At 42.4% G+C, this 144,179-nt stretch overlaps 7 protein-coding genes across 18 annotated transcripts in view; 3 read left to right on the top strand and 4 right to left on the bottom strand.

Moving 5' to 3' along the window:
- Window positions 1-1,910, top strand: part of LOC106581766 (homeobox protein Dlx2a) — a 2,070-nt gene extending 160 nt beyond the window's left edge. Inside the window, exons 1-3 of the mRNA XM_014164049.3 lie at window positions 1-329; window positions 438-622; window positions 839-1,910. The exon at window positions 1-329 is cut by the window's left edge and continues 160 nt beyond it. Of these exons, the coding sequence (XP_014019524.1) occupies window positions 11-329; window positions 438-622; window positions 839-1,165 (831 nt within the window). The 5' untranslated portion in view covers window positions 1-10 and the 3' untranslated portion in view covers window positions 1,166-1,910. The remainder of the gene's footprint in view (window positions 330-437; window positions 623-838) is intronic.
- A 5,153-nt stretch (window positions 1,911-7,063) lies between these two features.
- LOC106581767 (homeobox protein Dlx1a) lies at window positions 7,064-10,471 on the bottom strand. Its single transcript, XM_014164051.3, has 3 exons — window positions 9,710-10,471; window positions 9,228-9,427; window positions 7,064-8,660 (listed from the first exon to the last, which is right to left on the bottom strand). Exons 1-3 carry the CDS (start codon window positions 10,020-10,022, stop codon window positions 8,406-8,408), a joined length of 768 nt encoding a protein of 255 aa, XP_014019526.1. The 5' UTR covers window positions 10,023-10,471; the 3' UTR covers window positions 7,064-8,405.
- A 33,624-nt stretch (window positions 10,472-44,095) lies between these two features.
- LOC106581768 (histone acetyltransferase type B catalytic subunit) lies at window positions 44,096-68,591 on the bottom strand. Of its 9 annotated transcripts, none has more exons than XM_082967010.1 (11): window positions 68,484-68,590; window positions 58,110-58,181; window positions 57,832-57,907; window positions 56,661-56,781; window positions 52,908-53,087; window positions 52,614-52,735; window positions 51,940-52,195; window positions 49,415-49,593; window positions 48,240-48,391; window positions 47,761-47,877; window positions 44,096-44,641 (listed from the first exon to the last, which is right to left on the bottom strand). In XM_082967010.1, the coding sequence occupies exons 5-11, from the start codon at window positions 53,081-53,083 to the stop codon at window positions 44,474-44,476; spliced, it is 1,170 nt and encodes a 389-aa protein (XP_082823136.1). In that variant the 5' UTR covers window positions 53,084-53,087; window positions 56,661-56,781; window positions 57,832-57,907; window positions 58,110-58,181; window positions 68,484-68,590; the 3' UTR covers window positions 44,096-44,473. The 9 variants fall into 9 exon arrangements, with proteins under 9 accessions (XP_082823136.1, XP_082823131.1, XP_014019529.2 ...); XM_082967005.1 differs by having other exon boundaries at window positions 51,940-52,044; window positions 68,484-68,589; XM_014164054.3 differs by having other exon boundaries at window positions 49,415-49,521; window positions 51,940-52,044; window positions 68,484-68,589.
- Window positions 68,592-70,712: 2,121 nt separating this feature from the next.
- LOC106581769 (electrogenic aspartate/glutamate antiporter SLC25A12, mitochondrial) lies at window positions 70,713-90,103 on the top strand. Its single transcript, XM_014164055.3, has 18 exons — window positions 70,713-70,865; window positions 71,417-71,470; window positions 74,032-74,174; window positions 76,804-76,919; window positions 77,622-77,761; window positions 79,289-79,435; window positions 79,538-79,676; window positions 80,355-80,448; window positions 81,002-81,086; window positions 82,289-82,373; window positions 83,455-83,613; window positions 84,468-84,520; window positions 84,738-84,818; window positions 87,330-87,470; window positions 88,534-88,672; window positions 88,960-89,118; window positions 89,255-89,345; window positions 89,451-90,103. The coding sequence occupies exons 1-18, from the start codon at window positions 70,854-70,856 to the stop codon at window positions 89,662-89,664; spliced, it is 2,052 nt and encodes a 683-aa protein (XP_014019530.1). The 5' UTR covers window positions 70,713-70,853; the 3' UTR covers window positions 89,665-90,103.
- On the bottom strand, window positions 90,045-117,503 carry dc1i2 (Cytoplasmic dynein 1 intermediate chain 2). Of its 4 annotated transcripts, none has more exons than XM_014163953.3 (17): window positions 117,407-117,503; window positions 115,645-115,762; window positions 114,813-114,927; window positions 113,855-113,945; window positions 112,680-112,739; window positions 112,212-112,327; window positions 101,896-101,997; window positions 101,484-101,646; window positions 101,249-101,348; window positions 100,012-100,137; window positions 97,611-97,757; window positions 97,318-97,431; window positions 96,927-97,060; window positions 95,587-95,731; window positions 91,950-92,090; window positions 91,607-91,732; window positions 90,373-91,069 (listed from the first exon to the last, which is right to left on the bottom strand). In XM_014163953.3, exons 2-17 carry the CDS (start codon window positions 115,750-115,752, stop codon window positions 90,956-90,958), a joined length of 1,902 nt encoding a protein of 633 aa, XP_014019428.3. In that variant the 5' UTR covers window positions 115,753-115,762; window positions 117,407-117,503; the 3' UTR covers window positions 90,373-90,955. The 4 variants fall into 4 exon arrangements, with proteins under 4 accessions (NP_001135229.1, XP_014019428.3, XP_014019429.3 ...); XM_014163954.3 differs by having other exon boundaries at window positions 117,375-117,491; XM_014163955.3 differs by lacking the exon at window positions 117,407-117,503 and adding an exon at window positions 117,072-117,318.
- A 3,755-nt stretch (window positions 117,504-121,258) lies between these two features.
- On the bottom strand, window positions 121,259-124,938 carry LOC106581770 (plasma membrane ascorbate-dependent reductase CYBRD1). Its single transcript, XM_014164056.3, has 4 exons — window positions 124,700-124,938; window positions 123,724-123,932; window positions 123,311-123,465; window positions 121,259-123,200 (listed from the first exon to the last, which is right to left on the bottom strand). Exons 1-4 carry the CDS (start codon window positions 124,890-124,892, stop codon window positions 122,927-122,929), a joined length of 831 nt encoding a protein of 276 aa, XP_014019531.1. The 5' UTR covers window positions 124,893-124,938; the 3' UTR covers window positions 121,259-122,926.
- A 16,803-nt stretch (window positions 124,939-141,741) lies between these two features.
- mettl8 (methyltransferase 8, methylcytidine) overlaps window positions 141,742-144,179 on the top strand; it is a 16,745-nt gene continuing 14,307 nt past the window's right edge. Inside the window, 1 exon segment of the mRNA NM_001140324.1 lies at window positions 141,742-141,762. The gene's annotated coding sequence lies outside the window, so the exon portion shown is untranslated.

Genomic DNA, 144,179 nt, shown 5'->3' with positions numbered 1-144,179 from the left:
TGCCGATAAAATGACTGGAGTTTTTGACAGTCTAAATACAGATATGCATTCGAACCAGATTACCTCGAACAGTTACCACAGCTTGCACAAATCGCAGGAATCCCCAACTCTACCAGTATCGACGGCGACGGACAGCAGCTTTTACAATAGCCAACAGCCTGGACTCTGCGCAGGGTCTCCATATGGCCAACTCGGGACTTACCAGTACCACAGCAGTGGTATGAGCAGCGTTCAATACAATAACAAATCATACGATCTTGGTTTCAACTCCTCTTATGGCACCTACGGCTCCTATGGTTCGAGTTCTTCACCGACTCCAACGGATGCAGGTAAATAAAATCGCAATGTTTTCCTATTCGTATTCTATTACATGTCAATTCTACTAAGATCAAAAATGGTATGCATTTTTAATAATTGTTCTTACATGTATTTCTCAGAAAAAGAAGAAAGTGAACCTGAAATCCGAATGGTTAACGGAAAACCAAAGAAGGTCAGAAAACCTCGAACTATTTATTCAAGCTTCCAACTGGCCGCTCTTCAACGGAGATTCCAAAAGACACAGTACTTGGCTTTACCGGAGAGAGCCGAGCTGGCAGCCTCAATGGGCCTTACACAAACCCAGGTTAGTGCAACTCTGCAATGCATCCAGTTTCTGTCAAATCCCCCATCAATCTGTGAATATTATGGCTAGCTACTTATTTTATATGAGCATGACATTTTACTTTGGACTGCTATTTATATTTATCCAGCATTTGTTGTGTATAGTTTGGCTCTGGTTAGGATACGTTTTGAAATAAGCTTTAGGTTTTAGAACAATAGTAACATAGTTCCTTTTCAGGTGAAAATTTGGTTCCAGAACCGTCGCTCCAAGTTCAAGAAGTTGTGGAAAAGTGGAGAAATCCCCCCTGAGCAACATGTGGCCTCCATCGAGTCTCCCCAGTGTAACTCTCCACCCGCCAATGCCTGGGACTTTCCACAAAATCAGATAATGAACAATGTAAACTCCAGTTTACCTCAGAGCAGCAGCCCTCCAAATACGACTGCGCCTTCTTTCTTGGCAAACTATTCTTGGTACTCATCAACGAACTCTGCAACACATCTTCAGTCTGTCCCGCGTGTCCCGAACCACCACAACTCCGTCTTGAGCGCTGGGACAATATTTTAATACAATTGACTCTTACTCGGAGAATACTGGTGAAACAACATTTAAAAAAAAAAGTTCATGATACATTGCGAGTGATACATGATACATACAGACCTCACAAAGCGAACTTTACGCGCAACGTTGGCCAACTTCATGTATAAGTGCCAGGGTAATTCAGAAGGTCATCGTCCTCACACCGGCAAATGGCAGACTACAGATTTGTACAGTTATTTTTGTATTTATTTATTTAGTTTATTTTAATGGATACAATGTATGAACCACTAATATCCAGAGGAATCACAGAGTAAGTTGCTTTCTTTTAGCGCGGGCGTTACTTTTGCATCAGTGCAAGTAAAAAGTTGATTGCAGGATGTAAACAACTGTCACATCTAGCACAATTTGCAACTGTATCGTGCCTATTGAAAATGACCTCAGTTTTGTTGTATGATGAGATCAATGTTTTACATGCACCCAGATTTCTATAGGGCCTATTCTTTACTCTTGATTTATTTTGTAAGGTGTCAGAATTCGTCTTTGAGCATATTTCATAACATTCTTTTCATATTAAGTCCTGTCATTTTTTTTCTTGTTGATATTAGGGCCAAATACCTTCTAATCCTTCGTAAGCTACTGATTGTCCCATATTCTAATGAACTTGTATAACCTTTTGATGGTATATTGTCTTTAATTTATTTTTATGGTTAGCAGTGTTTCTTTTATAATGATATGATGAGACGTTATTTAAATAAAATATGTTTTCTGTGTACATGGTGTTTTTCTCAATTTGAAGAACTTTAAGAAATGTGTATACTAAGTGAGAAGTGGATTTATTTTTGCATTGAAGCTTAGCCCGGTTCTTTACGTGTTTACAGCCTATCAATACGCATACTTCAATGGAGCTTTCTTATTTAGCCTAGTGAGAGAAGAAACCTACTCCACCTCCATTTAATACCACGGCGCCAGAAGAGTTCTCCATCCGTCAAAGACATGTTCGTGACACTTGTAAATCTTTCAACGTAGCTCACAAAATGTGATGAACGTCGCAGGTATGGGCTCGACAAGCTTTTTGAAAGACGAAGCTTAAGTCATAACCATATTAAAATACCACCATTTGGTTATGCATTTGTATTCTTTATTAGCTGCAAATTGTTTCGTCTTCTTAACTCATGTTTTATAGACGCGTTAAATCTAGCTGGGTATGGTTCTGGGAACCTGATAGAGACAGGATGATTAACAGAGCCGAGACACAGTGCCGGGGGCGCAGAGAGCGCTGGAGTATTCAAAGGCACGCAACACGCCGTGGCATGCAAAAGCGAAGATGAGGGCGTATGACTGAGCTCAACCCCTCAGACTCTCTGGAGTCAGCGCTGCTCTCCAGACGTTTTATGAACTCAGTCCAATCAAAAAACTAGACCCAAGACCGCCTGAAGCTAAACAACATGGAAACATTTCTCACATCTTGTTCACTCACACAACACAAGGCCCTTCTCATGTGCGGCTCGACCTAGATTTTCCCATCGTAGACTAGGCTGGTAAACACATTTTTATTTATTTATAAGATCGTATTCTTAGCTAAATATTATCTACTTTATCTCAGCCAAGTTTTCAAATGCATTCCAGATAGTAGGCCTTTCATTTAACTAGGCAAGTCAGTTAAGAACAAATTATTTTTTACAATGACAGCCTACCGGGGAACAGTTGGTTAACTGCCTTGTTCAGGGCAGTTACCTTGTCAGCTCGGAGATTCGATCCAGCAACCTTTTGGTTACTGGCCCAACGCTAGGCTACCTGCCGCTCCTATCCTGTGTTTTGTAGGCCTATCCTCTGTTTTGAAATGTAAGGATAAAATCTGTATTTTCTTAGACGCAAAAGAAACATTTTATTACGTTTATTTATATTTTATTCACTCTGTTCTCTAAAGGGATGTAAAATACATAGCTTTGAAGGCCTATCTATCCCAATGGACGAGCGTTTGCTAGGTTTGATCATCACGTCGCCCCGTTGCTTTTTATGGTTGAGTGATCATAAGCCACATAACGTGGAATCGTTTTGCATAAGGATGTACCTTGTCAGTGATTGCCACATTACAAGATGGAACATTCTCCCTGGGGCTGTCGTTGCTTTATCTTGATATGAGGCGTCCCTCGGGATAGCAGGCCTACCACACGTTGAGTGGGCCTGTGCAACAAGAAACAAGATAATACACATTTGATTGAAGACTGCGGTGAATATATATATATATATACATATATATTGGATAAATACATGCTTAAATATGCGGTACTTTACATTTAGTAAGATTTACTCATTTCGCATGTGATGAGCTAGTGCGTGCGTAATGTGCGTGCTCATACTCGCGTTGGCTTTGACGGTCTCCCTTTATAGACGTTTGGATGGAACAATAATCTCCATAAAAGACTTGCACTAATTCACCTGCTTCAGAAAGGTCCTCAGAACACATGCCCTTAGCTGACATTGCAGCATTTTCTAGTCTTTGTCTACAGACGAATAATAATGTTCACTGATGGAAGCATATGTAGCCATTACGCACGGGATCAATTAAAGAAAATCTGACAGATTAAACCACATTTTTCTCTGTCTATTTGGTGCTTGAAGTGCATATATGTCAAATAAAAATAAGTCTCGAGCGAACAATGGTTAATGACAATCACAATGATATGTATTTTTCTTATTGCGCCCTGCATCCATGTCTCATCCTCACCGATTAGAAATGATGTGGCTTTATACTTCCGTTATCCTGTAGGCAACTTGAAAATGCCATACCCCCATCCTAATTTATACCCTGATCTGTAATCACATCCACATTTGCTCTAGTTTGAGCATTCTGGCGCTTCCCGATCTGAAAGCCTGCAATTACTATATAATTCTTCGCAATTTTAGATGTCCTAATATGGGCTGTAATTTTTTTGCACAAAACAATTTCAGGCTATTTCAAGCATCAACATTGTCAAAGTTGTATGTACATAATAAATTGGAATATCAATGCATAGGTTTTAGCATACCATCTTGACTCGGCGATAATTATATCTGTGTGGAGCCTACGCAGAATTAGCCTGAATTGCATGGTAACTGCTGCTTTACATTTTTAAAAATTACTCATAATTTTCCCAAAGATTACCAAGATCTCGAGTGCACAATGTCATCAGCGTAATGAGGAGTAAACATTTATGCTAATAATCTACAATTTTTTTCCATCAGCTATAAAAAGGGGAAATAAAGCCGAAATGTTCAGTCATATTCCGAGCTGTGCTGTTATAGCACTTAACACTTCATGGGCAACAGTTTATGGGATTCAAGCGCTCAACATCTGCCCATGCAGCAAGATGCTACTCTCATTTATCTGCCTTTATCGAAATCAGGTAATCTTTGAATCCTGTCAAAAAGAGACTCTGCGAGCTTCCTTCTTAGAGATTAAGGTAAGTATATAGCCTATGGAGCGTTATTTTACATATTTTAAAATTTTATGTTACAATTTATTTATTATAATTTTTTTTGGAGGGGGGGGGGGGGGAGATAGCCTATTTAGTATTCACCAAGATTCCATTAGGCATAATTGATTGTTTAATACAGACATCACGATTAGGCTATAACAATCAAACGGATATATAGTTAGTAATTAATTGTAGGCCTATTCATTGAAATATTACAAATCTCTTTTCAATTTCAATTTAATATATTTAATTTCTGGAAATGCCCAAATTATGCACGCATGTCAAATTGTAATGTGTTACAAGTAGCCTATTCTAGACAACTTGAAAACATAGAAATTACACAAATGTCAAACAAGGTCATTATTTTGTCCACAATATACTATCTGTAACGAGTTATTTTATTGTCATATGCGTCTGTATACAATACTAATATAATATATGCCATTTAGCAGACGCGTTTATCCAAAGCGACTTACAGAATTGCGTGCATACATTTTACGTTTGGGTTGTCCCGGGAATCGAACCCACTGTTTTTTTTTATTATTATTAAAAACGTGTACAAAAATGTGAGAAAAAAAACAACGATTCTCAATTAATCTTCCGGAGACAATACTCACCATGCTATGACTGATTCTATATTTACATCAGGAAATGGGTACTGTAGCCTATGGATTTGGAAGGGACCTGGCATAGAAAAAGCCTCCACTCTTTCTGTAATTTAGCCACTGCCTTCATTACTCTTACATTGTGCTTTGCTAATTTTGAACCCTCTTCGCATAGACAATCCCGTGCTATACACCTGCAAGCAATTTGCCAGCCTTACATGTAAGGGAACAGCGGAGAGACAGCATCTCACCTATTTCACGTTTTTCATTGCGCAGCAAATTTCTTTTAGTGTCTCTTTTGTTAACGCTGAAATATTCCCCGTGCGAAAAAATTGCTCATAATTACCCCAGAGATGGGAAAGTGCATTAGAATAAATAAGGGCAAATTACTGTAATTATGTTGGGTTTGATGGGCTCGGCTCGTAATCAAGGGGAGAATACAGTGAAATAGCACTGAACCTCTTGGACGTGCAGCTGCGCCTTTCGGAGGAAGAGCGAGAGTATATTTATGTTGCAGACGCCTCATTCTAACACTTTCACGTTGATTATTTCCAGGCTATACTCCTCATAAAAAAAAGTTGCCTATATAGGACTACTAATACCAAGTGAATGGGAAAAACATAAATATTCATTTTTACATAGAGAAAATAGTTAAAGGCACATATAGGCTAGCCAATAATATCATTGATCATTGAAATGAAAATGATTTGCTATGCATAATAGGCCCAATTAGTTGATTTAACGATAACCTGGTGACAAAATAAAACCAAGACTAACACTTATTTTTCCTCCTTTCCCTGAATAATAATAATAACAACAATAATAGCATACATGCCAAAGTTATAAAAACATGAATGTGATCAGGTTATCTTGCTCATTGTATTGAACATAAATCAAACAATTAAGTGAAGGCATGCATATGGATGATCTGTCTACGCGTGAACTTTAAGGGCACTTTGTGGCCATGAGTTAGCCACGTTATTGCTGTGGTTTTCTCAAGGGATGGTGCCCTTTCTGCTCTGGCCAAGCCGGCTAACATTAGAACGTCTCTGCGGGTCACACAAATGGTGTCACATTTGTCCTCTTAATTACTAAACACTCACATTTTAATATTCATGGGGGAATGCTCTATACACGCACTTATGGAAAATCTTTTGTTTTGTCATTAACAACTTGAAGAACATAACACTCCGTTTTTTCTGAAGTATATATTTTATTTTGTATATTTGAAATATAGGATATATAGGCCTTGAATTTATGAAATAGACAACTGGGATGAGTGTATATCCGCATGGTGCGTGCACGGGATGATATTGGCAGTCTATTGTCTCCGGTAGGCCTGTAGTGTTTTCACTCAATTGGTCCTTTCCTCGGCTCATCGGGTGCTTCAGAATTTTCTGTAAAAGCGCAGTTAAACCATCAAACCCCAAACAAGAGCCCCTTTGAACTTTTCACTTTTACTTCTCTACATTTAAACCCCACCCCCCACCTCCTCTACCAACCAGTCTTTTTGCAGCACCTGCCTCTCGCCCAATTATTCACTTAACACACCCCATTGCTCTCTCCTCTATTCATCGATGAAACGGGGTTTGTTGGAACCACAGAAGACTTAAAAGGAGCTTATAGCGGCTAAATTAAACTGAAAAGAAACAAGCACTATATTGTTGAAGGAATTACAATGTGATAGAAACTGACATCATTAATCAGGTCAGGTCGGAACGTCTTCAGCATGGCTATATCCAGCACTCACAGTAAGAGATGATGATAAACTGATAGTCCTAGGGACTAAAACGTAGAAACGCTGAACGCCTGTGCGTAATCACATGTAGGCTATACGGCCAATGCTGCACATTGTAGACTAATGAAAAGGAATAATCATATAGGCTTTATTTGATCACACTGTATGTTACCTCTGTATTAGTTTTAAATATAAGTCCTGAAGAGATAGCTGCATGTCATATCCCAGGGTTACATGGACTTGCATGGAAATGTGAAAGTTGTGGCCTACAACACATGGCCGGTAAGGACTCTGACACGTTATACTGGCCTTTTAAATCATAGCTTTACTGTTTTCAACATTGTGTACATAACTTCCATAAAACAAAGCAATAAATTAAAGTGATCAATACAAAACTAAATATTTCTAGATTGCTAAACACATTCATCTTAATGAACACATGTAAAAAAAAAAAAAAAAAAATCCTATTTCACAACATATCGATTACAGCACAAACCAAAGCTGAAAAATGCCTATTATATTGTCCTTATGTACATCCAACCGCTCAACACATAACAAACAATGACAAACCATATCTTTATCATCGGAATCACCTTAATGCTCTTCTCAAGCAGCAAATCATCATTTAAACTTTTTATTAACAACACGTTGTTGTCGTTTCATAAGTCAAACACACTGCATATTAAATAAAGACACAGACATGGAAAAAAAAACGAAATAATTTAACTTAAATTAACATACATAGACAGCATGGAAGCATGCGCAAGGGCGCGTGCAACTCGGGCTGTGAAAACTAAGGAACGGACTGGAGATTCGATTCCATGCCCATAAAAATGATGAGACTATTTTTGAAATGATTCATTGGATTGGCCTACATTCGTTGGTCAAAGTTACATTATAGACCAATGGGGGTTTTGTCTGTTTAAAGGCTAGGTTTTAAGGTCATGGTCAAATCACCATGTTGACCTTCGTTGGAGAGCCTAAATCTGATAGGCCTTGGTAACACGCGGCTTCATAGGCCTATGTTTTATCATCATTAGGATAAGAAATGTAGCCAATCTTCAAATCAAACACAGTATACATAAATATACTCTCACTGACTTGTTACAGCAAAATATATTTCGTTTAACACATAGCCTATTAAAATGTCACAAAAGATAATAACAGCAGCTTGAAGACCCATTTGTCAAAACAATTTCCGGCATCTGTCGTGGACATGACAGGACTTCTTGCCCTTGGGGCAGTGCCTTTTCAGTCTCTCGGTTCCCAGGCTATTCTCTGTGCCGTCGTTCGGTATGAAGAGGCCAATATGTCATCTGGCAACTTTGAGAGCGAACTCCGGATTACATCTGTGCATGGCTACAGCGGGCCAGTGCAAGGCCACGCTGGGTGGTTGACCCAACATCTCCTGATATGGGCCATGGCAGTATAGAGGGCGGGACAGGTCTATCAGCTCACAGTTATGTTCACATGAGTTGCGGTTGCTGCATAGACTCTTGGTGTGCAGTTGGATACCATGAGGTATAACTTGGAATGTAAGACCCTGGTGCACCCACGGATGTTTTCACGGTGGTCGGTGAGCTCCAAACCGGTGCTACCGGAGATCCAGTCGTAGGTCCGTGACCATTAAACTGGGCTAAAGCGTTCGTGTCTATCGTGCCACCACCTTGCTTCATCAGTTTCTTGAACTTCGATCGCTTATTTTGAAACCAAATCTTTACCTGAAAACAGAGAGACAACCAATGTGATTCAGATTGGCTAGTTGGGCCATTTCAATGAAGTCTAGACCAGGCGACAGTGACGCAGCATTTGGACTTGGAATGTAAAAGCCTATATTTTTTTCCCACAAAGTCAAGGGCAAATTGGACAATCTTCATCTACATTTTTTTCGTTTTATTTAAAATGAATAAATAATTGAATGCAAGAGGAAATGCTTGCTAAACATGGTTTTGCCATTATGGGCCAAATTGAAAAGCTATGAAGAATAAAATAAGTATAATAAATAGCTAGCCAGAATTATGTGGAGCCGATTTAAAGGCCCATCCTCGAAATATTAGTAAGCTTTTTTATAGAACATCTGCATGATGATAATCAATCCGAAACATTCGATAAAAAAAACATTTTTTTTTGGTAAAACATGAGGACAACAGTTGTCTATAACCCAAACAAACAGAGAATACATAGCCAATGTAGCCACTTGGTGGCCTATTGTTTAACGTGGTCAAAAGTACATTAAACTGCAAGCATTAGGCCTAAGGAAATACAAGTAAAAGCAAACGTTGACTTGCCTGTGTTTGCGTGAGTCCCATCGAAGCTGCGAGCTCGGCTCTCTCTGGCAGTGCCAAATATTGAGTTTGTTGAAATCGTCTGTTTAGAGTCTGTAGCTGCAAACTGGAATAGATAGTCCTTGGTTTGCGAATCTTTTTCCCTTTCCCATTGAACCGCACCTCTCCTCCTTCTACAACTGTGTTCTTCTCTGTCTCTTGTGCTGAGAAGGGGAGACAATAGCAAAATTACTCAGGAGACAGCTCGCCAACGTCGCTGCACAGCAATGAGCATCACAGTGCAAGTTTTACAGGCTGTAGTTTAGGTATAATTACCCGTAATTGCATACATTGTTTATAGCATTACGCAATAAATAATTACCGAGCCTAATACCCCGACATCTGGGTTGCTTTTCCAATCCAAAGCGTGTTTGCGGACCGAAAAACACAAACCAAAAGATTCCAAGAACATTTTAGAGCCAAAAGGGATGAAGTATAAATCTTACCTGTATCTTCTAACCGTGTCTGTGTTAGTGCCGAGTTGTTTTGGTACGACTGCACTGTACTGAGATATGGACTTGAGGAATGGCTGCCGACGGAGTTAACGTATGGATAACCTAAAGATCTAGGAAATGACGAGGCTGGACTGTACGAGCTCTCGTGTTGCGTATGACCCGCAGAATGTAAACAGTGCATGGAATAGTGTCCGTGAGACATTGAGGAAGGCGACATTTGTTGACTCGGTGGCCCAAATTCCATGAAAACGGTTTTTCCTGAGACAGGGCTATTAAGACTTTCTGGTATTGTAGTCATTGTCATTTCTTCTGGCGGATCTCTCCTCTTCCTTTTTTGTTTTCTTCTATGATCTCAGTGAAGGATGGATCCCAATTTAAGCTGTACTGATTTTTTCTCTTTCCATTCATAAGAAAATGTAGTTTGTCTCTGTGAAAAGTCTAGGCATGATGCAGTGGTCTAGACAAACTCGCTCAAAGGTTTGAATCAGGGATTCATGAATATTCATCAAAGGCGGTCGCTGATTGGTCCATTCTATCCAAGAATGATGCCTATTGGCGATCCTGGGGTTGTGTCCGAAGGACCTGATAAACTCAAGAAGAACAACAAGACCTGCATATTCAGGTCTGAGATGTATTTTTTTTTTTAAAGTGCTTAGGTAGCAGGGAAAGGTATAAGCAAAATCAACCCTGACAGCCAAAATGTCTGCTTTTAAAGAAACAACACACAATTAAATCTAGCCTATCTGATTATCATAATAATAACACAACAATTGTAAAGAAATAGCCTATTCTGTTATCAATCACAAATAGGCTACGGATAGATCATGTTATGTTGATCGGCCTGCTGTTAATTTCAACATTAAGAAACAGTCTGCATAGTGTAATTATCTAAGAACTGTTTCATCCAAATCAATCACTCTACAACAACAAAGATTCATGTTCAGAAATTGCAGTATGAATCCATTTAAGTGTAGCTTTGAGGCGTACTATTTAACAGAAAAACGACGTTTTATTTCGCATTAGATATTATTTCGATATCTCATAACAAATTGTTATAGATTGGCTCATTATTACCTGCGTCTTTTGGTGTTCACGTGCACAGATGTATTACTTACAGGTCCATTTGATTACATGCCAGTCTCAAGTGCTCTGAGCCACAGCTGAAGCGAGCTGAATTAGCATGACACTGATGTTTCATTTTCATACGCATAATTAGCCATTTATTTAACACTTGCAATATCTCGCGGTCTGAATTATCCGAGCAAAGAAGTCCTGGTTGAATTGATGCATTTAAAGCAATGACTAGTCTAGCCTATGTTACATGCGTAAATATATTGTTGTGAAAATCAACACCTTCTTAAACTTAATATTTGTAAAACCAGATTCCTATTTGGGCTGTCTATGCAACATCTCTCCGTATAGCATTTTATTGCGCAATCATTTCATGACCAAAAACAAAATGCCTCCAAGAAGCCTATAACATGACAAACCGTTCTGTGGACCCTGAGTCAACCATTAAGCGTTGAACGGTTTTGATGCGGGCTACATCATGATGACCATGAACGTGTGTTATCAACCTACAAAGATGTATCTAATCAGCTAGATTGTCAACCGATGTAAAACACGACACCCTTTAGCAAATCCCCAAATGATTCATGTGGGGGTTATCAAACGAATGAAACATAATGTGGCATTCATTTGAGGCTGATGTGGCAGCAGTGTTAAGAAATGAGTTATAACTGTCATATTTGAACAGGTTGTCTTTTGACAATGGTGGGATTATATTGAATTTATTGCTAACTTATTTTCAAATTAAAGTCACCCTTTTCCCAATTCTTGTCCAGTACATTTTCAGTAGGGATAGGCCTACATTATGCAGTAGCTTTGCTAGAACACGGATTGGGTGACCTATGGCTGACCAATTTATTGCCCAGCTCTCACAATATAATAAATAAAGTATTCACTCTCATTTGCCATGAATGGGAATTATATAGTTGATATAATACCTTATTAATATGGAGTCATGCAGCCCTATATGTCATCTCCTCTATACAGTATTTTGCCCAACAGCCAACAGACGCCATTTACCGCAGCAGTTGGCCTCATGTTTTGTCGTGAAATTCAAACACATCATGTTCAATTAAACATTTTGATTTACTCCGAAACATAATAATGTAGGCTAGTTTCATCGTAAATAAACCTAACATTTAACATAGCCTCCTTCAGCTAATTTAATCCCCAGCGAGATTGATGGGGGGTGCGGACAGTTTTCCATTAAGACCATAGACGTTGAACAATGATTTTCCCGACCACGTTTGATTTAACTGAACTGACGACTGACTAAAGAGTAGGCTGTTTCCCTTTGTTATTGGCTCAGTTTCCGGAGGGAAAAAAACCCGTCATAAACCACGCTGATCCATATAACAGGGCATGTATGAACGTTGATCAGTTGAGTTAACAGTAGCTATACAGTAAGAATAAACGGGCTCCACATTCCAATCAGCACTGAGATTAAGTTAACAGCGATTAGGCATTATTTGCACTTACTTAATCGATAATCATGTGATGAAAAAGAAGAACGTACATCCCCAATATCCATTGCGTACTACTCATTGAGGGTGACGGAGAAGCAGCAAGTATCCACATCTTCATTTTATTTGACAATGTACGTTATAGAGTCCGTCTGGTGTAGACGTTCTGATACCAAAAACACCACTAGCCGGTTCCCCGGCAGCTCAACATCTCCACCTGAATAACAAATTAAAGGCAGTTAAATTCCGTCACTGTGATTATCAACCTAATTGCATAATTGAACTCGACGCAGAACGAGCAACTTAAAAATGTGTTTTGAAAATGCATGCGCTGACATCATGGTGAGCAATATCTAGTCTGCGATGTGCGTCTGACAGCGGTTCTCTGGATTTGAAGAATTCTATAACATATTAAAGCTTATAAGGAAAACTGCACTTCTCTCCTATAAAATTGCCCAATTTCAAGTAATCTATATCTGGAATTACATTCGAAAAATACTTAAAGGTATCCTCTATCTACAGCAAAAAAAATGATAATACTACAACCAATAATTATCATCTTCCAGAACAGAGGACAGATTTTTATGGGCACTTGGTGGGTGCGACTGATAACTGTCATTATTTTCCCCCCGATTATAGTATCCGCAAACTGGAATTCTAAAGATGAACATGCGTGTTCTGAGCAATGGGCCTACATTTCAGGCCATTAACAGATTTAAAATGTATTTAATTCCAAGGAAAAGCACGACGAAGAGAAATAATCACATGAATACAGTTTCACTGAAGAAAATGTGAAGTAACCCAATCTAAAACATAAGCCTACCGATATTTAAATATAACAACATGCATATCAAGTCGTTACCATTATCTATATAGCCTTTCTCAAATGGCACTGTAATTCACTTTGTTTACAATTAATGATTGTTTTGACAAAATCCCCAATACTCAAACAGGGCAAATATTAATTTGGATTTCATGTAACGGATTGAATTAATTATTTTCAACCTATATTTTCATTAAGAATAATAAAGAACAATAGAATACCAATTTGTGTCCCATGCTATTATTACAATCAGACTAAATGCAACTCCAAATTGAAAATCACAGCTTTTAAGAACACTGCTGACTTGGAGAAGCGTTAGTCATAGACGAGACATTACATGGTAAACATTAAATCCGGGACAATCAGATTAGTATGATACGTTATGTTTGGTATGGTTACATCAGACAGAAGGCTACTTTATATGACAAAAACGAAAGTTGGTCAGGTGGATGGGTGGCACTAACCTCTAGCAACTCGAAGGATGTGTGATCGAATCTCATCACGGACTACTTTAGCTAATTGGCAACATTGCAACTACTTAGCATGTTAGCTTCCCCTTCCCCTAATCTTAATAACCCTTTAACACAACCCTAACCTTAACCTTGACCCCCAGCCTAGCTAACTTTAACCATCAAGCTAATGTTAGCGTTAGCCACCTAGTCGCCTAGCTGAAGTTAGGTGACTAGGAATTCATATATCATACGTTTAGCAAATTCGTAACATATTGTACAAATTGAAATTCGTTGCAGCATGACATGCCTCTCAGCCTGTACATTCGTAGCTCCTCCAGATGGAGGTACCTTGTAATGGTCAGTCTCACACGATTTTTTAATCTTCGGATGTAATCATGGCATTGCTCTAACCGGCCTATACTAAAAATAAACCCTGTGTGCATGGAAGCATCAGTGGACCAGAGAGTTTAAGGAGACAGGACTCATTATCAGTGAGTAGCTCTGTGGCAGAGTGTGTTTTAACACCTGCTGCACTTCACACGAGGGTTAGCAGCCAGTGCTAAGGGTGGAGGGTGGAGGCGACAGGGCCTGAAGTGTCACAGGCCTCATTTCAGCCCCCCCCCCCCCCGATGGAAAACCCTCACTAACTGTCCCTTCCAAACGACATTTTAACAGTCGCCAAATATTAATGCTGTGGCTCTGGAAAAATCATGTTTCTCAAATGAATATTCTCAGCACCTACGAGCTTGCCAGACTAATTCTGTTCTTCTGTTGCGTCAGACTGTAAGGTCCAGGGTAAATGTGAGTATATGTCAATGATTAATTACTGTTGTTGATGGCACAGGATTCTCCGTTTTATTTCATTTCCTCTATGTTGAAGGGAGGGACACACGCTATCCATGGCAAGACATAGCCATAGAGTTGTACAGCCATATTCTATGAATCACATTACTCTCGAAGATGGCCATCCATTGCAGATGTAAATGTTGTTTTCATGAGGTGACAGTTTATTATGAAGAATATCTGAGGTATGTTGTAAAATGCTCTATGAAATCGGACTATATAACGCCCAAGTTCATTTTGAACAGATCATTTAAAGCGACAACATTGCCACGATAATATGCCGGACAGAGGATATCTGCAGAATATTCACGTTAAAGGAAGAGGTGAGAAACATATCCTGTTTCAAAACCTTCTCATTTTGGTTCTATGTTATCGCAAAGATTGATTGTTGTTCCAATGCATAAGTCTTTCGGTGTGCAGTACACCGCGCTCTGTGTTCTGTGCATCATCTTTCTGTTTACACGAGGAGGTAGTACCTGCAAACATATCCACACCGATTTCTAACAGGCTAGGAATATCAGAGACTGCTCTGAAAAAAACAGTTTTGTTAAATCTAACTCAAAATGGAAAATGTCTCCATTTGTTATGCATTTATTACTTTGTCGCCAATTAATATTGTATTCATTAAGCGTGCAACATTTTATAAAGACAAACTCAACAGTATCATCTACATTACATGAACTTGATCTATTTGCCAATAATAGCAAGACAAAATGACTATATTTCTCTTAAATCTGCATTAATGAATTAATGCGTCTTTATCAGAGTCCCACATACTTTTAACATGTGATTGATATCTGTCTGATGTCTAAAACAAGCTGTTGATAAACAAATATATATCTAACAGTATGATCAATCCATCCAAGCATATCCTCTGGATGGCATTTCCCTCAGTTTCTCCTCTGCCCTTGGAGGTCTTTACCTTGTAATTTGCTGCTTCGCTGGGCACCAACTAGACGAATTAAGTCAACCTTAAGAGGTCCATTTTCCTGTTCAATGTAGCATCAAACACTTAATTGATTTGGATTTACTCAATGCTACTCTGTAAATAGATACTGCATTAGGTTATAAATGAAATTCAAATGCAATACAATTGAACAATTGCTTGACTATTATGTTGAGAAGTCACGATGTCTTTATAAAAAATGCAAAAATGTTATGAAATTATACCATTTCTGAGTTTGAAGTATTCTTATAATAAATGGAACAATGTTCTAGCTATCGATTGTCCTTTATTTCAGTTACTTCAGACAGAAGGCCTGATACATTATTTACAGCTTCTCAAATGTCAAACTGTATAAGTGAGTGTATCAAAATATGACAATATGTGGAAAGAGTAAGGATTCAGTGAAGTGTACCTTCACTCATCAGAACTGTCAGGGAGTCACTGTGAACAACAGAGCACATGCAGAAATTCTTGTTTAATTCCATTATCATTACCATTAACAATCAATTATAGGTTTGTATTCAGTCCAAGGGGTTTATGAAACTAGGAATACGAATGATATTTACACAATATTATGCATGTTTCATTTATTTATCTTGTAAACTCAAACTTCTATTCTTTGATGTTTGTTGACTGAGCTGGGTGAGTTGTTTCCTGTTTTGAGCCAGTGCTCTAGAGGGACAGCAAGCCAAGCTGGACTTGTTGCTTCTGGGTGAATCAAAACCCAGTAATCACCACTGTGGACTGGGTCAGTCTGAGTTTCTTCTCGTACATCACACGTCTGTCTGAGACACTTCCTGATGTCGAGTTAGATAAACTCCAATCAAGAATAAAATAACACCAAACAAGCACTGCACGGCCCTTAAAATCACAAAGTGGTAACACTGTCTCTATAAATATGTATTTGAAATAGTCAGGGTCTCAACTGCTCAACTGTCGTTCTGTTTTTTGTTGTTATTTTTGAGAAAATGACACACGAAATAACATGTCAAAGGTTAAATAAATATGCAGGTTGTTCATTCAGGTTTTAGAGGATGTGATTTTAAACTATCCCAAGCGTATAATGTTACTTTTAGACAATATTTTCATTGTTATTTTCTTACATGGCTGAGTATTTGCCAGCCTTGTCTGGTGGAATTTTAGCAGAGTAACCACATCAGTCTTGGAAGATCAGCCAGAGATAATTGTCTCCAGACACTGCAAGTAACAGACACCTGCACACTGAGAAATACTACGTTGACTGACTTCCCATATTCCGTCTTTTTCAAGAGGTTTTCTAAGAAGGTTCATATAGGCACCATATTGGCTCATACAGGCACCATATTGGCGTTGTTCAAAGGCCTATTCCGCACTTAGTGATTGGACATATTATGTTGGAACAAAATAAGTTAAATGAACACATCTAGCTACATACTTTCTTAAAACATTATGATATTCTCTGACATTAAAAAAATGATATATTGGAGGTCCAAATCAATCCAAGAATTGGCCATAAAGAGAGCCATTGGGAGTGAAATGTGATTAACGGTGGGGTTTTCATGATCTTAATTAACTGAATCAAAGTGAAAGCTCTTTCCTTTTAGGAGAGGGGCAAATCATACACAGGATAATGTGACGGGGTCAACTATTTGTTGAATTTTCTGTGACCCATGTTAAAACAATGCTTAATTAAATGTGTGCAAATGTATGTCTCATTGAATTAATGTCCTCACAAATGGGAAACATGCAAATTTCCCAATTAAGTCATTTTCCGTGGAGGACTCGGCTGCTGCCTGAAGTTCAGCTGCCTCTGTGCTTTCGTCTGGCTCCTCTTTCTAGTTTTTGTAAAGATTGAAGTCGCTAAAAAAGACAGGAAGGAGGTCAGCACTCACCCAACACCTGAATGCGCTCCTTTTTTTGTGTTCCCCTTGATCCCCACAGTCCGTGCCTGTCATTAGTCTTAATGATGGAAAATTGTCATGTTGATACAAGTCTCTTACTCTCCCCCTCTCTTCTTTGTATAAGTAGTAGGTGGAAGCTCCATTTGTTACAAAGTTCTTTGTGACTAAAAGCAGTGGACGGTGCATTTGTGCTGGGGAAGAGAAAAGGCTCTAGATGCTCTTTCCATAGCTGGGATAATTATTCCTACTGTGACCTTAATGGTTCACAGTGTTTCCCCTGCATCTCATCCACGTGCCAGGCCCTCAGTGAAGCCCCATGTCAGGGAATATGAAAAACACATATAATGAAACCATTTTGGCTGATGGAAAAAGGCTACTGAAGCTTCACTTGCTACAAAGACGGCTCAATTATATGAGTAATTGTGATAATTTTCCTTCCATTCAGAGCTCTTTCTGAAAGGTAAAAAAGCAGAGATGCTGAAAGGGAAATTACTTGGACAATATAGAGTGTGAAATGGCGACAACAAAAAAAGGTGACTGTAAGAAAGTATAGGACTATAAATAAATAGGTTAATGTAGGGTCACATAAATACACCCCTCAAAAGCTAGCAAACAAAGACACATATAAACACACAAACTCTCTCCCTCACACACACGGACGTACACAAAAACATATGTAGACAAATGACCATTGAGAATAACTACATTAAAAAAAGTAGATATGCAGCTGCCTGAAAATTAAACCTCTTTCTCCTTCCTATTGACGAAATTTCAGCTCCTGAAAATGCACCCCAGTAGTTGGCTATCATTTGTTGTTCTGTGAGAGGAAAAGGATAATTACATCTCTGAGAGGCAGGGCGACTGACATTCCCTTTAGACCGCCATGAATGCAGGAGGCTTGATCGAAAAAGCCGGAGGAATCATTTTTTGCTTTTCCTTTTCTTTATTTAGCAGAACATGTTTTGTTCAATGGAACACAGGAATGGCAGTGTTGTAGAGTGCATTAAACCGCGGGTGTTCATAAATATGATGTTCCCTTGCCTATAAACTCTCCCTTTTCAGGAAACTCTTTCATCACGCCAGCAGACAGGAGAGACAGTGAGGTGTGCATTACTTCTTGTTTCTCAGTGGGGGTCGGATTAAACATTTCCTCCCCACAGCAGAGATAGAAAAGATTCTTGACAAGCAGGAGCCAGCCTATAATTTCAATCTCTGTGCTACAGTGAATGGCCAACATACATCTTGACAACGGTATACCTTCTGGATTTAAGAAATCATCATTTCATACAGTCTACCTTTATTCTTTGGGAAAATGCTTGAGAAGAAATGCATGATCCACAAATCGAAATTGAAACAATTTAGAGAAAATGGAAGCCCTCAAAATAGGAATTGGAATAAGTAAATGCGTGCCCTGTCCAGACTGAACAACTGATCTATGAATACAATGTTTGGAGCATGTATTGCCCGCGTACCCTACTAACCTATTCTGCAAATGTTATAAAACTGTTAAAACCAACTGTTATATCACATTGTGTGATTGAGCAATTAACTATCCCACAGCTATCAATGGTAGATTAGTCTCTCATTCTTTTTGCTGACTAGCTGACACCTGGAGGTTGTCCATTTTGGGATGTTGGTATACCCCCACAAAACTGCAATTTATTCAGACAAAGCTTAAACTGTTCCCACATGTATAGCTGCTGACCCCTTAGGCCCTGCAATCTGGGATAAATCTTTCCAGGCAAGGCGAGCAACATTACAGCCTGGCAGCTCAAATGCTTGTATCGCACTCATATGATGAGTCTCCTGTCACCAGCCATGTCATCAGCTTCATCCCAACCCCCCAATAACTTCTGGCCCATTGAGCAGCCTGTGTGCTACATGGCCAGCCAGTCAGGGACCCCCTGGTCCCACCTGATTGTGCCTCCGATGACATGCAGAGGGGTGTCAAGCTCACAGGCGCCAATAGCCGCGTCCCGCCACCAACGCTCAGCTCCCAGCATACCCAAGCATCTCCATGCAGCCCCCCAGCAGCGCTTCTCCTGGCAGCCACCAGAAATGTCTACAACTTGTGAAGTTGCCATGGTAATAGGCCAGAAACAGAGAATAGCACGAAAGCATATTCGAGCAGCGATACGGAAATACAAAGCCTATGAAAAACACTGACGTTCACAATGTTTACAATTTAAAGAAATAGAGAGCCTTGAAGCCGTTCAGTATTTCCTCTTACGGGCTGCGGAAACGTTGTATAATGGTTTCTTTTGCCATTGATGACTTCTATGTTTAAACTGAAAGCACATATCATTCATATAGCTACTATATGAGGCAAATGGGGGGTAAATCAAAAGACAATTATATTTCTTCCAGGCCACTGCTGACTTGTAACACTACCTGCTACCACTAGCAGGGTTAATTTGTCTGACACACGAACAAACACGAACACCTCAAGGGGTTGGTAACACTCTGCTTGCCTGACATTATTTGACGATTGAGATAAATGGTTGACTCACAGTGAAGGAAACAAAGGAACTGTCCCTGTATGATAAAATCATCAGTTGTCATTTTGTGGACAGATTCTCATACATCAAAAAATGACTTTACACACAAATTCATGCACACGTGTAATTCCTCGACGGGTGTAATCATCAAGACCAACTAAACACCACTGCAGTATCAGTAACCCTTCTGGATGACTCCCGACAGACTCCAGACCTTACCAGACAGGTGGTTCTGACTTTGAACTACGATGATTAGTCATCTTATCCCATCACGCAATGGAAACCACACCATCTATACCTTAGCGCTGTCACAAGGACAGGTACCCTATTATTGAATCCATTCCTGAGGTTAGCGTGTTTCCAAATCATTCCACAGTTTCCGTCAAGCTTGGGCATCTATCCAGAGAAAGCTCGCCAGCAGCAAGGGTTAAGGTGTCCCTAATGCACTCGGAGGACAGCTAGCCTGTCAGGGATTTTAATAAACGTAAGAGCACTGTGAGGGAAAAGTGTTGCTGTCTCAATAGAGTGACACAGACAGGCCAAGGCTGTCAATGGAGCGCCTAATGACAGAGGAAGATAATGACGGACCCCAGTCAGAATCAGCAGGAAGAGGAAGATCAATCTGCAGTGAAGGAGGGAGGGATGGAAGGGGGGAAACGGTAGGCTCTTTCTTTTCTATTTTCTCCGTTCTAGCTCATCTCATACATATCTATCTGCTGCAGCTGGCCCATAGAGTGGCGAGGGAGCTCTGCATTAAGCGCACAGCGGATCAATAACCATTATGACTCCTCCACAGCCTGACACATAGCAGGGACGCGTTTGACATTTCACTCAGGACTGCATTGATCCCAGCACACAGTATTTCAGCCCCCAGTTTGTGCCTGAGCCTGGGGTCTGGCTGGAATTGAAAAGCGGGGGGGGGGGGGGGGGGGGGGAGTAGCAGAGGGAGTAGCTAACCAGCTGCCGGCGTACAAGTAAACAGCACACCCCTCTGTGCATTCCTCGTTTTCAATTTACTGTTTTTCCTGCCGCTACTGGCAATTCAAGAACTGGATCAAAGTGGATCAAAGCTTGACCTATGTAGGCTATGTTATATATAGCCAGGGTCTGAGTTTTTAGTGAGGTCTGGTCCAATACATGTTTAGAAAGTTGAAGCTATATATATATTTTTAAGCTATATCTCTCTCTCTATATATATATATATATATATATATATATAGAGAGAGAGATATATATATATTCATTTCTATATAATATAAATACTCTAAAAGGCTATTTGGAGAACATGACATTGGTTTCTGTAGCTTCATTCCCCTCAGTCGATCTACAAAAGCATAGCCTGTTAGCTATACTATTAGCCACTACACATTAACTCAGCACCGGGATTAAAAACGATAATTGAATACGTACAGAGGGATCTGTTAGCAGAATAAGTATTTTATGAACAAAAGGTAAACAAATGTTTGCTTTACAGAACTTCTTTTTCTGTTGCAGTTTTACTGCACATTTCCTGAAATTCTACATATTTTGCCATGCGGTGGGGAGGAATTTTGCCGTTTTAAAGCTAATTTCCTGCTATTCTACACATTTTGACACCACTTATGCTAGGTGAAAATGATATCTGAGTGAGAGTGACTAGCAAAATCAATGGGGGCCTTCTGGTGGTCAGCCATGATTAGCCTACTGCAAGTTTAGATAGCTGTTTATACTAACTAGACTCATTTACCAATCTAAAATGTTTTAACTGACATGGGCTAATTGAGTGATTGTCAGTGAGTGACATATAACAAGATGAAAACTGCCGCATCCAAGTTTAGACAATTCACCTTGTGTATTCTTCTATTCTAACTCTCAACAGTAAATTGAGACCCTGACTGAGTTCAATTCTTTTTCTTGAAAGAATTACTGCCCTGACTGTATGTGTATGAATGTGTATGAGAGAGAGAAATAGTCACACTGACATCATTCTTGATAACATCTCAAGCCTGAAGTGGCGGTCTGGAAATCCAGAGGCATAAAAAACAAAAACATTTGGAGCAATTCAGAAAGTGGGCGTTTCTGAGAAACCTTGAACAAGATAAACATACAAAAAAAGTAGACGACATAAAATGAGAAACAATTTAGTCCAATTTCTTTTTAATCGTCCTTTGAGACCCAAGATGGTATCTCCTAGGAGAGTCTGCTCTTTTAGTGTTATCATGTAAAACAGAGGTGGCAGTGATGCAAAAAGACCTTCATCCAAGGAAAGGAAATGGTTTGAACTTGAGGTCTACCAAAATAAAATAAAAGATTTTTATTTTTAAATGACTGATACAATCTGAACCATTTCAAGTTTTTATTTCAGGAACTTGAAATGTTAAATAGGAGTCTGAGATATGATATTTTTTCTAGTCCGTCATTGTTCTAGGTCTATGTCTTCCATACATACTCATGCATATTTTCACCATTAAAATGTGCTATATTCATATGCCATACAAATCATTACATTAACCTGCATGTAATTTGTTTCTGTTTCATTGGAAGGATAGGACATCAATGAGCTTTTTCATAGCAAAAGACAAGCCTATCAATGACGAACAGGGATCCTTTCCAAGACCTATCTGCAACACAATGGGCTGTGTGTTCCCTGTTTCTATACTCACGTCGCTTTATTTAAACGAAAAACATCTTCTCATAACTCCACTGCCAGCCATCACTGTTCCTGGGGTTGATTCCTAAATTGCGCTGGTATAATGGAGAGGGGGTTTCCCAGCTGGAGCCGGAGCCAGGGCCAGACCGTACAGCTAAAAGGAGGTGAATACCTGTCAGGTATACCGTGACATACCACATTGTTCACGGGGGTAAAGATTGATTTGGGGAAGCTTCTGTGGAGCAAAGAGGAGGAGACTGATGGCTTTTTGTGCTGAACAATTTATGTCTGTTTCTTCAGTTGTCATGCCAACCTGAAGATTAAACAACTGAGTGCAGCTCAACTCCAATCATGAGTAATGAGCAATTAGTTGCCCATGCACATGTTGAGACTCTAGTAAAGTAGGCCCAATAGGTTTTCAGAACTCGTTTGGGTGAATGTATGTGGTCTATGCATGCTGAACGCACTTTTGGCATTGAGATGCTAATGGTAGCATGGATAATAACAGTGGCAAGAAAAAGTATGTGAACCCTTTGGAATTACCTGGATTTCTGCATAAATTGGTCATCAAATTTGATCTGATCTTCATCTAAGTCACAACAATAGACAAACACAATGTGCTTAAATTAATAACACACAAATTATTATATTTTTCTTGTCTGTATGACTTCTCCAAAAGCTAATTGGAGTCAGGAGTCAGCTAACCTGGAGTCCAATCAATGACACGAGATTGGAGATGTTGGTTCGAGCTGCCTTGCCCTATAAAAAAAGTCCACAAATTTGAGTTTGCTATTCACAAGAAGCATTGTCTGATGTGAACCATGCCTCGAATGAAAGAGATCTCAGAAGACCTAAGATTAAGAATTGTTGACTTGCATAAAGCTGGAAACGGTTACAAAAGTATCTCTAAAAGCCTTTATAGTCATCAGTCCATAGTAAGACAAATTGTCCATAAATTGAGAAAGTTCAGCACTGTTGCTACTCTCCCTAGGAGTGGCCGTCCTGCAAAGATGACTGCAAGAGCACAGTGCAGAATGCTCAGTGAGGTTAAGAAGAATCCTAGAGTGTCAGCTAAAGACTTAAAGAAATCTCTGGAACATGCTAACATCTCTGTTGACGAGTCTACGATACATAAAACACTAAACAAGTATGGTGTTCATGGGAGGACACCACGGAAGAAGCCACTGCTGTCCAAAAAAAACATTGCTGAACGTCTGAAGTTTGCAAAAGTGCACCTGGATGTTCTACCGCGCTTCTGGCAAAAATATTCTGTGGACAGATGAAACTACATTTAAGTTGTTTGGAAGGAACACACAACACTATGTGTGGAGAAAAAAAGGCACAGCACACCAACATCAACCTCATTCCAACTGTAAAGTATGGTGGAGGGAGAATCATGTTTTGTGGCTGGTTTGCTGCCTCAGGGCCTGGACAGCTTGCTATCATCGACGGAAAAATTAAAATGAAAAATTCCCAAGTTTATCAAGACATTTTGCAGGTGAATGTTAGGTTTATCTGTTCGCCAATTGAAGCTCAACAGAAGTTGGCTGATTCAACATTACAACGACCCAAAACACAGAAGTAAATCAACAACAGAATGGCTTCACCGGAAGAAAATACGCCTTCTGGAGTGGCCCAGTCAGAGTCCTGACCTCAACCCGATTGAGATGCTGTGGCATGACCTCAAGAGTGCAGTTCACACCAGACATCCCAAGAATATTGCTTAACTGAAACAGTTTGGTAAAGAGGAATGGTCCAAAATTCCTCCTGACCGTTGTGCAGGTCTGATCCGCAACTACAGAAAACGTTTGGTTGAGTTTATTGCTGCCAAAGGAGGGTCAGCCAGTTATTAAATCCAAGGGTTCACATACTTTTCCCACCCTGCACTGTGAATGTTTACACAGTGTATTCAATAAAGACATGAAAACATCTAATTGTTGGTGTGTTATTAGTTTAAGCAGACTGTGTTTGTCTATTGTTGTGACCTAGATGAAGATCAGATCAAATTTGATGACAAATTTATGCAGAAATCCAGGTATTTCCAAAGGGTTCACACACTTTTTCTTGCCACTGAATCTGTCATTTTGCAGAGAGGAGTTGCATGTAGGATCTCTGCTCTCTTTCCTTACAAGTCTTTGATGTTAACAAGGTACTCTCTGAGCTAATATGAATAAATAACGGAAATTACAGGGATTGTCATTATTGTGAATCATTATATAACATTTTATATCACAATAGGACTTGTATGCCAAGCCTGCCTGTTAACCAAGATATGCATCAAATTACAGGGCTAAACCTAATATTGATTTCTTGCTCTGGGCAGCTGATCTAATGTTAACTACTACTTGTGTAGGAAACCACAAACACACACAAACAAACACACACACACACACACACACACACACACACACACACACACACACACACACACACCTTACATTCATTTGAACCAGCGGCAGGATATGGCACGCCAACTAAAGGAGCTGCAGCAGCCCCTGAATCCGATCTTCATCTTTAATTTCTCTGTGGTCGCCCCAGTTGGATACAATGCCTGTCGTCACATAGTCTGGGGTCATTATGTGCTGGGAGCAGGGGAAAAAGAGATTGTACGATGAAGATGAGAGCAGGTCTACAGTCACAATGCAGCCATTTAGCATGGTGGGGGTGTGGGGACCAGAAGCAGCCTGCCCTCCATGTCCCAGGCCAACCCAGGGCAGCTCCAGCAGAAAGACTCCAGAGCCCTGGGGACTGACAGGGGACTCAATTCCCCTCAACACTCCCAGACCATCATATAATGTTTGTCTGGCACACAATAACAAGTGATACTGGGCTTAACTCTGGAACTTGTTGGCAATCATCCATCTAGCTACTAGTGGTATGGATACCAATCAGTGGAGAGTTGATGTGGATGGACTTGATGTTTATTATCTGCAACCAGATGTACACCACCAGTCAAGAGTTTGGACACACCTACTCATTCAAGGGTTTTTCTTTATTTTTACTATTTTCTACATTGTAGAATAATAGTGAAGACATCAACACTACGAAATAACACATATGGAATCGTGTAGTAACCAAATAAGTGTTAAATAAATCAAAATAACACCCTTTGCCTTGATGACAGCCTTGCACACTCTCAGTATTCTCTCAACCAGCATCATGAGGGAATCACTTGGTATGCATTTCAATTAATGCCTTGTTAAAAGATCATTTGTGGAATTTCTTTCCTTCTTAACGCGTTTGAGCCAATCAGTTGTCTTGTGACAAGGTAGAGTTGGTATACAGAATATCGTCATATTTTGTAAAAGACAAAGTCCATATTATGGCAAGAACAGCTCAAATAATCAAAGTGAAACAACACTCCATCATTACTTTAAGACATGTAAGTCAATGCGGAAAATTTCAAGAACTTTGAAAGTTTCTCCACATGCAGTCGCAAAACCAACAAGCGCTATGATTAAACTGGCTCTCATGAGGACCGCCACAGGAAAGAAAGAAATTTGTTTATTAGCGTTAACTGCAGCTAAGATTGCAGCCCAAATAAATGCTTCACAGAGTTCAAATAACAGACACATCTAACATCAACTGTTCAGTGGAGACTGCGTGAATTAGGCCATGGTCGAATTGCTGCAAAGAAACCACTACCTAAGGACAGCAATAAGAAGAAGAGACTTGCTTGGGCCAAGAAACACGAGCAATGGACATTAAACAGTGGAAATCTGTCCTTTGGTCAGATGAGTCCAAATGTAAGATTTTTTTATTCCAATCGCCGTGTCTTTGTGAGATGCAGAGTAGGTGAACGGATGATTTGTTTTTCAACAGGACTGTGTAAGGGCTATTTGACCAAGAAGGAGTGATGGAGTGGTGCATCAGATGACCTGGCCTCCACAATCACCCGCAGAGTAAAGGAAAAGCAGCCAATACGTGCTCAGCATATGTGGGAACTCCTTTAAGACTGTTGGAAAAGCATTCCTCACGAAGCTGGTTGAAACGATGCCAAGTGTGTGCAAATCTGTCAACAAGGCAAAGGGTGGCTACTTTGAAGAATATAAAATATATTTGGATTTGTTTAACACTTTTTTGTTTACTACATGATTCTGTGTGTTATTTCATAGTTTTGATGTCAAGAAAAACCCTTGAATGAGTAGGTGTGTCCAAACTTTTGACTGGTACTGTACACAAAAATATAAACGCAACATGTACTGTCCCATGTTTCATGAGATGAAATAAAAGATTTGTTTACATCCCTATTAGTTAGCATTTTATCTTTTGCACAGATAATCCATCCACCAGACAGGTGTGGCATATCAAGAAGCTGATTAAACAACATGATAATTACACAGGTGCACCTTGTGCTGGGGACAATAAAAGGCCACTCTAAAATGTGCAGTTTTGTCACGCAACACAATGCCACAGATGTCTCAAGTTTTGAGGGAGCGTGCAATTGGCACGCTGACTGCAGGAATGTCCACCAGAGCTTTTTCCAGGTAATTGAATGTTAATTTCTCTACCATAAGCCATCTCCAACGTCGTTTTGGAGAATTTTGCAGTACGTCCAACCTGCCTCACCACCACAGACCACATGTAACGATGCCAGCCCAGAACCTCCACATCCGGCTTCTTCACCTGCGTGATTGTCAGAGGGGGAAGGGCAGGGTGCTGAGGAGTATATATCTGTAATGAAGCCCTTTTGTGGGGAAAAACTCATTCTGATTGGCTGGGCCTGGTTCCCCAGGCCCACCCATGGCTGTGCCTCTACTCAGTCATGTGAAATCCATAGATTAGGGTCTAATGAATTTATTTCAATTGACTGATTTGCTTATATGAACTGTAACTCAGCCAAATCTATGACATTGTTGCATTTATATATTTGTTCAGTATTGATACACATTTATTTCATGCACCTTTTCCAGAACTGATTTGCTACAAATAATGTATGTAGGAAAGAAAAATGATTCATTTCGATCCACATTTAGACACTTAACATAATTTGTCAAGTTCCCACACGGCAATTACTCGGATGCTTCCATCCCTCACAGTGTAAAATATATATTTTCACCTTACCAACTTATGACATTGTACTTTGAATATTGTACTGCATACACCAAATTGTTTCGCTTGATATGGTTGACAATGTGTAGATGGGGGAGTAACCATTACGCTTGTTGATTAAGTTGGCCTTTGAAGACACTGTTGATATCCATTCACCTTTGAGAGTGGGTGAGTACACCACCACTGCCCTAACAACGCTCTAACAACGCTGGAGGAACGGAGCCCCAGACCCTCTGGAGGAAACACCTGCACAGACCACATGTTGAAGACGTTCTTCTAGGTCTGCATTTCCCTAGCAGTGAAATGACGACAACCTTGTTCTACGACAGCTCGGGACATTGTCTGAATGGACCTCGGGAGACTCTACCAGGGAAAGTAGCACCGTGACCTGTTAATTATATCAATTACAAAACAACCCATTTATGTGAACCAGCTCTGTAGTGAACAGCAGCAGGAAGGGCAGTGGTGTTAGAGAGGCCAGACGGCCACAGCCTGAGAGGAGCAGTGTAGCGTAGTGTGTAATGCTCTTTGGGCCGTGTGAGAAAGTGCTCTCCCTCCATGCGGCTTGTTTAAATTAGCCCGAGCACCAGAGGCAGTTGGAACAGCAGCTGGAGAACGAGAGGCAGTGCTGGCAGTGGTGATAATCAGCAGGGAGGATGTGGGGCGAGAAGCCCTGAGGGAGGGCAGAGAGGGGGCCTGTGATCTTACAAGCCCAATCAGGGCCCGAGTGGAGCCCGCCGAGGCCTCATACGGCTTAACAGCACACCAGCGCACCACTCAACATCCTGAACACAGAGCAGATCTCCTCCCTGACCGGCAGCTTAACCTTTTCAGAGTGTGGGGGGAGCTCCCCTGGCCAGGGCTCACGCCGCTCCTTCGCTCATCACCACACCAATCAGCCTCAGAGGGAGCAGCGACGGGGAGCTCCATTCTCAGCCTGGGCTGGAGAGGCTTTTATCCTCCACCAAGAGGAGTGCAAATACGGAGCTTAGTGTTCTCAGCAGGGACAGCATGAGGATCCGCATTCAACCACATCCAGTTGGCTCTTTTGTCGTCTTCTGTCAACAGCGGGTTTATTCACCAAGTATGTCTACGAATAGGAACACAGAGAAGGGAATATGGGGATATTGTGAACATTTCCATGACAAATACAGAATATCCATTTTTATATTTAATATGCAAGCGCTAGAATTTGCGTCCCTGGAATTGTGAATTACAGTCACTATACTGTAATACCGTATACCAATGATTACACTGTACGTCAACGATTGAAGAAAATAACAAGAGCAGGCTAGTTGCCGGGGCGTTTCTAGACCCTCTGATTTCAGGCCCACTGGCACCTGTAGCCTCAGTAAATCAAGCACCAGAACAAAGCTCATCAGAGGTTCAACGCGACCAGTCCATCAGGGGCCCGCTCTCCTCGCGGTGTGTGACAGGAGGACATGACGGAGGGCGGAGAAGCCCTTCCGCTCAGGTAGGGTCAGCGTCAGGCACTGATTACACAGCTGCTGATCCTCCCCGGCACAGAGCCCCGAGACAAACGGGGCGGATGGATCCTATGTCCCCAATCCATCCCCAGCCCTGGCCACGCTGCTGTTGAGAGGACAAGGACCACAGACACACACGGCCTTCTCCTCACCAACACAACAGAGGTAGAGGAGGAGGAGAGATCCAGGGGTAGATGTCCCCGTGTGTTCCAAAGGCTAACACCACAGACATGAACGCCCAAGCCACTGTTATTCCAGTCCTCAGGCCCAGCTTGACACAATAGTCAGTAACGATTATATTCTGTCAATCAAAGCGGAGGAAAATCTACACCACTTGGCAGCATTACATAAAGGGCTATTCTCACAAGAAATAGTCAGAGTGCCTATTCTTTTTTTTCCCCCCTCGGTGTACTTTTGTCTGGGGTTTTCGAAAATTCTGTGGCCTGTGGGAGGGGAGCCTTGGAGCACAATGTGGGAAGCCAGAGAAGAAACCGCACATGTTCCCTTTTTACAGTCTCTGCTGTGACTCCAAAAAGAGGCTGCATCTTCACAGGCCATTTCATACGGCTACATCATCAATCACGTCAGACAGGCCAGACTGCACCTTCTACCCTTCACGTTACTTACGTGACCCCACATTCTTCTCAGATGAAGACGGACAAAATCCAACGCGTTCTTACACAATACGAACCTAAAGAAAATGCATTTTGGCCGTTGTGTGACAGGGTAACAAAATGGTGTAATTATTGGATGTATAAATACACTGTACTATTTGGATGTGTATGCATTGAGAAGGCTCATTTCAATTGAAAACATGCTCTATTATTTTCAGCTCAGTAATGTACACAAGCTCATTTAAATACGTCGTTATGTAACCTCATCAGATGGTAATGATTAAAATCATGAGCTGATGTTTATAACACCTCAGAATAGCGAGCCCAGAATGGGAACATAAAACACCCATAAACGATTACAGTAGTCCACCTGTACATTATCACCAACCACACATGCGATGGATACAGTCTGATTATGGCGCAGATAAGAAGGTGAGAGCTTGCCCTATTATAGGCTGAGTGGTGGTACGGAACACTCTCATGGAGACGATAATGGGACAAGCACTGTTGACCCTTGTAGCAATGCAATGGGCTCCCAGGGACCCAGGCACGGTGTCTGTCTGTGGGCCTGTAATGCTGCGGCCCTCGCCCAGCCAGCGGAGCCTCTGCTGTGGCTGGATGTGACAGCCTTCTCCACCCCACCACCCTTCCCCAGGGTCCAGCCACCAGAGGATCAACCGTGCTTAGAGCTGCCCAGGCAGCCCGACTAGCAGGGGAACAAGCCGCGCTTTGAGGAAACCACTGCCAGTCAGACAGGGAGCCCCAGGTCTCCAGCCCTCAGGGGTTAACCTCTCAGGCTGCCAAGCAAAATACTGCAAGAGGCTCATAATTACACACACAGTCAAAGGGCATGTGTAATTTCCAGAGCTATTTACACAGTTGAGAAGGCCCCCTCGAGATCTGCCAGGAATAGAACGAATCAAGATAGTAAGGTGGTCTCCATTGAATATGCCCACTGTAATTTAAGAAGGACATTGACTGTTCTCGGATTAGAAGTCATTTGTGATCGTATGACCTGCGTACTGTCTGTTTCAAAAACCAGTGGCTTTAATGCGAACGAAAAAGTCTGAGGGCCATGATAGTCTCAGCCTGAATAATGTGTCAATTTTCAGGACTATAAAATAATGAATCAAGTTCATCCCTAATTACATGATGTCAAGAGCAGTTGTCATGTGTGCAAATGAGTCATTCATATATCCTCCTAAAACAGAAAAGTGAATACTCATAATTCAACTACCCAACAGAGTGGGCTGGGCCGTGAGGTGTTGCTGTTAAGCTGGCGTTGGCCCAGCCTCTGGCCCTGGCCTGCTTTAGTGTGAGGATGAGTATGTGCAGTGGGACTGAGAGTGTATAAATAGCAGTGCAGAGCTGTACCTCCTACCTGTTCCGTGCAGAGGCCCCAGGGGAGCCAGGAGTGCTCGGGGCCCCTGCAGCCTCTAACCCGCACAGCTGTTCCCCAGGTCCAGAGTCTCTCCAGAGCCCACCGTTTCCCCCTGCAATGGGGACCGCCAGCCGGGGGGCATGGAGTACTAATAATAACAACATCCAACATGCAGAGCCCAGGTCAGGCACTCCATGACCCTCCCCATCACAGTGCTGGAAACTGGACAGGAGCCAGGCAACAGCCCCATGCTGCAGCCCAGGAGAACCAGGCAGGGAGGGGGAGGAAGGGGGTCTGTGGGTGGCTACAGCTCAGAGGTCTCCTTTCACTTCCTGCTCTATATACTGTTTCCTTACAACAGGGCTCCAGGTCAATTCACAGACTTCTAGGAGAATCTAAATATTTGTTTGTATTGATTGTTTAGGAAAATGTCATTCCAGTTGACATGGCCACTAATCTTCATGGTAAAACGACTTGGACATGGTGAACACCTGCAGATGAGGTAAGAAAAATACGATTTCGCACCGGAGAGATGGAGGCCGGGTAGGACAAGTTCATCTCCGCTGTGGACTAAATGGCCGTTTGCTTCTCCTCCACACTATGTGCTGCTGTATTTGTGGCACACACAAAGGCACAGCAGTGAGGCAGGCGGAAACCGCTGCCTCTGTGGCTCTTAAAAAAGCCAATGGATCCTTAATTACAGTCCTCGTCTACAGAGTCTGGCTGCACCTTTCAGCGGGAGGCATCCTGTAGAAAGGATACCACTAATGCCTCCAACTGAGCCTCCTGCCAGAACTGGTCTCCACATTCTGGAGCTCTGGGCCCACCAGGATACAGACCCAGCCCACTCACACACACACAAAGAGCAAGTGGATGAGCTGCTACTGCAACAGTAACTGAAATCCTACATGGTAGGCGGCTCGAACGGCTCCAAATACAGAGCTCAAAGTATTAAAGGGGAGCCAGCTAAAGTGTAGGAGGATGGTATGGCCATTCGCATGTCTATGAACAATGAAATGACACATTCCTTCTCTAGAATAACACTTCTGGTTTACAAAGCCAATAATAAAGCAGTGTTTGTTATGTTCAAGTGTTCGGAGTCCAAACACTGACGTTTCACTCGAGGCAGGTCTGATATGGTTTCTCACACACGCAAGAGGGAATACTTGGCCCTAATTAGAACAGAGCATCTGGCAAATGTCAGCGTCTTCTCGCGGCATAGGCAACATTCCTATTTACTTACTAAGCTGGGGTTCAGCTCGAAAATTCACTGGGAGCTTCAGAACGTTTCAGACAGGGAGTGTTCCTACTTCGATCTTATTGTGAGTGGCATACAGAATGGAACGGCATCTCATCTTACTTTGCCCTGGTTTTATTAACAGGGATTTAGATATTTTTACTGGTGAGTTGGAACTACCCTTACAGAAAAAAAACATGAATTTCACGTGAACATGTGATTTTATGTGAAGTTTAATGTGATAACCTGCGATAACATGAAGCTTCATGTAATAACACGAAACTACACGTGACAGCACTTGTAGAAACATGATCTCATGTGAAATAAATGTGACAACATGGGGATGCAACATTTTAACATGTGATACCATGAAACATGAAAACCCCATGTATCAAATGTAATTGAGAATATTTTACTTTAAAAGGCATAACTGACGTTAATTCAATGTAAACAGTGATGGTCCCCTGCAGGTTGTGTCTAGTTCCCGGATGTTCAAGGAACGTCCCCAAGAACGTTTTTAGGACATTCTTAGAATGTTGTGTCACGGTCCCCTGGAGGTTTTTGTTTAGTTGCGGTGAAAATACAATAAATCTACAACAAGTTACTGTATTTTAACAGCTCAATTAAAGGTGATAATGTTAAAGAACAGTATACTGTTGTATGCTGATTACTTGTGAGTCAACCTTCCTGCTGCGCCATCAGGTTTGTGGGCATAATGGAGATTTGACTGGTACTGTATGTATAGCCAAAGTTTGGACACACCTACTCATTCAAGGGGTTTTCTTTATTTTTACATTGTAGAATAATAATGAAGACATCAAAACTACAAAATAACACATATAGAATCATGTAGTAACCAAAAAAAGTGTTAAATAAATCAAAATATGTTATATTTCAGATTCTTCAAAGTAGCCACCCTTTGCCTTGACACCCTTGCACTCTCGGGATTCTCTCAACCAGCATCATGAGGGAATCACCTGGAATGCATTTCAATTAACATAATTTCCCTGTTAAAAGTTAATTTGTGGAATTTCTTTCCTTCTTAATGCATTTGAGCCAATCAGTTGTCTTGTGACAAGGTAGGGGTGGTATACAGAATATCACCCTATTTAGTAAAAGACCAAGTCCATATTATGGCAAGAACAGGTCAAATAAACAAAGTGAAACAACAGTCCATCATTACTTTAAGACATGAAGGTCAGTCAATGCGGAACATTTCAAGAACTTTGAAAGTTTCTTCAAGTGCAGTCGCAAAAACCATCAAGCGCTATGATGAAACTGGCTCTCATGAGGATAAATTCACTAGTGTTAACCTCACCTCAGATTGCAGCCAAAATAAATCCTTCACGGATTTCAAGTAACAGACACATCTCAACATAAACTGTTCAGAGATTGTGTGAAACAGGCCTTCATGATTGAATTGCTGCAAAGAAACCAGGAAGAATAAGTGACTTGCTTGGGCCAAGAAACACGAGCACTGGACATTAGACTGGTGGAAAACTGTCCTTTGGTCTGAGGAGTCCAAATTTTTGGTTCCAACCGCCGTGTCTTTATGAGAAGTAGCGTAGGTGAACGGATGATCTCTGCATGTGTGGTTCTCACCGTGAAGCATAGAGGAGGAGGTGTGATGGTGCTTTGCTGGTGACACTGTGTGATTTATTTAGAATTCAAGGCACACTTAACCAGTATGGCTACCACAGCATTCTGCAGCGATACGCCATCCCATCTGGCATTCACTTGGGACTATCATTTGTGTTTCAACAGGACAATGACCCAAATAACACCTCCAGGCTGTGTAAGGGCTATTTGACCAAGGAGAGTGATGGAGTGCTGCATCAGATGACCTGGCCTCTACAATCACCCGACCTCAACCCAATTGAGATGGTTTGGGATGAGTTGTACTGCAGGGTGAAAAAAAGCAGCCAACAAGTGTTCAGCATATGAGGGAACTCCTTCAAGACTGTTGGAAAAGCATTCCTCATGAAGCTGTTTGAGAGAATGCCAAGAGTGTGCAAAGCTGTCATCAAGGCAAAGGGTGGCTACTTTAAAGAATATAAAATATATTTAGATTTGTTTAACACTTTTTTGGTTACTACATGATTCCATATATGTTATTTCATAGTTTTGATGTCTTCACTATTATTCTACAATGTAGAAAATAGTAAAAATAAAGAAAAACCCTTGAATTTTTTATTTATTTATTTTATTTCACCTTTATTTAACCAGGTAGGCAAGTTCTCATTTCACATGTGAAAATGTGTTTTTGGAACACTTCACGTGTGTCATTTCACGTGAAATTATGTAAAAACGTGCATTTAGTACACATCTTGACATTTCACATGTTTTTGGAACACATCACATTACATTGCTTTACACGTTGTCACGTTAACTTCACGTGAAATTCATGTGGTTTTTCCATAAGGGTGAGGACCATGTTAGGATTTTTGTAAGACGTTTTCAAGACATTTGTTTTACCAGTCGCCAGGACATCATGTGATGGTCCCAAACCATTAAAAGTAATGGCATGAGGGTTTTAAAGTAAGTTTTACGCTGTTCAGATGAAAGATGACCACACCTGGGATTTGAACTCTCAACCTCTGGATCTGAGGTTCGCTGATCGATCTGCTGCACCACAATGTCTAACATTCCCCTACACATCCCTTACCTATAATACATCTCTGCATTTAGCAAGAGTGCCATCTGCACTTCCATTTTAGTAATCAGTTAATCGGACTATTCTCTCATCATTGATTTAATTTACTTATTTCAGCAATTTGAGGATCTTCTGTATAGTTGTCTTCTGCCCCTGAGCAAGGCATTTAACCCACTGTTCCCTGGGCGCCAAGACGTGGATGTCGATTAAGGCAGACCCCGGCACCTCTCTGATTCAGAGGGGTTGTGTTAAATGTGAAAGACACATTTCAGTTGAATACATTCAGTTGGACAACTGACTAGGTATCCTTTTTCCCTTTAATGTTGGTGGGGCATTTTATTCTGTTTAAATGTTACTCCCGAATCACAATGATAAATATGCTTTTGAGTGTATTTTTTAACAAAGTTGAGATTTACTCTTAAGTCCAAAGTGTAGGAGAAGCAAGAGAGAGAGAGATAGAGAGAGATTCATTTATTGCCACCGGGGCCCACCGGTTACACCGCTAAACTGCTTGCTGACTGTACACTGTACTGCATGATTGTAGCAGGTTTACTAACGCGTTAGTTCTAGTAGCTATGTTGAGTATGACGTTAGCTAATATGGTGACAACGATGTAGGCTGTTTGTAGCAGTTATGATATGAAGGTTTGGCTTGGTAAGGTCTTTTCACCTGGTAACAGACAGCTGATGTGTTGTGAACTGAAGTCCACAAGTGAAGGTAAAAGACGAGGAGTAGAGCACGTAGATGCGAGACAGAATTCTACAATGAGCAAAAGGAGCATGCTATTTGTGTGGCTGTTATGAAAGTGAACTGTGTGAGTGAGATCAGGAGTGTATTCATTCAGCTGATTCTGTTGAAAAACATCTAAGCCCTGTCTAAGCCAGGAGAGGGAATTGTTTTAGAATCTTAAGACCCCTTTAAGTAGCAAAACATTTGATGAACATTTTGATTTCACCTTACTGCTATTAGCCCATATATACACATTCAATAACATATTACTACATGGAACAGATTGTCCTCCCCTAAAAAATGTAAAGGAAGTTTGTTCTGAAGTCTCTGTCCTATAAGAAAGATCTATATAGGAGGATGTTAGGGATATATATATATAGGAGGATGTTAGGGATATATATACATATATATTTATTTATTTTTTATTAATTTTTTTACACGTATTTACCCCTTATTTCTGGTACTAAACAGTCTCCATACTTCCATTCATTTTTTCAACTGGGGACCTTCAGACGAGTCTTGTGAGGCCTGACGTGTGTTTGTGAGAGTCTCACCTTTCCATAGAGGGGTCATGTTAGTGTGTAGCCCAAACTGCTCGGACTCCACAGACAGACGTTGGCAGATCAGCTGTATCGACTGTAGACGAGTCCCAAGACGCTTGTTGGGGTCGTAGGGCAAAACAGAGAACACCATCGTGTTCGTGAGAGTCTCGACCGTTCGGACACTCCAGACAATTTTGTGAGAAGACCGACTTCCGGGATGCCTCATGGTCTGACAAACATCGCTCTAGCACCTTTCACCGCAGATGCGGAAGCGCAACATAGACGGATGCGGTGGATTGAGACACATCCAATGCAACAAAAAAAAAACAGATACAGTATCTCTAGCTTAACCTGACAGATTTTGATGGGGATTTTTAAAATTATGCTAATTAAATTTCCGCGGGGGCACAGACATCACCCTTAGGGGGTTGAACGGAACCAAAACGGGGATAAACATACCTGAATTTGTCCAATAGAAACTCTCGTTTGCAACTGTTGGACTAATGATTACACCCTAGATCAGCTAGATGCAGGCAAGAGTGTGCAAGGCGGTATGGAATGTGTCACTGTCTGTCACCTTGATTACTCAAAATGTTCTCTTGACCTGTGCACCCACGTTATAAACTTTCATTCATAGGCTAGGTTGTAGCAACTTCATGACGGGTATAGGGGAAATGTATCATGTAGTAGCCTAAACCCATCGCTGTTACATTGAGCTCTGTAAATGGAATATGAATGCCAGTCATCTAATATGCTGTAGTAGAAATAAAGGCCATGATCATTTTTGAAAAAAAGAAATATCCTCCCTATTCTTAAACAGCACCGACTGCCACTGCTTCATAGGCACCTTCCTAACACAAACTTCACACTGTGTTGTTCCAAAGATAAACATGGAAAAGAGTATGTCCACATAGTGACACTTCCCTGCAGCCAAACCCAATATCTTATTTGCATCTTGTGGTTCAAGCCGGTGGTCCAAACTGAGCACATCAGTACATGAGGAAAAACAGCAATTGAACTCTGCAAACAGTCTGCCCTCTATAGCCTGTTGTGTTGCCTATGACCTGGGTATTTACATATCCACCTTAATAGAGAGTGCACTTGTACTTAACAATCTGTCCCCTGAGATAGGTCTCGCCTGCTATTAAGAAAGTTATTTGTATTGCACCACAGTGTTCAATTAGTTGTCAGTGTTTATGATCTTTCTTTATATTTGGCACTCCAAAAACATTTTACTGTGTCTCACATAATAAACATTTTATAATTAGGTTATGCCTCCACGGAACAGTCTCTGACCTTTATATGGGAAACTTCTGTAAATGTTTGTTATCAATTAGTAATGAAGATGCATGACAACAGTCTTTACCATAAACATCCACCAGGTTGATTTTATGCCAGCCTCCATTAAAAAACGCACATAAAAAGGGGGAAATAAGACAGGAGTTGGGGGGAGGTTCCCTGTCCTGCGGAGCGACTTCTGTAGAACACAGAATAGACCTGATACCATCGCAATGTGACTCCTCCTAGCCCCCCCCCCCCCCCCCCCCCCATCATAACTCCAGATAGTGCTGCAGCAATTACAGCCTAATGGGACAGTTTTAATTAGAAAACTACATTGAGCAAGTATTTGCTTCTCCTCCACAACACGGCTCATTTAAGAGATTAATGCTCAGGCCCTGGATGGCTGTACAGTTAAGGAAGCCATTCCTCCACAGATCCAAACACAATTCCTAATATTTCAAGGCCACTTCCTGGCTGATTTTATCATGCCACACATGGCAACATGTACACCCCCCCCCATCCCATCCAGTAAATGAAAGCCAAATGTCACCACTCCGGCTCAAATCATTAATGACCACACACATGTTCAGTCTAATAGCATCTGATTGTTTACATTGTTTCAAGTCAATTTAAAAAGTGGAACATTAAACAAGAGGAAAAAGCAACAAGAAAATAGATAATAAATGAGCCCATCGGACGATGAGGAAACAACCCAATTCAAGCCGTGCTGCCAGGTCAGGAAAATGTGGTCTTTGGAGTTTGAAACTGGATCTTTATCGAGCTGTGATACAGGGAAGGCTTGTTCAGATTTTCAGCGCTACCAACATACATCACTTGTGACAAAAAAATAAGTTCTGCACTGGAACTGTTCAATCACTGTCAATCAGAACTAAATCCAATGCACACCACTGATTTCCTGTATGGTCGTTCAAATATTATTCCAGTTTAACAATACAATTCTGCTTTTCAATGGGGGTTTTTCTCTTCATATTCTAAATCCCTCAGTATGGACGCTTCCAATGAAGTCTTGGCAGTTCAATCACAATAACATATTCAATGCAGATGTAATCACAAAATGATGGAATTATGAACACGTTTCCAATATTTTCCAAACGGATCCTGACGGTATGGATAGCAATCCATCAGCCTTCGCAGATGTATTTTTCAAATATTCAGTTATTGAACTTGTGTCGGCCACCCGTTTTTGTCATTCGATACCAATCAAATAACTTTATTTATGACTTTGTATTCCTGCTGACACAAGCTACATGTAATTTACTGAAATAAAGACAATGTGCCTGAACCATCTTTGCATGTTTATGGATAATGTGAAGCAAGCCACAATCACAGTGGTTTCCAGAGACTTCTACTGTGATCAACACCACCACTTTCATCACATCCATTACTTGAGCAAATGACCATATCAGGAGCATGATCTCAACCAGTCGAAGACCTGCAGTCATGCTTTTTCTGGCACACAATTAAAAGATGTTGTCAAACCTTGCTTCTTTTACAGTGTTTTGGTTCTGCTTGTCAGCGCAACAAACATTATCTTAAAGAGGCCTCATTTAGCAGAGAAAGCAACTGACTAGGTTCAATGATGGCGACGGGGGCCCGGGGTATATGGGTAACCGAGGAGCACGTGGGTAACCGAGCACAATAGGACTGGAACACGATAAGGAGGACAAGGGAGGGAGGAGGGGGGAACCAACATGCCTCCCTTTCACTCTCCTGGGAATCCAGAGGCTAAGACGTGGCTTAGACATCGGGGTTCCTCAACACAGGTATCATGTTCCTCAGGTCCTTCAGTACAGCTGGGAGGGGTCCAAAACTCCCTGTCTGTCTCAGTGGAGGGATAGGGAGGCGCCATCAGGTAAATGTAGCAGACAACCTGCATGCCAACAGGTGAAACCAGAGACTTAAAGTCTAGCTTTATACTGTCCACTAGTCATCAATAATAAGACCCATTTCTGGCCCATGCACACACCAATCAGCCTTTGTTAACACAACAGAAATGATAAGCACGTATTTAATTGAAAACCTCCATAGAAAATGCATACACTATATACATATACAGTGCATTCAGATCCCTTGACTTTTTCCACATTTTGTTACGTTACAGCCTTACTCTAAAATGTATTAAATCGTTTTTTCCCCCTCACCAATCTACACACAATACCCCACAACACAAAGCGAAGAGGTTTAGAATTTTTTTTAGAACAGGTTGAGAGTTTTTTTTTTTTTTTTTACACACACACACATATACATACATATATTATACATACATATATTATATATATATATATATATATATATATACACATAGATATATATACACATACATACATATACATACATACATACATACATACACACACACATACATATATATACACACACACACATACATATATATACACACACACACACATATATATACACACACACACACATACACATACACACACATACATATATATATATACACACATATACATATATATATATATATATATATATAAAAATTAAATACCTTATTTACATAAGTATTCAGACCATTTGCTATGAGACTCGAAATTGAGATCAGGTGCATCCTGTTTCCATTGATAATTATTTAGCTGTTTCAACAACTTGGAGTCCACCTGTGGTAAATTTAATTGATTGGACATGTAAAAGCACACACCTGTCTATACAAGGTCCCACATTTGACAGTGCATGTCAGAAAAAACCAAGCCATGAGGTTGAAGGAATTGTCCGTAGAGCTCCGAAACAGGATTGTGTCGAGATGCAGATCTGGAGAAGGGTACCAAAACATTTCTGCAGCATTGAAGGTCCCCATGAACATAACGGCCTCCATCATTCTTAAATGGAAGAAGTTTGAAACCACCAAGATTCTTTCTAGAGCTGGCCACCCGGCCAAACTGAGCAATCGGGGGAGAAGGGCCTTGGTCAGGTAGATGACCATGAACCCGATGGTCACTGACAGAGCTCCAGAGTTCCTCTGTGGAGATGGGAGAAGCTTCCAGAAGGACAACCATCTCTCCAGTACTCCACTAATCAGGTCTTTATGGTAGTGGCCAGACGGAAGCCACTCCTCAGTAAAAAGCACAACAGCCCGCTTGGAGTTTGCCAAAAGGCACCTAAAGGACTCAGACCGTGAGAAACAAGATTCTCTGGATTGAGGGAAAGATGAACGGAGCAAAGTACAGACATATCCTTGATGAAAACCTGCTCCAGAGCACTCAGGCCCTCAGACTGGGGTGAAGGTTCACCTTCCAACAGGACAACGACCCGAAGCACACAGCCAAGTCAACGAGACCTGTCGTCAAACCTAGTTTAAGTTTACCTAGCATATGTGGGAAATCCTTCAAGACTGTTGGAAAAGCGTTCCTCATGAAGCTGGTTGAGAGAATGCCAAGTGCAAGGCTGTCATCAAGGCAAAGAGTGGCTACTTTGAAGAAACTCAAATATAAAATATATTTTGATTTCTTGGTTATTACATGATTCCATGTGTGTTATATTAGCTTATGCCTTCACTATTATTCTACAACGTAGAAAATAGTAAAAATAAAGAAAAACCCTGGAATGAGTAGGTGTCCAAACATTTGACTGGTATATACAGTTGAAGTCGGAAGTTTACATACACTTAGGTTGGAGTCATTAAAACAATTTTTTCAACCACTCCACAGATTTCTTGTTAACAAACTATAGTTTTGGCAAGTCTGTTAGGACATCTACTCTGTGCATGACACAAGTCATTTTCCCAACAATTATTGTTCAGATTATTTCACTTATAATTCACTGTATCATAATTCCAGTGGGTCAGAAGTTTACATAAAATAAACTGACTGTGCCTTTAAACAGCTTGGAAAATTCCAGAAAATGATGTATAGAAGCTAAGAATATTAGCTTCTGATAGGCTAATTGACATCATTTGAGTCAATTGGAGGTGTACCTGTGGATGTATTTCAAGGCCTACCTTCAAACTCAGTGCCTCTGCTTGACATCATGGGAAAATCAAAAGAAATCAGAAAATAAATTGTAGACCTTCACAAGTCTGGTTCATCCTTGGGAGCAATTTCCAAACGCCTGAAGGTACCACGTTCATCTGTACAAACAATAGTACACAAGTATAAACACCATGTGACCACGCAGCCGTCATACCGCTCAGGAAGGAGACGCGTTCTGTCTCCTAGAGATGAACCTACTTTGGTGCGAAAAGTGCAAATCAATCCCAGAACAACAGCAAAGGACCTTGTGAAGATGCTGGAGGAAACAGGTACAAAAGTATCTATATCCAGAGTAAAACGAGTCCTATATCGACATAACCTGAAAGGTTGCTCAGCAAGGAAGAAGTCACTGCTCCAAAAACCGCCATAAAAAAGCCAGACTACGGTTTGCAACTGCACATGGGGACAAAGATAATACTTTTTGGAGAAATGTCCTCTGGTCTAATGAAACAAAAATAGAACTGTTTGGCCATAATGACCATCGTTATGTTTGGAGGAAAAAGGGGGAGGCTTGCAAGCCGAAGAACACCATCCCAACCGTGAAGCACGGGGGTGGCAGCATCATGTTGTGGGGGTGCTTTGCTGCAGGAGGGACTGGTGCACTTCACAAAATAGATGGCATCATGAAGAGGAAAATTACGTGGATATATTGAAGCAACATCTCAAGACATCAGTCAGGAAGTTAAATCTTGGTCGCAAATGGGTCTTCCAAATGGACAATGACCTCAAGCATATTTCCAAAGTGGTGGCAAAATGGCATAAGGACAACAAAGTCAAGTTATTGGAGTGGCCATCACAAAGCCCTGACCTCAATCCCATAGAAAATGTGTGAGCAGAACTGAAAAGCGTGTGTGAGCAAGGAGGCCTACAAACCTGACTCAGTTACACCAGCTCTGTCAGGACGAATGGGCCAAAATTCACCCAACTTATTGTGGGAAGCTTGTAGAAGGCTACCTGAAACGTTTGACCCAAGTTAAACAATTTAAAGGCAATGCTACCAAATACTAATTGAGTTTATGTAAACTTCTGACCCACTGGGAATGTGATGAAAGAAATAAAAGCTGATATAAGTCCTTCTCTCTTCTCTCTACTATTCTGACATTTCACATTCTTAAAATAAAGTGGTGATCCTAACCGACCTAAGACAGGGAATTTTTACTAGGATTAAATGTCAAGAATTGTGAAAAACTGAGTTTAAATGTATTTGGCTAAGGTGTATGTAAACTTCCGACTTCAACTGTGTGTGAGTGAGATATATATATATATAAATAAAATAACCTAAGATGGGCCCGTCACCGGGAGAACCTGGTATGTCCCCTTAATATTTCAATTAATTGCACCGGAATGGTTGATTGACTGCAGAAGGAGAATAACATGCGATAGAGATGTCCAATAACATTAGAGAAGTCTGGATGTGTCTTTTGCTAAACATGGTTATCACAACAACCCCAATAGGTCCATTTTAACACAGTGCATGGGACAAGATCTGATTCCTAAACTGTATGCAATACAATAGACCCTGGTCAGAATATAGCTCCACCTCATCTCTCGTCGACCCCACCCGAATACAGAAACATGCTTCCTGTTCAACAGAAAAATTCTGATTGGTCATCTCTTTTCAAGAGTGTAAATGTGGTTAGCGGTTTTGAGAGACATGAGTGCACTAAAGCAACACTTGTCATTGTAATATGTTATCAAGCAAGCCTTTAGAAATATCTTCGTATGCTCCCTGCTGGCTAGATGTCAACAGCCTTGCATCAATCTGAGCCACATTCACTCCTAAACTCCCCAGCACTATAACCTACTACAGGCAGGTTCACTGGGGGACTGAGGGTCTGGGCTCCCCTGATTTGCATGGCAGAGTTCTAGGGAAGTAATTGGGCTTCTGTAAACATCACTGTGTGGTCTGGTCTGGAGGGAGGCATGGGGTCCCAGTCCCACAGCATAACCCCCCCCTCACTCACTCTGACAACATTACAGAAGGCCTGTAAAACTGTCCAACAGCATGGCGACAAGTCCCAACACGAAGTCAAAACTCAAGATGCCAGCAACCACTATTCCCCAATAAAATGAAGCCAATCTCTCAGCCGTCTGTTCGTCTTCTACCGTAGCTAAATATTCACATCATTAAAGAAAAATACATGGGCTGGTCTCCGACAGTGAAACGACACTCCTGGTGGCCACGCGTGGATTGAATCAATCCAAATCCGAGCTGGTCAAGCATTCAGAGATTTTACTTGTTACAACTGAAGTGGAGGGGGGGAATGAATTAATCTGGAAACCTTGATTTAGCAACAATGTGCAAAAGTATCCAGAGATGGCTATTCATCACAAGTGGGCAATGCCGTGGCAAAGAGGTTTTAAATTGAAAACCATAACGCTCATTAGCTCAACACTCAGCCTAAAGGGCAATCAGAAGTTGCATTAGCCACAAGAGGGTGCCTGAACAAAATTATATCTGTAAATTGATTAGACGAAATAGAGTAACTGATATTGTATAAATGCATATTCAGCCCAGTTGAACTCCACACTGTGCTTAAAAGTACAATTGATCTGGTAAATCAGGATGCAGTTAACAGTAGGAATACATGAAGTTTAATACGGTAGTTAACCAAAACACTGAGGAAATAATAATTGTACCAATAACAGTACAATAGTAGCTACCGGTACAATAATCATCACAGTGCAATAATTATTGCACATAATACACATTGTCCCAATAACAGTAGAACATGTGAATCTGAAATGACATTTCAGAACAGCATCAATAAATAGGTCAACCCAATTGATCAATGTACAAAAAAAACATGTCATTTATTTCAGTATGAAGTGCTTAAAAACCAACATGTCTTCAGGAAAACGCTAGACAGATATTTGAGGGGGAAAAAAAAGAATCACTATCTCTGTTATTCTCTATATCAAAAGGAGGCATGTTCTGCACAGCCAGACCGTACGGATGGTGTTCCTATCACCTGTGAATGATTACCAATCACTAAATCTCACACGGCGTGATTACACACACGGGACACAGTGGGCCTTCCCCAGGCAGCCAGCCAGCTGCACAGCGCTGCTCAACCTCTACTGTATATCTAGGACCATCAGTGGGAAGAGGAGAAGGGAGATGGGGCCAGGGTGGGGTAAGCAGGGCCGACATTCGGCCCCCTGGATCAGGCCTGCGCTAGCCTCTCAATGACTCTCCTGTACTCGGCCAGCACCTCCTGGTAGCTCTTCTCCAGCTCCTCCTGCTGCAGCGCCGTGTCCATCTGACTGATGTGGGATGCCAGCTCCTCTGGCCGCAGACACTTCATCATCTTGGTCAGCTCCCGCTGGTTCTTCTAAGCACGCAATAAACACACACACTGGTTAATGCACTGCGTTTGTCTAAAATCCCTTGGCTTGTTTCCCCAAAAAACGTTGCATTATTAGCTTGTGTTAGCCATGTTTTGTTTTTTTGTTGAAGCAAAACAAAAATGCTGTATGGTATTTTGTAAACGCGATTGTTAAGTTTCGATTGCAATTAGCAGCAGGGAATCTTACATAACGCACATTCAACTGAGAAGAGCAAGTTAATATTGTTCCTCCTCTAGGTCCTTATATTGCAGACCTGACTGCATCTCATTAGTGTCTTAAAACCAAATAGTCAGAGGGGAAGCAAAGGATTCTGTAATTGAGTCTGCAGGAGTGCTGAAAGCTTCTGGACATGAACCAAGAGTCATGTGTTTTGGGGCCAGTGCAAAAAAGTTCCCACTCTCTTGAGAATCAGGGGGAAGAGAAGTTGAGCAGAGACGTGAAATTCTCCACGCATTCACAGAGAGGAGGACTCCGCTGAGCTAACTACAAACCAAACCTCCCCAAAATCAAAACAGCCTGCTGCATCTGGCCGCCAGATCTCTCCTCCACTCCACAGCCCGTCTCCCAAGGAATTCCTACTTCCTTTTTCACCACACACTTTTTTTCCCTCCGCAGATATTGGCCTTTTTCAAGACATGTGGTTACACTGCTGACAGCAATCCTCTAATGCAGAGATCATGAATGAGTATACTTTTCTTTTCTCCCTTTATGAACATGTACGCACTCACTACTGTAAGTCGCTCTGGATAAGAGCGTCTGCTAAATGACTAAAATGTAAAATCATCAACTAGACTCAGCAGCGGGCAGTCTTTCTTGAGCGGACGGTCGGGGAGCCTGAACATAATTACAAATCATTTGTAGACTGCAAATTGACCTCAAGAAGCCCAGACAGACATAAGTCACTTTACCCCTACCTACATGTACATATTACCTCAACTGCTCACATTTGCATATGATTACGCGTCTCTCTATTAGGCATGGGAATAGTCGGGAACAGATTTCAAAAATTAAAATTACTTGGAGCTGATTTACAGGCTGACATTTTTTATTATATTTATTCATCTTTTTACTGTATTTTATGTCCAATGCTGATTTTTTAAAAATAAATAAAAAGACCCGCGGGGAGGGGGACAAATTCGGCACGCGGGCCACCAGTTGAAGAACCCTGCTGTAACGGCTGATATGCTGGGTTTCAATGCGACACTCAAATCACATGTCACGGAACATACATATGTAAATCAATGTTATCCTGTAAATACAAAATTAGTAACAGTTTGTCTAATCAAATTTCAAAAAGCACAGTAAGAGTGCTAATATGAAACTTCTACTATTTGGCAAGCAGATTCTTTAACTGCTTGAATGTGTGGTGTTAGCAACCTACTTCCACCTAAATCACTCCTCCCTCCTAATGACATGCAAATCCTGCATAATGACACTGCTCTGAATAGAACTGAATCCTGGGGTAACACTACAGTGGAGGCCTGCCGTGCTCCATTGTATCTCCAATAATAAGCCTTTGGTACCCCAGACATTTTCCTGCAACTGGGGAATAATCGTTCTCCTGATTCTAGAAAAGTAATGCAACATAAGTTACAAGACGCAACAAGAAGTAGCTCGAAGCAGATAAAGTGTGTGTCACATTCTTGGCCATTTCTGAAACCATGCTAATGCATTGTGGGTAGTCATAAGTCGTCTAACACTAAATATTTTGGAAAAGCGTGGTATAATCAGTTAATGGGTGGATTCTACGCCAGAGGAAAATATTTTTGGTATCTCAGATTGTTCTGGCAAATTCTCACATAGAAACTTCATTGGGAGGAAGGATGTTTGAAATGCTTTTTACATTTGTATCAAACCATTTCTTTGAAAATCATGATGAAAGTGGCCATTTTAGGCCCTTTTTAGACCTATACATGCCTCCTGTAAGACCCTATGAACCATACCTTATACAGACACCATCTTGGTTTCATTATACTCCTTATAGTGTGTTCCAACTTACGGAGCATGTCTAGATTCTTATAAACAAATGTTCACATTCATTTATTAAACATTAAATTTGCATAACAACCCTTTTAGATTTTGTTAATTCTTAAGACTTTGTTTGGAACAATATACAAGTACATCAAATTTACAGAGTGGGCTTTGCTAATTATGAAGTTATGATACATTTTGAGCACCACCAACACAGTGAATGGGAAAATGGATTCAAAAGGGAACTCCCTGTGCTGATGATTTGCAATCCTAAAGTAGGGCTGTGATTGGTTAATGACCTACAACAGGGGTATTCAACTCTTACCGTATGACGTCCAGAGCCTGCTGGTTTTCTGTTCTACCTGATAATTAAAATTGCACACACCTGGTTCACCCAGGTTTAAAGCAGTCCCTAATTAGAGGGGAATAATGAAAATAAATGCAGAACTGGCTTCGAGCTCCAGAGTTGAGTTTGAACGACCTATGTAATTTTCTATGTATAAATGGGTCATATCATTAAAAGTAACAGAGAGCCACTCTGGACATGTGATGCGTTTCAAGAGTATATTGTTACAAACAATATGCCTAAAAAAATAAGACAAATCAAAAAAAGGATAGTTTTGAGATATTCATATTTATGTTGGATAAATATGTCTTTCAGAATCTAAACATACCCCATATGTTAGAACACACTATAAGGAGTATAATGAAACCAAGATGGTGTCTGCATCATGTACGGATCATAGGGTCTTACAGGAGGCATGTACAGGTCTAAAAAGGGCCTAAAATGGCCACTTTTATTATAATTTGTGATACAAACGTAAAAAGCATTTCAAACAGCCTTCCTCCCAATGAAGTTCCTATGTGAGAATTGCCAGAACAATCTGATACCAAAAATATTGGACTCGCCCTATTATCAAATTAAATCAACTCTGAATTGATCCCAGGTTATATAGTGCAACTAACAGCCAATCACCACTAATGAAGTCCATAGGGAAACACATAGACATTAAACAGTAGACACAATCTGCTAATTCCATTTGACTAGAAACTAAAGCGCAAGGCGGACACTGCAAAAGGATGGAGGAATGCATTTCACTGGAGAAGCTACGGTCCTTTCTTTTAAACATACCTTGGTCGGGGCAAATAGCCTCTTTTTGACTTCCAGACGGTAATCTCTTGCTTTCGTCTCAACGCTCATGTCCGTCACCCTCAGTCGGAGGATTTCATACACTCGTCTCGCGTGTTTCTGTAGGGGCAAAGACAGGACAGAGCCATTAGAGCCTTTAAGAACCCGTACAGTCTGTCTCCACAATCATCTAGAAAAGACAGACGATTTCTTTGCTTGGTTCGAGCTATTCAGAACCTTCTTGTACAACGCTGAGGTGCCTGAAGCTTCATGAAAGAGCCATGGCAAAGTGAGAAACAACCATTTGGCAAAAATGAAAACATGACGCAGAATAAGTGCAGTAAGATAAGTCAGTGCCCACCAATTTAAATAAAATGGTACATGTTCCCTCTAGGACTGGAGAGCCTTGGGTTAATGAGTGAGAAATGTACAGTAATCAAATGTATCCTCCTCTGGCCTCTATGGTTCAAGCTGAGGTTGACCTTGTTTATCTTTAACTTCTCCCTGGCCTCTGTGGCCATGTCATCACTGAAGCTCAGAGGAAGCTTGTCTGTGGAGAATGACGGCAGTGTTTGGCAGAGCTTGACCAGAACGTAGTCTCGCAGCTTCACGTAGTTCTCCGAGGGGTCTTCAGCTGAAAATAACAGAAAACAATAATTAGACACGAGCTTGAAATTCCATTTAAAAATAAATACATGACATATAATTACATGAAATGTTAGGTATACACAATTTATATTTGATCAAACTGTTCACATCAACCACCCCAAGACACCAGAGGCTACAGTTTTCAATACAGGTTTATATTCAAATCCCACTGATTCCTGAAACAGTCAAATAATTACACCATTGTCAGAGTTTAATTGTGGCTGCATGTGTCAAGCGCAGTTCTGCGAAAGTGGCTTGCATTGACATTTTACCCAGCTCCCACTGCGGTTTTGAAAGAAATTCAGTACAGAGCAACATGGAGAGGACTTAAAGCCACCTGGAATAAAAAAGACCCATAGCCCGCAGTAGCTGGCCTACCTGGTTAAATAAAGGTGAAATAAATCAAAGAAAAATGATTCAAAGATCAGATTCAAAGTAGTGCAAAATAGACAAGAAAATAGGGGTGCTCCTCTGGACAGGAGAGTGGATGCTTCTTTGTTATTTTTTAAAACGAGCTGTCAGCTAAATCTGGTGCAATGCATCACTTCTCATCTCTGAGACTTATGTTTTGTTGTACATTGTCCCTGGCAAATAAACAAAAATTCAAAATAAATTCACTTCATTTTCCTACGCAAATCAATTATTTGGGTGTAACGGCTTTGCATTTAACCATGTAAATACATGTAATAGTATATGAAACTAGCAGTTACAGCCTCCTCCCCAAACTGAAACATCAATTTTGTGTTACTTACATTAACACACACAGTCTTGTACAGCTAACCTTGTGGGGACACACAATTCAGTCCCATTCAAAATCCTATTTTCCCTAACCCCTAACCCTAAAATCTAACCTTAACCCTAGCTCCTAACCTTAAAACTAACCCTAACACTAATTCTAACCGTAACCCTAAACCCCCAAAAAATAGCATTTGACCTCAAATTTTTGTACCTTTACTATTCTCGTGGAGACTTCTGGTCCCCACAAGTATAGTTAAACACGTCCACACACCTGTAATGTCCTGTACTTTAGGCAGATTGCAGTAGAACCTGTGTACTGCCTCCAGCAGCTGAGCTCCATGACCCTCTCCTTGGAACGGCGGCAGGATCAGCATTTGGCTGTTCAGAAGGACACCAGGCCAACATGCACAAAGACATGAAAGAACAGCCTTGCTGACCTCTCCGCCAGACCTACCAAACCCCTCGTCATTCACAGAAAAAAAAGGCCACCTTGTATATGACTGATCAGATCTTGATGTTAAGATAATTATCTGAGGAAGATAGAAAAAGCTGACTTTTGTAATTTGTGCTAGCATGGAGTAATGTACAGGGCCTTCAGACTTTTCCCACATTTTGTTGTGTTATAGCCGGAATTTAAAATGGATTAAAATGTAGATTTCTTTTGTCACTGGCCTACACACAATACCCCTTAATGTCAAAGTGGAATTGTTTTTTCCCCCAAAATTAACTAAAAATGAAAAACTGAAATTATTTGAGTCAATTATTCAACTCATTTGTTGGCATTTGTGGCTGTTTTGCGTATTGTCTCTACCTTCTTGCCCTTAGTGCTCTTGTCTGTGGCAAATAATGCTTGTACCATTTTGTGCTGCTACCATGTTGTGTTGCCATCATGCTGTGTTGTCATGTGTTGCTGCCTTGCTATGCTGTTGTCTTAGGTCTCTCTTTATGTAGTGTTGTCTCGCTTGTCGTGATGTGTGTTTTGTCCTATATTTTTATTTATTTTATTTTTTAATCCCAGCCCCCGTCCCTGCAGGAGGCCTTTGGCCTTTTGGTAGACCATCATTGTAAATAAGAATTTGTTTTTCACTGACTTGCCTAAGTTAAATAAAAAGGTTAAATAAATATAAATACAATTGTTATGGCAAGCCTAAATAAGTTCTGGAGTAAACATGTGCTTAAGAAGTCACATAGTAAGTTGCATGGACTCACTCTGCGTGCAATAGTGTTTAACCTGATTTTTGAATGACTACTTCATCTCTGTACATACAATTATCTGTAAGGTCGAGCAGTGAAATTCAAACAGATTCAACCACAAAAACCAGGGAGGTTTTCCAATGCCTTGCAAACAAAGGCTCTTATTCGTAGATGGGTAAAAATAGAAAAGCAGACATTGAATAACCCTTTTAGCATGGTGAAGTTATTACCCATTTGGATGGTGCATCGATAGTCCCAGTCACTACAAAGCACAGGCGACCTTCCTAACTCAGTTGCCGGAGAGGAAGGAAACAGCTCAGGGATTTCACCATGAGGCCAATGGTGACTTTAAAACATTTACAGAGTTTAATTGCGGTGATAGGAAACAACTGAGGATGGATCAACAACATTGTAGTTACTCCACAATACTAACCTAACTGACAGATTGAAAAGAAGGAAGCCTGTACAGAATAAAACATATTCCAAAACATGTATCCTGTTTGCAATAAGGCACTAAAGTAATACTGCAAAGAATGTGGCAAAGCAATTCACTTTTTGTCCTGAATACAAAGTGTTATGTTCAGGGCAAATCCAATACAACACATTACTGAGTACAACACATTTTCAAGCATAGTGGTGGCTGCATCATGTTATGGGTATGCTTGTAATTGTTAACGACTGGAGAGTTTTTCAGGATCAAAAAGGAACAGAACGCAGCTATGCACAGGCAAAATCCTAGAGGAAAACCTGCTTCAGTCTGCTTTCCACCAGACACTGGGAAATTAATTCACCTTTCAGCAAAACAATAACCTAAAACACAAGGCCAAATCTACACTGGAGTTGCTTACAAAGAAGACAGTGAATGTTCTGGAGTGGCCGAGTCACAGTTTTGACTTAAATCTAATTGAAAATCTATGGCGAGACCTGTAAATGGTTGTCTAGCAATGATCAACAAGCAATTTGACAGAGCTTGAGGAATTTTGTAAAGAATAAAATGGGCAAGTGTTGCACAATCCAGCTGTGGAAAGCTCTTAGAGACTTACCCAGAAAGACTCAAAGCTGTAATCGCTGCCAAAGGTGCTACAAAGTATTGACTCAGGGGTGTGAATAATTATGTAAATGAGATATTTCTGTATTTCATTTTCAATAAATTTGCTACAATTTCTAAAAACATGCTTTCACTGTCATTATGGGGTATTGTGTGTACATGGGTGAGAAAATAAATCCATTGAATCCATTCTGAATTCAGGCTGTAACGCAAACTGTGGAATAAGTCAAGGGGTATGAATACTTTCTAAAGGCACTGTACTAATGAATTGAAATTGAGGGAGCCCTTTTCACTTGATTATAAGAAACGTAACAAATTGTTATGTCATGTCCATCAATACATCAAACAAAATGCTTATTTACAGGCAAAGCTTTTTGTTGTTGTTGAAGATACTGATCATTTTGGCTCCCATATGAGTCAGAGCGGGGTTGGATGGTTGGATACATAAGCCAGTAATTTGAGATTTTTGTGAGACTAGGGAGAGAGAAATATATAATTTTCCTCTCCTTTTTTGTACAAAAGAAAAGGAAGGCACGTGCTCCCCTAGTAATTACCTTACACGTGGTCGGGTTTTGTCTGGATACACATAGTAATTATAAACTGTCATGTAGCCAACAGTTGCGAAGAGAGTCTCCCCATCGTTATTGTACTTCTCAAATCTGCAGATAAAACACAAAAGGCAAGCAGGACAATTACAGGCACACTCCCAGGCCGCGTCCATTTTCCCCTCTCCAATTCTCTGGGATGCTTTTTCCAGTGTCAGCATGCTGGAGCAGCCAGGCCCGTCCCGATCCGTACACCTGCTACAACCTGAATACATTAAGCACTTAATTGGAGGACTGCAACTTAGAAGAGGAGAAGAGGGGTAGAGGGGGGGGAATCGGGGTCCTCCACATCACTTCAGTCCATTTACCCATTGTCACTATAAATAGGTGCCAGGATAAAGAAAACACTGGCAGAGGCTCTTTTTACTGTTTGAGATGTCATTCAGTGTTTCAAAAGACAACCGTGTTCAATTCAGCTCTTGCCCTGAAAAAAATGAATGAAAAGGGTTTTCAACACAAAAGGTGCCTCTTGCCAGATCAACAATTCTCCAATAACCAGGGAAAATATAATCAAACTGGCCTGGTAATTGGTCGCGAGCGCCTCAAAGGAGCCCGTTGTTTCTGAATGAGTCAACGAACGGGTTCGGGGGAGAGTGACGTTGGTTAAGGAGGGCACCACTCACACGAGAAAGAAGTCCCAACGATCGTCGTCAACGTCGATGAAGCTGGCCGTCTCAACGAACCACATGAGGAAGGTCTGCAGGCGCTCATGGTAGTCTCGGAATCCCGGGCAGAACACGTCCACCTAGAGAACACAGCAGGTCTGAGGACAGTCTAAGTCATGATAAATAAGCAGAGCACCCTCCCTTATACTGAAATAATCGGTAAGTCATACAGGTGACATGGAAAGCACCTGTTATCGGTATATAATTACATAAAGTACTGTATATTGTAGGACCAAGGACTAGAATGTGAACCTTGTGAATCTGGTAGGTGAAGTCTTCTCCCGCCTCCACATTGTGAACGTTGTATGTGTGAAGCAGGGTGCCGAAGGGTTTGAAGTTGGCCTCTTTCTCCAACAATGAGATGAAGTCGTCCGTGTTGCAGCTGAACCCAGCAGGAATGATCTCCCGGATCTTCCCTTCAACATCATCAGGCTGCAGGGAGGAAAGAACAGGGTTTACTAGAACATGACACAAAGCGACAGCATCTTGTATAAGGGAAAGTAGCCTTGTATTTATATTCTTTCTCTGTTCAAAAAATTAGCCGATTGGCCGATTAGCCAGATAAGTATTTGCTAGGACGAAAACGGCAATCTTATAACTTTTAAAGTCAATAAGGCATTTGAAATAAACGGATTTCTTCAAAATGTAGAACGCGTTTGTTCTTTGATATAGTTGGATCAATATAGATTAAACATGTCCCAAGGTCTTTATTACAGAAACACCTAACAGAGCCTTCCTAGTTTTATGGACTAACTGCTGAAATGGAATAAAATCAGGAAATCGGTGGACATTATTTATTTATTTTCCGCTGCCATGTCTAATCACAGTTCCTACTGTTCGGTCATTAGGCTATGCTTCAGCCCTGATTGACAGAGAACACGAGGAATTAAAGTGGAAGAATACATATTTTTGTGCCACAAAAAGGAGAACCATTAGGCAATTAAGACAGTCAGCAGAGCAGACGCCCGCCCCCCCCTTTCCCAACCCCTTGGTGAAAGAGCACTTCATTGAATACATTTACTACTTACGTTAAACCATGAATATTTGATGAAGCCCCCACAATAACGTATTTCTGCATTTCACTGGGCAATAAAATGTAATGAATTGATCTCAACTTAACAAACCTCGGGCATCCATAATAGAGGCCTCTCGTCTAATCCTGGCGAGCGCAACTCAATCAAATGAAAGAGCCTGGCAGACAAAGGCCCCCCCTCCCCCTGGACTTTTTACTCACTAGAATGTGTGGTTGGTTCAGCTGTGATGTTTGCATTGTATCCATTTCCACAAGGATTGACATGAGAACACTTTGTATTAACTTGCTAAGCAGCCCTTTCACACCATTTACATGCACGATGAGCATTAGTTCTATACCGAGACCCTTTCTGCTCGCCATAGAAAAACTGGGAAATGAAGAAGGCCTGAACAAAATGCACTACAAAAGGCTAATACAACACACTGCTAATTCCTCTCCTTTCAGACATCAGCTAATATCCAACTGGAAGTAATGCACCTGCAGCTGAATGCCACTTCACCATTGCAATTGTTCAACTGCATTTCTGAGGAATAAGGATCAGAAATAAAAAGGCCATGGGCAAACAAGTCATATTGTCCGAGGCACTCTCCTATATACTAGACACTAAATTGCACAATCCTGAATAAAAGAGGCCATAGTTCGGTATAGATGACGTAACAATGCGTCTTTAGAAACGCTTTGTTCCACCCGAATGCCTTTTATCTTCGGGATATAATTGATCATGTGTACATATCTTATTTAGGAGTGGTGAAAACGGTTTGAAGGTAAAAAGAACACTAAATCAGATCACGTTGTCCTTCACAATTCATGGATTTTGCGACTTCACATTACCTATAGAGCAAATCCATTCAATTAGATCTCTCTCAGGACCCAGAGAGGCACTAACTAGGCCTATTTAGTAGGGCCGGGACGACAACAGGATCACAAATATTTGTTCCATGGCAAAAATGAAACTCTTTGGGCCTTTAAAAACCTTCTGTATGTAACATATTGTGTGATACAGCTTGGAAAATAAATACATGTGACTGGATGACGACATAATAACGGTTTATTTCCAACATTTTCCTAAAGAAGTTAAATCTGCTTCGCGTTTCTTTTGTGTTTTGTTTCCTTGACGTGATACTAACGAGTACCGCGATAGGGTTATCGTCCCGGCCCTACCATTTAACCCAACTGTGCCATTTTGCTAAACGTCCAACTTCAATTGAACTTTAAATTTGATCACTATCTGCTTAAAATCTCTTATTGGATTTCTTTGTCATACAAAAACATATCTCCATTGACAATGATTTTGGCGGACTTAAAACGGAAGCTACATATCGCAATAACAATCCAAACATTTGTATATTAACACCTTTACATTTTAGAATCGAGGCTCATATTTGATTTACACAATACAGATGCACGTTTCAGATTTTCACTAGTGGATGCTCAGTATGAAACAATGACCGGAACAAAAACGATGTCCGACTGTGTGGAGTCCATCATTACAGCGTTTGGCTGGTTTAGGGTAAAGGTGATCTCTGACAAGTCTTCCATTAGGGTAGTAGCAGCTGCATGCTGAACTCTGTCCCACAGCTCCCCTCCTCTCCCTCACCAGCTGCACTACACCCAGCCACAGTGAGCACGCACTCACAGACAAACACTCTTCAGATAGAGCCTGAACTCTGCTGCTGCTCCCTAACTCTCGCACCAGCTGCACTAAACCCTTAACGAGGTGGACACTCGTGGGTCAACTTTGGCCTGGCCGTCATCCTCACTGGAAATTCTTCAGCTTTACATCCGAGTATTGCTTAGTATTGGGAACAGAATAGGCAGTTTGGGAAATGTTTAACTAAGAAAACAACGGAAAAATGAATCAAAACAAATGATTTCACTGATGACTGCTCTGTGTCTATAAAAACTATTGGATTGTCCTGCTGCTATTTGTTCATGTATAACGTTACTACGGTCTATGCACTCAATTAGACAATTGCTTCTCATTGCGACGTACTTTTAGTGAATCAACAAGAAAGCTTTCAGGTAACACTTGACATTCAGTCTATCCTACTACACCTGGAGATGTAGAAATGCTGTAACTATATTCTGGTAATAAGTTAACATTTTCTTCTTAATATTGTGTAATAATAAAAAAACATTCAACTCCATACAATAACAATTACAATGTAACAAAGTGTTAATGCAATGGAGCAATTACAGCTATACTATGCGTAAAGCAAGTGAAGTGTTACTGGCCATTACTTTACTTGGATTTCTTTCAATTGAAAGCACTATACAGATTAGCTACTGACCCGGAAAACTTGGTCAGAGGTTCAGAACTGTAATTTGGGTTCGTTCTGGGGACCAAGTCCTTCAGTGATACATCTCCCTCCTGACAAAACACACTTATGGGAAACATACCACAGCAGGACATATTCTACTTCCTGCAGACTATCACAGAGCCACTCAAATCAATGGATGAGCCAAGACCACCCGATCCAACTCTGATCCTTCCCTTTAGAGAGGGAGGGATAGGATTAGTGCACCAATGGCCCATGGGGCCTATGATAGACTGGGATTAGTCTGACAAAATATGAGATCTCTTACATATCTGCTGCATAATACCACCACTCAGAGGGAGGTTCTGGCTCACTCCAGAAGGCCCACAGAAACATGCACAAAGCAGCCCACAGAAAAGGCTCCCGAAACAGCTCACCTCGAGCTAAAGCAGGCTGGGAAACTGGACAAGTTCCAGAAGAGAAGCTATAAGGGTACCGAGGGTGGTTTTTCACTTGACTGGGGAAAAACTACGCTTTCGCGAAGACCCAGAGTTTTCCCTGGTGAGGTCACGTGGTTGAGAAACCCTCACGACATAAAGATTTGGGGCCCATCTCTGAATGGAATATAGTTTGACAGGACATCTCTTTTTTTTAGGTCCGTGTTACTGTGCTCGGCTAAAGTGATAAAAAGGCATTTCAAATCAACTTATTTACCTCCACGCAGTCAAAGTTTTCCGTGAATCTGGCTGAATATTTAACTTTGAAGAGGGTGATCAGGTTCCCAGCACTGTAGTACAGTTGAATCTGAAGGCCTTTGTATCCAAAAGCCACCTCACTGAGGAGGAAATAAATCAATCAAAAACAAAAGTGGAAAAATAGCTAGTGAGCGCCAAAAATACAGGGACGCTGACATTTGTTGGCTCTGTACTCCAGCACTTTGGATTTGAAACGATCCAATGACGACGAGGTTAAAGTGCAGACTATCAGTTTTAATTTGAGGGTATTTTCATCCATATCGAGTGAACCGTTTCATACCCCTCCAAGACATGCTAACCTCTCACCCGTTACAGTGACATTTATGCCCGTGTAACTTTCTCACTCATCATTATACATGATTCATGATTCATTGAGGATTATCCATAATCATGGTAGCATCATCCACATTGTTTAGAAACATATTCTATTCCTATTTACAAAAGAAAAGTGATTCCATTTTGGGAACATAATAAATCTGAAACCACCAAAACAAACTGAAAATGCATCCAACAAGTTTATAGAGTCACAAGCTCGATGTAGTCATTGCGTGCTATGAATATGGGACCAAATACTACACTTTTGACTACTTTAATAGACATAAGTGAATTTGTCCCAATAGTTTTGGTCCCGTAAAATGGGGGGACTATGTACAGAAAGTGCTGTAATTTCTAAACGGTTCACTCGATATGGATGAAAATACCCTGAAATTAAAGCTGACAGTCTGACTACGAGGTTAAAGTGTATCATTGTAAAAAATTGTATCGTTTCCAAAAATGTGTCACTGTCCCAATAGTTTTGGAGCTCACTGCAGATGAGTTAGCATTCACATAATTCAGTTCTCAACAGTTCACCGTCGTGCAACCAGCACACAGATTTAGGCCGCTTTCCAGAGTTTTGACGTTGCTGACGCCTGACAGATCTTACAACGCCTGGATAGGTATTTTAAGTATCAGCTAACCATATAATTGTACGTTATAGCTATTTGTCAGTCGATGACACAGTCAATGAGGTGGCACGCAACCATTGGTTGTTGCGTCGCCTCGGCTGTGGAACGCGGCCGTAGAGTTCACATGGAGTTGCTGTAATGAGTTGCACAGATCTTACTGGCTGAATTAGGTTTGATACTCACTCATCACCATAAAGCTGGTGGCTGTACTCTGGATGGAATGTCATGCTGTCATCATTCACCTCCTCTGCGAAACGGACTGAGAGAAATAGTTGTATTGAATTATTTCGGTAAGAGGGTGTGGTCAATACTCAGTCAACATATCAAATATTGCACTATGTATATGAAACACTCAAAGCACCATTTACCAAACAACAAATGCAGTGCAAGTAGCTTCCGTCTCCACATCCTAAAACAAAGAGAGTTTACACACAAAGCTAAATAAGACGCATGAGACAAACCTAGTTTTAAACAGATTGCTTCGTTGGTGTCACACTTATATTCTGCCAACTTCTTCTCCATTTCGTTCATCCCTGTGGAGCAAAACAAACAGCATTTCTGGCTTAATTGTTTGTTTATTTATTTGGATCCCCGTTAGCTTTTGCAGAAGCAGCCTCTGCTCTTCCTGGGGTCCACAAAAAAACACGACAAGTAACAAAAACACTGATACACTAGGAAAAGTCACATTCAAAATACAACGATATAGAAACAACGCAACAACAACAAAAATTGGACAAACAAAAACATACAAAAAAAAAAAGTTAAAATGTGTCGGTGTGCCCCCCTCACAGTACACATCATTCCATGAGTTGTTTTAAAGGTCATTTTCCTGTTAACTTGAGTAATGGGAGATGGATGGAGTTCCATGCGATCATGGCTCTGTATTAAACTGTGAATTCCTTTTGGACTTAGGGACTTTGAAGGGTCCCTTGGTGGCATGTCTTGCGGGGTATGTATGGGTGTCTGAAGAGACCCCTGGTGGCATGTCTTGTGGGGTATGTATGGGTGTCTAAACTGAATGCTATGTAATTTTGCAGACAATCTGGAATATTTCTCATAAAAACTAGAAGAGAAGCAGTTAAAAATCTCTCAACAACCCTCAACCAGGAAAGACTGGCAAGCATGTTGATGTTAGTTCTGTATGTGCAGTGAAGGGCAATGTTTGCTTCTCTGTTTGGAGCCAGCTGCAGCTTTGCTAGGTCTTTCTTTGCTGCACTTGACCATATTACCGGACAGTAATCAAGATGGGACAAGACCAGAGCCTGAACATCTAGTAGTTGATTGTGTCAAAAACGCAGAACATCATTTTATAACAGACATACCCCTCCCATCTTACCAAAAACTCTGTCAAAATGACTTGACCGTGATAATTCATCATCCAATGGTATACCTAGGAGTTAAGCTTCCTCAACTTGTTCAATGGTCACACCCTTTATGTACAACTCCAGTTGAGGTTTAGGTGTTAGAGAATATTTTGAACCAAATACAATGCTTTTAGTTTAAGATGTATTTAAGACCAGTTTATTATTAATCACCCATTCTGATACAGACTAACTCCTTATTTAGAATTTCAGTGAGCTCACTGGCTTTGGGTGCTGACATGTAGAGTGTGGAATCAAAATAAAATGTTACATGCGCCGAACACAACTGGTGCAGACTTTACCGTGAAATGCTGGCTTACGACCCCTTCCCAATGATGCTAAATAAAATAGTAACACAAGAGGGATAAAATACACAAGAATGTTGCTGTATACCAGTACCAGATCAATGTGCAGAGGTACCAGGACATGAGGTAGATATGTACATGAAGGCAGGGTAAAGTGACTAGGCATCCGGATAGATAATAATACGAGTAAAATAAATAACAGTAGCAGCAGCAAATGTGTAAGAGTTTGTGTGTGTGAGTGCGTATGTATGTGTTTGTGTTGTCGGTATGCGTGTGTATTGTATGTGAATACGTGTGGGTTTTGTGAGTGTATATATATATAGTCTAGTGAGTGTATATGTGGTCTAGTGGGTGTATATGTGGTCTAGTGGGTGTATATGTGGTCTAGTGGGTAGTGGGTGTATATGTGGTCTAGTGGGTGTATATGTGGTCTAGTGGGTGTATATGTGGTCTAGTGGGTGTATATGTGGTCTAGTGGGTGTATATGTGGTCTAGTGAGTGTGCGTAGGGTCAGTGCAACATAAGAGTCAGTGCAGATAGTTTGGGGACCATAAATTAAATAAATATATTTCACCCCTTTTTCATGATATCAAATTGGTAGTGAGTCTTGGCCCATCGCTGCAACTCCCGTACGGACTCGGGAGAGGCGAAGGTCGAGAGCCATGCATCCTCCGAAACACGACCCTGCCAAGCCGCACTGCTCGCTTAACCCGGAAGCTAGCCGTACCAATGTGTCGGAGGAAACACCGTACAGCTGGCCGTACAGCTTCTTTCTCCTATAGTCCACGATAACCTCCTTGGTCTTGAGGTTGTTGTCCTGGCACCACACTGCAGTCTCTGTCCTCCCTGTAGACAGACTCATCACCGTTGGTGATCAGGCCTACCACCGTCGCATCGTCAGCAAACATGATGATGGTTTTGGAGTTGTGCGTGGCCACGCAGTGGTGGGTGAACAGGAAGTAAAGGAGGGGATTAAGAACACACCCCTGAGGGTCCCTCGTGTTGAGGGTCAGTGTGGCGGAGGTGATGTTGCCTACCCTCACTACCCTGGGGCAAGTCCGTCAGGAAGGCTAGGATCCAGTTTCAGAGGGAGGGGTTCAGTCCTAGGGTCCCTAGCTTGGAGGGGACTATGGTGTTGAATGCTGAGCTGTAATCTATGAACAGCATTCTGACATTGTTATTTCCCTCTTGTCCAGGTGGGAGAAGGCGGTGTGAAGTGCAATTGAGATTGGATCATCTGTGGATCTGTTGGGGCGGTATGCGAATTGGAGTGGGTCTGGGATGATGGTGTTGATGTGTGTCATGACCAGCCTTTCAAAGCACTTCATAATTACAGATGTGAGTGCTACAGGGCGATAGTAATTTAGACAGGTTACCTTGTTGCTCTTGGGAACAGGGACAAGTAAAGATTTAAAATGTCTGTCAAGACACTTGCCAGCCGGTCTGCACATGCTTTGAGAACATGTCCTGGTATTCCGTCTGGCCCGGCAGCCTTGTGATTGTTAACCTGTTTAAACGTTTAGCTCAAAATCTGCCATGGAGAGCGAGATCATTCACATACATAGTCGTTCTAGCTTCGTTTAAGACCATTGGCAAATAATTTATAAAAATAGAGAAGACTAACAGCCCAAGGCAACTGCCCTGAGGGACACCGCACTGTACATCTGATATTCAAGAAGCTTCCATTGAAGAACACTCTCTGGGTTCTATTGGATAAATAGATCTCCAACCATGGGATGGCAAGTTTTTTCAATAACAATTTATGATCAATAAGATCAAAGGCTCCAACTATGATCTTATTATCCATTTCTTTTAAGCAATCATTTTTCATTGGCGTCAGTGCAGTACAAGTTGAGTGCCCTTCTCTATACGCATGTTGAAAGTCAGTAGTTAACTTGTTCTCTGAAAAATAGCATTGTATTTGGTCAAACACAATCCTCACCATTAGTTTACTAAGAACAAGCAGCAAACAGATTGGGCGGATGTTAGAGCCAGCAAAGGGTGCTTTACTATTTTTAGGTAGTGGAATTACTTTAGCTTCCTTCCACGCACACACTCCTTTAAAGTTTGGTTAAAAATATAGCAAATAGGAGCGGCATTACAGTCTGCAACCATTCTCAATAGTTCATCAAGGTTGTCTATACCTGGTTGCTTATCATTATTGATGGATAACAATCGTTTTTCTACCTCTCCCATACTAACTTGACTAAATTCACAAAAGCAATCATTTTCTTTCATTATGAGATCCTTTATTAAAAAATATGATGGTTCAGTTTTTCCACTTCACTAGTGAAATAGTCATTGAAATGATTTTCAATAACTAAAGGTTTTATTATAAATGGTACTCCAAAGTATTTATCTTTGTTTGGTAATATATTTTATTCTTATTTTTGTTAAGTTTAGTCACAACATTTCTCAATTTAGAGTATGCCAGCTAATCAGCCAACTTTTGCATAATTTCTTTCTTTGAACCATACAAGTCATCATCAATCATGGGGTACATTGTCAACAGTTGGCATAACATTTTTTACAAATACTTCCAGTGCTGCATCTGAATTCACTTCCTCATACACATCAGACCAACATACATTTTCAACAAAATAATCAATAAAACATTTTTGTATGACCTCTTATGAATAACTTTAGGCACAACCTTTGGAACTTACGCTTTCCTTGTTACTGCCACAATGTTATGGTCACTACAGCCAATGGAAAATGGTATTGCTTTGGAGCAAGCTTTGCAGTATTAGTGAAGATATGATCAATACAAGTAGATACAACAGAACCAACACTATTGGTATGCACTCTAGTTGGCTGAGTGATAACCTGGATCATATTACAGGCATTAGTCAGTTAGAATGGAGAGCTAATTGCTAACTAGTCAATGTTCAGGTCACCCAGAAAACAGACCTCTAAACAAAATAAATCAATATATGTGCGTGTGATGTTGTGCTGAAGCTACTGACCCTGAGGCATGGCTATCTTATTCCTCACAAGGCATTTAGGAGGGAGGGTGGACAATGAGCCTGTCGTAGTGGATGTAAGCAATGCTCCCATGCTCTCTGGCAGTTTTCATAGCTGGGATAAGTTCTTTCCGCCTCTGGCCGACAGCTTCGGAGAAGTCCTCGTTGAGGAAGATGTTGGTTCCTCTCAAGTTCTTGGCTCTCTCCAGAACAGCCATCCTGTCCTTAAACCTCTGGAACTTGACCAGGAACTGTCACCTAGGCTGGTTACATGTTTTCCAAACCTGTGGGCACGCTCCATCTCAATCTTCCATCTGCAGCTTTTCAGTAGAGCTGTCCCCAACTAAAACAAATCTTGGTCGATAGAGAGTTGTCTTTTCTTTCGACCAATCGATTGGTCGAAATGTTAAAACTTGTATTTTTCCATATATAGTGTTTCTATATATGGAAAAATTCAAGTTGTGTTTTAATAAAATCAACTATATGTACTGAGCTTGTCTGATGCTTTAAGCGCGCCGTTTGATTAAATTATGAAGACATACTAATGACTCAAGAGGGAGCAGGAGATCAAGATATCCTAACCAGAGAAACTTTATATTTTTTATAAATAAATAAAAAGTTTCTCATGCTAGCAAACTTGCAGCATTGTATGAAATATTCTGGGGCCTCAGAGTTTCCCACGCCGGTGAGCTCGGGACAGACAGATGTAGGCTATTTGTGCAAGGGATAAGAAGTAATTAGGTATTTTATTTTATTTTCACTACATCAGAGCATTACAATTTCTCCCTTTCATGCTGAGTGGTTATCAAAAGGGAGAGGGCAGAAAATATTTTTCAAATACGTCAAGGAGCTATTGTAACTCTCTATGGACTCAAAAACAGACTTTGTTTACTTGCTGTTTGAGGCGAAAACAAATTACCTTGAGAAGCGGCAAAACCGTAACCAAACAAACATTGTAGATCAGAAATTAGGGGAATTAACGGTTAATGTAGGCTACTACTGGTGGTATATGTAATGGGGAATTGATAGACGATAACAATCAAAGGGCAAACAATTCACACGAAGTTATGAAACACTGAATGCACATGACATGGCGGGAGAGAGCGCATTCTGGAGAGAGACGTGCCTTGTACATTTTACACACACTCCCCTTCTTGGACCGTGGCACCCTCAATAGATTAGTCCACTGAACAGTGGTGTAAAGTAGGGATGCACGATATATCGGTGAACATTTCGGAATCGGACGATATTAGCTAAAAATGCCAACATCGGTATCGGCCCAATGTCTAGTTTAACGCCGATGTGAAAAACCGATGTCAAAGCTGACGTGCATACCTATATAAACAAAGGTACATGACGTAATGACGGCACGTAAAACTTTGCGCTACACGCGCATCACAACATTCCTAACCTAGCCCACAATGTCTGCTGTGTGGATTGAGCAGTCAACAAGTCGAGCAGTCATTTGAAAGAGTAAGAACATTTCAGCGAGTCGACTCAAAGGCAAAATCCATTAAAACGTCAAGATAATGGAATTCATTGCCCTTGACAATCAACCGTTCTGTCGTGGGTGACGTTGGCTTTCGCGACTGTTCGAGCACAGGTATACACTAACGTTAACAAGTGCCCTATTGTTCAGATGTTGCCCTACCGGAGTTACACAGTAATAGCGTCACTGCTATTAGCTTCATGACATACTACGGAACGCCGTTTGGGTTTTTGCATGTCAAAAAAGATACACCTCAAATAACACTATTCTACAATAACACTATTTGACGCGTTAAATAAGCTTTTAATTTGACACCTCAAATAACACAGTTCTATTATAGAATGTTGCGTGTTCTGAATTTGCACGTGCAAGCCATGCACCACTACTACGATCAGTAGCACTCAAAGCTGTACAAAAATAGTCTGTAAACAAGCAAACACCAGCCACGAACAATGTGTTTACAATACCGCGTTGGCAATAAAGCATTATTTGTTCGACCGCAACTTCTGGGGTAGCTAGCTAGCTTAAGCTTGGTACCTAAATAGCACCAATACAACCTGCCTGAAAACAATGACCAGTAGAAACTGCAGTCATTTTCACTATTCTTAGCAATGATTTAGGAATCCTTGTAAGTATTAGCTAGGTAGACACTTGTTGTTCGCCTATTGAAATTGAACTTCAGTTCATGAAAATAAATAGATAGCCAGCTACTTAACCCTGTTGCCCAAAGCTAACGTTATAAGCAGCCTGCTGGCCTCATCTGGCTAGTGAGGCTCGACGTGACCGGGTTATGTGTTGTGAAGCTAGCCACAATAAGGATTAGGCACAATAGTGGAATTTGCAGTTTGCCTTCAAAATAAAAGTACCTCTTGAAAGTGATGCAGAAGGTTACAATTACATTTACATTTTAGTCATTTAGCAGACGCTCTTATCCAGAGCGACTTACAGTAGTGAATGCATACATTTCATACATTTTTTTCTCCGTACTGGTCCCCCGTGGGAATCGAACCCACAACCTTGGCTTTGCAAACACCATGCTCTACCAACTGAGCCACACGGGACCTATTGGTGGAATCATGCCATATTTAGACTAGATAATGTCAAACAAGGTTGGAATGTGAAGCAATGAAATGGGGTATCAGTCTGCTCGGTGACACCCACAGAACACAACTGTGAATAGTTTACGCAAATATTAGCGTTGTAGCTCTTATCACGGGACTGTGACTGTGTGAAATCACCTACCCAGTCAGCCTATTGTGTGTATTGACATTCATATTGCACTGCACAGCTTTACCTAAGGATTGGGGATCAATGAAATGGGGTAGCAGTCTACTCAATACATTTTTTCCCAACGTCCTCCTCAGAGTTATCAGACTCCAAAACATCCACACAGTATTATTGTTTTTCCTCGGGAAAAAGGTGTTCAGTACATAGGTTGACAATAAATGTGGCTCAATTCACAGTAGTTTCAGAGTCCTGCAATAAGAGCTACAATACTAATGTTTCTCTGGGTGTCACTGAGTAGACTGATACCCCATGTCAATGATCCACAATCCATAGGTAAGGCTGTACAGTGAAATAAGTATGCCCCCAAAACAATTCTCAAGTATAACACATCCAGTGTGATTTCAACAGATTGTCAAATTAACAAATGACTGTCTTTTGTTGATTTTATATAACATTCCAACATTGTTTAGCATGCTCTATTCAATTATACTATTTGTATTCCTTTGCATCACTGTCAATGACATACTTTTATTTTGAAGGCTAACCGCAAAGTCCACCATTGTGGCTAATCCTTATTGTGGCTAGCTTCACACAGATGGGTCCGACCACTATTAATCAAATAAGAACTGACTTATATTTTTGGGTTATTTTAGATGATGACACCTAGCTATATGGTTAGCTAACTAACTATAGCTACTGAAACAGATTGTCATTTTGCTATGTTTTTGGGGAAGAACATTGTTTGCATCCATGAGCTAGCTAGCTTTTTTTTATGACCAGCAATGTAGATGCGCGAGACAATTTCACCAGCATCATAGCATACGTATCGATGAATCATTGTGACATATGAAATACGAGTGAGTGTAATCAATGTGTAATAACTACGTAAACATTTTATGAACGTGTTCAATTATGTGACACGCAGTCATATTCAGGTCTTGACTGGTCAACAAGCTTATTTGACACGTCAAACAGTGTTATTTGACGTGCATCTTTTTTGACATGCAAACGCCGTTCCTTAGAAGTCCTGCTTGAGAATGACACAGCACAGCAAGTGAAAGAAATAGGTTTTGATTATGTATTACTGGTATAGGGGACATACGTAAATGCCAACAAAATAGCTTTTTGGTCAGTGTGGTGTGTGTGTAACCTTTATTTAACTAGGCAAGTCAGTTAAGAACAAATTCTTATTTACAATGATGGCCTACCCTGGCCAAACTCGGACGGTGCTTGGCCAATTGTGCGCCGCCCTATGGGACTCCCAATCACAGCTGGATTCGAACCAGGGACTGTAGTGACACCTCTTGCACTAAGACGCAGTGCCTTAGACCGCTGCGTCCGTGTGTGTGTTTTAACTATTTAACTGTACCAGAATCATTAAAAAATAATTGGATATCGGTATCGGCCAAAAATGTCAAATCAGTGCATCACTAGTGTAAAGTACTTAAGTAAAAATATTTTTAAGTACTACTTAAGTAATTTTTTTGTGTATCTGTACTTTACAACTTATATATATTTTTTACAACTTTTACTCCACTACATTCCTAAAGAAAAGAATGTACTTTTAAGCCATACATTTTCCCTGACACTCAAAAGTACTCGTTATATTTTGAGTGCTTAGCAGGACAGGAAAATTGTCCATTTAACGCACTTAAAGAGAACATCCTTGATCATCCCTACTGCCTCTGATCTGGCGGAGTGTAAATTATGTCTGGCCTCCCGAGTGGCGCAGTGGTCCAAGGCACTACATCGCAGTTACTAAATGTGCCACTAGAGATCCTGGTTCGAATCCAGGCTCTGTCGCAGGCGGCTGCGACCGGGAGACTCATGGGGTGGTGCACAATTGGCCCGGCATCGCCTGGGTTAGGGGAGGGTTTGGCCGGCAGGGATGTCTTTGTCCCATCGCGCTCTAGCGACTCCTGTTGCGAGCCGGGGTGCATGCACGCTGACACAGTCGCCATGTGCACGGTGTTTCCTCCGGGTTAAGTAGGCATTGTGTCAAGAAGCAGTGCGGCTTGGTTGGGTCGTGTTTCAGAGGACACATTGCTCTTGACCTTCGCCTCTCCTGAGTCCATACGGGAGTTGCAGCGATGTAACTACCAATTGGATACCAAAAAATTGGGGAGAAGGGGATAAGTAAAACATTTTATTAAAAAAAATACTACAAAAATAATTATGTCTGGAGTATTCCCCGGGCTAGCTATAAAAAAAAAAATTGTGCCATCTGGTTTGCTTAATATAAGGAATTTGAAATGATTTATAGTTTTACTTCTGATAGTTAAGTATATTTTAACAATTACATTTACTTTTGATACTTAAGTAAAACCAAATACTTTTAAACTTTTACTCAATTAGTATTTTACTGGGTGACCCACTTTTACTTGAGTCAGTCATTTTCTATTACTCAAGTATGTCAATTGGGTCATTTTTCCACTAATGCCACTGAGACAGGTGTGTATCAGACAGGTGTCTTGTGTGCCACACATTTTTTAAATCCAGTGGCATTAGTGGAAAAAGTTTGTCACCAACACACTGTTTGTTGGTCACAAATCTGTGACCAACAGCCTATCAACCAAACAATGACTAAGTGGGTTCAGACCTACTTTTCAGTGATCATTTTTATTACTTTCTCCTCAGACTGGGCCAAGATCTAATGTGAAGATTATGGTATGCCATCCACAACGTTGTTATTCCTCCGGGATTGTCCCTTTAGATAATCTGTTACCCCGGTTATTGTTAATAATGATTCACAGAAAGTGCTGGTGTCATCTCGAGAGGATTTACAGTTTGTCGTCATCTTGCTGCAAGTTTCTTTCAGGACATCTGGAGAACTGCAAACTGTTCTTAAGGTCCTGGGCCCGGTTGCATAAAATATGACCCCCTTATTTTCCCCCCCTTAGTTTCCTTACCTTTAAGTAAGTTTCACAAAACATTTTACGGCACATTTTTTGGGTGAAGTCAGCTATATTGTGGTATGGTTACTTTCCTTCGCCAACCACCAGAACGATGCACAACCAATACTCTGTCTCCCGATGTGTCTCAAAGCTAGTGGTCGCCTCGTCTTCCATAAACAACTCCTGTAACATGGAGATATGGCCTGTGTCGGAACACGAACCTTAATACTACCTACCGCAAGCGATGCGTGTTAACTTTCAGATCGAGCGTCGGGCTTTTAAAAAAAAAAAGTAAAGAAGATACTATCGTCAATAGGCGCTAAAGCGGTTGGTGTCTATAAATGGGGTAGCTTGTCCCTAGCCACAACATCATCACTGACTCCTGATAACGTTAGCAAGCTAGCTAGGGCTAACACAGTTTGCTAGCTAGTGTGCTAGCAAGCTTGATGACAGGTCGATTGCCTGTGACAGCAACATACATACATCGTCCTGGAACACTCAAATAGGTGAGCACATCTATCATAGGAATTGCAATACAAACCATAATACGGGTTTTGTGCACTTAAATATTATATATATATTCATGTGTTACTTACCCGCCATTTCTGTACACTGCTGCATCTCTGTTGTTGTCAAAGGCCCGCGGAAAATACGCACCGAAGACTTCCTGTTTGTCCACGTGTTTCCGCCGCATCTGATGTATGCGGAAGAAATCCATAACTTTTCTCATCGCTCGCTCTCCATCGATTTGTTTTGTCACCCTTCCAGTGTGTGCTACAGTTTAACCACGAACTATTGCGCATCACCAATCGATGGAAGAAAAAATATTCTTCTCCGCGCAAGTGTATCTCGTTATTTTTATACTGATGAGATGATTTGGTGCTGTGTCTGTGCTGATGTTTTATTCTGTTATATTCTGAAATGTATTCTTATTTTTTATTTTCTGACATAGGCTACTGGAAGCCTAAAAATGTGAATCCTTTGAAAATATAAACACGAGATTTTTTCCCACAATTTAACACTAACTATTGTTATGTATTTGATTTCCACACAACCAACCTCATCACACACACTCAAAGTTTAAATAAGATGAAACGTTCCTCGTGAGTTTTTCTTCCTATAGTGCTACCATAAAGAGAAAAAAAACACAAGGTTACTGTCCAAAAATGATATAGTTTAACTAAGCACTCTGTTGTAGTAAACAAAATGTACCCTTTAATTGTCCCATTATGACAGTCCACGCTACCGCTGACTTAAATGAAGAATTTGAACCTTGAAAATTGTCTTTCAAAAAGTGGATTACAGTACAGTGATAGCTCAATAAAATAAATGGTCTCTCTGGGGGAGAGTGCAATGGCTGAACATTGAACTGTGGTAATGCTGTGCTATCATCCTTGGCATGGCAATTCTGTCCTCCAGAAGTACCAATGACTGACCCACACAGTCATGTTTAAGCCACTATTATTTTACCCCTACCTACTACTCTGACAGCACTAGATTATAACCCTTTCCTGCATAGGCTACAACGCCTTTTACTCTCTTGCTATATGCTATGGTATGACAGTATGGAGGCAATACATGCAGCTTGATCTCTAACCTTTATGAAATATTTCTGTTGAAAGCAGAATTGTCTTTTCTAAACTTCTGTCAAGAATGTGTACTTAAGGTCCTGGGCCCGGTTGTATAAAATATTACCCCCTTATTTTTCCCCTTAGTTTCCTTACCTTTAAGTAAGTTTCACAAAACATTTTACGGCACATTTTTTTGGTGAAGCCAGCTATATTGTGGTATGGTTACTTTCCTTCGCCAACCACCAGATGCACAACCAATACTCTGGCTCCCAAAGCTAGAGGTCGCCTCGTCTTCCATAAACAACTCCTGTAACATGGAGATATGGCCTGTGTCGGAACACGAACCTTAATACTACCGCAAGCGATGCGTGTTAACTTTCAGATCGAGCGTCGGGCTCTTAAAAAAAGCAGTTGGTGTCTATAAATGGGGTAGCTTGTCCCTAGCCACAACATCATCACTGACTCCTGATAACGTTAGCAAGCTAGCTAGGGCTAACACAGTTTGCTAGCTAGTGTGCTAGCAAGCTTGATGACAGCTCGATTGCCTGTGCAATTGCAATTGTCTTTTCTAAACTTCTGTCAAGAATGTGTGCAATATGTTTGCGTCTGTTTATGTATTTTATTGCCATTTGTGGTTTGACTGTGTTCCTCTTTTAACCTTCATACATTTTGTATCATTGTGGTAGCCTAACGTTATTATACAAAGGTTCTGCACAAAGCAGATAATGAAGTATATTCTTATGCAATATAAAAAAAACTAGTGTTTGGTTTTATGAGAAAGAAAAGAATGAAACCAAAGAGAAAACAAGCCAGACAATTTCAATTTGATTTATTCATGACATTTCAGATTCCAAGTGCACAAATTCCTTCATTTAAAAAAAATGTATCCCCTTAGTCCGTGAATACTGGATGGACATGAATAGTAATGCAACATTTGACCTTCAGTGCACCTCACTCGAGCTCACATTTCATTAAGATTATGAAAAATGTATAATCATTTTGGACAGCATAATTTGTAAATAGTTTTTTTTACACAGGAGTCGCTTTACAACTGCACAGCTAGCATAGCTTAGTCCTCTGATGATTTGTTTTAGTTGAGCATGCATGCTATAAAATATCTGCAGGTACATATAGACCACACAGCAGTGCATCATGTCCTTATATGAGCCATGTGGGCAGGAATCGTGCCAGACTCCGCTGACAGCTGGCAACACTCCCATTGCACTGTATCTCGTCAACAGGCAAACCACGACGCTACAAGTACCGGGCTACAGTATTGCCTTAAAATACATTGTCATTGAGGTCTTCCTCAATATTGTCATGCTGTCATGTCCCAATCATCGGCTACAGTAGCCAAGCGCCTGCACTGCTAGTCAACGTGACGTCACACTCAGCATGGCGGTCAAGGTGACTCCGTCAATATTTCCTATCAGAAATGAATATTACCTGTATTTAAACTGTTTATTTCTATTCGATATGGACGCTAGCTTACCGATGCGGACGCATATATTATTGCTTTTTTTTTAAAGGAACAGAATGGTCATCTTTCAGCATGTTTTTGTGGGCACGTCGGCCTTGGAGAGAGAATTGAGTAATGTTTACCTTGTTACAGTGTATTTTGTATTGATCTAATGGAAGTTATTCCGCTACTTTTATTGTATAGCACGTTTATTGTGGTGAAGGTCGAGTAGGCGGTTCAGTAATTATATTGGCAAAGGCGACTATGTTGCTGGTGGCAGGGCTGATATTCAAATGTTGACTACGAGTCCTGTAGCCTAATACTGCTTTTTCAAACATCGAAACTTCAAAGACAAGCAACCGATTGCGGTCTCCGCAGTAATTCTTTTATTCTATTGTAGCCTATGCAGTGTCGTTGTGTCCTATGGAATTCTCATACTGTCATTGTATTACCACATTCATCAAGGTTTGGATTTGATGACTCCAATTGTATGTTGTAGGTGGAAACAACCGCAAGAGGCGATTCCAATGAACTGAGGACTATATTTCTGAAGGTAAGACTGTAATTCAGAGGACCAAATATTTTTATGGCACTTAAATAGTCATTATTTATATTCTTGGATTCTTTAACTGCAGCCGTTCTTGGATGAATTAAAATAGCATGTGTCTTTTAATTTATTGTTTTTAATAATATAAGGTTATAACCTTGATTGTATGGCAAAGCTAGAGTATGGAAAAGCTACAGTTGAAAAAAGTTTAACATTATATTATTGCCAGGAGACCATCATTTAACTTTCTCTCTCTATCTCTCTCTCTCTCACACACACACACACACACACACACACACACACACACACACACACAGAGAGAGAGAGAGATACACTGAGTGTGCTGCCTTTACTGTTCAATACTACAAGGAAAGGTCACACAAATACTTGGACTAATTCTGGATCCCCTTCACCAAGGAATTTCTCCTTGCCTAACTTCTTTTAGGGTGTGACATATGCTTAGATCTTCAGATGTCTGGAACACTAGTGGTTAGGTGGGGGGGGGGGGGGGGGGCAGTGCCCCTGTGACAACAATTTTGGATCCCCTTGTGGCTCTCCCTAAATGTGGAGTATGAAATAATTTTTACATAACACATTTTTGCTATCGTTCTTTTTTTACATCCGTTATTAGACAGTGGCAACGCGGAACATGGTCTTTTGCCTGCTAATGCCTGCAATGCAGTGAAGAAAACGATATGACAACAATAACATCTAATGTAACTGGCCCCTCTAACAGTACAACTGGCCCCAGCTTGGGCCCCCCCAGTTGAAATGGTCTAGAACCGCCACTGGTCTGGAAGATTCAAACATGCGTTCTTGTGCTTTACAAAGCCACACGGAGTAACAAGCAGAAGGCTGTTAGGCCATTGTTTGGAGGGTAAACATGCTTCTTGCAACAGAAGGCACCAGAGGGGGGACTCCTTATTTGCCCTAGTACTATTTTAGGACCTCCTTCTTTCTTCATACAACACTGCACTGATTCATTCTGAAAGCACCCCAATTAATATTAGGCATAGCTGTTTTAATATGCACCTGTAATTAATATTAGGCATAGCTGTTTTAATATGCACCTGTAATTAATATTAGGCATAGCTGTTTTAATACGCACCTATAGTTAGTAATAAACATATCACAGTGAAATAGCTAGTTAATTAATGGATGAAAGGGGGCCATTTTGTCCAACCTGCCTAATCTGATCAAGAGGCTTACTGTGAAGGTAAATTGATAGCAAATTATGTAGTGAATAAATGGGTTAATAAATTGGTTGGAATTAATACTTTCACTTAAAACATTAACTCAAGAGTGTGCAGTGAGATGAGGTCTCATGCATTCCTCGTAAAGGTCGCTTTCTCTCTCCTTTACTTTCTCTCTCACTCTTTCTTCCTTTCTTTTTCACTCTCTCGCCCTCTTTCACTACCCCTCTCTCTTTCTCTCTCTCTCTTTGAATAGCTCTCTCTCTCTCTCTCTCTCTCTCTCTCTCTCTCTCTCTCTCTCTCTCTCTCTCTCCCTGTGCTTGGCTGTATACCCAGAGCCTGGCCTTTATGCTGCCAGTTCATGCAGTGCTTGTGTTTCCTGAGCTATCTCTGTTCCAGCTTGTAACCCAAACCTGACTCTAAAACTGACCTTTCATTTTTTAAAGCCTAGACTAGAGGTCAGTTTTAGCACCACCAGTGCATGGGGCGCATGTTCTGCAGCAGCAGCAGCATAGCAGAAACAAAATAAGTGCTGTTGCTTTTTTCTTTCTAAGCAGTGTGCATGCATTCATTGCACATTATGTGTCAAGTTATACATGGATTTGATTATCACTGTCTGTGTCTTAATTTAGAAAACTATTTTTCAGATGACTTGGCAGTCCCTTGCAATGCCACAGCTGAAGCCCTAATGTCACATATCATTATACGCTGCGCCAGTACTTATCTATTACATTGTACTTACAACATCCCATATTGTGTATGAAATATAGTATACTGCATTGCACTTATCTCCATTCATGATTCTGACACTTAACATGATAGTGGTTTGTGAAGCTTTGTTGCCTTGATGACTTGATACGCTACATCTTGTTGAAATGTTCATGTCATTGTGGGTAAAAAAAGAAATACAAAATAAAACGATTTCTATCTATGAAGGTAATAATACAGCTTGATACTTTGTTGAAGTGTTTTGAAAGCAAGTGGCTGAAGTTCTCTATCTGTTTATTCACTGAACAACTCAAATACATTACTGGAACACAATGAATTGCAAGAACTAGATTGTTTTGAACTATGGTCTTTTTGCCTAGCATTGATGGAATGTCTAGAAGCACATAATATGAATCAAAGTATAACCATGGAGACAAAATCAAGATAGAAACACAGACACACTGCATCGGGTTGTCTGAACAAATCCTTATTGTCAGAAGTGAAGTTACTGTAAGTGTTGTCGGATACAGTAGGTGTTGATGGAACAGTGATACAACACAAAAAGAAAGTGACTCCAGGCATGGAGTTTTGTAAGAGTATGAATTTTATATAGATTTTCTGAGTATTTACATTTTACACTCATCTGGGTCTTTTGTCTCCCTTCAGCATGCCAGTGTGGTTGAGGACGGGGAGCATTACATGTCCCCCAGGGACTTTGTGCAGAACTTCCTGGGTCTGCACAACCAGCCCGACCACAACCGCAAGACTGTGCAGCTGATCGCTGGAGTAGCCGACACCAGCAAGGATGGGTAAGTCGACTTCTACTACGTCTGAGGTAGATCATTTGAGACATTAGTGACCCTGATATAGAATGGGTTAACAAGAGTTTCTACAAGACATCATACAGAGGAAATGGAATTCAGACTAACACAAGCATTTTGATGACAGTTTCACTATCTACAAGAATCCAGTGTAACCCTGCGATTCACACTGTGGTTCAAAATGTTACATGTACAGATATATGATCTTAATTTGATCACCCTGTTGCAGGAGAACTTTCCTGCAATTCAGGAAATGTAAAACTTGTAGTGTATTTGAGGTTTAAAAAGCCTTTTGAAGTTAATAACTTCCACTTTGAAATTTCAGACCTGATTTTCCCTTGTGAAAAATGTATCAACCCCTACAAAAATGTCCATTAATTATAATCCACTAGAGATGAAACGCTATGAAAATGTCATATCACAATTATAGTGACCAAATGATCACGGTTATCAGTATTATTGTTGTTAAAATGTGCTGGAAATGTTCAAAAAGTACTGATACACACACTGAAATCATTTCACCAAGTTTTATATTGAAAACCAACAAACAGCAAATAAAATTGGCAGCACTATGCACTTTTTATGTGCATAAACATTCAAATAATAACATTAACATTAAAGATGGCACCATGTGGCCATGGGAGGTAAAGGTTTCCCTAGTGCAGGTTTTAATGAACACAACCTTGAGTAAGCTAATCAAATAAACAAACAACAAATAACATTAGCAGCACTCACGTTGTAGTGAGGCACTGCAACCTTCATCAGCCTCAGAAAGACAGGCCTCTCAACAATTTGAAATGGCATCATGTCCTTTGCAATGTAATATGAAAGGGCGGCAGTGAGGTCTTGAACATTTGTTGATGTGGGTGCATAAGCAGCCTGCCTTTTAAATACTTGCTCGAGTGTCTGTGTCACAACTGTAGATGAGGAGGGACCAGTAGCATCACTGGGTTTGCCTGCTGCACGCCCACTCTGTAAACAAGAGAATAGAAAATGTATTATTATCATCATTGGTGTTGTAACATTATAATTATTATTATTATTATTCACTTACACACACACACACACACACACACACACACACACACACACACACACACACACACACACACACACACACACACACACACACACACACACACACACACACACACACACACACACACACACACTTGAGTATATGCAATGACCCCATGCACAATTGACATAAAAACAAATGAGTCTTAAGAAGACAGTGATAGTAATTGCAGTGAGCGCAACAATTGACATAAATACAGGAGTCTTGTGTAGGAGTCTATAGTGTTTCTCCTGTTGGAACACTTTTACAACCAAGTCGACGACTGCTGGATTTTAAATGATCAAAATATGTTGGTTGGGTGACTAAACTACATTACGTGTTATCGTGTGCAATGGGCGAATAGAGTCTGCAGACACACGACCCATACAGCAGCAGTGTAGTGTTTTTACAAGAGTAGGTAACACTGAAAGCTTCAGTTTACATTATTGACAAGCTATTAGCAAGTTACACAGACAAACCATGACATTTTCCCCCATTCTGAAGTCCCCACATCATGCATTGAGCTAAAAGTTAACTTAGCTTGCATTCGCTATAAAGTAGTGGGTGGTGGTCACGAAGATGACTCAAGAGATTTGAAGTGTTGCCCCCTTTCGCAGCAATTTATTTTTGCATGTTCTGCAGACAGGGTGACCATCTTCGATTAAGTTTCCCTCAGCACTCTTGTAAAACCCAAAATACGACCACACTTCAGATTTGGTCCTCTTGGAAGGCTGAAAAATCTCCCGAGCGCTGTCACTGCCTTCCGCCATGTTTTCACACAAAACAAAACCCACGTTGCATGCTGCGCCTGCGTCAGACTGTTGCTAACTTTGGTTGATGCTGGACAGTATTTACCGTGAGCTTTTCAAACCCGTGGTAATCAAACACGGTTTTAATGATCATTAAAATTTGAAACGGTAATACTAATCGTCGGGAATTTTACCATGGTTTGTCGTGAAACCGGTGACCGTTTCATCCCTATAATCCACATAATAATTCACATTTCCTGTTGCTGCAGGATTATCCTGCTGTAGCGAACTGGCTCAAATTATGATCCTACATCTGTATTGGCATACACAAGGCTTGGTAAAGAGAAATCAGTCACAAGGAGAAAATGGTTAATGATTCATCACAAGGTTGTTCACATTGCCTGAATACCCATATGTATCAGTTGTTTAGCACCCATGTTTGTTTTATTGAATATCCACCTGATAAGATAAGCAGACATATTATTTGCATAATGCCAAAGACTGGAGATAGCATCTCATTTAAATACCACTAAACAGCAAGTTCCTATCTACACCATAGACTGTAGAGCATATAATAAACATGGGTAAAATAAATTGTTATACGGCACTTGAACTTTTCTTGAAAAGAAAATGCTCCACAATCTAAAAGTGGTTGTTTTATCGACTGTTACTTTTGCTCTCTTGCATGCAAATGACACAGGTAGGCTACAGTTATTTGTGTGCTCAAATGAAGGGTTCCTGATGTACCTTTGGATTTGCAGAGAAATGACATTTTTTTTCAGATAGGACTCTTTCTTTCTTGTCCAAACAGACTGATCTCTTTCCAGGAGTTTCTGGCCTTTGAATCGGTTCTGTGTGTCCCGGATGCCCTTTTCATAGTGGCCTTTCAGTTGTTTGACAAGACTGGCACAGGGGACATCTCGTTTGGTATGTACACGGGGATGTCCAGTGACCTGGTGTGTGGGGATGTCCGTCCTGTTGCATCCCAGTCCTGTCTGTTTCATGTCATAGCTAATGGGCACACTTTCCCATTGTGCAAGACCCATTTCTATGCAAGTAGTGGATGATATGAGAGTCATATATCTCATGTATAACTAAGGACCTTGTGCAAAAAAGTTGCTGGAAAAGTTGCTTCAGTGTATAAAATAAATCTAGGTCTCTCATGTGTGCTTAGTGTGTATTCAGTTCGTGCGCTAGTGTGTCTCCCTATACTGGGCTTCTGGAGACTGCAGCTTCTATTCTAGAGGTGTCTTCTAAAAGAAGAATAGTGTCAGCTACGAGCGAGCTGTGGGTAATACCACCTCATAATAACTCATATTTTACAGGGGGAGAAATCAATCCAGCGTGTCACGAAAACAGGGACAAAAGATTGGTTACAATGCTCATTGTGCAGCACGGGCCCCCATGAAGGCGATAGAAAATGAAGGCAGTGCTCAGACACAGTGTCCTAGATGTGCTTAGAACTCACACAACATGAAGGCGATGGGATTGTCAGCAAGGCCATATTCCCCCCTCTGTGCATATCGATTGGATTTGTAGGTTCCCAGAAATGAGATGAGGACATAACACTATGTTTTTTTGTTTTTCTTTCAATCTCTTGATGTCACTCATCAATCTTTCATTTGGCAGCCAATGTGCGGGACATCTTCAGCCAGACCACAGTGCACCACCACATCCCCTTCAACTGGGACTGTGAGTTCATCAGGCTCCACTTTGGCAGTGACAGAAAGAAGAACCTCAGCTATCTGGAGTTCACCCAGTTTCTGCAGGTACAGTAAAGGCATGGACATTACTAGCCACCTTAGGAACACTACAAATACATGTTTGTTTTTTAATAACTTACATGTTGGAGGCAATTCTTCTAATCACGGTTTAGGTAGAAATGCGCCGATTATAATAGCATAATAAACACACCATTATGTAACGTATTGAAGTTGTAATAAGTATAAGTAATCCCCAAAACAGGGTGGGGTATGTATGTGAGTATTATATGAGCCATAAACCAGTAGTATGGCTGTGGACGTAGCTGGTTTGGAGGGAAGGGGTTTGTGGGCTCAGATGAAGCTGGGTGGTCTGGGAGTTGGAATGACTTGGCTGTGGTTCCACTACTCTACTGTGTGTAAAGCCTCATAGCAGTTTGCGGTGGATCATGGTTGACTGAGGGTTCCCACCAATGCCTCAAGGACTCTTGTTTGGGACCCTTTTCCTTCGAACCAACATTTGGTTTAGCTGTTATTTCGCTGCTAATGTTTTGCAACGTTGTTTCCAGCTTACACATTCTTGAATGTGATTCAGCTCAATCTAACGTAGTCATAAACAAAACAACATTTTTCAAACAGAATATGTCCTGCCACCTCGTGGAGGATACATTGTTCCAGTCTAACTGCAATAAAAAAAAGTAACTGTATACAAGGAAATAAACGGTGGCTGTAATGTGGGTCTTATGTGCTACAGTATCCATCTGTAGTGCAGCGTCTTAGTACTGTACAGATGTAGGATCTTAATTTGATCACTCTTTTGTTGGTGAGAATTTTCCGGCACAGCAGGAAATGCAAATCTGAAGTATATTTGAGGTTTAAAAAGGCTTTCTAAAGTTTGTAATTTCCACTTTAAAGTGTCAGACTTGATTTGCCCAAACAAAAAGTGTATCAGCCCCTACAACATGTCAATTTATTATAATCCACATAATTCATATTTCCTTTTGCTGCAGGACTATTTTCCTGCTATAGCAAACTGGTTTGAATTAAGATCCTACATCTGTACCTGCATTTAGTTATCAAAGTAATCCCCAACTCTTACAAGATATGGAGTAAAAGTGTATAGTATAGAAAGAAAGTTAGCATGATGCACTGTATTCTGTTATGGCACAATGAGTTATGTATATAGATGAGAGGTATCCGCTGCTAGTATGTGATCAGCTTTGACAGCAGAGCTGACCCTGGGGCAGTGCCCCCCCTGCTTCCCCTCTGATTGCATGGCTGTCCTATTGAATCATCCCCGTGCTCCTCCTGACACACCTGCCTGCTCTCCTGCACAGGCCTGGGATCAGACTTCGGGGGGGACATGGTTTTTATTAGACTCCTGAGAGACGACGATGATTACAAGAGCCAGGGTCTAACACTGTCACATCTAATGCTTCCACATGCTCCAAAACAGCGTCCGACATCATCCAACATAATGTCGTGTTTTTTTTCTCCAATGTTCCATTTCATCCCAGGTAATCTGATGCGTCTATGTCACAGGAGCCTGCTCTTTGGATATTTTGTTCAAACATACACCCTTTCCTCTCATTGTAGGAGCTGCAGTTGGAGCATGCCCGCCAGGCCTTCGCCCAGAAGGATAAGAGCAAGAGCGGTACCATCTCTGCCATGGACTTCAGCGACATCATGGCCACCATCCGCCACCACATGCTCACCCCGTTTGTGGAGGAGAACCTGGTCTCGGTGAGTTAGAGACCGCTATGGTCTCCCAGTTTCAATGTGAGATGATTGTATGGGCACAGCATGCATGAGGAGACCTCACGGTGTCTGGTCCTCTCACCATAGGCGGCTGGAGGCAGCACTTCCCACATGGTGAGCTTCTCCTACTTCAATGCCTTCAACGCCCTCCTTAACAACATGGAGCTGATCCGCAAGATCTACAGCACACTAGCTGGCACATACAAGGATACCCTCGTCACCAAAGGTACACACGCAGGATCTACATTTGAGCAAGTTTGCTACGGCAGGAAATAATCCTGCAGCAGCAGGAAATGCGAATAATTGTGTGGATTGTAATTCATGGACATTTTTTGTAGGGCTTGGTAAATTGAAAGAAAAATCAGTCTTACATTTGTAAGTGGAAATGTCAAACTTCAGAAGCCTTTTTTAAACCTCAAAAACACTACAAGTTAAGTGTCCTGCTTTGCAGGAAGTTTCCCCTGCAACAGGTTACAGATCCTATGTGTGTAGCCTACTCCTGCTCATGCCTAATTTGAGGAAATGTGATTTCTGACATGAACTGAGGCTGTGCAGTAACATCATGGGTGTTTCACCTCTCTTAACAGAATGGTGTCAGGAAACACAAGATAATTTTTCCTTTAGCTCTAAGTAAATAAGGTAAATGAACAATGTCATTTGATGTTTTATTAGTTTAGTCTGTTCCCTTAGATGTGTGGTATTGATAGTTGACCTATTCTGAAAGTGATAGTTATCCATGTTATATTTTCCCTTTCACCTTTGTCGTGTCCTGCTGATGTGGTTGGATACCCTTGCAGCAGGTCTACCCAATCACTGTATCTCTACATCCCTAGTCTTAACAAGTGACCCCTTGCCTGGTTTTTCTTACATAACCTGCCTTCCTCTGCTCCGTATTGTTCCACAGAAGAGTTTGTTAGTGCTGCCAACAAGTTTGGTCAGATCAATCCGATGGAGATTGACATCCTGTACCAGCTCTCTGGCCTCCACGCTCATTCTGGGTAAGGTTCAAACTCTCTCCAGGCTCAGTGACACATCACTGCTGCTTTGTACTTTTTACTCACACGCATACAACATGGCCTTTTTTCCAAATATTGAATTACTGTCCTCCACATGAATTCAATGTATTTAACACATTTATTTTTAAATAGCTTTTTCTGATGAATCTGTGAATGGAAAAAAAACAAAAAAGTTCCATCTATATTTATTGGATGTAAATGTGTAAGTTATTGCCAATTCAGTTTAACAACTGTGGCTCCACTAGTTGATTTACAAGAGAAACGTAAGCATGGATACAGACTTTACGATGCGTTGGGCCAGTGGGGAATATCTGTGAATCGCTGGCATTAAGACAGCTTTATTTACTGCTTAAGTTGTGGGCATATATCCAGCTTTGTTTGTCTGTTGTGTATACAAACGCATATTAAAGCTGCAATAACCTCGAGTTACAAGGCCGTAAAACGTCTGTGGAAAATCTTGCATCACCTCCGCGTGAGGGACGCTGTGTTTGGTTTTCCTGGCGTAACGCTGCGATTCTCCCCTGCTGCTCTGAAGAAAGCTCAACTTGGCGGACATCGAGAGGATAGCACCGTTGGAGGAGGGCGCGCTCCCATACCACCTGGCTGAGATCCAAAGACAGGTACCCTGCCTGAATGACTGTCCACACGGAGCTTACTTGCTTCCTTTTATCTACTGCATACCTTCTTCTCCCACTTCTCATTAGAGAGCAACGAACGGGACTGTTTGATGATGGAATTAGCAGAGTGCTGATGTTTTCTCTTTCTTTGTGAATGTGCATTACGGACACCTAGGATAAAAGCCCCCCCCCCCCAAATTATAGGTACAAAAGAGGAATGGATTGTTGCAATGTTCCCTTTTTCTAAAAGCCTGTCCCATTTTATTCATATACATCAGACGCTATCACATATCTGGGAAGCTTTTATCAGGATGGCTTTTCAGGGGTCTGCTGGTGTATGAAGCCTCTGGCTAAGTCTGTTAAGAGTAGGAGGCTAGGAGCACAGGGAGAGTGCTGGAGAGATGTGGCTCCTGGAGGTGGAAGTAGTTCCTATCTTTCCGGACGACACAGTTCTGTAAATCAGACTGTGGTCAGGCCTTGGTCCACTCACGCTCCGGGACTTCTGCTCAGAGGTCTGGAATGTGGTTTTGGGGGGGGGGGGGGGGGGAGGAAAGACAAGAACATGTTGGTGTTCTCAGGTCTGGCCCTTTGTGGAAGTAGGGTTATTGCTTAAACCCTTTGATCAAGGCCTCGATCTCATTAGCATGCTGCCTTCAGTGAAAGCAGCTGGGGTGGATGGATGGTCCTGGTCTGGGAGATGTTGCTCACTGCCCCAAGGAGACACTCCAACTGTTACTTAGACGGTGTAAAAATGAATGTAGATACTTATCTTTACACGGGAAGGGCTTGTGGGATTCATCTGTTACACGGCACCACAGAGAAAATAAAGGGGCTCCACTTTCAACGTCAAGAACAAAACCAGAGATCAGGCAGATAACGCAAAATCATGCTTAGTTGAAAACTATTCAACTAAGCATGAAGCCTCCAACCTCTCACTAGCTTCACCGTAATCAATGGATAGTTCTGGAGAGTTCTCCTACACAGCCATGTACTGTATCCGTAGCCAGAGTGTCTATGTAGTGACATACAATACTGGCTTATGAATAAGACTTATACAACGACGAGATGTCTACATTCCATAGCTTCCCTCCTCTGTTGAGTGGTCCATAACATTTTGCTTTCCACAATGTATCTGGTTCACTACAGTTTAATAGAAGTCGATTCATTCCTGGTGTTCTGATCCCCCGTCTTTTCTCCCTCCACAGCAAGCTCACGGGGATCCACATCGGTCTGTCTTGCTCCAGGCTGCAGAGTCTGCTTACAGGTTCGGTCTGGGCGCACTCGCTGGAGGTGAGTGACATGTCTGCGGAAGAGCCCCCGGCCCACTGAGGGGTAACCCAAGCCGGTCAGGCTGGCGCACTGAGTCCCTGGGGCCGGGTCAGCCCATTGTGCTGCAGGGAGAGGTGCTCTGATCTGAGGCTCCCGCATTGTGCTGCTGTGCCACTGGTGGCTCCAGGCTGTCTTTGGAGCCGGAGCTTTGGAATGACACAAATCTTCCGGAACCACTCTGGAATCTCCGTCTAATTACACTGGGAGGAACTGATACAAGGAACCTCTGACATGACAGCCATTGAGATAGGCACAGAGGCACAGACACAGAGAGAGAGAGAGACAGAGAGAGACAGAGAGACAGAGACAGAGAGAGAGAGACAGAGAGAGACAGAGAGAGAGAGAGAGAGAGAGACAGAGAGACAGAGACAGAGAGAGACAGAGAGAGAGAGAGAGAGTGTGTGTGTGCAACCAACATGCAACTTCCTAAGACCCTATGTCTGTGTGGGCTGTGGGTCTTTGAAGGTGATCAGCTCTGAATGATCAATGGACAGTTGAGGGAAAACGGTGCATCTCCATGGCGATGATGAGACCTTTCTCAACCTCTCCTGCTGACGAAGGGTGTCAGCTCTCTGCATGCTTGAGAGCCAGAGTCATTACGAGGCCTTTGATGTCAGAGACAAGACATGACAAGCCGCTTTGGCTAAGAGCTGCATTTAGGGCAACCTGCTGCATGGCTTCCTCCTCAGACAGTAGACACAATCTACACAACGGCTCTCCCACAGACTCCATAGTCAATACTCTGTCTGGGCCTAATGACTGTTTTTCTTGTTTATATGCCCACAGCAAAACAATAAAACACCAATCTTTAGCTATACTATACTAACCAATCTTTAGTACCTAAAAACTGTCTGCTAAATAGTTAAAAGAATGATGGAGATATTTACTGTGAATATATGAACATCATAGAACATTATCACCAAGAAGAGTATGTCAATGGTGTGAATACAGTATGTCGATGGTGTGAATACAGTATGTCGATAGTGTGAATACAGTATGTCGATGGTGTGAATACAGTATGTCGATGGTGTGTGATTTTCAGCCACGGGTGCGACGGCTGTGTACCCCATTGACCTGGTCAAGACCCGTATGCAGAACCAGCGCTCCACCAGCTCCTTCGTAGGAGAGCTCATGTACAAGAACAGCTTCGACTGTGCCAAGAAGGTGCTCCGATATGAGGGATTCTTTGGATTCTACAGAGGTATAAACTGAAGCCTGGTGAATGTGTTTCTATGATGTAATTCTAGATATGGTCATCGGGTCCTCCAAAACACGTTATGTTATTCTGCCAGTATCATCATCCGCGTGGTTTGCATAACAGCAGAAACATTTGCCTTCATGTTCTAAATTCACCAATTCCAAAGAGGGCCACATTGTCATTACCTAGCTAGCTGAAAACTTCCCAGAGGAAAAACGCTAACAGAATTCATGTAGTACTGTCAGATCCATGTTTTCCAGTGTAGTGATAACGGTGCTGAAGGCTTGTGAAATGGAACACTCCCACTGTGAGAGGGCTCTCAGACGAAGGAAGTCAAGACTGCCATCTACTGCTGCCTCCGCCACTGCAGCTCTTTGTTCGTCCTCTCTGCTCTGTCCTCCTTCCTCCCTCTTTATCTTTCCACACTGATGAGAGGGGGATTGACCGAGAGACAGACACGCTTGACGGTTTTCTGGCTGCATACCATGAGCAGTCACTCACTCGCTCCCTTCAGAAGTTTTTATCTGACTCACTGAAGGACGGACGGTGAAACAGTACGGTGGTTATCAAGCGCTATAGCACTGCCCCACCCCCCAGGGCCACACAGCTCTCTCTGTTCCACACCACACTGGGATCAGGCCACAACAATGCTGATCCCATTCAACTGCCAGTGTCATATTTGAGCTTTTTGTGCTTCAGATGTATCAGCCGTACCTGTAAATATTGATTGTTTATTTTACCCGGACAAGAGCCATGCTGATGTCATTGTAGGGACTGTCAATGGAATTATTCATTTCCAGTCAGTGTCTTCCTCTGCCAGGTAATCTAAATGGTCTCCATGAACACTGTTTTTGCAGGTCTCGTACCACAGCTTATCGGTGTTGCCCCGGAGAAAGCGATCAAACTCACGGCAAGTCATTACGATCATTTCCCTTAGAGTGCCTTCACTTTCATTGCACAGTGAAAGGAAACGTTGCATGTCAAACATGAATACCATCGCACAGAAAATACAATACGTCTTCCAAAATCCAAGAGGTGACCAGATGCACTCATTGTCATTCTCCTCGGAGTATTTCATTCTTCGTAAGTGTGCATTGCGCTGGTCTGATTCTCTTCTCGTCTTACAGATGAATGACTTTGTAAGAGACAAATTCACCACAGAGGATAACACCATTCCCCTGTTTGCAGAAGTCCTGGCTGGTGCAACTGTAAGTATTGGCGCGAGGATGTCTTCTTATAGACAGTCTGTCCATACAGCGTGAGGGCTGAAAATACTCTCGTGCTTCATGCAAAGCCTTGGCAGCTGCTTCATTGACTCGCATAAATCTAATTGACCTTGATGTGGGGTAAGTGGAACAAGATTTTGGTTGAAACTAAAACATTCTGTAAGATGTTGTCTTTCAGTTTTATGAACATTTGCATCTCATGGGTGTACATTTTTGAATTCCAGACATTGAGCCAAGAACGGGGGAAATTGTTGTGGTTTTCAAACTCCCTTCAACTTTAAGGTTTAGCTTAATTCTTTCTGACTGATCTGAAACTACAATTATAAGCTTTTCCTTTTCAATTATGGATATTGAGTTATTGTATATACATGTAATCTCTAATTCAAGCTTCCCACCAGTGTATTGACATCCTAAATAAGTAAGGGGGGGGGGGGGCTGAATAGAAAGGTGCTCTTGGTCTCTGAACCCTATAATTGGGCACAATTTGAGAAATGATGCCTGTGAATGGACTATTTTTACCTCAGCGTGCTAATTAGGCACACTAACGTTTGGTGAGTGCATTGGTTAAAAAAGCGCGCAATTCCCTCGGACTACCTCTCTGCTGAATGAGTCCAAGTGAAACGAAGCAGACAGGGCGGGGAGGAGAGCCTGCAGGTTGCCTACGGAGGGCAGGGTCTGTGGGGTTATGACCCCTGTCAGCCTGTAATTGGAGGAAGAAGGGCTGGAGGGCCATGGGATGGAGCGGGCTCTACCTCACTGTGATTGAGTTTGACAGGACTGCACATACCTGAGGCCTGATCTGCCATGGGCCCACAGGTCCATACACCATACAAGTACAACAACTAGCATAGCATGCACCCTATAGCTTTTTTTGTTATAGGACTCCACCCTGCAATATTATCTTCCCTAATGTATTATATAAGCATTGATATTCATGTTTGTGAGATTTTCCCCATAGTATTCATTTCTTCATCTGATGAACATGGTCTTTAGGTAAAGTGGTTTCACGTTGTAGAGCTGGGGTCTTCAACCTTTTCTTGCCCAGGGACCCCCACCATTACCAAACCAAAAAAGTAATCACATATCTTGTCTTATCATTAGGTGAGTGATATTGGCAAGGAGAAGAATCAACATTTTAAAATGAATAGATTTGGTAGACAGTTTCATTATTTTGACCTCCCCACATTATAATTGGAAGAGGAAGTGTAAACTCTAACATACTAGTTAGAAAGGTAACTCCAAATACATTTTTGGTAAAAGAGCATCTGTTTAGCTGGTTAGCCATGTGTTGGCAAAAAATGAATGGCCAAGTCAAGAAAGCTTATCGGTAGCCAGCAGCACTTGCCACACTAGTAGCCTATTTGGGAGTGCTTTTTCAAAACCAATGTCAAATACTCCAGTGAGTGTAATTTGCTCAATATTAGGAGTTGAGAAATAAAGTTGGTCTTCATTACAAAGAAGATCCTGCATTCTCCTCTTTTTTACTGTAGGCGTGTAAAAAGAAAACAAATATATTCTGTTGTTGCTAGCGATATTCATAAAAACATTCACAGACCCCCTGCAGTACTTAGGGGTCCCCGGACCCCTGGTTGAATAACACTGTTGTAAAGGGGTAAATGTTCTGCTAGTTTGTTGAGATGGCTGACTGAAATGTGTAGAATATAAGGGAGATAGCGACAGAGGGATGAATGCATAAATCTTCAGAGTAGCGGATAATCCCCTTCCACTTTGAAAATGACTAAACGTGCCCGAGCTTTTTTTAGGACAGCGCTCGGATGTTTACAGATAGGAGCCCTGCCCTCTGTGTCACCAGGCTTCCAGGGGCCTGATTAGATTTGGAGAGGGTGATAAATGTGCCTGAGTCAGAGGGGCTGTGCCCTGGGGCGTCCCTGTCTTGGCCCTGAGCAGAGCAGGGTGAGTCAGCGCTCTCCCCTGGGAGTGGGGTGAATTGGGGAAGTGTGCGGGGCGAGGCCCTCCACAGGAGGTGCCTGGGGGAGAGGGAAGGGGCAGAGGTCAGGGCCTTCCAGCCTTGAGCCAGGCTTCTCCTCACACCACGCCTGTCTTTCCCTTACCCCACTGTTTCCTCCCTCAATGCCTGCTTGTTTCTTCTGCTCCCATCAAGGCCACTTTCTGACAGCGCGACATTGGCTTTAGAAAAGAGTGTCTTTTGTGTTTAAGTTTACAAAGCTAATTTGAAAATGCTTATTGGGGTGAAATACTAAGGCACCATAACTCATTATCATCCTCACGGTGGGCTGATCCCTTAATCATAGGACACAAGTAAAAAATAAATAAAGGATTAAATTACTATAAGTGAGTACTTTCATTTGACAATTTAAGTTTAGCATTGTAAATCTAGACTTATTTGTGAGACGGAAAGGGAGTAAGATGGAAATAGTGTATTCAAGTGGTTCGACGGATAACATTGCTGTTACTGGTTCTCTGTGACATGTACTGTTGCTTCTCACCCTTAACCTGGGTTGTGTCCTGCAGGCCGGAGGCTCCCAGGTGATCTTCACCAACCCTCTGGAGATAGTGAAGATCCGTCTCCAGGTGGCCGGAGAGATCACCACGTCCCGCAGGGTCGGTGCCCTGACCGTGGTCCGGGACCTGGGCCTCTTTGGCCTTTACAAGGTGGGTAAACACCTCTAGATCGCAGCACCACTCACACATCACCTCTTAAAACCGCTGTTATAGCCTAACTCAACCATGATGTCACCCCAAAGGGCAGCTTATGCTGCTGGGATGTTGAACAATACAAACTGTATGACTGTGTAACAATGCCGATATTACATATTACACAAGTTATATGACAGTTCTGGTGAGCAGGCACAGTATGCAGTAGGATGACGAGCTAGATTCCCTACTGACTATTACAATCATATTATGTCTTTCCAAAACAGTGTTTAATAAACAGAGACCACGGCTGCCAACAACCAACAGAAAATTAGGGGGGATTATGCTTTGCCACTGTTCCTTTCCAAGTTCTTGTGGGTTTACTTACATCTCGAGTAATGTGTTCATGGTCCATACTTTAATGAGAAGCAGACAATATGGAGCTTGTTAAGAGAGACTGACTTCCTCCCTGTGGATGGGCCCAGTAGACCACAGGTCCATGTTAATGCCGTCTCAGTGTGCGTCTGAGAGACTATGTGCTGGGCCTGGGAGGGAGCTCTCTGGGGGCCCCGGGGGAAACCACAGGGGAGCAGGGCTGCCTGGGGGGGTCTTCTGACTTCTTCTGTGACCCACCGCACCGCCAGGCTCCTCTGTGGGTTGGCTGAGGCTCACAGCCAGCCAACAATAATCCATTGGAGCTCCCAGGCCAGATGGTCCCGTAGCCACAGCGGCCACCTCAACCACTGCAATTACCCTCGACACCATCAGGGTCAAACATATGGGAAAATATGAATTACAGTAGAATATTCAGTACAGTAGTCTAAACCTGGACTAAAGAGACCAGATGTCGACACTACTTAACTCATTTGATGTTGATGATTCCACATTAACATTGTGCAATATACTGTACTGTATTTTCAGTATAGAATCTTTTTGTAAAGCACTCAAAGCGTTATCATGAGAAAATATCTTAGAGATCCAGGCAGGTCCAAATGCATTTTATGTACCATGAAAATGCGACGTTAGTTATTTTGGGATATATATATATATATAATAAATCCTTTGCGTTTGTGTGTCCTAGGGAGCAAAAGCCTGTTTTCTGCGTGACATCCCGTTCTCTGCCATCTACTTCCCTGTGTACGCCCACACCAAGGCTGAGTTTGCAGACGAACAGGGCAGAATTGGGCCTTTGCAGCTGCTCACTGCTGGTGCCATAGCAGGTAGCTAGCGCTAACAACCACAGCTGCAAACCTCACCATCTCCACCTATAGACATAGCATCGACACATAGCCCCGAAGAAATGCTTCAAATCAATTAAGAATGTGATCATATACACCGTATATTCAATATGATTGTAAATCTACTTTCTATCACAGTAAATGACTGGATATTCTGTTCCTTTTCTATTTTAAACCTGCCAATGTACTGCACTGCTTGCTGTCAGTGGTGATACTATTCCTGCGTAGTGAGAGTGCCTCATTATGTGGGTTGTGCAACACCTCCTAAGGTATACCTGCAGCCTCCCTGGTGACCCCTGCCGATGTCGTCAAGACCAGGCTCCAGGTGGCGGCCCGCGCAGGCCAGACCACATACAACGGAGTCATAGACTGCTTCGGGAAGATCATTGCTGAGGAGGGCTTCAGGGCCCTGTGGAAGGGAGCAGGAGGTAAGAACAGACTCCTCAAATGAGCGGTTTCATGACTGGGAAATTAGGCACGCCGTGGCTCCCGTAATTGCTCTCTCGAAGACATCAGAGAAAAATGGGAAATCCCACATTGTAATTTGAACCTCTCTCCCACCAGCCCGTGTCTGCAGGTCCTCGCCACAGTTTGGTGTAACCTTGGTGACTTATGAACTCTTGCAGAGATGGTTCTACATTGACTTTGGAGGACAGTGAGTATTTCTGTCTGGTTCACCCTTTAGTGAACTGAAGTACACTTACAAGGATGTCTGGCATTGTATGTTAATTATCCTTCCCAAATCTCCCCCCCCCCCCAGTCGCCCCACCGGTTCTGAGCCAACTCCTAAGTCGAGGATCTCCGACCTTCCCCCTGTAAGTGCCGACCACGTAGGAGGCTACCGTCTGGCTGCTGCCACGTTCGCTGGCGTGGAGAATAAGTTTGGTCTACACCTGCCCAAGTTCAAGTCTTCTGGTGCGTTGTCTGTTAGCCAAGCCCCGGCAGCGGCCAAAAAGGAGCCTACAGCTTCGTAGGCCGTCTTTCCCTCAACACTTTACTGCTAAATGGCTGCAACTCTTGGAGTAGGGCGTCTTACATTTCTCTGTCACCGTCATCCCTCCGAAATGGTATGGTTAAAAAAAAGTGGCACCTCTTCTTCATTCATAGGCATCTGAAACGCTCTCTTTGAATGCTGCATGAACAGTTGTTCCTTGGTTTGCCTTTGAATAGCTGTTCCTGTACATCTCAGTGGAGAGACGTTATAGCATTGAAAAGGAGTGGTGTTACTATGTTTCTTGAAGCGAGGCTTTGGTGAGGATGTCTCTGAAATGTGATTGACGAGACTCGAAAGGACGTAGATGGGTTTTTTTCCCGAAAGTATTTATTTTAAAATCATGACCAGGGTCTTGGGAAATAATTGTAATGTATTTATTTTATTTTGTTGAAATAAATCATCAATGGATTCATTTTAAATTGTGTGAAAAGTACATTCTGAGATTCATGACACGATATGTGGAAGACGTTCTCTGGGCCACACAAAGGGAAGCCTTTCTTAGACACTACATACAGGCAGTATGGATACTGAATCCATACCGCAGATATCAAGCTAATTACAAATACAGCATTATATCCTGATGTATACTACAGATTGTGGTTCTGATACCTTAAGTGTCACATTTTGTTTAAGAGCAATAGTTATGTACAAAGACATTCAGAAGTAAGGTGAAGGTAACATTTTGGGATATATTACAAAACAAGTGGACATTTGGCGCATCTAGATTAAAGGAACATAGAAAAACGCTGGCTAACAGTATAATGAAACCCTTACAATCCTGTGTGCAGTAATGATGTGATAGATCTAGTCTACTACAGTTGAAGTGGACATGGGCATTGAAGCACAGAGTGAACAACAAACACCAGTCATGATGACAGCAAACATGCTCAGGGTTGCGTAACCACAAACAACTAGAGCGGCCAGTGAAACTGAACCTGCAGCTAAACCCACAACACTACCGTATGGCGTCGACACGGTGCCTTTAAGGCATTATGGATCTTGAGTTCAACTGATTTGTATTGCAGAGTAAGACGATGGCTTTGTTTCTTGTAGTGTCTGAGGTTGATAGATAGCCCTGTTAGTTATCCCATCAGACTGGTGTGCTTAACCAGCCAAAGGAGAAGTTAAGTACGTGTATTAAATCTGAGTACATTTCCAAAGAAAGGATGTCCACATGCCTAAACACTGTTGCAATCGCGCCTTTTCCTCCAATCAAAACGAGGAAAATGAAGCCTGTCGCTGGTCCCCTAGACCGGCGTTTTCGTGGTGGATCAGGCAGAGAGGCGCTGAGCGGCAAGCTCCTCGGCGTCATCGCGGTTCTCGTTGATCTCCGCCAGGGTTCGGACAAAACGGGTCCACTCGTCGTTGCGTGAAACAGAGATTTGCTGGGGGGGATAAAAATATTGATATGGGTGAAAATACTAACACATATTGTTGAAGCCAGGACATTCAGGGGGCAAGGGGATCACTGGCAATCTTCCAACTGTCACAGAGACTTGACCCGTCAGTGGCAGAAATCAGGAGGGGGTGGGGGGGTGACCTGACTGACAGAAACTCAGACCCTCAGGAGACGTCTCCGTCCAGATAGCTGGCCTCTGACAAGACAATGGCTTAATTGTTGTCCGATGAAATGGAGCATAAAGTATTAGCAGAACCCTTTCACATCCACTAGAGGGAAAACAGGAATAACCCTGTTAAACCTCTCAAATAAGTGCATTTCTTTTTTCAATACTTTATTAAAAATATTAAGTATTTATTTGTATCATTCTGCCTGAAATGGAGTACCTTTACAAACCTTTTTAGATTTAGCCTATATCTCAATTCTGGCTAAAAATGTCTGAATGCGACAAGCTTAGAGATTACCCTTACCAAAACATATGAAGAATGCCATGTGTTTTAAATGGCACAGTAAACCCACTCACCTCTCCAACATCATAGACCAGGATCTGTCCATCAGAGTCTCCCACGGCTATCTCTTTGCCAGAGTGGGCCCAGCGCACGCGGTTCAGGGCTGGGTTCCCCTCCACTGTGGTACTGGCCGTAGGAACCTGCAAAAGAAAAAAAAAAAACGGTATTTGTCAACACCTACACTGATTCACTGACATCTGTGACACTATGGGCCGGTTTCCCAGACACAGATCAAGCCTAGTCCTAGACTAAAAAAATCACATTCTCAATGAAGAATCTGTGTCCGGGAAACCGCCCCTATAGATGCTGCAACACTTATAGGAAGGGGGCATGTGAAAGAGTGGCAGGTAACGTTACCTCAGTGTCGTTGTTGAGGTTCCACAGGTCAAGATGGCCCACTCCATCCACACACGCAAACAGAGCCGGGTGAGTGGGGGACCACATGACGTCATAGACGTAGTCCGAGTTGTCCTCGAACGAGTACAGTGGCTTGTTGTTCTGGAAGACAGAAAGGGAGGCGGCGGCGCGTGAACACACACATCCACTCTGAACTGACCGTGCGCAATACAAATATCTGGACTAAAGCTAAAACACAGATGCACACGGATCTTTGTGGGGCTAACGGAGTCTGGATTCAACCACATATGAACTGAGTGTACAAACATTAAGAACACCTTCCTAATATTGAGTTGCGCACCCCCCCCTCAGAACAGCCTCAATTCATCGGGACATGGACTCTACAAGGTGTTGAAAGCGTTCCACAGGGATGCTGGCCCATGTTGACTCCAATGCTTCCCATGGTTGTGTCAAGTTGGCAGGATGTCCTTTGGGTGGTGGAGCATAAAATTAACACCCACCACCTGCCAAATCCGGGTGGATTTTAGCATTGGCGAATGTCTATTTCACCAGTCATGTTGGCATTTATAGTAAAATAAATGCTGCAGTAGCTGTTTCCAAGTATTTCTGCAGTTTTGTTTCATAGCTGGTAAATGAATCGCATAAAGTCAAAGAGCTACAAATCCTATATAGCCTATCACACCTCACCCTGCAACACTGCCTAGCTGGGGGGGCTGTGCTCATGTGAAAGATTCATTTTTCAGGCATAAAAGTTGGCCTAATTTAGTTGAAATGAAAGTCTACTGAAGTGAGACAGTCCTTGTGTTTCTTGGCTCTTTACATTGTTTTGTTCACAAGGTAGGTTGTTTTTCTATGTTTGAGTTTCAACTGCTAGGGAAGAGAAGACAACGCTGCTACTAAGTCAGACAATCTTACAGGCACAAACATGAATAGTCTCTCATTGCCACATAACCTTCCGCCCTTAAAGGGGCAGGTTTTGTTGTCTCATCTTTGATATTTTAACTCAGGTCACAAAAAATGAAATGAAACAATATACCACATTACTTCTTACCAGAGTTGTAGACTCAAGTCTGACTCGAAGTAAAAAATGTGATGACTTGAGACTCGACTTGATTGAAAAGCAAATAACTTGACACTTGACTTGGACCCTCAAGACTTAGGACTAGACTTTGACTTGAGACTGATGTCTGGCCAGGTTTTGTAATGTTTTGTCACTTGTTTTGTGGAACAAAGTCTACGTGGATTACTCTACACGCAGCCAGAGGCAGTAACCGCAGCACTGACCGTGCAAAAAAATTAAACGCTGCGACAGATTGGCTAGTGAAAAGCACACTAGGCACTCTGATTGGACCAGCAAACTGTCAATCAACAGGTTGGGTGAGCTAGCGAACAGATTGCTGATTTTCTGTACAGCTATAGGATCGGGTGCAGTGCAAACATCAAATTGTAGGGAGAGAATTGCCATATTAAATAAATATGCAGCTCCAAAAATGGTTTGGTGATCAAGGATATGAACTGTTACTTTGCAAGCTCACCAGCAATGGGACAACAATTACTAGCATCAGCCTACTGTTTTTTTGATATGTAACAATTGCTTGAAATGTATCATTTAATTATAAAGTATTACTGTGGCGAAGACACACCATAAGAGTGGAGTGCTTTTTTCTCTCCACTTGTTGAAATGTTTGCTGTTGCTTTCCCATGTGGTAAATCTATTCCATCTAAAACAATAATTACTAGCGTTTCATCATTCCATCCCCGTACCATTTATTGCAACATGTAGACATTTCTGTTTCATGTTTGATAGGCCATCGATACATTTTCATTTTATTGCCAACCATTTCTTACCCTGCTCCGAGTGGGCGCAAAGTTTATTCTGAACATGAACGTTCGCAAGACTCACGAGGTAGAAGTTCTGTTTATTTAATTCAATGTATGGTTTCCTTTGTTCATATTTGCCTTTCCTGAGTTCCGTGTGTCTGTTGCCGCGTTCAAAACAAGTGGGAACTTGGGGAGGGGGTGGGAAACAAGCTCCGACTGGGGGGGGGGGGGGGGAATCGATTTGAACGGTCAGCCAACTTGGAATTCCAAATCTGGAACTCGGGCCTTTCTAGAGCTCCGACTTTCCAACCTGAAGATCACTAACGTCATGATCTGACCTCGTGTTTTACCCGAGTTCCCAGTTGTTTTTGAACGCGGCATAAGTCCTATGTCTCCGTCATTTCTGTCGTGCGCACCTCAGTGAGCATTGAAATAAGGCTACGAGGCCTGTGCTCCACCCTTCGGAGTCCGAACGTTGAATAAGAGAAAACGATTGTTCCAAGTAAGCACGGTGTTGAAATAACATTAAAGACCAATGTCCAATGTAACAATATACGTGGAAATTGCATTTTACATTGTAGAACCAGTTTATTGGTTGTAATTGCCAAATTGGGTAATTGTATGGGTCCTGGGGGCCCAGTGTTCATTTAATGTAGGCCTCCCTGTTTGAGCTCCTGTTAGACAGATTCCAATTGGTTTCTCAAGGGGAGGCTGTACAGTCTTACCCTCTACCTGTGTCCATTCAGATAGGACAGGTTAAGCCTGATATAGAGGCTATTTCTTTTGGGCTATTGCAATTGTGTACATTTGGTCAATCTACTTGTATATTTTGTATGATATGTCGCTTTCACCATTGGATCACCAAGACCTGTAAATACATGTACACTCAACCTGCCTTGCCTTCCGCTGATCTCATGCCCTTATGACTGCTACATGTCAATTACAATTACATAGGGTAATAAAGATATGTTGTAGACAAAATAATGAAAAGCGCCGTCCGGTAGCGTCAAACAGACAAAAATTTGTCGTCAAACAAGTAGTTGCATATATAGATTTTGTTTTTACTTGACTTGCTCTTAGAATGTACGACTTGGACTGGACTCAAATAATAGTTAATTGATCCCACCTTTGCTTCTTACTAGTTACACATTTATTGTTTTACAAACATTGCTCATCCGTTTTTGTGTTTTGTTGGTGTAATTTTTGCAGGGGAAAAATATTTTGGCATGTAAAAAAAAAAAAATCTGAGTGGCTGGTACATTTTTTTTTTTTATCTACCTGCCATAGTCGCTGATGGACCAAAAAGTACATTTTAGACCCTGGTGGTGGACCATTCTTGATACACACGGGAAACTATTGAGTGTGAAACACCCAGCAGCGTTCCAGTTCTTGACACACTCCAACCAGTGCGCCTGGCACCTACTACCATACCCTATTCAAAGACACTTAGATCTTTTGTCTTGCTCATTCAGAGGGTGAATGGGCAAGACAAAAGATTTAAGTGCCTTTGAATCCATGTCTCATGGCTTAAAAAACATTTTTTTAACCTGTCTCCTCCCCTTCATCTACACTGATTGAAGTGGATTTAACAAGTGACATCAATAAGGGATCATCGCTCTCCCCTGGATTCACCTGGCCAGTCTGCCATGGAAAGAGCAAGGTGTTCTTAATGTTTTGTACTCTCAGTGTACATGTTCCTTCCTAAATGGCACCCAAAGGGCACTGGTCAAAAGTAGTGCACTATGTAGGGAATACGGTGCCATTTGGGACGCATCACAGTAACAGCAGGTTTTCTAGTGGCGGGACGGTACAGTACCTTGGTGCTCCACAGCTTGACGGTCCAGTCAAAGGAGGAGGTGACAAACAGGTGGGAGAAGTCAACGGGCCCGGTCGCTGTGTGACAGTCTATCCCTGTGATAGGCCCGTGGTGGCCCTCAAACATCTCACTGATCCCCGCTTTACTGTGGACCAAAACATTCAACACACAGGGTATAAGGAAACGATACATAGCCGACACCAACACTTAGCCGACACCAAGTTACCTTCATTTCCCCCTGATGAAACATCAGCATATATAATGCGATATCATTACCAAAATAACATGCATGAAATATTCGCACATACATTTCTGACTTTCATAGCACACAAGGTTTGGTCAAGACCCCACTTTTTGTCTCAATTTACGTCGGGAATAACATTTAAGTTGAAAGAACTCCCCTTTTAATGTGCCATGGATGTAGATTTCCCAGCTCAGTGGTGAGAGAGGGGCAGTCTTCGTCTTAAGAACCACATGTTGCAGAGCTGTTACAAGGCTGTGGCTCTGATAATTACCTCGAGAGATAAATACCCAGCATGAGAGATGCTTATGCGTTATTAACTGGGATGAGAGTATCATACCATTAGAAGATTAGGTGGAAAATTAGTCCCTCAATTACAGAGGCGATCATGCAACGCAGAACCTAGCAAGTATCCCCTCTCGGCGATCTCCGGGCATAACGCAGGACATAGGCGATAGCGCCGTAGCTCAGAGATTTGTCTCGCCATCGCAGGCAGGAAGCACTCGAGTCGAGCCATGCCGCTCTGTCGCCTCACAAGCGGACACGCGGACTGTTCGCTTGGGCCACCCTCTGCATTGTGTAACAATCCTCAGATTTGAGTCTCTTTGGGACATCCAGTTTTTAAACAAACTCCCTCACTCCGAGGGAGGACTCCTCCAGAAGAAATGATATCTTTCCCCTCCATGTGTGTCCCGTTTTATGTTGAGCGACCTTTACAAACATAACTGACAGAAGCTAAGCAAAACAGGATGACGGGGGTAGGAGTGAAAACCTCAAAACAGCAGGAGATCAAGTGTTGGATTCATATTGCTTGGGGAAGTGAGGGTGTATTTATTTGACATATCAAATCAAAAGTATTTATAAAGCCCTTTTTGCCTCAGCAGATGTCACAAAGTGCTCATACAGAAACCCAGCCTAAAACCCCAAACAGCGAGCAATGTAGAAGCACGGTGGATAGGAAAAACTCCCTAGAAAGGTGGGAACCTATGACGAAATACTGTTTTAAACCGGGGCCCAACAAGCCTCCTCACTTTCCTGGAGGTATCTGCCTAGCCGGAGGCGATGGGGACGCAGGGGGTTCTGGTTAATATTGTTGTACCTTCCATGACGACACGCCATGTAGACGGACCCGTCCTCGCTCCCCACCGCAAAGTTGTTGACATCTCCGAGGGGGAAAGACATGGAGGTGACAGCGACGGCCTTCGACTGCTTGAACACCAGCTCCAGGCTGTCCTGTAGAGTAGAGGGGGGGGACAGAGTAGAATAACATTCCCAACCAGCTCTCTCTCTGCCCCGGCCTGCATGTTAACGCACACTGCATAATCGAAATTCAGCTAGCAATTTAAATAAATGATTAACATTTGACGTCAGCGGGTTCGGCAGCGCTGTTGGATTGACATTGCTAGCCCCCCCCAAAAAAACGTAGCGGCTGAAACAAATGGGTTTAGTGAGGTCCCGGTGTTTGGGCCGACGTGATGGGCGGTGCCTACCTGCGGTTGAGACAGCATGTCCAGGCTCCAGGAACACATCTTGCCATCGGTAGAGATGCTAATGAGGTTGTGGGCGTTCTGGGTGCCCACCACGTTCACACAGTACACTGGGTGCTGCACAAGAGACAGGGGAGACAGGGGAACAAGGCCCCCCCACCATCAGTCTGTTTACAACACACCGGCGTCACCTTGTTTCTGCACTCTGCTCGTCTGGCCGTGGCTCCAATGTAACTGGTTGAGATAAAAATCATTTTGGTGATGGTTGACTGGCAGATGAGTGTGTTGTGTTATACCGTGTGTGCTGCTGCTGACAGGGGGGTCCTCTGCACGGGGGTCCTCTTGTTGCTCCTGTTGTCCCACAGAACGAGCTGCCCTGAGTAGGTGCCCCCCACCACTAGGTTAGGGTGGAACCTGGCAAAGGCGGCCGACATCACTGCAGACTGGTGCGCGCGCACACACAGAGAGACAGAGAGAGAGAGAGAGAGACAGAGAGAGCGAGCGAGACAGAGAGACAGAGAGCGAGACAGAGAGCGAGACAGAGAGCGAGACAGAGAGCGAGACAGAGAGCGAGACAGAGAGAGAGACAGAGAGAGAGACAGAGAGAGAGACAGAGAGAGACAGAGACACAGAGAGAGAGACAGAGAGAGACACAGAGGGACAGAGACACAGAGAGAGAGAGAGACAGAGAGAGAGAGACAGAGAGAGAGAGACAGAGAGAGAGAGAGAGACAGAGAGAGAGAGAGACAGAGAGAGACAGAGAGAGAGAGAGACAGAGAGAGAGAGAGACAGAGAGAGAGAGAGACAGAGAGAGAGAGAGACAGAGAGAGAGAGACAGAGAGAGAGAGAGAGACACAGAGAGAGAGAGAGAGACAGAGAGAGAGACAGAGAGAGAGAGAGAGAGACAGAGAGAGAGAGACAGAGAGAGAGAGAGACAGAGAGAGAGACAGAGAGAGAGAGAGAGAGAGAGAGAGAGAGAGAGAGACAGAGAGAGAGAGACAGAGAGAGAGAGAGACAGAGAGAGAGAGAGAGAGAGAGAGACAGAGAGAGAGAGAGAGAGAGAGAGAGAGACAGAGAGAGAGAGAGACAGACAGACAGAGAGAGAGACAGACAGAGAGAGAGACAGACAGAGAGAGAGACAGACAGAGAGACAGACAGACAGAGAGAGAGAGAGACAGAGAGAGAGAGACAGAGAGAGAGAGACAGAGAGAGAGAGACAGAGACAGAGAGAGACAGAGAGACAGAGAGAGACAGAGAGAGAGAGAGACAGAGAGAGAGAGAGACAGAGAGAGAGAGACAGAGCCATGTCAGCGTCTGCTGAGACTAACAAGCGCACGGTGAAACGGCGACAGCTCTCTGGTGATGTACGTCTATGTCACCTCCAATCAAAAAACGGCTGCGCGTGCCCCCCCCCCCCCCCCCCCCCCCCCTATTTCAGACCCGCTCAAAATAATATACAGACCTGGGCCATTCAGGGTAGCGCAGCAGTATGCCAGTGTGCTGTACAGCCGGCTGCTCATTTTCACTTACACTTCAACTATCCTGTGTTTTCCATGACTCCCACTTCACCCCTCAAGGCAGAGCCTCCTACTGGAGGCAGAGTCTCCTACTGGAGGCAGAGAGAGCCTCCTACTGGAGGCAGAGAGAGCCTCCTACTGGAGGCAGAGAGAGCCTCCTACTGGAGGCAGAGAGAGCCTCCTACTGGAGGCAGAGCGAGCCTCCTACTGGAGGCAGAGCGCCTCCTACTGGAGGCAGAGCGCCTCCTACTGGAGGCAGAGAGCCTCCTACTGGAGGCAGAGCGCCTCCTACTGGAGGCAGAGCGCCTCCTACTGGAGGCAGAGCGCCTCCTACTGGAGGCAGAGCCTCCTACTGGAGGCAGCTCACGACAGGATATATCATGTATGGATTATGTCTACATTATTCATGCTAGTTTATTATGCGTGGTCTCCTTACTTGGTCTCTGGCTGCCTGGTCCAAGCCCTACCTTCCCCGTAGCCTGAAACACATCCCCCGTAAACCCAACACATCTAGCCATATGTAATTATTCATTCATTCATTCATTCATCTATCCATCCAAGTCGATTTTTTTCCAAAAAGGTGAGAATTGAAAAAAAACGTTTTGTAAATTTTAAAAAACACATTCCCCGCTCACTTGGAGGCATAGAGAAAAATGAGTTCACACTTCTGCTCAGTTTGATTTTGTCGAAGCAACGTGCCTGGGACTACATCCGCTCTGGCGGCAGCAACATGTGGTTCTACTCAACCCGTCTTGGTCTGGGAACCTCAGGGCACACAGGATAATAAGGACTGGAGGAGCTGCTCTCTCTCTCTGCTGAACACAGGGTCCTTGTTTAGATACACATGATAACCACTCCAGCCCTGCGCGGCACAGCACACTTAATACTACTGCTGCAGCCCCTTACACCCCGGCCAGCTACTGCATCGCTGCTCTTCTCCGGCACCTCACTAACACGTGGATAGATGTGGTGGAGGTCAACACCAGCCCGGTGAAAACACAATGTGGATGAGAGGGGGAGGGAGAGAGAGAGAGGCAGACAGAGGTGGGAGGGATGGTTGGCGGTGTGCCACACCCGTCAGGGAGAGAGCCACCCATGAGGCAGGCAGACAGAGAGAGAGAGAGAGAGAGACAGAGAGACAGAGAGACAGAGAGAGAGAGGCCCTGGGTGGCTTTAGTACCTGGCAGTGGAAGACGTACTCCGGAGTGTTCTTCTTGTACTTCATGTTCCAGACCAGGGCCACCCCGTCCGGCTCGTGGGGGGCTTCCTCGTTGTTGTTGTATGAGGCAACCAGCAGCTCAGGATACTGGTGACAGACAAAAATCAGCCCAAATGAATGTCAAGAGGAAGTAGACATGGCCTCCAGGCTTGGCTCCATGTGAACAAGCCTCCCCCTGCCCTCAGCAGTGCCGGTGAATGCCGAGCAGAATGCGTAACCACCCATTCTCCAACAAGATTTATGGCCGAGAAAATTCCCCCCCCCCCCCCCCCCCCAACAGCGCAGTCTGGTAAATAACGTTCGGATGCTACGGCTTGGCATAACGTTAAAGGACTAGGGGACTAGACTTCTGAGAGAGCCGAGTGAACCACGGTAGTAAAGTTGGCCACTGCAAGTCGTTGGAGACCTTTGAAGCGCAACCCCGGAGCACACTAAAAACGCAGGGAGAAACGGCTGAGGAAAGAAAGGCTTTGAAAAGACCTGCTCTCAAACACTTACCAGATGTAAACAAACCATTAACCTCTGCTGCTTCTCATATTGGAACAACTGAAGTTTACAGTCGGTGAATACGCAATTTAGCACGAGGGAATGGATACCCCTCTGAGCAAGCAACGCAGTGGCCAACAATGAGTCGGCGTTCAATCACTGTCAGAAGACATTGTAGAGCTAGGATCAAATGAAGAGAGACATAAAGGGGAAACGAATGATTACGGGCTCATACTAAGTGACAATTTGTGCACGACGCGGTCCCGGCTCCCGGGGTGAAAGCGGCTAAAATGTCTGATATGAAAAACGAGCGCTGTGTTTATGGTACAGATTTAGGGCAGTGGTGAAGCAGCTAAAGACTCAACAACGTGTTAAAGTACTTCATTCTTACAATAAACAACTTGTGGTTGAATTCTGACACGCAACGACGCAGTGTGACATGACTCACAAAGACACAGGGGCCAGTGAGACCATGAACAACTACTGCTGGCGTTTTGACTCCGTGACTAAGTCAGTGAAAAGGTCGCGTCATGGTGATGAGCCAACGGTGACTGATGGTGTGTTTTACCGGTGTAGGGCGAGGTTCCCCCTAGATGCTGATCTTGGGTTAGTTTTGCATTTTCCCCACCAATGGTTAAGGTTAGGATTGGGTCAGGGGAAGCTGATCCTAGATCTGCACCACGGACAAACTTCACCCAGGAGCGTGTTTTACCTGAGGGGACCAGTCCAGACAGGTGACCACGCGATGCTTAGACCAGCGCTCATCCACAAACTGTCTGTTCAGAAACAGCTTGGCCCCAGCTTGGATCTCACTAGGGAACAGCATAGTCACAGTCATAATAATGACGTCGCACTCCTTCCCATTACTAAAACAGCGACTGTATTCTTCCTTTACTATTCAAGTGATGCCAAAAGGAAGAAGAAGAAAAAAGATCCTCTTTCTGTACCCTTCCTTCTCCTCCATCTCCCGGCCACTGTAGTCGAAGAAGACGTCCACATGTTCGGACAGGGCCCGCTCCACGATGCGGGTGCTGTGGTCAAAGAAGGTTATGAACTCTGAGGAGTGCAGGATCTGCAGCTTGTCCTCCTCAGTCAGCTCTTGTGGAGGTGCTAGACAGAGACAGACAGTAAAAGTTCTGGACAAACAATACAGAACCATATAACAGATTGGGGTCGTCTTATTCAAATTATATTCTTTTTTTTTCTTTTTTATTATAAATAAATAAATAAATTCATTAAAAAAGGGCCATCATACAACACTTGGAAGTCAAAATCCCAACAAAATGGTCGGTAGGATTCTTCAATGAAGATGACATCAAAGAAGTTCAATCGTTATTCGTTTCGCACCACAACTCCTACCTTCCTCCTCCTCTTTCTGGTCTGGTTTCTCCATTTGGATCTCAAGCACTGGCTGTGGTGGAGCAATCTCCTCCTCCTCCTCCTCCTCGTCGTCGTCTTCCTCTGTTGGGTAAAAGGTGGATGATTTCAATTCAACACTACATAATAAAAAATATTTTTTTTAAACTGCCAACGCTTTATATTTCATGGTTTATACAAGATTAGTCATACCAAATGTGACAGTGGCTAACGAGAAACGTTAGAAACCGCGGACGATTTCAATGACAATGGTTTAAAGTGACAATTGATCCCGCAATTCTGTGTCAATGTTTGGTTCATTCCGAATGTCTACGACTAGTCTCCATCTGCAGCGTAGTTTCTCTTCAACAAGCACGCTGAATGATGAACGCTGAATGGTAAGCAGGCTAGCATGGGTATGGGAATGGAATCATTATGTGCCTCTGTCTCTCATTTGTTTGGTTTGCCAACTCAATGTCACCTCTGAAAGGACCTGTGCCTCTAAAGCGCTGGAGGTTGTCATTTGTGTGAAGGGAGGGGGGGGACGGGACACACAGCGGGGGTCTGGTCCTAGGCCCCCCCCCCCCCCCCCTCTCACTGATAATGAGAACCATCTATTCAACAGGGGGTTTTTGCACTTCTCAGTGTAGCCATCTCCTCCATGTCCCAGTAACAAGTTGCCCCCTTCCATCCAGGCCAGGGTCTGGGGTCAGCGGGACAGCTGCCCAGGCCCACTCCCATTGGTCCGACCAGCTGAGAGGACGGGTGCTAGCCAGATGGCGCTGTTTGAATGTCTTGTTGGCCTCAGAAAGGTGGCATGAGGATGGCACAGAGGTTTTCCGCCTGGCCGCCCCTAGACAAGTCTCTCTGAACGGCAAGCCTGTGCAATTACCGTCCCACCAGGGGGTCCACAGACTGCTATTCAACCTCGGAGAACGTACGACAAAAATACAGCTTGTAGGCCCGACCAGCTGGCAAACCATACACTGGCTCAGACTTTCACACACTAGACAACCCTCCTATCTCAAACAAGCGCCTCACCGTCTCCTCGCCATACACGCCCATTCAATGTAGAAATAGATTGTTTAAAACAAAACACATTCATGTGGATGAGAAAATGTACAGTTGTCTACCTTTTAGAGCTCTACGTATAGTTAATCTATGACAGCAGCAACGTTGCACACAACTGTTCCATTTCCACTGAGGTCGTCTAAAAATCAGGGGTGCCAAACTCACTTTGCCCCGGGAGCCGCAGTCAGCCTTCAACGAGGTCTCAAGGGCCCCACTGAAAATTGGTTATATTTCCTCGCCGTCAAATTTAGCTAAAAAAAAATAAAAAATAAAAATTGTCCTGCATCCATAATTTGGGGAATGTTCTATGCTCCCTGGCTGTCAATAGCTTTGATTTCGGTGATAATTAGTGAGCTGGGCTCAAGTCAAGAAACTGTATGAGTGGTCCATTATAATTTCTACACAGTTTTGATTTGGTAAAATAACATTTTTAAAAAACGGTTGTTTATCCGCCCCCGCACAAACCACCCAAGGGCCGGATGTTTGACACCTAACTGATAACGACATCTGCCTTTATAAAGTTATTCTCTTTCCTGTCTCCCATGGAGGTTGGGGGGGGCGGGAGTTGGGTGTTCTGATGAGTTTACAGAACTGGGTTGATGACAAGCCATTTCAATGGACGGCCGTACCCTGGAACCCAAAGGAGAAGGTTAAAATCCTTCCTTTCAAGGGCCTCAATCAGGCTTAAAGGAAAACAGTAATCACTGTCTTTCAGCTAGGCCCGGCCGCGCTCGTCAGCCCTTTCCCCCGGCGAGGCAGGCAGAGCAATCAACCTGCCAGGCATTAGGAGCGGAAGGACAATCTGAAAATAAAGGGTATAATGCACCTGCCAGCCAAAACGGCCATTTGGAGAAAATCTAGTGATCCTGGTGACCCCGCTGGAGAGAGTGGGGGGTGGGGGGGGCAGAACCAGGGGGTGGGGAGGGGGCATTTAACAGAATTCACCCGGATCAACCATGTACTGCACACCGACACCTCCCCTCAAAGCAGGCCCAATTATGGCTTTTGTACCACTTAAAAAAAAAAAAAACGCTTTTTTGGGGGGGGAGTGGTACCAGGGGAGGGAGGTGTAATCACAGGTCTTTGTCAAGACACTATATTAATGCAAAAGCAAAGTGGGCCCGGTGTGTTGTTCAAGTACAAAACTAATGACCTTCACTCCCCACTGCAGGTGTGTTCGTCTCATCCACAGAACGGACAACACAAATCGGACTTCCACATGCCAGTTTACTAAAGGCTGTTGCACCAAAACCAGCGTCCACTGTTGGTCTTTTCTAGCTACAGTAGAGGACTGTGGAGAGTAGACCGCACACGGTCTGTCAGTACAGAGAGACCCTACTTAAGTGTTAAACACAGAGGACACCATGGCTTCATTCGATTCATGGTTCGTTTTCAATCCGTAAATGAAAATGTACTTCCCTTTGAGTCTAAAGTAAACAGCATTACTCATAACTGCTCACAAATCGCTTATTTTTTAATTTTTTTTTTTTTTTTTTCACCTTTATTTAACCAGGTAGGCTAGTTGAGAACAAGTTCTCATTTGCAACTGCAACCTGGCCAAGATAAAGCATAGCAATTCGACACATACAACAGAGTTACACATGGAATATACAAAACACAGTCAATAATACAGTAGAACAAAAGAAAACAAGAAGTCTATATACAGTGAGTGCAAATGAGATAAGTTAAAAGGCAATAAATAGGCCATGGTGGCGAAGTAACTACAATACAGCAATTAAACACGAATGGTAGATGTGCAGAAGATGAATGTGCAAGTAGAGATAGTGGGGTGCAAAGGAGCAAGATAAATAAATAAATACAGTATGGGGATGAGGTAGGTAGATAGCCCATCTGTAAACAGCCGATCTATGTACAGGTGCAGTGATCTGTAAGCTGTTCTGACAGCTGGTGCTTAAAGCTAGTGAGGGAGATACGAGTCTCCAGCTTCAGAGATTTTTGCAGTTCGTTCCAGTCATTGGCAGCAGAGAACTGGAAGGAAAGACGACCAAAGGAGGAATTTGCTTTGGGGGTGACCAGTGAGATATACCTGCTGGAGCGCGTGCTACGAGTGGGTGCTGCTATGGTGACCAGTGAGCTGAGATAAGCCGGGGCTTTACCTAGCAGAGACTTGTAGATAACCTGTAGTCAGTGGGTTTGGCAAAGAGTATGAAGCGAGGGCCAACCAACGAGAGCGTACAGGTCGCAATGGTGAGTAGTGTATGGGGCTTTGGTGACAAAACGGATGGCACTGTGATAGACTGCATCCAGTTTATTGAGTAGGGTATTGGAGGCTATTTTATAGATGACATCACCGAAGTCGAGGATCGGTAGGAAGGTCAGTTTTACGAGGATATGTTTGGCAGCATGAGTCAAGGATGCTTTGTTGCGATATAGGAAGCCGATTCTAGATTTCATTTTGGATTGGATGTGAGTCTGGAAGGACAGTTTACAGTCTAACCAGACACCTAGGTATTTGTAGTTGTCCACGTATTCTAAGTCAGAACCGTCCAGAGTAGTGATGCTGGACGGGTGAGCAGGTGCGGGTAGTGATCGATTGAAGAGCATGCATTTAGTTTTACTTGCTTTTAAGAGCATTTGGGGGCCACGGAAGGAGAGTTGTATAGCATTGAAGCTCGTTTGGAGGTTAGTTAACACAGTGTCCAAAGAGGGGCCAGAAGTATACAAAATGGTGTTGTCTGCGTAGATGTGGATCAGAGAATCACCAGCAGCAAGAGCAACATCATTGATGTATACAGAGAAGAGAGTTGGCCCGAGAATTGAACCCTGTGGCACCCCCATAGAGACTGCCAGAGGTCCGGACAACAGGCCCTCCGATTTGACACACTGAACTATATCAGAGAAGTAGTTGGTAAACCAGGCGAGGTAATCATTTGAGAAACCAAGGCTGTCGAGTCTGCCAATAAGAATGTGGTGATTGACAGAGTTGAAAGCCTTGGCCAGGTCGATGAATACAGCTGCACAGTAATGTCTCTTATCGATGGCGGTTATGATGTCGTTTAGGACCTTGATCGTGGCTGAGGTGCACCCATGACCAGCTCCGAAACCAGATTGCATAGCGGAGAAGGTACAGTGGGATTCGAAATGGTTGGTAATCTGTTAACTTGGCTTTCGAAGACCTTAGAAAGACGGGGTAGGATAGATATAGGTCTGTAGCAGTTTGGGTCTAGAGTGTCACCCCCTTTGAAGAAGGGGATGACCGCGGCAGCTTTCCAATCTTTGGGAATCTCAGACGATACAAAAGAGAGGTTGAACAGGCTAGTAATAGGGGTTGCAACAATTTCGGCAGATAATATTAGAAAGAGAGGGTCTGGATTGTCTAGCCCGGCTGATTTGTAGGGGTCCAGATTTATCGGTGGTAACAGTGTTTCCCAGCCTCAGAGCAGTGGGCAGCTGGGAGGAGGTGCTCTTATTCTCCATGGACTTTAGTGTCCCAGAACTTTTTTGAGTTAGTACTACAGGATGCAAATTTCTGTTTGAAAACGCTAACCTTAGCTTTTCTAACTGCCTGTGCATATTTGTTCCTAACTTCCCTGAAAAGTTGCATATCACGGGGGCTATTTGATGCTAATGCAGAACGCCACAGGATGTTTTTGTGCTGGTCAAGGGTAGACAGGTCTGGAGTGGACCAAGGACTATATCTATTCCTAGTTCTAAATTTTTTTGAGTGGGGCATGCTTATTTAAGATGGTGATGAAGGCACTTCTAAAGAATAGCCAGGCATCATCTACTGACGGGATGAGGTCAATATCATTCCAGGATACCCCGGCCAGGTCGATTAGAAAGGCCTGCTCGCAGAAGTGTTTTAGGGAGCGTTTGACAGTGATGAGGGGTGGTCGTTTGGTCGGAGACCCATTACAGATGCAGGCAATGATCGCTGAGATCTTGATTGAAAACAGCAGATGTGTATTTGGAGGGCGAGTTAGTTAGGATGACATCTATGAGGGTGCCCGTGTTTACAGATTTGGGGTTGTACCTGGTAGGTTCATTGATAATTTGTGCGAGATTGAGGGCATCAAGCTTAGATTGTTGGATGGCAGGGGTGTTAAGCATGTCCCAGTTTAGGTCACCTAGTAGCATGAGCTCAGAAGATAGATGGGGGGCAATCAATTCACATATGGTATCGAGGGCACAGCTGGGGGCAGAGGGAGGTCTATAGCAAGCGGCAACAGTGAGAGACTTGTTTCTGGAAAGGTGAATTTTTAGAAGTAGAAGCTCGAATTGTTTGGGTACAGACTTGGATAGTAATACAGAACTCTGCAGGCTATCTTTGCAGTAGATTGCAACTCTGCCCCCTTTGGCAGTTCTATCTTGGCGGAAAATGTTATAGTTAGCGATGGAGATTTCAGGGTTTTTGGTGGTTTTCCTAAGCCAGGATTCAGACACGGCTAAGACATCCGGGTTGGCAGAGTGTGCTAAAGCAGTGAATAAAACAAACTTAGGGAGGAGGCTTCTAATGTTAAGATGCATGAAAGCAAGGCTCTTACGGTTACAGAAGTCAACAAATGAGAGCACCTGGGGAGTGGGAACATTCCTTTTAATCATTTATCATTTCATGCGTTTGCCAGCTAAAAAGAAAATAGCAACAAAAAAAAAGCTAAAATATTAATAATCACAATGCTGCAAATGTATACGTATTTTGCTAGTACCAATAGAATATCTTTACGTGCATAGCACAGGCCTGCATCACATTTTTACTACAGTAAATCAGACAGGGATTTACTGAAGGGACAATGACAAGTTGGCATAATGGTCATGGTATGTTTTCTTTCTGTGCGAGGTAGCAGATGAAAATACATCAAGCCACCACAACCCAACACAACCCGGGAGATTTCAGCAGTCGCCCTACAGCCGTTCTGACGAGCAGGTTAATCAGGGTTCAGTCAGCTGTGAAAAGGGAGGCTTTTGTTGAGTTTACACACTTGGAGCACTGGTTACCTCTCTCGCTCGCTCTGTGCATCTACCCCTCTCTCTCTCTCTTTCTTTCTCTCCCTCTCTTTCTTTCTCAACAGACAGAGGGTTGAGACAAAAGGAAAAAAAAAGACCTTTCTGTGAAGATGTGGTAGGGATTCAGCAAATGTTTTTACCCTATAAAATCTATATTTCTGGTTATTTTCTCGCATTCGTATCTTTGAATAAACTCTACTATAATTGATATGAGCATGCTGAAACTGTAGTTAAAACAGTAGCCTAGGCCTACATTTAATCCAACAATACAGTCAGTTAAGGGGGAATAACCGACAAGTGCCAAGAGTATGAAAGGTGACAATGTTCAAAAGAGTGCCACTTCAAACAAGAGGCTGTTGAGTTGAGTTCCTTTAGTGATTAAAAGTTATGACCCTCCCCTGAATCCAAGTGATTAAAACAAATCCCATTTAATTACATTTCAAATTTACTAAAACGCTCTACTCTCTCTTGTATTGCCTGAAGCCTTTTTAAACAGAGCTTCAGGCAGAACACTCGATGAATTCCCCCATATATTTTTTCCATAATTACATCTTGCTAAGCAGCACTTACTGACGTTGCATAAAGTCCACCGCTGTAGCCTGAACAGTGTTCTATATATAGGCTACCACTACGTTTGATTTCTACACACTATCCTGATTCACTGCCTTCCCTTGCATGACCTGAGTGGGAATTACAACCATCCAAGCAAAACAGCGAGTATTGCTTTTATAAATATTGGTGGAATTTACGATTTATGGGGAAACGTCTCTAACTAATAGATTCTTTCCCACCAGGTCACAAAATGTGCGTCTACACTGGACTCCTAGTAACCTAGTACAGGGTTTCTCAAACTCGGTCCTAAGGCCCTCCCTGGGTGCACGTTTTGGTTTTTGCCCTAGCACTACACAGCTGATTCAAATAACCAACTAAACATCAAGCTTTGATTATTTGAATTGGCTGTGTAGTGCTAGGGATAAAACCACACCAACCCTGTTCTAGAGGACCAGGGTTGGAGAGCCCTGTTCTAGAGGACGGTGGCTCTCCAGGACCAGGGTTGGAGAGCCCTGTTCTAGAGGACGGTGGCTCTCCAGGACCAGGGTTGGAGAGCCCTGTTCTAGAGGACGGTGGCTCTCCAGGACCAGGGTTGGAGAGCCCTGTTCTAGAGGACGGTGGCTCTCCAGGACCAGGGTTGGAGAGCCCTGTTCTAGAGGACGGTGGCTCTCCAGGACCAGGGTTGGAGAGCCCTGTTCTAGAGGACGGTGGCTCTCCAGGACCAGGGTTGGAGAGCCCTGTTCTAGAGGACGGTGGCTCTCCAGGACCAGGGTTGGAGAGCCCTGTTCTAGAGGACGGTGGCTCTCCAGGACCAGGGTTGGAGAGCCCTGTTCTAGAGGACGGTGGCTCTCCAGGACCAGGGTTGGAGAGCCCTGTTCTAGAGGACGGTAGCTCTCCAGGACCAGGGTTGGAGAGCCCTGTTCTAGAGGACGGTGGCTCTCCAGGACCAGGGTTGGAGAGCCCTGTTCTAGAGGACGGTAGCTCTCCAGGACCAGGGTTGGAGAGCCCTGTTCTAGAGGACGGTGGCTCTCCAGGACCAGGGTTGGAGAGCCCTGTTCTAGAGGACGGTGGCTCTCCAGGACCAGGGTTGGAGAGCCCTGTTCTAGAGGACGGTGGCTCTCCAGGACCAGGGTTGGAGAGCCCTGTTCTAGAGGACGGTGGCTCTCCAGGACCAGGGTTGGAGAGCCCTGTTCTAGAGGACGGTGGCTCTCCAGGACCAGGGTTGGAGAGCCCTGTTCTAGAGGACGGTGGCTCTCCAGGACCAGGGTTGGAGAGCCCTGTTCTAGAGGACGGTGGCTCTCCAGGACCAGGGTTGGAGAGCCCTGTTCTAGAGGACGGTGGCTCTCCAGGACCAGGGTTGGAGAGCCCTGTTCTAGAGGACGGTGGCTCTCCAGGACCAGGGTTGGAGAGCCCTGTTCTAGAGGACGGTGGCTCTCCAGGACCAGGGTTGGAGAGCCCTGTTCTACAGGACGGTAGCTCTCCAGGACCAGGGTTGGAGAGCCCTGTTCTAGAGGACGGTGGCTCTCCAGGACCAGGGTTGGAGAGCCCTGTTCTATAGGACGGTGGCTCTCCAGGACCAGGGTTGGAGAGCCCTGTTCTAGAGGACGGTGGCTCTCCAGGACCAGGGTTGGAGAGCCCTGTTCTAGAGGACGGTGGCTCTCCAGGACCAGGGTTGGAGAGCCCTGTTCTAGAGGACGGTGGCTCTCCAGGACCAGGGTTGGAGAGCCCTGTTCTAGAGGACGGTGGCTCTCCAGGACCAGGGTTGGAGAGCCCTGTTCTAGAGGACGGTGGCTCTCCAGGACCAGGGTTGGAGAGCCCTGTTCTAGAGGACGGTAGCTCTCCAGGACCAGGGTTGGAGAGCCCTGTTCTAGAGGACGGTGGCTCTCCAGGACCAGGGTTGGAGAGCCCTGTTCTAGAGGACGGTAGCTCTCCAGGACCAGGGTTGGAGAGCCCTGTTCTAGAGGACGGTGGCTCTCCAGGACCAGGGTTGGAGAGCCCTGTTCTAGAGGACGGTGGCTCTCCAGGACCAGGGTTGGAGAGCCCTGTTCTAGAGGACGGTGGCTCTCCAGGACCAGGGTTGGAGAGCCCTGTTCTAGAGGACGGTGGCTCTCCAGGACCAGGGTTGGAGAGCCCTGTTCTACAGGACGGTAGCTCTCCAGGACCAGGGTTGGAGAGCCCTGTTCTAGAGGATGGGAGCTGGAAGGACCTAATCATCTCTTTTTTTGAGATGGTGGATCATCTATGGAGACAATTTAGGATCTCTCTCCTTCGCTCTGTCTAGCATGGCACGGCAGCACCTTCCTCCAATGCCACCGCCCGTTGACCTTGAGTTTACTGTGCCGTCGCCTCCTGAATCCCTCAATCAGCGCACGCGACCAACGCCACCCGAACATCAAATATGCGCAGAAGGGTGTGAGCAGGCGAGGGGACGCCGCCTCACCAAGTGCCAGGAGTGATGGCGCGAAAGCGCACAATGTCACCGAGTGTGTTTTATTACGTGCCTATTGGGTGAAGGGAGAAGACAGGAAAGCGAGAGAGTTGATGAAATGATTACAGAGTGGCAGAGAGAGTGGAGAGGAGGGTCTTGGTGTTGAACAGCCAAAATAAACCATCCTTGTTTAACACAATGTTACAATGCCCTAAAGACAGAGTCTCTATGCCTTCCTCCACAGAACAGAACAGAGCTCTGCTCTTTATCCTTTAGTCATTGGGTATGGGTATCCACAGAGTCACACAATTTGTTCACAGCCAGACCGCTTGCATTTCACATTCCTCAATGACAAATCACCAAGTCCTCTGGCTAGTTTCCACTGGAGGTTGATCTGACAGGGATCTAACCGGGTTCTCCCGCAGTCCGAAGTGTGAAGGGGGAACTTAGAAGAGACAAGTAACCCGTGCAGGGAATCAATCTTCGTTCATCAACCCAAACCTCCGAAGACAAATCATCAAGCATAAATAATGAATCTCTTTAAACGCACTCGCACAGTGTAAATAAAGAAACGACTAGGCTACATAGCACTCTATAGCGGTCGCTGATAGGTCTTGCTGATAAAGCAGTGTAAACAACAGATTTCAGCCTATGAGACACTCTGAACTACATCTTAGAAGGAAAAATAAAAAACTAGGGGTGTAATCACAATATTGCATATTGTGGCACATGTGCTCAACATGTGGACGTTATGGGTAAATGTGCTTTTTTTTGAAGCTACGCATAGACGACCACATGAACGCTGCTGTGCAGCAATTACATACATATTGACATGGTTCAGATGCATTAGCCGGGCATGAACGAGGTGCTTCATATCCAGCCCCAATCTACTGCCTTTCTTCCCAATTCACCCTGGCCTTCTCATCCTGCACATTCATTGTAGCAGGGCCCTATTGGTTTGAGGATGGGGGTTTTGAGAGGAGTGAGTCTGTGTGTGTGAATTTAATCTTTCCTTTGGCTTCTTATGTTTCCCGGGCCCCTGCAATTTCCCCCGGCTTTCATCTCAGTGCTCGGTAAGGTCAGATCATTTCCACTTTGTGTTCACTTCCTGCTCCCACTCGTATGATCAGACAACCCAGCCAGCCAGCCGGCCACAACACACATCAAAAAGAGTAGCCTTCGGAAACCTTGATAGATCGACTGCACTGTTCTCTGACCTTGCAGTCAACGAGTCAGGCAGCTTTAGTTGTGCCGAAAATATAGAATCCTAAAAGTAACTATGTACTTGGGTTAGATTTCTCACCTTCTTTCTGCTGGGTGGTCACAGGCGTCTGGGTCTCCTTGGTGTACGACACCGTCTCTTTTGGAGGGAAGTCAACATGGGTGATCTTGGCCATGCCCAGCTTCAGAGGTCCACGCCTAAAAGCAGAGCACACCTTCAAACCCACGGCAGGGCCAAGGAGAGCTGAAATAATAACATGAACCCGGGCGACCCAGACACAGCACATAACAGTACTACTATCACATTCCAGCCTTTTCATTGGCACCTCAAAAGCCAAAGTCGCCGTTAAGACGGATGTGCGATTTTGTCTTCTGATAATCACTTATTTATGGGGAAGGAAAGGAAGGATAACAACGTGTCCGTAGGTCAAAGATACACATGACCGGCATGACTTTTTTCCCCTGATCTAAAACGATGGCTTCGAGAGGAGCAACAAGGCTAGAGGTTGAAAGAGGGATGAAGTGAAAGGAAGAAGGTAGTGTCCAGTACCCCAGCTCGGAGTCAGAGTGAAGCTGAAGAGTAGACGGGTCAGAGTCCCAGTGTAGAGTCCTGGTTAGTGTCACAGCAACAAGGCAGCATTAGTGCAAGAAAGCAGGCATAAACCAAGAGAGGAAACAAGTTAGAACGTATACACTCAACATGCCCATACTGACAAATACAGGTAACAAAACAAACTTGTATTCAATTCAGAACATTTCAGAAACACAGAAGTTTTCGTAGAGGGTGGTAAAAACGCAGTTACCACGACAACCCTCTATTAGGCACTTGCACATAGAATCTAACATGTAAAAAAACCAAGGACAGTATCTGTTTAAAAATGCTTGGACACATGTCCTGAGAGTGCGAGGACACTGGGTCTAATGAGGCAGCCTGAGGGGCTGGTCAGGCCTGAACAGTGTCACGCCAACGGCTCGGAGCGCCCTGCGGGGGAAAACATGACCTCCCATGTGTGGAGGAAATGGCCACGCTGCTGAGGGAAACGAGGCAACACGTAGAGCCTTGGGGTGGAGGAAGAGCTCCCTGGCTCTGATGGGACACTGGGGGAGCTAGAGTTTCAGCAGGGGGACCGGGGGCTCTAATTAGGGGACCCCCAGGCATCTCCGCAGCCCTGTTGTTTTATAGCTCATTTAGGACCATCCTAATGCAACAGCACACAAACAAAATAAACATGCACACCCTCGGCATAAGCTAGTCATCGTGATCTTCAATGGTATTGTTGGTGGGCATTTGTGTGTTACCGTATTTGGAGAAGAACACTGGTACTGTGTTGTCAAACCTGGACATGTTTATTGGCATAGTTTATAAGGCAAATGGTTACATAAGCACCTGTGTGCATCTAGTAAAACTCATGCAAAAGTAGTTTCAATTTCATTGTATGAACATTGGCAATATCTTATTAAAAACCTAGATAGGCGATTGACTGTTCCAGCTGTGACATGGATTTATAGAGAAGAAACCTGTTCAAACCTGTGAAACACAAATCCTTTAAAATGACACAGACATTAGGAGAGACAGTTCCTCATTCATTCTTGCAATAAAAGCCCTGGCATGCATCGCAACCTAAATTACAGCGGCGCTGCACTGTGCTTAGAGGATGAAGGCTCGTTGCAGAGAGAAATTAACGCATTTTGACATTAAAACATTTGATTGGGGGGTGTTTGTACCTGGATCCCACGGCGCCGTCGCCCGAGTCTTGGCTCCCTGCCTCGCTTGGAGTGCCCGCAGATTTGGAGGTCGGAGACATGGGAGGAGGGACTAGATAGTGAAACAGGTAGTATAGTGGTTAGAGCGTTGGACTAGTAACCGAAAGGTTGCAAGATCAAATCCCCGAGCTGACAAGGTAAAAATCTGTTGTTCTGCCCCTGAACAACTGTTCCTAGGCCGTGATTGAAAATAAGAATTTATTCTTAACCGACTTGCCTAGTTATATAAAGGTTAAATAAAAATGACAGGTATCCCCTGTTACTATGCGAAGAGGCTGGCATGTTCACAGTAGTGCAATGGTAGGTCAGTTTTGGGGTGCCAGAAGTGGTAAAAAAAAACTAAATGCTGTATGCAAAAAAAGGCTAAAATGAAGTGGATATGAACAGCAAAAAGGAGAAAAGACAAAGAAAAATATTTTATATTTCACCCCATACGCTGTGAAAACACAAGTGAAAATTCAACAGTAAGACAAATAGCAATAGTATTAGAAATATCTAGACACACATCAACATACCAAAAGTAAATGGATGAGACATGCAGTGTGTCGTCAAATTCAAAAATACAAACAAGTAAATAATCATGTCAATGTCATTTAAGCTATTTAAATTACGTCTAAGGAACCATGGCAAACCACAGAAAATAATATGACCTTTTCGGATTCATAACCTCAGTTCCCTACTTTTCTTTAGCACACACTGACAGACCTAGCCAGACATAAGGCAATATAAATTAATCTACTATGGACCACTTCTGCCCCCTTCTGTTAGCTTGGTGACAATATCCTCACATAAATCTTGGTTTAGAAAAATGTACAGTCAATAGTCAGATGGCCTACACTACACTAGACTCAATACTTGTAAAAAGATCATGTACAGAGATGTGTTAAAAATCTAATACTGCTGGTAGATGGTTTCTTACCAACAGGGACATCAGCTGATGTGATGCCCATGCTCTGCAGAAGGGCATCTGTCTCACGTCTCTTTTTCTCCAAATCCGAGTCATCCAGTGGGGCGGCATCTTTCTTCAGGTCAGCCTGGAAGAGAACCAGAGCAGATACACTGGTTAGTATCCTGACTGTAAGCATGGTGAATAGAGGGTTTGACGGAGTTGTCTGAATTTGGCTAGTTTACAGTGCTGGGCGATTAACTGAAATGTTGGTTATTTTTGGTTTTTTAAAACAACTAATTGACCGACGTCGGTTCAATGACTTGAATTTTATTTCGGGTTTTTTCTTCTTCTTCTGTGAGCTCAATGCGCAGTAAATCAGATCAAGCCCGAACGAAGTCATCAAATAAAAAATGTACACAAGAACTGAAATATTTTATTCAAGTAAAGTAATCTGAATAAATAAAGGTTAATAAGAGATAAGCAGTAATGGGCAGTCACTACCATCACTACCAACTTGTATTAATTGTTTATTCTGTGGTGTTACAGCATTCAACCCACATAATGCATTTAACATTTTTTTTGTTGTTGATCAAAACGGAAAAACCGTGATTATTTTTTTAATACTCTAACCAAAACCACCTAAAAAAGCAATAGTCGCTCAGCACTTCTAGTTTAATAAAACAATTAACCTAGCCTTAGAATCTGTGCATTTTACCTGCAATCAAAGCTACTGCTTCCTCTTTCCACTGATGTAAAATAGGCCTACTCAGATACTTTGAGCATAATATCTGAGCAGAATGCACACTGCCATTTGTCAGTGTAGTTCCGGGGATATTTAAAGTCCCTATAAGCATGTACTTACCTCTTTCTTTTTGCGCTCATCTTCCTTCCTTTTTTTCTCCTCCCTGATCTGAGCCAGGCGTTGCTTCTTCCGTTCAAGCTCCGCTTTTAGCTCGCTTTTGTCTGACATGATGCCGCCACTGTAGGACACAAACACATTTCAGAACAAGATAGGTGACTTACAGCATTTTACAGCAGTCGGCAAATCTGAAAACTCCATTTATACAGGTGTTATTTTTGACTCAGAAAATAGCCTCGAGTTAGGCTACACATTGGAATATAGACTCGAGTATGATCAGAAGCAATTTCGCCGACTGCATTTCATGAGCTGCTCTGAAAGTGTAATAAGATCACTCATTCTTTTTAACCTTTCTGATCAACGAGAATATCACCTGCTCCTTTGCTCTGATCTGCCAGGTCAAACCATTTAACTAGCGGGCCCACTGCTAGTTTTTGATCATGAATGAAGTTTCAGCAGGGCACAGATGATAAGGCTCAAGAGCACACTCTACTGTCCAGATAGAGAAAGGTTGGATGCTCTTCCATTAGCAGGGTCCTGACCACCTGGCCTGTAAAATCCTTTTCTGGTCCAAAGCCCCATTCAATGCGCTTTTGTCTACTCAACTCCAACCAACTTCATAGTGCGCTCTTAGAGAGATTAGGTTGATCACTTCAAGAGAGGCTTTACCATTCTGTATACAGCATTGATCAGCCCTCATATCCTCCACAGCACCTGACCCTTTCAACACCCAACACGGGGACCACTTTAAGACATTTGACTTAATTGCACAACTTAAGACAATGAATGGAGGTCTCTGAGCTTTATAATGAATTAGGTTTCTAAGCCTTCCTTTTCAGATGGTCTAAGCAGTGTGAAACCCCATGTACATTAAATTTGATCAACCACCTTGAGATGACAAATGTGGTTGATGCAACTTTTTTTTAACTCATACATTGTCATTTTCATACAAAAACACTCAATAAATTAAGCTTTTCAAGTGGTGTTCATGTAAATGCAGACTTATGCAACAGGAAATGTAAGCTAATACAAGGACTGTAGCTAGCTAACTCAAACATACAAAAGGTATTTTATTGGTCAAATATAAAATAATAAGAAAATAACAATTTTAAAAACAGAAGTAAAGAGGACATCATGAGCTCCAACATAAGTGATGCTGGCAAGAATCACGCCGCGAAGTACAGTGACTTTGAGCAGCATCATCAGCATCTTCTTGCCTCGCTATCACTTGAACCAGTGCGCTAGCTAAGTTACATAGCTAGTACGGTTTGTAGAGAGCAGGTAGAGAATGTTATCTTAAAATTCAACACATCAGAAAAACACCGTTGTTTTATGTACTAACGTTAGAAGACCGGCAGGACTGTTGTTTATCTAACATAACTTTAGCAAGTTAGCTGCGGCCCCACCCAGCAACTGTGGGACTGACTGACCAAAATTGCTAGCCAGCAAACGTTGGCGAGAAGAATTGACTTTGTCTTGGCATCCGGGCTGACCTCTTCAAGTTGAAAACATTGATTCGTTACCTGAACTCTAACAAAAAAATAGAACTACCAATCTTTAAACTATGTTACATTCAAGCCTATTTGCAAAGTTTAGATTAGCTAGCTAAAACAATTGGCCTGCAACAGGCTAACGTTAGCAGTTACTTAGTTAGCTAGCGGCTGGCCAATCATCTCGGAAAAAACGGATGGCTGACGACTAAATCTCAACACACGTTTTCATTTACACGCTACCTCCACGTATCACTTGTAGTTTGATAACAAACCGTATTTCTCCTTGGCTTTCTAATCGCTTGAATCCAGGATCCTTTCCTGAAGCACCAACACAACAGTCCTCACCAGTTACCACAGCCACGAAGTGAGAAGGCCCGCCTACTCAATCAATCAGATGAGGGAGTGTGATGACGCGTATGCCGGCTCAGAAGGCCCGCCTATCCGACCAATCAGATGAGGGAGTGTGATGACGCGTATGCGGGCTCAGAAGGCCCGCCTATCCGACCAATCAGATGAGGGCATGTGATGACGCGTATTCCATTTCGTGGGAAAGCTTCATTTTCGAAATGGAATGTCTCGAGTTCGGGAACAAGAATTAGCAACGTCACTAAAACATAACATTAAGAAATAACAAAAGTCTTGGGCAAAAAGGGAAATTGTCCTTTTTTTTGATGATAACTTTTGCTACTCTCATCTAAAATGAGCTAGCTAGCATAATGGATTCCATTCCAAGCACAGAGGAGTTATCTGGAGCAGTGATGAATCCTTCATCCTCTTGCAGTCCGACAGACGAATCTGGGTTTGTTGATGCCAGGAGACGCTACATCACCAATGCATAGTTCAAACTGTAACGTTTGGTGGAGGAGGATTAATGGTCTGGGGCTGTTTTTCATGGTTCAGGCTAGGCCCCTTAATTCCATTTTTTATTTTTTATTTCACCTTTATTTAATCAGGTAGGCAAGTTGAGAACAAGTTCTCATTTACAATTGCGACCTAGCCAAGATAACTAAAGCAAAGCAGTTCGACACATACAACAACACATGTAGTAAAACAAACATACAGTCAATAATACAGTCGAAAAATAAGTCTATATACAATGTGAGCAAATGAGGTGAGATAAAGGAGGTAAAGGCAGAAAAGGCCATGGTGGCAAAGTAAATACAATATAGCACGTAAAACACTGGAATGGTAGATTTGTAGTGGAAGAAAGTGCAAAGTAGAAATAGAAATAATGGGGTGCAAAGGAGCAAAATAAATAAATAAATAGAGTAGGCGAAGCGGTAGTTGTTTGGGCTAAATTATAGATGGGCTATGTACAGGTGCAGTGATCTGTAAGCTGCTCTGACAGCTGGTGCTTAAAGCTAGTGAGGGAGATACGAGTCTCCAGCTTCAGAGATTTTTGCAGTTCGTTCCAGTCATTGGCAGCAGAGAACTGGAAGGAAAGACGACCAAAGGAGGAATTTGCTTTGGGGGATGACCAGTGAGATATACCTGCTGGAGCGCGTGCTACGAGTGGGTGCTGCTATGGTGACCAGTGAGCTGAGATAAGGCAGGGCTTTACCTAGCAGAGACTTGTAGATAACCTGTAGCCAGTGGGTTTGGCAACGAGTATGAAGCGAGGGCCAGCCAACGAGAGCGTACAGGTCGCAGTGGTGGGTAGTATATGGGGCTTTGGTGACAAAACGGATGGCACTGTGATAGACTGCATCCAGTTTATTGAGTAGGGTATTGGAGGCTATTTTGTAAATGACATCGCCGAAGTCGAGGATCGGTAGGATGGTCAGTTTTACGAGGGTATGTTTGGCAGCATGAGTGAAGGATGCTTTGTTGCGAAATAGGAAGCCTATTCTAGATTTAACTTTGGATTGGAGATGTTTGATGTGAGTCTGGAAGGAGAGCTTACAGTCTAACCAGACACCTTGGTATTTGTAGTTGTCCACATATTCTAAGTCAGAACCGTCCAGAGTAGTGATGCTGGACGGGCGGGCAGGTGCAGGCAGCGATCGGTTGAAGAGCATGCATTTAGTTTTACTTGTATTTAAGAGCAGTTGGAGGCCACGATAGGAGAGTTGTATGTGAAGGGACGTCTTAATCTTAGTGACATTCTAGACGATTCTGTGCTTCCAAATTTGTCAACAGTTTGGGTAAAAACCTTTCCTGTTTCAGCATGACAATGCCCCTGTGCACAAAGCCTGGATCATACAGAAATGGTTTGTCGACATCGGTGTGGAAAAACGTGACTGACCTGCACCAAGCCCTGACCTCAACTTCCATCGTACACCTTTGAGATGAATTGGAACGCCGATGCGAGCCAGGCCTAATCGCCCAACATAAGTGCCCCGACCTCAGTAATGCTCTTGTGACTGAATGGAAGCAAGTTCCCGCAGCAATGTTCCAACATCTAGTGGAAAGCCTTCCCTGAAGAGTGTAGGCTGTTATAGCAGCAAAGGGGGGACCAAGTCCATATTAATGTCCATGATTTTGGAATGAGATGTTCGATGAGCAGGTGTCCACATACATTTGATCATATAGTGTAAATGCATGTCTGTCCCTGCATGCCGGTCGGCAGACGCGTCACACTCCCTCATCTGATTGGTCGTTTCGCACGAACCTTAAACCTGCACACGCGTCATCACACTCCCTCGTCTGATTGGTTGAGTATGCGGGCCTTCTGACTTTGTGGCTGTGGTAACTAGTGCCGACCCAACACAATGGTTAGAAGGGAGCCAGCTTTTGTCAAATTAACGTATTTTTTTGTTGCATTTCTTAGCTAACCTATCCTGCTACGTTAATTCAACTAACCTGCTAAGAAAAGTCAATACAACGTTAATTTGACAAAAACTGGATCTTTTTGTAGCCATGACCCAACACAACGGATGTGTATTGCGGAATTACGTATGCAGAAGAGCGACAGTGAAATGACTATCCGCAGCAGAGATTTGCTGGAAATCATCTTACTACGCCAGTAGGGAGCACTGTCTACTCAAAGTACTAAAATCGCAGTTGCGGCTAGTGAAGATAAGTGTTACTCTCCTAGTCCTGACAATTTATCTGCATGTAATACTATGATTTGGATCCAAGGTGTGAAATTCCACTGACCTTACAGATTATATATACATACCGTTCAAAAGTTTGGGGTCACTTAGAAATGTCCTTGTTTTTGAAAAAAAAAATGATTTTGTCCATTTAAAATAACACCAAATTGATCAGAAATACAGTGTAGACATTGTTAATGTTGTAAATAGAAACAGCTGATTTAAAAAAAAAACAATTATGGAAAATCTACAAAGGCGTACAGAGGCTCATTATCAGCAACCATCACTCCTGTGTTTCGATGGCACGTTGTGTTAGCTAATCCAAGTTCATCATTTTAAAAGGCTAATTGATTATTAGAAAATCATTTTGCAATTATGTTAGCACAGCTGAGAACTGTTGTTCTGATTTAAAGAAGCAATAAAACTGGCCTTTAGACTAGTTGACTATCTGGAGCATCAGCATTTGTGGGTTCGATTACAGGCTCAAAATGGCCAGAAACAAAGAACTGTCATCTGAAATTCGTCAGTCTATTCTTGTTCTGAGACATGAAGGCTATTCCATGCGAGAAATTGCCAAGAAACTGAAGATCTGGTACAATGCTGTGTACTACTCCCTTCACAGAACAGCGCAAACTGGCTCTAACCAGAATAGAAAGAGTTGGAGGCCCCGGTGCACAACTGTGCAAGAGGACAAGTACATTAGCGTGTCTAGTCTGAGAAACAGACACCTCACAAGTCCTCAACTGGCAGCTTTATTAAATAGTACCCTTAAAACACCAGTCTCAACGTCAACAGTGAAGAGGCGACTCCGGGATGCTGTCCTTCTAGGCAGAGTTGCAAAGAAAAAGCCATATCTCAGACTGGCCAATAAAAAGAAAAGATTAAGATGGGCAAAAGAACACAGACACTGGACAGAGGAACTCTGCCTAGAAGGCCAGCATCTTGGAGTCGCCTCTTCGCTGTTGACATTGAGACTGGTGTTTTGCCGGGTACTATTTAATGAAGCTGCCAGTGATCAAAATGCAACAAAAAATGTATATGGACGTCATGTCTACAAAAATGCTGGTAATGTTATAATGTACTACATCATTTGTTAAATATGCTTTAATACTATTAAGCAGCCATCATGAATTCCTCACTGATTGAAATCAATAGTATATTGAACAAAGTAATGATGAAATTTGTGTTTGCCTATATTGCCTTTAGGTAGACCTGTATGTAATAATACATATATTTGGATTATAATGGATTCACCCCTCACACCTAAAGATGTGTTTGTTCTGTAAGTCCTGCCTTAAATGAAAATGAAAAACACTGAAGAATACAGTATGTAATCATTATAAAAGTTACACAAATGTAAGGAATATGTACCTTGAACAAAAATCTATACGCAACATGTAAAGTGTTGGTCCCATTTTTCATGAGCTGAAATAAAAGGTCCTTGAAATTTTCCATGAGCACAAAAAGCTAATTTCTCTCAAATTTTGTGCACAAATTTGTTTACATCCCTGTTAGTGAGCATTTCTCCTTTGCCAAGATAATTCATCCAGCTGACAGGTGTGGCATATCAAGAAGCTGATTAAACAGCATGATCATTACACAGGTGCACCTTGTGATGGGGACAATAAAAGGCCACTCTAAAATGTGCAGTTTTGTCACACAACACAACGCCACAGATTTGAGGGAGCGTGCAAATGGCATGCTGACTGCAGGAATGTCCACCAGAGCCGTTGCCAGATAATCGAATGTTAATTTCTCTACCATAAGCCTTGTCCAATGTTGTTTTAGAGAATTTGGCAGCACGTCCAACCGGCTTCACAACCACATTCATGGCATCGTGTGGTAAAATGGTTTACTGATGTCAACGTTGTGAACAGAGTGCCACATAGTGGCGGTGGGGTTACGGGCAGGCATAAGCTATGGACAACGAACACACTTTCATTTTATCGATGGCAATTTGAATGCACAGAGATTACGTAAGAAGATCTTTACGCCCATTGCCGTGCCATTCATCCGCCGGCATCACCTCATGATAATGCGCGGCCCCATGTCGCAAGGATCTGTACTAAATTCCTGGAAGCTGAAAATGTCCCAGTTCTTCCATGGCCTGCATACTCACCAGACATGTCAAGCATTGAGCATGTTTGGGGATGCTCTGGACCGACGTGTACGACAGCGTGTTCTAGTTCCCGCCAGTATCCAACAACTTCTCACAGCCATTGAAGAGGAGTGGGACAACATTCTACAGGTCACAACCAACAGCCTGATCAATTATATGTGAAGGAAATTTCATGCTGCATGAGGCAAATGGTGGTCACACCAGATACTGTTTTTCTGATCCACGCCCCTACTAAAAAGGTATCTGTGACCAACAGATGCATATCTGTATTTCCGGTCATGTGAAATCCATAGATTAGGGCCTAATTTATTTATTTATTGACTGATTTCCTTGTATAAACTGTAACTCAGTAAAATCTTTGACATTGTTGCATTTATATTTTTGTCCAGTATATTTGATAACTTGTCTAATCTTCAATAGGCTAGTTAAATCCTTTATCAAATCATTGTCCATTACATTCAATTACATCAAATAAAAAAAAACTGTTTAAAGATCAACATTCTGGAACTGTTGTAAACAATTCCTCAAGGTGCTATTTCGAACAAAGGTTTACATTTGCTGAGGGAATGCCAGTAGATAAATGCAACTTTTTAAAGCATCAACAGACAGACAGAATCAGCAGTTGGATTTCATGTTACTCAGTTGACCTGTCCGGAGTCCTCCAATTTACCACTCCTTCTCCTGGCATCTCCATTGCCTTTGGGGTCAATCGGGTCAGTTTGTTGAGACACTTTGGTGCCAACTGACCCACCCCCATTAGTAGGCGGGGAGCGCAGGACCTGCTCACTGGGGCGTTTCCAAGAGGGGCGAGTAGCGATCCAGAGAATGATTCCTCCAAAAATAACCATGAGTACTCCCAGCACATTCACAAAGGTGGCCTCTGGGGGAGAGTCTTTGTAACTGGGATCTTTCCTGAGAGACAAAGAAGAGAGTTAGCTATAGCTGTAATCTGTTTATAAAATGGGGTCTCTAAGTACCAAAGTTTAGTGTATGTCCCATATTTCCCATATTATAAAACTTACAGGCCAAAAATTAGCTTCTCTGTGATGCCCATAAGTGCAGTGGCTATGACACTGGTAAAGATGAACAGGCCACTGTAGATGTGCAGGGGCATAAACGCTGCTCTCAGGTAAGTCGGGGTGATGGGTATCAGGTATATACACACTCCCAGGACAAGCTGCTCAGTAAAAGAAGGAAACATCAGGAAACTCTGTCAAGCATTGTAATGAAGAAAGGAATATACCGGTCTTACTGTGCCATAAAATGTACTTCAAACAGCCTACACAAGCACCCATGCATAGTGCTGTAGTTAAATAGTATGAAAAAAAATCTACACGAATGATGCTTTATAACAATATAATACATTATGAAGCATTCATTAAGGACATTTCTACAGCATCATAATAGGCTACACAATACATTTTGGTGTACTTACCTGTAGTGAATAAAGTATCACAGCTGCTAGCCCCACCCAGCTGTGCAGGCTGTACATGTTGGGGATGTTTTTTGTGTTGTGGAAGTCAAATACTGCTACCAGAGATATGGCAGCGAAAATGAAGGCCAGTATGTTTAAGCCAGCATGAATAAACTTCATCATTAACTTGCTGCACTTCCAGGTCCATGGCAACCTATACACGATAATGGCTGAAACCGACAAAGGTAGCCTACTTATTCAACTGATGTGTAATCATGAAAATGCATTCAATCCAAAGTGATTGAATGTGAATAATACTCTGAGATGAGCAATTCTTGCTGCACATACCAGATGTTGTAACATCCTGTTTCTATGAGGTAGGCCTACTTCTACACATAAAATAAGGCCATCGCATTATATCGTTTCCATTTCGTTTAGTTTTAAGCGGGTAGGCCAATAAAATCATTTTTAACTAATGTAATCCCAAGCACATACCAATCAAAGTTACTGTGTCATTTAAGTTATTTAGGCTACACTCAAGGAAAAAGCCTACTTCAAGCGGAAGAATGCACATGGTCTGGAATGTTGGTAGACAATCTGAGTATAACTCATTCACTTAAACTTTGTAAAGGGTCAAAGGGTCTTGTTTTACTCAGAAATGCATCAGTGCAACATTAGCATAGATCGTGCTCTAACATATTTCTATACAACAAAACTGATAATAAAGCAAACAACCGAAACGGTTTAGAAAACAATGCATATTTCTTTCAATAATACTACCCTGACAGTGAATAGATACAACGTAGCCCTTTTCTTTGGGTTAACGTTACTTCGGAATCTTGGGAGAAAAATCTTCCAGGTTCCAAACGGCTTGGTGAAATAACTTTCAGATCAAAATAACTTGTTAAAACGAAGACTGTGTCGACCAAACTCAATCGCTTCAGATTTAACTGAATTCTGTACTTGAGAGAGTAATAAACAGATACAAACTTCTCACCAATTCCCTGCAAAAAAATGAACCCGGTAACGATTAAAACCGGGTGCCAATTGAATTCGGCCAGTCCTCCATCCCATGCTAAACCTTCCTTGAAGTAGAATACCCATCTCAAAACAAAAATTATCGAGATAAAACCAACGGTCACGGCAGCGGACAGAGCGAACAGGAACTGCTTGAAATTCTCCATCGCCATCTCTAACAGCGCGAACGCCAACACTGGATTAATGAAGGAAGTGATTTGAGGAATTTCAAGTTGAGGGGGGGGGGGGGGGTCATGAGTCATTATTTTCCAATAATAAATCTGCAAATGTTTTGAAACACCAAAGTTTCGTAACCTCCGTTGGTCTCATAAACTACACGTAACATAGTAATCGGTCAATCCGGGACCCTCAAATTAGTATGATATGTTACGTTTGGTATGGTTACATACGACAGAAGGTTATTTAAGGCAAAAATGAAAGGATGATGGTTGGTCTGGGTGGAACGGTGGGCGTATAACACAAATGTATAATAACTCCAAGGCTGCATGTTGGAATCTCATCAGACAATTTGAGCTAATTAGCAACTTTCAACTTCTTATTGCTTTTTTAGCTACTTTGAAACTACTTAACATGTTAGCTAACTTTCCCTTAACCGTTTTAGCTAACCCTAACCTTTACCATAATCTTAACAGTAACCCCTAGTTTAGCTAACATTAGCCAGCTAGCTACAACATTTGTAACATATTGTACATTTTGAAAATTCGTAACATATCATACGAATTGTAAATGGATTATGGACATTCACAAATGAATACATACCATACGAAATGTAACATATCATACTAAATGGAGAGTGAAGTATTTAGGAAAGAATGATACGAAATGCTCTGAGACCAGGTTACACAGACACAGCAGTTATAAAACAGATCACCAATGTGTCGTCCACAACATTAGCATGAGCAACAATAGAAGAATCGATGTTCGCTGTTCAAAATACAAGTCCCAAATTGAAACTGATTCAAATAGATAAAAAATTGTGAAACAATGCTACAATTGGACAAGATAATGCTAATACAAAATCAACAAAAGAAAATTATTAGTTAATTTGACAAAAAAAAAGAAATGTGTTGAATTCGAACTGTGGATGTATTTGAATTCAGAATTGCATTGGGGCATACTTATTTGCACTGTACAGCCTAACCTACAGTATGGATTGTGCACTCACGAAATGGCGTGTCAGCCTACTCTGTGACACTCAAAGAACACAACTGTAAAAAGTTTACACAAATATTAGCGTCTTAGCTCTTATTGCAGGACTTTGATTGTGGGTAATCACTTTTCCAGTCAGTCTGTTGTGTGTTGGACATTCATATTGCACTGTACAGCCTAACCTATGGATTGTGCACCTATGAAATGGGAAATCAGCCTACTCAGTGACACCCACAGAACACAACTGTAAAGAGTTTACACAAATATTAGCATCTCAGCACTTATTGCGGGACTCTGAAACCACTGAAATGAGCAACATTAAGCTCATCCGTATAAATATGTAAAAATATTTTTTAAATATACAGTACCAGTCAAGTTTGGACACACCTACTCATTCAAGGGTTTTCTTTATTTTTACAATTCTCTACATTGTAGAATAATATTGAAGACATCAAAACTATGAAATAAGACACATATGGAACCATGTATTAACCAAAAAAGTGTTAAACAAATCAAAATATATTTTAGATTCTAGAAAGTAGCCACCCTTTGCCTTGACAGCTTTGCACACTCTTGGCATTCTCTCAACCAGCTTAACCTGAATGCTTTTCCAACAGTCTTGAAGGAGTTCCCACATATGCTGAGCACTTGTTGCCTGCTTTTCCTTCACTCTGTGGTCCAACTCATCTCAAACCATCTCAATTGGGTTGAGGTCAGGTGATTGTGGAGGCCAGGTCATCTGATGCAGCACTCCATCACTCTCCTTCTTGGTCAAATAGCCCTTACGCAGCCTGGAGGTGTGTTGGGTCATTGTCCTGTTGAAAAACAAATAATACTCCCTCTAAGCGCAAACCAGATGGGATGGCGTATCACTGCAGAATGCTGTGGTAGCCATGCTGGTTAAGTGTGCCTTGAATTCAAAATAAATCACAGACAGTGTTACCAGCAAAGAACCCCCACACCATCACACCACCTCCTCCATGCTTCGTGGTGGAAACCACACATGCGGAGATCATCCGTTCACCTACTCTGCGTCTCTCACAAAGACACAACGGTTGGAACCAAAAATCTCAAATTTGGACTCAACAGACCAAAGGACAGATTTCCAACGGTCTAATGTCTATTGGTCGTGTTTCTTGGCCCAAGCAAGTCTCTTCTTATTATTGGTATCCTTTTAGAAGGGGTTTCTTTCCAGCAATTCGACCATGAAGGCCAGATTCACGGTCTCCTCTGAACAGGTGATGTTGAGATATGTCTGTTACTTGATCTCTGTGAAACATTTATCTTGGCTGCAATCTGAGGCTGGTAACTCTAATGAATTTATTCTCTACAGCAGAGGTAACTCTGGGTCTTCCTTTCCTGTGGTGGTCCTCATGAGAGCCAGTTTCATCATAGTGCTTGATAGTTTTTGTGACTACACATGAAGAAACTTTAAAAGTTATTGAAATTTTCCGGATTGACTGACCTTCATGTCTTAATAATGATGGACTGTCATTTCTCTTGGCTTATTTGGGCTTTTCTTGCCATAATATGGACTTGGTCTTTTACCAAATAGGGCTATCTTCTGTATACCAACCATACCTTGTCACAACACAACTGATTGGCTCAAACACAGTAAGAAGGAAAGAAATTCCACAAATTAACTTTGAACAAGGCACACCTGTTAATTGAAATGCATTCCAGGTGACTACCTCATGAAGCTGGTTGAGAAAATGCAAAGCTGTCATCAAGGCAAAAGATGGCTAATTTGAAGAATCTCAAATTTAAAATATATTTTGACTTGTTTAACACTTTTTGGGGGTTTCTTAGTTTATGTAAACTTCTGACCCACTGGAATTGTGATACAGTGAAATAATCTGTCTGTAAACAATTGTTGGAAAAATTACGTGTGCCATGCACAAAGTAGATGTCCCAACCGAGTTGCCAAAACTATAGTTACATTTAGGTCATTTAGCAGACGCTCTTATCCAGAGCGACTTACAGTAGTGAATGCATACAATTAATTTCATGCATTTTTTTTTTGTACTGGCCCCCCGTGGGAATCGAACCCACAACCCTGGCGTTGCACACACCATGCTGGCGTTGCAAACACCATGCTCTACCAACTGAGCCACAGGGAAGACATTGTAGTTGTTAACAAGAAATTTGGGGAGTGGTTGAAAAACGAGTTTTAATGACTCCAACCTAAGTGTTTGTAAACTTCCAACTTCAACTGTAGATCATAGATACAACTTGGCTACATAGGCCTACAAACATTTTGCAATTAATAGCAAAATCCCAATACTCACAAGAATGGCTTCAGATCAAAGTCTACGTTGAGACCGAAGGGAGCAAGGGTCTTTAAATTAAAGATCCAGACAGCCTCTCGTTTTAACAATAAATTATCGAGGTCAACCCCTCTCTTAGGGAGGGTGACGTGTTCTAAGCCAATATAACGTAGGGACGAAATCGAGTGGTTCGATTCCCTACAGATGCAACTTGTTCTGGGGCCATTCTAAAATGTGCAGTTTTGTCACACAACACAATGCCACAGATGTCTCAAGTTTTGAGGAAGCATGTAATTGGCACGCTGACTGCAGTTCTCTGGCAACAGTCCACCAGAGAATTGAATGTTCATTTCTTTACCATAACCCGCCTCCAATATCGTTTTAGAGAATTTGACAGTACGTCCAACCGGCCTCACAACCGCAGACCACATGTAACCACGCCAGCCCAGGACTTCCACATCCAGCTTCTCCACATCCAGCTCCTCTCTGCCACAACAAATTAATTCAGACACTGGCCTCGTTATGGAAAAAAAATGCCATCATTGATGCATTTGATCACCATTTTATCTCTTTGAAATAACTTTTAAGCCTATTCACAATGATACTGGTTGCTGGTTGCTGATAGGGGAAACTTGCTGAATGACCAGAGAAATGATAGTCAAAGCTTTTCTGGATGCTTTGCAAGCAATAGACAACAAGAAATCCACAGGGGCCAAGGAATTGGATCCAGATCTGCTTAAGAGTGCAGCGCCCATCATTGTTGGCTCAATAACCCACATTTTTTATTTAAATAAAATCACATTTTATTTGTCACATACACATGGTTAGCAGATGTTAATGTGAGTGTAGCGAAATGCTTGGGCTTCTAGTTCCGACAGTGCAGTAATATCTAACGAGTAATCTAACAATTCCCCAACAACTATCTAATACACACACATCTAAAGGGGTGAATGAGAATATGTGCATGTTAGTCTATGGATGAGCGGCATTGTCACGACTTCCGACGAAGTCGGTCCCTCTCCTTGTTCGGGCGGCGTTCGGCGGTCGACGTCACCGGCATTCTAGCCATCGCCGATCCACTTTTCATTTTCCATTTGTTTTGTCTTTGTCTTATACACCTGGTTTCAATTCCCCAATTACTTGTTAATTATTTAACCCTTTGTTCCCCCATGTTTGTTTGTGAGTAATTGTTTGTATGTAAGACGGTCCGTTATGTGGGCTCGCTTTATTGTATTATAATTGTCTATTTTGAGTAAATTGCATATCTGCTGTCCTGCACCTGACTCCTCTACACAAGCTACACACAGATCCCATTACAGGCATAGGCAAAGTGCAATAGATGGTATAAAATACAGTATATACATTAGATATGAGTAATGTAAGTTATGTAAACATTATTAAAGTGGCATTATTTAGAGTACATTGTATAAAGTGACTACTGATCCATTTATTAAAATGGCCAGTGACTGGGTCTCAATGTAGGCAGCAGCCTCTCTGAGTTAGTGATTGCTGTTTAGCAGTCTGATGGCCTTGAGATGGAAGCTGTTTTTAGGTCTCTCGATCCCAGCTTTGATGTACATGTACTGACCTCGCCTTCTGGATGGTAGCGGTGTGAACAGGCAGTGGCTCGGGTGGATGATGTCCTTGATTCACTTTTTGGCCTTCCTGTGACATCGGGTGCTGTAGGTGTCATGGAGGGCGGGCAGTTTGCCCCCGGTGATGCGTTTTGCAGACCGCACCACCCTCAGGAGAGCCTTGGGGTTGAGGGCGGTGCAGTTGCCGTACCAGGCTGTGACATAGCCTGACAGGATGCTCTCGATTGTGCATCTGTAAAAGTTTGGGAGGGTTTTAGGTGACAAGCCAAATTTCTTCAGCCTTCCTTCTTCACCACACTGTCTGTGTGGGTGGACCATTTTATTTTGTCCGTGATGTGTACGCCAAGGAACTTAACTTTCCACCTTCTCCACTGCTGTCCCTTCGATGTGGATAGGGGGCTGCTCCCTCTGCTGTTTCCTGAAGTCCACGACCAGCTCCTTCATTTTGTTGATGGAGAGGTTGTTTTCCTGACACAACACCCTCACCTCCTCCCTGAAGGCTGTCTCGTCGTTGTTGGTAATCAGGCCCACTACTGTTGTGTCATCTGCAAACTTGAAGATTGAGTTGGAGGCGTGCATGGCCATGCAGTCGTGGGTGAACAAGGAGTACAGGAGGGGGCTGAGCACGCACCCTTGTAGGGTCCCAGTGTTGAGGGTCAGCAAAGTGGAGATGTTGTTTCCTACCTTCACCACCTGGGGGCAGCCCGTCAAAGTCCAGGACCCAATTGCACAGGGTGGGGTTGAGACCCCGGGCCTCCAGCTTGATGATGAGCTTGAAGGATACTATGGTGTTGAATGCTGAGCTGTAGTCAATGAACAGCATTCTTACATACAGTAGGTATTCCTTTTGTCCAGACGGGATAGGGCAGTGTGATGGCGATTGCGTCGTCTGTGAACCTGTTGGGGCGGTATGCAAACTGAAGTGGGTCTAGGGTGGCCGGTAAGGTGAAGGTGATATGATCCTTGACTAGTCATTTGAAGCACTTCATGATGACAGAAGTGAGTGCTACGGGGTGGTAGCCATTTAGTTCAGTTATCTTTGCCTTCTTGGGTACAAACTGGGATAGGGAGCGATTTGAATATGTCCGTAAACACACCAGCCAGCTGGTCTGTGCATACTTTGAGGGCACGGCTAGGGATGCCTTCTGGGCGCAGTCCTTGTTAGCGTGCAGCGACGATGGGACTGTATTATCCTCAAAGTGGGAAAAGAAGGTGTTAAGTTTGTCTGGAAGCGTGATGTTGGTGTCCGTGACGTGGCTGGATTTATTTTTGTAGTCTGTGATTTCCTGTAGACCCTGCCACATGCGTCTCGTGTCTGAGCCGTTGAATTGCGACTCCACCTTGTCCCTGTACTGGCATTTTGCTTGTTTGATTGCCTTATGGAGGGAATAGCTACACTGTTTATATTCAGACATATTCCAAGACATCTTTCCATGGTTAAATGCGGTGGATCGCGCTTTCAGTTTTGCGCAATGCCACCATCCATCCACGGTTTCTGGTTAGGGTAGGTTTTAATAGTCACAATGGGTACATCAGCTCCAATGCACTTCTTTATAATCGCACTCAATGAGTCAGCGTATAGGTCGATATTGTTCTCGGAGGCTGACCAGAACATATTCCAGTCCGCGTGATTAAAACAATCTTGAAGCGTGGCTTCCGATTGGTCGGACCAGCGTTGAATGGTTCTCGTCACGGGTACATCCTGAGTTTTTGCCTATAAGACAGAAGGAGCAAAATGGCGTTGTGGTCGGATTTGCCCGAAGGGAGGGCGGGGGAGGGCTTTGTATGCATTGTGGAAGTTAGAGTAGCAGTGGTTGAGGGTGTTGCGCATGCACATTGTGCAATCAATATGCTGAAGGAGTTTAGGTAGACTTGTTCTCAAATTTGCTTTGTTAAAAAACCCAGCTACAATAAATGTAGCCTCAGGATGTATGGTTTCAGTAAAGTTCCTTGATGGCCGTCTTGGTGTCTGCTTGAGGGGGAATGTACACATCTGTGACTATAACTGATGAGAATTCTCTTGGTAGGTAAAATGGCCGGCACTTGATTGTAAGGAATTCTAGATCGGGTGAGCAGAAGGACTTGAGTTCCTGTATGTTGTTATGATTACACCATGAGTCATTAATCATAAAGCATACACCCCCACCCTTCCTTTTCCCAGGGAGGTGTTTATATCTGTTGGTGCGATGCATGGAGAAGCCCGGTGGCTGAACCGATTCCAACAACATTTACCGAGAGAGCCATGTTTCCGTGAAACAGAGAATGTTACAATCTCTGATGTCTCTCTAGAAGGCAACCCTTGCTCAAATTTCATCTACCTTGTTGTCAAGAGACTGGACATTGGCTAGTAGTATACTCGGGACCGGTGTGCGATGTGCATGTTTACGGAGCCTGTCCAGGTGGCCGCTTCATCTGTCCCTTCTGCGGCTTCGTTGTTTTGGATCGCCTACTGGAATTAGCTCCATTGTACTGGGTGGTGGTCCGAACAGAGTATCCGCTTCGGGGAAGTCGTATTCCTGGTCATAATGTTGGTAAGTTGATGTTGTTATGATATCCAATAGTTCTTCCTGGCTATATGTACAGTTGAAGTCGGAAGTTTACATACACTTGGGTTGGAGTCATTAAAACTAGTTTTTCAACCACTCCACAAATTTATTGTTAACAAACTATAGTTTTGGCAAGTCGGTTAGGACATCTACTTTGTGCATCACGCAAGTAATGTTTCCAACAATTGTTTACAGGCAGATTATTTCACTTATAATTCACTGTATCACAATTCCAGTGGGTCAGAAGTTTACATACACTAAGCTGACTGTGCCTTTAAACAGCTTGGACAATTCCAGAAAATGTCATGGCTTTAGAAGCTTATGATAGGCTAATTGACATAATTTGAGTCAATTGGAGGTGTACCCGTGGATGTATTTCAAGGCCTACCTTCAAAGTCAGTGCCTCTTTGCTTGACAACATGGGAAAATCAAAAGAAATCAGCCAAGACCTCAGAAAAAAATGGTAGACCTCCACAAGTGTGGTTCATCCTTGGGAGCAATTGCCAAATGCCTGAAGGTACCACGTTCATCTGTACAAACAATAGTACGCAAGTATAAACACAATGGGACCACACAGTCGTCACGCCGCTCAGGAAGGAGACGCATTCTGTCTCCTAGAGATGAATGTACTTTGGTACAAATCAATCCCAGAACAACAGCAAAGGACCTTGTGAAGATGCTGGAGGAAACAGGTACAAAAGTATCCATAGCCACAGTAAAACAAGTCCTATATTGACATGACCTGAAAGGCCGCTCAGCAAGGAAGAAGCCACTGCTCCAAAAACCGCCATAAAAAAAGCCAGACTACGGTTTGCAACTGCACATGGAGACAAATATTGTACTTTTTGAAGAAATGTCCTCTGGTCTGATGAAATAAAAATAGAACTGTTTGGCCATAATGACCATCGCTATGTTTGGAGGAAAAAGGGGGAGGCTTGCAAGCCGAAGAACACCATCCCAACCGTGAAGCACGGGGGTGGCAGCATCATGGTGTGGGGGTGCTTTGCTGCACTTCACAAAATAGATGGCTTCGTGAGGAAGGAAAATTATGTGGTTATATTGAAGCAACATCTCAAGACATCAGTCAGGAAGTTAAAGTTTGGTCGCAAATGGGTCTTCCAAATGGACAATGACCCCAAGCATACTTCCAAAGTTGTGGCAAAATGGCATAAGGACAACAAAGTCAAGTTATTGGAGTGGCCATCACAAAGCCCTGACCTCAATCCCATAGAAAATGTGTGAGCAGAACTGAAAAGCGTGTGTGAGCAAGGAGGCCTACAAACCTGACTCAGTTACACCAGCTCTGTCAGGACGAATGGGCCAAAATTCACCCAACTTATTGTGGGAAACTTGTGGAAGGCTACCTGAAACGTTTGACCCAAGTTGAACAATTTAAAGGCAATGCTACCAAATACTAATTGAGTGTATGTAAACTTCTGACCCACTGGGAATGTGATGAAAGAAATAAAAGCTGACATAAATCATTCTCTCAACTATTTTTCTGACATTTCACATTCTTAAAATAAAGTGGTGATCCTAACTGACCTAAGACAGGGAATTTTTACTAGGATTAAATGTCAGGAATTGTGAAAAACTGAGTTTAAATGTATTTGGCTAAGGTGTATGTAAACTTCCGACTTCAACTGCAATAAGACTTAACATTTCCTGGGGTGACAATGTTTGAAATAATATATTTAAAAAAATTAATACTGCATAGTTTCCTAAGAACCTAAAGCGAGGAGACCATCTCTGTCGGTGCCATACTGCATTGTAATCAGGAAATTTTCCAAAAGTATGGCACTCGGCTCTTGTGCTGCCACTCTTCATAAGTGCGAAGATAGTTGTGATCTTAATAATTATTGAACCATTTCAAGGCTACTTGTCTAGCTAAGATTCTTGAATCCTTGGTAAATGTACAACTTTGGTATTTATTTATCTGAGAAATGTATTTTGAATGTAAACCAATCAGGGTTTAGGCCTGGGCATAGCACTATTACAGCAATCACTTTAGTTGTTAATGATCTTGGCAATGCTTTAGACACTAAAATGAAATGTGCTTCTTTGTTTGTAGACCTGCCAAAAAAAGAATAATAATTTTTTACCCCCAATTTTGTGATATTCAACTGGTAGTTACAGTTTTGTCCCATCACTGCAACTCCCGTATAGCCTCGGAAGAGGCGAACGTCGAGAGCCATGCGTCCTCCAAAACACAACCCTGCCAAGCCGCACTGCTTGCTTAACCCAAACATACAAATGTGTCTGGGGAAACACCGTACAGCTGGCAACTATAGTCAGCGTGCATGCGCCTGGTCCACCACAAGGAGTCGCTGGAGCATGATGGGTCAAGGATATCCCGGCTGGCCAAACCCGGACAATTGTGCACCACCTCATGGGTCTCCCGGTCGTGGTCGGCTGCGACACAGCCCAGGATCGAACCCAGGTCTGTAATGACGCCTCAAGCACTGCCATGCACTGCCTTAGACTGATGCGCCACTTGGGAGGCCCTGTTAAAAACATTTGATACTGTTGATTATGCTATTTTATTGAATAAGTTGTCTTTTATAGGCCTGCACACTGACACCTGTTCATGGTTAGCTTAGTGAGAGAACTTCGGTCATCGTGATTGATGGGGTTAAGTCTGAATTTCTTGAAGTGCATAAACAGGAGTCAATTTTGGGACCTGTTCTCTTCACTATTCATATAAACACCATTTATCAATCTGTAAAAAAAAAAGTGCTTCATATATATGTGGTTGGTACTATTATGTATGCTATTGCCCTGACTGTTGATCCGGCTGTGTCAAAACTACAGTCAGGAATCCCTTGCTGATTTTAAAACTTTGCTTAACACGGGCAAAAAGAAATACATGTTGTTTTTAAACTCTAGCAAGAATGTTTCAGATGATCTACATGTTCATTCATTAGATGGTTCTCCAATTTAACATGTTCCCGCTCATAAATACTTCTGAATGAATATGAATTTGATGTATAAAAAACATAGAGATGAGCTGCCTCTACAGGATCGGTGTCCCACCCGCGGGACGGTTGAGCTAACGTAGGTTAATGTGATTACCATCAGGTTGTAAGAAACTAAACAAATTCCCAGGACAGACATATCTGATTTTGGCAGAATGCTTAAATTCTTGTTAATCTAACTGCACTGTCCAATTTACAGTAGCTATTACAATGCAAGAATATCCTGATATTGTTTGAAGAGTGCACAATTATGAACTTGAAAATGTATGAATAAATAAGCTAAGATTTAAAGTTGGCTTTTTCAACAGAAACAGATTGTGCCTTTCTCTAAGCAGTAGGAAGTAGATTATTTCATCAACCTTTTTATATATTCTTGATTATGGTGATATTATTTACCAAAGTACAGCTGCTACTGCCCTTAAACCTTTGGATGCCATCTACTATAGTGCCCTTCCCCTGATCAAGGCAGTTAACCCACTGTTCCCCGGGCGCCGAAGACCTGGATGTCGATTAAGGCAGCCCCCCGCATCTCTCTGATTCAGAGGGGTTTGGTCAAATGCGGAAGACACATTTCAGTTGTTGGCATTTAGTTGTACAACTAACTAGGTATCCCCCTTTCCCTTTCATTTTTTTTTTTACAAGTGGCAGTTTTGATACTAATCACTGCATTCTGTATCAAAAAGTTGCCTGGACTTCGCTAAAGACCCATAGAGCTCTACATTTTACTATCATTTTGTTTACAAGGCCCTACTTCATAAACTTCCGTCTTATCTAACTTGTTGTTGAAGTATAGACACCTGAGTTGCCTAGAGACCTAGATCGCAATAGGTGTTCCCTGGTCAAATAATAAAACAGAAAAAATCCAGCAACTTCGCACATCCCATTGAAGAGGAGCGGGACAACATACCACAGCCCATAATCAACAGCCTGATCAATTCTATGTGAAGGAGATGTATCACGCTGCATGAGGCAAATGGTAGTCACACCAGATACTGACTGGTTTTGTTATCCACGGCCCTACTTATTTTTTTTAAGGTATCTGTGACCAATAGACGCATATCTGTATTCCCAGTCATGTGAAATCCATAGATTAGGTCCTAATGAATTCATTTCAATTGACTGATTTCCTTATATGAACTGTCACCCTGTAAAATCTTTTAAATTGTTGCATGTTGTGTTTATATTTTTGTTCAGAGTATAAATATGCCCCCAATACAATTCTGAATTCAAATACATCCACAGTGCGATTTCAACAGATTTTTCAAATTAACTAATTGTCTTTTGTTGAATTTTTATAAAAAGATTCCAACATTGTTTAGCATTATCTTGTCCAATTGTGGCATGATTCCACCATTTTATCCATTTGCATCACTTTCAACGGGGGACTTTTATTTTGAAGGTGAACTGCTGACCCTTCTGTTGTTGCTCACGCCAATGTTGTGCACAACACATGGGTGATCTTTTTTATAACAGCTATGTGTCTGTCTGGCCCTTTTGTAACAAAGGAGGTTACACAACTTTAGTGTTTGAAAACATTTGCAGACCTGATTTGGAAAATCATGGCTTATTTCCCAACCCCCGAGTAACCTCATGAAATTCCTCTAGTTTGAGATATCACCTCAAGTCACTTCCTCCGTTAATCCAGTGTTGACGATGGAGAATTTCAAGCAATTTCTGTTCGCTTTGTCCGCCACCGTGACCATTGGTTTTGTCTCGATCATTTTTGTTTTGAGATGGGTATTCTACTTCAAGGAAGGTTTAGCATGGGATGGAAGACTGGCCGAATTCAATTTGCACCCGGTTTTAATCGTTACCAACTCAGTGACACTCACAGAACACAACTATGTAGAGTTTACACAAATATAAGCATCTTAGCTCTTATTGTGGGACTTTGAAACCACTGAACTTATTTACTGAATAAACAGATCAGGACCTTAATTCACAGATCTTCTTAAATTATAAAAAGGTTACAACACTGTTATTCAGTAAATTATGAAATTGAGACTTCCTTCATGTGTCCTAAAAATAAAATGGGGAAGTAGCTCAGTTAGGCAACAGGTGGATTGGAATAACAAAACATTAATGACAATTTCAGAAACTTTATTAGAATACCAACATCTTGAAAAGAACAGCAGGATGACAGCATGTAGTCATTATTGGCAAATAAATACGTGTACAAAATAAGTATTAAAACATATTCAACAGGGCTATTTTAGGAATATTTTTGAATTGTATCATTAGCAGTTGAAATGAATGTCCCATGATTATCCCAGCTTCAAGTAATTTCACTCATCTGCTTGTCCACGACTGATTTTGTAGACATGGCATATAAAGTTATTATTCTTCGTCTGTTCAATATGAACAATCGTACCTCTGTCAAAGAACAGCTGGTAAGCTGTAAGTCTGAAACAAGAAAAGAGAATACATTAATAAAGTCATTTGAAAATGAGAGATTCACAAATTTTCCACCTTTACACTAGCCTTGTTCGACCATCCAGAGCTTACGTTCTGTTAAAACAAAACGAGAGTGCAGCGGTCAGGATGGTGGATCAGGCTATCTTTACACAATATAACATACAATATTATAAAGACCTCACCACATCCCATGACTCCACAAGCGGAACCCTCTTCAGTAACGCTCCAGTGTTGTTGTGTGGAGTCTGACGTGGGCCTAATCCTCATCCTCTCTGTGGGTCACCTCCACAACAGCCAGAAGGTCAAGCTCATACTCATACTCCACCATCTGGAATATCTTTGAAGTAGCATGTTGCAAGAGGCATCAACAAACACTCACCAGCAATAACCAATATGGCTGCGTGGAATGCCACTGAATTGTCATTAAAAGTAATTTAGTCAGGAGTCAGGTAAGGACAACAGTCCAACTTCTCATCAGAATACATAAGCGACTCACGTTAACAGCAGTGAGGCAACTTTTGCGATGGGACTCTTCTTTAGAAATTGATTGGGCTGAAATTATACAGTATCAACCTAATCCTTTACAATCTACCTCTTGCTCTGGGTCATCATTCAGCTGGTGAAATCGTCTCTTCACTATGCAGCCTGAGGAGGTGATCCCTGGCCGATAATGGCTGATCACTGGCCGTTACCCCACTCTCCAAGGGTGTCTCAGGGGGAGTGGGATATGCAAAAATCACATTTCCATTTCACACCACACACTTGTACAGGTTACACACTTGTACATACTGTACATGAAAGGACAAATATAAGCACCCCCCTATTTTAGGGGTGACACTGATCTGGGAGGCAGCCGATGGAGGATAGAAGACAAGGGGTTTTATGAATCCAGCACAGCAGCAAGAAAGGCTCTTTTAACCCTTATATCTCTATGATGGAGAAAATATATCTCATATAAAATGTATTATGACCAATGGATAAAAAGGTGCCAAAACACTATGTTAACTCACATCACCTTGATATGCTGTGATAGAAAACTCCTTACTATATTGATATATCGAACTGTGAATCACTCTCCAGTTCATTCAGAATGTTCAGCACACAAGGGGAAAGTATTTCAAGATTCAGTCAATATCATTCTGTGAAATCTGACTGATGAATAGCTCTGACCTAAATACCATAATGCCGCAGTGACTGCCCGGTCTTGTAGACAACTTCGTCGGGGGGTTTTAGACTCATTTTATGGTGCAACATGAATGATTATTCCTGAGTCATCAGGGTGGAAGTAGATCAAGTCAGACTCCAGAGAACAGCGCTTCATGTCTTGCATTCCATTCTTTGCGTATTAATGTGTACAGCGGGAATATTGCGGATATTTGTACGGGTTATGACAACTACAAAGCACATTGGACCTTTTCTCAAAGGGAATTTACTGTAATCATCTTGATCAGAGTATGTTAAATAAGTGTATGTATAATGATTTAGCAGAAGCTTTCATTCAAAGCAACTTAGCACCCAAAGTATTTGTGAGCCATGCATAAATTGACTTCACAACAATGGTGCTGCCAGCACCATGCTCCAACCAGCTGAGCCATCTAGACATCCTTTTATTGGGGATTATTTGTGTTTCTCAGTAATACATTTGTTGTGACAGTTAAAGACAATGCCTGTCAAAGACACCTGCATCTGAAACTGACATGCACAAAAGGCTTTGACACAGTATAGCAGCAGCATACTTAATATGCTTAAACAGTCCAATGCATACGTTCTTTTATCTGGGCAACAATTACTGTGATTGTTTTAAAAAAAAGAAACAAACATAGCTTCTTAGCAAAGAGCAATTTGTCAAGCAAGAATTGCTAGAACAACAATGCTAGGACAACGCGCTATGTTAACTCACATCATCTCGATGAGCTGTGATGGAAAACTCCTTCACTGTATCGAACTGTGAAACACCAACAAGTCCCTTCCTTATTATCTCTACAGCGCTAGAAGTCCGAAACCGCGATAGAAGGTGTAGGCGCTATCGATGATAGAAATAATGACAGGCTAATGCATGTTTTCATGTTCATTGATTAATTGCCTATCAGTCTAATCGAGGTGCAGGCTAGACTATAGTACATTATGCATTCAAGTGTTTGAACATGTAACGCGACTGCATGGGATTTGACGGATTTTAAAGTCAGGTGTGGTTTCGTTGCATCCAAAAGTAAACCTACAGTAGTTCCTGATGGTGGTCATGTAATGCGGCATAATAACAATGCCCCATAATGTAGTTTGAAAATAAAATATACACATTACTTACTGTAACCCAAGATGTACTCTTAATTACCTCCTTAATGTTCAGAGGTAGACTGGCTCTGGCAGCCAAGACAGCCAAATACTCCATCTCAACGTCAATCAATTCTCATTTGCAATACGGTTCTAGAAACATAAAGCCCTTTATTTTTGTATCACATCAAAATAATTTCACAAACGCAAAAAAACACACAATTGCATTTATCACAGTTGCAGCTGAGTATTTTTCAGTGACAACACGTTTCTGGCGGCCTTCTTGTTACACACAGGTGTTCAGAGCATGCTAGATGATTAATTATTGACAGAGGTATTCTGTAAACACGCCATAACATGGAAATACGGCCTTGTGGTTAACCTAACCCTAACACTATAAAAGGTGTGTATTAATTTAATATTTTGTTTTTTGAAAAGTATTTATTGCTTATATGAAAGATATTTATATCCTTATTCTTCAAAAAACCGTACCGCAAGCGATGCGTGTTAATATTCAGACCAAGCGTCAGGGCTCTTAACAAAACTCCCCCATTCAGAAGATTCCTTCTCCAATGATTATTATGTGTAATGTAATGGAACTAAGAGTCATCAAGGCCTATACCTACTGTAGCAGCACTGACCAATTTCTAAATAAATCCTCCCATTGTGGATTTTACAATCAAATTTGATTTGTCACATGCTTCATAGACTAACAGTAAAATGCTTACTTACGGGTCCTTTTCCAACAATGCAGAGTTAAAGATAAGATACATTTTAAAATATATATAGTGACACAATGAATAAATACACAGTGTATAACGAGTAAAAACGAAACGGCTATATACAGGGAGTACCAGTACTGAGTTGATGTGCAGGGGTACGGGTAATTGAGGTAGACATGTACTATACATATACACATTTATTTGTTTTTAATTTAACTAGGCAAGTCAGTTAAGAACAAATGTTTATTTACAACGATGGCCTACTCCGGACAAACCCTAACCCGGACGATGCTGGGCCAATTGTGCGCCACCCTATGGGACTCCCAATCACGGCCTGTTGTGATACAGCCTGGAATCGAACCAGGGTCTGTAGTGACATCTCTAGCACTGAGATGCAGTGCCTTAGACCAATGCGCCACTCGGGAGGCTTATTATAGGTAGGGGTAAAGTGACTAGGCAACAGGATAGTCAGACAGTATCTGCAGCATATGAGGTGAGCGTGAAAGTGTGTGTGTGTGTGTATGCGTGCATTAGGGTGTTAGTGTGAGTATGTGGGTAGTCTGGTGTGTATGCATAGAATCAGTCAGTGCAAGAGAGTTAGTGCAAAAAAAGAGTCAATGAGGACTTGGTCCAGACTTTGGTTTAGTCTTTGCTGTCATGGAGTTAACAAATAAAAGCCTTTAACAACAATATTCAAGTTGAGTCTTGACAAAGTGTCGGCATAAAAAAAATGGCTCTAAATCACAGGTCCAGATATGCAGCAAAATGGTTCCCTCTTAGCTGAGGCATCATTAGAGAGCGCTCAATGCACAGGGGCTTGTCCACTCCACCAAAAACAAGGTCTTCACTAGTTACCAGCACAGCCAAGTCATAATTATGTCTAAACCCCGCCTATTTCTACAATGTATTTTCTTAAAATCTGATTTTATACCTAACCACAATGCTTTGCTAGCCCTATGCCTAATCTTGACCTTAAATTAAGACTAAAGCTGTTTTTTTTATTTTTTTAAATATAGCCCATTTTGACTTTGTGGCTGTGGTAACTAGTGACAACCCAAGAACACCAGTGTGCGCAAAGCAAGGTAAGCGCAGTTCAATTGTTATGCACGCCGGTATTCGATACTCCAACCTAGTCCTTTAGAGAATGATAATTAAATGGGCATAACTAACAATCATGACTGCTAAAATGACGTGTCCTTAGCATCAGCTGCACACGGTGATGTTAGCCGTTCTTGTATAGCTAACGTTAGCTCAATTATGTTAGCTAGCTAGCAGTATGTGTTGAACGAGACTATCAACTTCCTTCCTTATGAAGATCATATCTAACAAGCAAACAATCTTAGATTTTACACTTCTGGGTCCAATATTAGTTAGAATGTAAGATTTTCCTGAATAACATCCAACTAGTTGAAAAAGCATTTCAAAGAAGTGTTGCAGTCGCGTGGGTTTCTTAAATGCATTGCAGCATGCTGGTATGTGCAGTTCTTGAGGGCACACTTCAAAGTCGTGATAGAGGGATATGCCACTGATAAACTAAACAACCTATGGCAATGTCCTTTCGTGTCTAATTAACAGTTTAATGTAATTGTATAGTTTAATTGGGGTTTCAATACTTGCTTTGACCACTTTCCCCTAATGTGTACTTTCATCCTTTCCCAGCTACTTCCGTTTGTTATTATTTCTGAGTTCATGGTTCATCCAGAGAGGAAGTGGAGTCTTGTCATTTTCCCTTATCAATCTTTGATAACTCAAGAGATAGTAATTTCCATGTAAAAGGACCCATGAGCAACAAGATGTGAAGGTCATAGGAGCATGTCGAATTGGGTGTCAAAAGAAATCTGTGTACTTTTTATTAAGGTATACAGTGCATTTGGAAAGTATTCAGACCCCTTGATGTTTTCCACATTTTGTTACGTTACAGCCTTATTCTATGGATAAAATAGTCTCCCCCCCCCCATCCATCTACACACAATATCACATAGTGACAAAGGAAAAACAGGTTTTTAGAAATGTTTGCAAATGTATAACACACACACACACACACGTGTTCAGACCCTTGTCGTGTCTTTGGCTATGCCGGATTAAGTGATATGACATGCTAACTTATAAAATGATTTCTCTGTAATTAATATTACCTGATTAAGCTAATCATGTAAATGTAATTAACTAGAAAGTCGGGGCACCACGGAAGAACGTTTATAGAGCCGTTATCTTCCGAATAAACTCTTCAAATACTTTGTAATATTTTACATCGATAGCAGTCAATATTAACCCTTGTATTATTTTCAGTCTCATAATGAAAGTTGTAAATTCTTGGCTGTCTTCACGAACCCTGGCTAACAAATTGAATCAGCAATACAAAATTGGGTTTAATTATTTATTTACTAAATACCTAACTAATCACACAGAATTACAAATACACAGAATACAATGATGTCATACAGAAAACGTCCCGGTAGACGGAACAGATATGACGGCTGGTTACACAAAGGAAAGGGGGTTGGGCTTGAATGAAAGAGCGGGAAGATTTAGGAACAGAGAAACAGCAGCTATGCTATCGTAAATACATTATCTTATGCATTCTAAATTACCGCCCATTTGGAAAAGGAAAATGCAATAAATATTTACTCTGAGCTGCGCTTCGGTAGATTGGTCGTAGATGCTGGCCGGGTTGGCCAACAGATCTCCCTGTTTTCGGAAGAATGTCAATGGTGGTCGATTGGATACGTGGTGGTATCTTCGTCTGGTTGTTAGACTGGATCCGTCGTCCGTCCTTTCCTAGCCCACGTAAGCAGCGGCCGCTGCTAACTCAACGGCTAGGAAGTAGCACTTCTGTAGTGAATAAGCTCAAAGTTCATACCATTCGCCACCAAAGCTCACGCCGAGGTTGGCTTAGTTCTGTTCTTGACATGTGTGTCCTTCTAACGTAGAGGCTGCAGACCTCACGTACTGGAACCAACGTGGTTATCTTTTCGTCAAAGGATTATATAGTGGAGAGGGGAAGGGAGGTGTTTCATCGTTTATAACCCCTGTCTCTTCACAGGGTTGGGCCACTGATCGAGCAGGGCACTTTCCTTATGAAAACCCAAATCTCTCATTCGGAAGCTAAAATTACATTTCATCTCCTAACAAACATTTTCAATATCAAACATTTCAATTGCATAACAATTCCATGTGACTCTGATAACTAGAGGGCGTATACTTTCTCAGATACAGTTTATGTCGTCCTGTCATCAGTCATAATGTCTCAGATGACAACCGAACTGACATACATACTCATTACGTTCCCAAGCATATTTCCAACTGGTTTTATTAACAAAATATGTGGTACCTTTCCCCATTTGTTTGATGTTCCCAGACTCTCTATATTTAACACAGGCTATTCAAGTCCTTCAGTAGATTCAGAGAGGGGAAGGGAGTAAGGTATTTATGGGGGGGGGGGTCATAAACCTTACCCACAGGCCAACGTCATGACACCCTTTACTCAGTACTTTGTTGA

Source organism: Salmo salar, chromosome 21 (assembly GCF_965601325.2).
Source record: "Salmo salar chromosome 21, fSalSal1, whole genome shotgun sequence".
Lineage (NCBI taxonomy): Eukaryota > Metazoa > Chordata > Actinopteri > Salmoniformes > Salmonidae > Salmo > Salmo salar.
Note: the sequence above shows the minus strand (reverse complement) of the source record. Positions and strands in the feature narration are given on the sequence as shown.

Excerpts from the sequence above, each read along its gene's own strand:
- LOC106581767 (XM_014164051.3), bottom strand. The coding sequence starts at position 10,022 with ATGACAATGACTACAATACCAGAAAGTCTTAATAGCCCTGTCTCAGGA. Across the intron at positions 9,428-9,709 it reads GACACGGTTAGAAGATACAG|CACAAGAGACAGAGAAGAAC; the intron begins GTAAGATTTATA and ends TCCCCTTCTCAG. Across the intron at positions 8,661-9,227 it reads TGGGACTCACGCAAACACAG|GTAAAGATTTGGTTTCAAAA; the intron begins GCAAGTCAACGT and ends CTCTGTTTTCAG.
- LOC106581768 (XM_082967004.1), bottom strand. The coding sequence starts at position 68,508 with ATGCAGCAGTGTACAGAAATGGCGG. Across the intron at positions 52,196-52,613 it reads CGTTGGGACTTCTTTCTCGT|GTTGTAGCAGGTGTACGGAT; the intron begins GTGAGTGGTGCC and ends TAATGTATTCAG. Across the intron at positions 49,594-51,939 it reads AAAACCCGACCACGTGTAAG|GTCTGGCGGAGAGGTCAGCA; the intron begins GTAATTACTAGG and ends GGGGTTTGGTAG.
- LOC106581769 (XM_014164055.3), top strand. Across the intron at positions 77,762-79,288 it reads AGTTCACCCAGTTTCTGCAG|GAGCTGCAGTTGGAGCATGC; the intron begins GTACAGTAAAGG and ends CTCTCATTGTAG. Across the intron at positions 84,819-87,329 it reads AAGTCCTGGCTGGTGCAACT|GCCGGAGGCTCCCAGGTGAT; the intron begins GTAAGTATTGGC and ends TGTGTCCTGCAG.
- dc1i2 (XM_014163953.3), bottom strand. The coding sequence starts at position 115,752 with ATGTCAGACAAAAGCGAGCTAAAAGCGGAGCTTGAACGGAAGAAGCAA. Across the intron at positions 112,328-112,679 it reads CACTCTGACTCCGAGCTGGG|GCGTGGACCTCTGAAGCTGG; the intron begins GTACTGGACACT and ends CTCTGCTTTTAG. Across the intron at positions 91,070-91,606 it reads TGGTCTATGATGTTGGAGAG|CAAATCTCTGTTTCACGCAA; the intron begins GTGAGTGGGTTT and ends TATCCCCCCCAG.
- LOC106581770 (XM_014164056.3), bottom strand. The coding sequence starts at position 124,892 with ATGGCGATGGAGAATTTCAAGCAGTTCCTGTTCGCTCTGTCCGCTGCC. Across the intron at positions 123,933-124,699 it reads CATTTTTTTGCAGGGAATTG|CCATTATCGTGTATAGGTTG; the intron begins GTGAGAAGTTTG and ends TGTCGGTTTCAG. Across the intron at positions 123,466-123,723 it reads TGATACTTTATTCACTACAG|CTTGTCCTGGGAGTGTGTAT; the intron begins GTAAGTACACCA and ends TTTACTGAGCAG.